A 144,179-nucleotide genomic window follows, 5' to 3' on the forward strand; every position below is an offset into this window, starting at 1 on the left:
TCTGAATTATTTGAAATAGTTTGATAAGGATTTTTATCTATTAATTGTTTAATTACAGCACAAGGTTGGGATTGTACTATCTGCAAAGCCAAAATGAATCATTATTTATTGTACTATATTGTGATATGTGAATCCAGCTAAAACTTTTTACCTTTCTCCCAAATTAAAAATAATCTTATATACCCAGGATCTCCCTATTTTGCTCTACATGACTGAAGTTACTCATTTTTTATAAGATTATTTGGAAGTACAGTAGACCTCTCTACATTTCCAATGTCTTGCTTTCAGTCTAAATATGTATGAAATTGCAGCCTCAATAGGCTTAGAGAAGATTAGTACTTAAGAGCTAAGGTTTTAGCTGAAGGCTCTGTCACATGATATGCTTACCCATACTTAACTATAGTTTGATTTGTTTATTCAGTACAATTTTCTAGATTCATATAACATTGAAGTATATATTAACCACAGACCAAGTTCACACATAATTTCTTATATTTATATGTCACCTTATATGTCACCTGGAATTCATGGTAGGATACATGATTTTGTCTATTTATTCTCATGACAATATCATATTGGAATAGAGTTTGGACTGGATAAATGCTATCCTCACCATCAACAGAGGAAAGATAGAGGAAACTGGAGGAATAATAGGCCCTAGGAAATAACATTGAGACTCTGGGTGAAGACAATGACTACAGATACTTGAACATTTTTCAATCTGATATCAAGAGCACTGAAATCAAGAAGTTCAGAAGTGAATACTTCCCAAGTATGAAGTTCTGAATATCCAAATTCCATGGAGGCAATATTACCAAGGCAATTAACCTGGGCAATTCTAGTCATTAACTAGGCAGCTAGAACAGTGAATTGGACTTAAGCAAAACTAAAAGCCCTGGATAGGAAGACATGAATTATGCTCTTCATCCATACCGTGATATTGATAGGCTCTACTTGCCAGGGAAAATAGATGGGCATAAAATGTTTCCAGACAGTTGACACTGAACACTGGAAGACTATCTGAAGGCTGGTGGAAAAGATGCACTGAAGTTAGTATACCATAAAGGCTTAATCAGTACAGGAGAGACCAAACTGTTTTAAAGAAAGTTACGACAGCAATTAGGCCTGCTGGGATTGCCATTGGTACTTCTCCTGACTGCCAGCTGCCTGCAATTTGGCAGATCAAATCTCACCTTCCAAGGTGGGTAAAATGAAGACCCAGATTGTTGGGGGTAATATGCTGACTCTCTAAAACCACTTAGAGAGGGCTATAAAAGCACTGTGGAGTGGTATATAAGTCTAAGTGCTATTGCTAAATGATGCAGTCATGTGATGTCACCCTTTACTCCTACATCTTTTTTAGTGATGGAAATTCTAGTGCTGATTGCCATTGTAATTTGAGTACTATCTGAATACCCAGCTGGCTTTATGTGCAACACAGAGTTGGCCTTTTAAAGTGAGCCTTGACTTGAAAATAGGTGCTTTGAGGAGTATGTTGAATATATATTAGGCTGAAGAGAGATGCATATTAATGTATGTTACAAAATATGGCATAATTAACAAAATGCATTGATAGTGTTTTAAGACTTTAAAACGAATTATATTATGTATTTCTTTTTATATTGCAGTTCGTATGATGTTCTATTTATATTGTGGTTTCTATTTTATGGAGATTTATATAATTTACAAAAGTTGAGGCAGTCCTCAACTTACAATTCATTTAGTGACCAACAACCCTTCAAAGTTACATGACACTGAAAAAAGTGACATGACTATTTTTCACACTTACAACCTTTGTAACATCCTTATAATCATGTAATCAAAATTCAGATGCTTAGCAACTGTTTCATACTTACGATCTTTGCTATTTCCTAAGCTCATGTGATCACCTTTTGCCACCTTTTGCCAAGCAAAATTAATGGGGAAGCCAGATTCACTTACAACCATGTTACCAACTTATCAACTGCAGTGATTCACATAACAACTGTGGCAAGAAGGTTGTAAAATGGGCCAAAATTCACTTAAATATCTCACTGTCTGGATCACACATAGATAGATCTTCCTTCCAAATAAATAAACTGCTTCCCACACATCCAATGCTTCCAGTCCTTTTTCTTGAGTATGCAGTGGTTCAAACTGGAGGTGAAAGGGACAAGAGCAACTGTTGCTTAAACTACACACACACACACACACACACATATATATATATATATATATATATATATATATATATATATATATACACACACACACACACACACACACACACACACACACATACATATACATACACATACATACATATACATACAGTATATATATATATATATATATATATATACATGTGTACAGTATCTGGCAGTTTCTGTTGCATATACTGCTGAAGTTTGGATTGCAAGATCTTAAACATTATCTTACTGGCATATGAAATAAGTGCAATTCTTCAAAAGGATTTTTGGAACTATTCTTTTTTGGTATCGGAATATAAATTGATATTTTCCAGTTGCTTGGTCACTGCTATATTCTACATACTGTATCTGCTTAAAAATGGTAAGAAGCACTTCAACTACATTATCTTGTAAGATTTTAAATAGTTCTTCTGGTTTTTTATTAGCTCCTGCAGTTTTGTTGCTAATATTTCCTAAGGCTTATTTAACTTAATTTCCCAGAATGTCCAGCTGTAGTTCACCGATTAAGTCTTTATACTGCATGTATCACTGATTTGCAATCTTGTTTTATACAATTCTTTAGTGTATTCATGTTTCTTTATATTTTTCTCTAGTACTGTAAATACTTCATTTATCTATAACTGTGTCTACATTTGCATAAAAGAGTTCCTTGAAAAAACATATTTTATAAAAGACTGTCCCTGAAATGTCCTTTTCAGTCAGAAAAATGAAAAATGCAAAGCAGAATTATGGCTGCCCTAGATTTGGTGTGCCTTTCTTTACAATTTTACTGCTCCATCAGATTCTAATTTTTCTGATTCTTTCTCCCATAAAATGCACTTAAACTTTTCAGTTTCTTTTTTATCATCTTCATCATTATACTAGGGCTGCTTTAGAAATCAGTGATGTTTGCCATTATTCTTTGTTCTGGTGATAGGGGAGCCTGTTAGGCACCAGCTGTATAGAAAGCTTCATCTCTTACACCTGCAAGCATTTTCCCTTGTGATCAACACTTCCATTGTTTCTAATGAGCATATTTATCTTTGATTATTGACAGCAGTAATGATGATGTACAGGAAATGTTCCAGTTTATTGAGAATCTTTATAAACTATATGGAGACAGAAGTGGTGGAGGTGTTGCCAATTATGGAGGGAGGAAAACAAATTTAGGGTTTGTTTGTTTTCTCACACATGGAGATCTTGAGTTCAAGTTTTGAATTATATGTTGTCACAGGCTCTTAAAATGTGCATTCAGATTAAATTTCACTTCTAGTTTTTTCCATGAAACTTCATGGACACAGTTGGGATGGCATTGGAAAGGATCCAGTCAACTCTTGTTGCTGCAACTTTTATGACTCATAGTATGTAGAAAGAAGAGCTTTGAAAATTGTTGGGTCTTTTCATATATCAGAAGCTCAGAATAGCGTCAGGAATATGTGGAAAGATGGTGTTTCTTCCAATAGGCCCTTCATATGCAGTGGTCATTTAAATTGGTTACTTCAGGGTAGTTGTGAATATTAGCAGTCAAAAAATATTACACAACTATTATCTTTTTCTGTATTCTTTACATTGTGATCAAAACAACAGTGGAAGTTGTTGGAGGAGGAAACTTGCTAGTTAGAAGATGTCTGGATTCCCTCTGAAATATGAATAAAAACCAGAAATAATAATGTATGTAATGCCTCGTTTGAGTTCAGCTTGGTGATTTAGTGTGGTTTGTCATTGTCTTTTTGGACCATGTTTTTTCACCTTTCATTCTAGCCTACAACCCTGGTATTTTCTTAAAGCCTCCCATTCAACTAACAAAGTAAGATTATTTCCCAGAGTTGGCTGGTGCTGCCAGATTGCCTTAAATAATTTAATAAGACTAATATCTGCAATAAAGCTATCATTACTGGTAAATGATTTCAAATTAATGTGTTTTCAACTTTATTTTTTTAATTCTTAATTTTAATTCCTAAGACACACATGGATTTTCATTCTCTTTTAATATTGCAGATGGGATGCCTGGATAAATGAAGTTGATAGGGCATTAATTTCTCTTTTCATGAGTATTTTAGTGCTAGTTGGGTAAGGAACATGAGGATTTTCAATTCAACGTATATACACACCCACACACCCACACACCCACAAGATCTTCAAAATAGTTCGACCAGTTGTCTAAGCTTCACATTAGGGTGCAGCACACAAGTGTCACAGAACAAGCTCTGCTAGTTATGTACCTAAAGATTTAAGCCTACTCTATAGACACTAATATTGACGACGTTTTGGTCCCGTTTTCGCGATCGACAAAGTCACTGAAAAACGCCACTGTCAAAATTCTTCTGGACGCGTGCTTCTTACACGTACAAGCAGTTTTGTATCTCCCTCCTCACCACAAAACAAGTCCCAGCATCCTCTACAGAGAAAAGTCTGTACCACGTGAGATGAGAAGTGGGCGGGAACCTTTATTTTCCGCCAATTAAAATCGCCCTGGTAAATTGTGCCCAGGAAGCCGGTAAGTGAGGGAGGCGGAGTGGAGGGGTCGGTGTGACTTTTATTGGAGGTGGCCGGAGGGACGGATAAGAGGGGAACGGGAGGAGAAGGAGAGGGGAGGAACAGCGAGCGCCTTTGAAATGATTCCTGCGGATATCGAAATCTTTGTGGAGTTTAAAACGTTCCATAAGAACGGAGGATTCTAATGAATTGGATTGGAATATACTCAGTTTCCCCCTCCCAGTTATTAATTTGATCCGAGGATTTCGCTTCCGCTCTCTCAACCTGCAGTATGGAATTTCGTTCGCTAGACCGATGCATGGAATCTACTGCTTCAATAATCTATCACAGAGTTGATTTTTTTTCACCACCCGATCGGTGTAATCTGCCCTCAGTTCTCAAAATACAGGCAACCTTTATTCGTAACTCCAATCGGTCACTTCTCATTTCTATAAAACTCAGTAATTTATTGACCTCTATAATTTAATTTCACTGGACTCCGTCCCAAAGAAAATCCACCTGAATATTTCCTATTATAGATTTTCTCAGTCGACCTGCTTCCGATTCTTAATTCATAAGGCGACTAAGGTTAAAAGTATTCTCACGTGTAATGAGTGACTAATACGATCCAGGATATTTTAATTAAGATGAACATGTATTATGACATAACCCTTAATCGACAAGGAGCCCTCAATACAATATGTCTTGTAAGTTGTGCTCAAAAGCTAAATGTGGAAGAGGAAAAGAGAATATCAATTACATTAGAATATACTAAATATGATTCAGGGAATTTAACAAAGATTCCTCTTGAAGATTCTATCAGGCTTGGAAGAAAACCTATTCAATGATCTTACTCGTTTTAAAGAAAATGCTTTATTATGCTGAGATTAGCTCAGTAAATGTGGAAAAGTAACCATGGTGTGTGTGTATGTGTGTATGTAAATATTGAGTTAGGAATTTAATTATATTAAACTTTAAAAATGTACAACATAATAGTATGGCAATATTATCAAGAATGTACTTTTAACTGTAAATTATTTTAACTGTACATTATTTATTGCTTTATCTTTTTAATGTTTACTGCTTTTTAATATTCGTAAGCTGCCCAGAGTCACCTCTAAATGAGATGGGCAGTGCACAAATCTTAATAAATAAATACATAGAAATGAATAAATAATCCTGTATCTACTCAGGAATCAACTGCATGAAAATCAGTGGAGCATACTTTCCTTTCCCCCAATTCTGTCTTTTATCATGGAGCACAATCATTCTGAATTCAGTTGGACTTATTCTCGAATAGACAGTTATTAATGGTTGTCATTGCAAGAAAAGCTTGTAGATTAGTCATTTTCAGGATATTTCAGTGTTCATATTCTTCGGTATATTTAGAGACAGACTTGACCAACATACATTTTTTCTGGTAAAATATATAGTTTTTATATTTATCACAATATTAAATTCCATCAAAAGTAGTTATAATTTTGTCTACCTCTGTCATAATACAGTTTCCTTACACTGAGTTATGTGGTTCCCTGTGTATGTTCTTAATAAACATATACAGTATATAAAAGTGAAATTTGAAGAGTTGTGGTTGACTTATTGAACAGATACATTTTGCCTGAGAATTGAATTGTGCACGAAGGTAGTCCAAGCCAATCTCATTGTACACATGTTGTACTTTGACAATAAAGGCAATAATAATAAACAGCTTTTTGCCATTTGCATTAACTATACTGAAAACATTTCCCACCAAAATAGATTTTGGGGGGAGTTGTTTCTATGATGTCATCTTGTCCCCTTCCTAAGAGTAAAATAGGCTTAGGTTCTTAGCTGTATCAGTGTTAAAGGAGTGTTTCTCCCCCTCATTTAATCACAGACTAAGAGTAGCCACAAGTAGCCTAAAATCTTAGAGGGCAGACAGCAGTGACTCAAAATAAAAGCAATGTAGGGATAGTGGTCAATAGTAGGAACAGCAAATGTCCTTTTCTGCTGACTCAGGGATGAGTGGATAGCACTCAGCAGCGGGGAGAAGCTTGAAATGGGGAAAGGCACTCTTTGTTTGCAGTATGTGTATGTATTTCTCCCCCATAAAGAGTGAATCCAAGAAGCTTCTTCAGCTCCGATTGGATGGTGGGAATGGAAGGAATTTGTGGGATTTCTTCCATTCCCCACTGTCTAGCCAGAGCTGAAGAATCTTCTTGGGTGAGAAGCAAAACGTCGTCTTCTTTTAAAGAAAAACCAGAAAGTCCAATTGCCTCTTGAAAAGTCACCTTTGGGACAACCATGACCTGGCTGACTGAGAATCTCCATAGACATTTTCCTTTGGCTATGTTAACTACAGAGTTTTCTTTGTAGTATTTTCTGCCACTATATAAGCTTACCATTAAGATTAGATTGATGTGTCCTTATTAAAATGTTAGTGTAGAAAACATCTTTTCAATATTTGCAAATTTTACTAATTAAGGTTGACTCTATTCCCAAGAGATTATTGAATGCCTGTAAAGAATTATTTTTAATTTTAGAAAACCTAAAAAGATAAAACAAAGATTTAAACTATCCCTATATCTTTGCAAAGGTGATGTGAGTTGTTCTTGACCTCAGCAAATGAGCAATTTAAATAGTAAATAGCCTGGATAATCAGAGCAATGACTTAAAGATCTTTTCTGCAGTTCAATTTTGAAAACTCCTGCTTTTTGTCAGAGTTGTCATTTCACTGCCTATACTACATTACATTGAACATAACACTAAAAGCTGGACATAGAGAAATCACAAACACTCAACCAAAATAAGTAGAAAACTTTATAATTGATCTCCAAAAGGTTATGCTTACACTACTAGTCTGCTGAACTTAACTAATTTATAATTCCCATGAAATCAGAGAGTTTTCATGCTGAGCATCTGAATATTGGAAACATTCTGAGGCTGACAAGGTTTTAAGCTTTTCCTAAGCTCTTTGACATGCTAGAGCAGGGCTGTCAAACTCCCGGCCAGTGGGCTGGATGTGTCACATGTGGGCCACGCCCATACCCAGTTTAGCAAAGGGGAAAGAAGTCCTGATATATCATGTGATGACGCCGTGACAAAGTGAGTTTGACGTCCCTGTGCTAGTGCTATAACCAATGCCACATAGAAAATTGCCAGAGCAATTTATTCTAATGATTCCTTTTACCTTATAGCTTAATAACTCTCACTTTATTGCAACCCCCCTCCCTCACACACACAAAGCAGGTGCTTTCAATAGCTCAGATTCCCCACTGAAGCTACCATCCTGGGCTAAGTACTGCAGTAATTTGAGAGCCTCAAAAATAATAATACAAATGGCCCCATTTAACTTCATGTGAGAATAAAGTAGAACACCAGGTGGAGTTTTCAAGGCACAAGTTTTTTAAAAAGAAATAACACAAGAAAACAGGAAAAAATGAGAATAAGAGAGGTGTCTGATTGCTGTTGAAAAACTCAAACAGAAAACCTAAGAACAAATCGGGCATAAAATATTAGTCATTTCAATTAAAAAACAATTATCTGACAGAAATCTCTTCCCTTAGCTAAGTAGAAAGATTCGGTGGAAGATTGTGCAGCCGTCTATGTTATTTATTTGAGTTTGAAGATTTGTAATTTAAAATTTGGTTCTCTTCCCCTCTCCCCTCCCAATATCCCTGCTTCTGCATTTCTGATATTTTAGAAGAAGCTTGTTTACATTTCTGGTGAGTTAATGATTGTCATCCCGAGAAAGTACCTTTGCATGGTATTCCTACAGTTGTTTTAATCTACTTGGACAAATAAGGGAAGTACGCAGACCTAATTAATGCACATAAGGCCTGTCTTTTTGCCGTCTGTGGCATTTATGTTGCAGGTTCATGTTTCTCCTGTTTTTATTTCCATGCAGTTTGCCACCATGGCCAGAAAAGCTTTAAAACTAGCATCATTTGTCAGTGGAGTAGGGGCCACTGCTGCTTTATACATGCACAGCAACAAGCATCTGGATCCCAATGATTTTGGAGTGGTTCGAATAGGCAGAGCTGTTGCCACTGTAAGTTTCATGCTTAATACAAAATATAGGGTTAAAAACAATAAATCGTTTAAAAAGAAATTGACTTCTGAGACTATATTTGCTAACATATATTTAATGTGGATTTTTCTGATTTATAATTGATGTCATTGAGAAGCAAATTTTCGATGCTGGCATATTTGGCAAAAAATACAAAATCATTGTTTGCCCTCCCTTCTACCTCGAAATTTAGGATTTCAGTACTATTTTTTTTTCTTAACAGTCCTTGCTTTTAACCGCAGGCCCAATTTTTTACATCACTGTTTTTCCATGGCAAAGAAAGCACAGTGTTCGGGGATTCTGTTTGTCATGACATTATTAAAGCTCCAAAATCTTTGTTATAAAATCATATTGCAAAATTCATTCTTAATTACATGACTGGCTGATTTTTTAATCCCCTTTCCTGGCCTGATATTTTCCAAGTGTGTTAGAATTCCCAATGATAGTCATGGAGACTAACACATTTGAAGGATATCACATTGGTGAGATGATCTAATAAAAAAAAAGTACTATAGAAAAGACATTTGCTCCAGATATTGCATCATATGAACTCTTCTCTCTTTGTCTCTACATTGTTCTGATGTATGATACATCAATACTAACAAATAAGATTTAGTCACTGTAAAAACAAATTTGATGCCAGTATTATGAATTATGTTCACAGTTCTAAAAGATGGGTAGAAGGAAAATTCAAGGGATTGGACAACAAAGTTTAGTTTTGTTCTGTCCTGATTCTATGAAGTAGAAATTGGGCTAAACAAGGCCCTTATCACTTAGATTTTCATCCTGCATTTGTGGATGAATTCTAAGAAACCAAATAAATCCTTCTGTTACTTGTCCCAAGGGTGCTTTTTCAAGAGCCAACTGGACTTTCTTCAGCTTAGAGCCAAAGAAGCTTCTTGAATGAGAAGCGAAACGTCTTCAAAGAAAAAACAAAGTCCAGTTGCCTCTTGAAAAGCACCCTTAGGACAACCATGACCTGGATGGCTGAGAATTTTCACAGATCTCCTGTTACTTCCTCTCTACTCTGAATATCTGAAATAGAAATCCTTAGTCTACTTTGTAGAAAGTCTTGTTATTTGAAAGGTCTCTGTTAATACTTAAGGCTTTATTTTTGCTATGCATTTTAAACTAAAATTGAATGTACAAGCTGATATTGAAAAAAATTGTCAAAGAGTTTAGCACAAAGGTAAGTATGTAGATTGGACTGTGCTTAGAATAATATAGCAATAGCAATATAATTATAGAGTTGGAGAGGGATTCTTAAGCAATTTCCTATAGTGTGGGTTAGTGCTAGGGTTGTCTTCTTTTTGAACTCATACCAACTACTTCTGTGAGTAACTGATTCCATTGTCAAACTGATACTATTACTATAAAATTTCCCCCCAACATTTAATGGCATTGGCCTTCTGGAAATCTATATCTATTATTTCCTTTGGAGAGAGGGAGAACAGATGTTAATCTTCTTTGGAACATCCTTTGACATATGTGGCATTACATATTCACAAGGCTAAAATAAGTTCTCTTCATAAAACTTTGTTTCTACTGCTTTGATCATCCTTATTGCATTTCTCTGAACCTATTCCAGTGTATCTAAATCCTTAAACTATTGTGTCCAGAATTTAACACATTACTGAATGTGGGATGTCTAACTAATGTAGAAAAAAGTGTAGCGTGTTGAACCATGGGTGGATTTTTTTGTTCATTGACACTAGGGGAACATAGTGCAAATTCTGATTGAAGGGCTGTACTTCTAGATATGGAAACAGAAGTATCAAAATGCTTTTTACAGAACACAAGGAAACAGAGCATGTGGTTTATGATTTTGTGTCTGGATTGTTTTCTAGACAGCAGTGATCACTTTTGATTACCTCACTTCTCTTCGAAATTTTCCACGTGGGACAGAAGAGTATGACTATGTCAAATCACAGGTAAAGAGTCAATAGTGAAGAACAGAGACTAATACAAGGCATTCTTAAATAATCAATGGAATCTCTAATTTAGCAAGCTAATTTGGATTTAACTCCCATCTTTCATGAAACTTTTGATATATGGTAGCTATGGCAATTATAAAACTTAATGATGGGATTAGCAGTAAGAATCTTGATATCGTTGGATAAAGATCAGTAGAGAACAATGGTTGAAGGTTGTCACAAATTAATGTGCATAAAGGGGGAGTGGTGGTAAAAAAAGTAGCCTGGATGATTAATGTACCTAAAGAAATGAAAATAACAAAACAAACTGACAACAACAGCTGTTGTAGCTTTTTGGATAGTACTGAATAGCCCAATTAAAAATAACATCTGCCATGGTATCAGGGTAAATATTCATAGTATTTGTACTGATGTCCTTCATTTCTCAGACAGATTTGCTTCTGAGTTGAAATGATGCCAAAATGTACAACATTTTTCTAGTGAACCTGTCAAGCCTAATTCATTTGCCTTGGATTTATCATGAACAGTGATCTGAATTTATCAAATAGGCACTCCTTAAATGTTTTGATTGGCAAAACCTATAACAAAATTTTCTAAAAGGAATAAATTGAAGTCTGTTTCCTTAATTAATTTTTTTCTAAACAAATTGCCTTTCAATTAAAACACAGTGAAATCCAGCAAATATACCAACATCCAAATATTTAAATAATTAAAATAAAACAAATGACAAAAAATATAAACTTATTTATTAGATTTTAATAAATAGTTCCTACTGTTTATATGATCTGAACTGACATAATACCATAATTACATACATAATATAGAAAAATTATATAAAAAAACAAAAACAAAGGGAAAACCATAATTGTAGACAAAACAGATCAAGCAAATTTGACCAAATTTCTAGAAAAAAATATTTTCTGCCTTATGAAAAACAGCCATTTTAGATATTTACAAAAATATATAATATATTTCTGCAAGTTTGGAATAGCTTTGTTCTCCCAATTTTTTTAAAATACTACTCTTGGCTACCTGCCTCTACATATACAATATATTTATAGACTTAGATTGTAGATAAATTCATATGCTACATTCTGTACATGTTTGGTAAGCACTACTCGCTATTCAAATCATGTCAAGGATTCTGGAGTTTTCACTCCAAGACATCAGAAAAACAGGCAATATGAATGATGTTCCAACTAGCCTAATGAATAATGGTCTTATCAATGATTCTTTTCACAATCAAGCCTTCTTAAATATTATCTGAGATGTGTACTAAGTGTGAATTTTGTTGTTGCTGTTGTTTCATAGTATTTAAAACAATTGACACCAGAGTTTATGTTATTCCATATAAATACAAATAATATCTATTTTTTTAAAAAATGTAATAAAGAATAAAATGACAGAATTGGAGGGCCTTGGAGGTCTTCTAGACCAACTCCCTGCGTAAGCAGGAAGTGCTATACCTTTTTAGACAAATGGTTGTCCAATCTCTTCTTAAAAATTTACAGTGTTGAAGTAGTTACAACCTCCGGTGGCAAGTTGTTCCACTGATTAATTGTTCTGTCAGGAAATTTCTCCTTAGTTCTAGGTTGCTTCTCTCCTTGGTTAGTTTCCATCCATTTCTTCTTGTCCTGCTTTCAGATGCTTTGGAGAATAACTTGACTCCCTGTTCTTTGTGGACACCTCCTGAGATATTGGAGCACTGCTATCATGTCACCTTAGTCCTTCTTTTAATTAAACTAGATACAATCAATTCCAGCAACCATTCTTTATATGTTTTAGCCTCCAGTCCCGTAATAATTTTTGATGCTCTTCACTGCACTCTTTCTAGAGTCTCAACATCTTTTCTATATCACGGCGACCAAAACTGGATGCAGTGTTCTAAATGAGGTCTTACCAAAGCATTATAAAGTATAATGATCTTGATTTTGTCCTTCTAGAGCCTTCTAGAGTAATTGAATGATATAGGCAGCCTATAAATCCTGTAAATAAATAATAAACAGGGTTGAATGGCTTTATCATGAAATGTGCAATCCATGGTTGTGCATTCTTGGTTCAGTTAGATCACTAGAGATGTGCTATGTTCCTTCCTGCTTCAAATGTTCTACCATCATCCCAGTGCCAAAGAAGCCCTCCATCAAGGAGCTGAATGACTACAGACCAGTTGCTCTAACATCTGTAGTAATGAAAATCTTTGAAAGGCTTGTGCTGTCCTACCTGAAAACCATCACGGATCTGCTGTTAGATCCCATGCAGTTTGCATACCGAGCAAATAGATTGACAGATGACGCTGTTAACATGGCTCTGCATTACATCCTACAACACCTTGAATCTCCAACTACCTCTTTGAAGACTTCAGTTCAGCATTTAATACCATCATTCCAGACACTCTTCTAAGTAAATTAAACCAACTTGCGGTACCTGAACACACTTGTAAGTGGATCATAAGCTTCCTAACAGACAGGAAGCAGCAGGTGAAGCGAGGCAGAATCACATCCGATACCTGTACGATCACCACAGGGCCCCCCCAAGGCTGTGTACTATCACCACTTCTCCCTATATACCAATGACTGCATCTCAAATAATCCATCTGTTAAAATACTGAAGTTTGCTGATAATCCAACAGTGATTAGTCTCATTCGAGACAACAATGAATCTGCATACAGACAGAAGGTTATACAACTTGCCTCGTGGTGTAACCGGAACAATCTGGAACTGAACACACTCAAAACTGTAGAAATGGTGGTAGACTTTAGAAGAAACTCTCTCATACTACTATCTCTTACAATACTAGACAACACAGTACCAACAGTAGAGCCCTTCAAATTTCTAGATTCTACTATATCTGTGTTTTCTAGCTGAGCAAATACCTTTAATCCTAGTATGTTTCCCCTTTTTCTTTATTTCCTGTTTTTGTCCCTCATAAGTTCTTTCCCTTTCTATCTTCCCCCCTTTTTCTCAGCCCTTTTTTATACCCTTCTTTCTCTAATTTTCCCTTCTGTAGTTTTCTTTTGTGCTTCTCCTTGCTGTTATACTTCTCTTTCAGACTATTTTTCTTTTTGGTTGTTCCCTTTGATCTCAAACTTTTAAGTCCTTTCCCCCTTTTTTCCCTTATTACCACACTTTGCATTATTTGATCATTGAAAATGGCTTCTTCTTTGTCCCTCCCTTCTTCTTTCCCTTGAAGCTTTTCCTTTTGCTTTTCATAGTTCAGGATCTCCATTTCAAAAAATTCAAATACAAAGCCAGAGGATCTTCCTCCCCTTTCTGCATCTTCTTTCTGTTTTTTAAGACTCATCTTCAATTCCTCCAGGAGTGATGGCATTTTAAACACTTTTGAACAACCACCCGATTGACTTTAAGTAAAAACAGAAAAAGAAAGAAAAAACCAATGCCAAAAACTTTTTTTTAAAATCACCAAATGATCCCAGACTGTTCCTTCTTGTTTCTTTCCTTTACTTTTCCTTTCTGTGGGTTACTGTCTCTTTTAATAAGATTTCAGTTACAATGTATCCTCGGGAGTCTTTTCAAAGTTTCACTGTTAATCCTCTTTATTTTTCCAGGTTGCACTCCATTTTTCCATTATTCCAAGTCCCACCCTTTTGCCTTCACTCTTCTCCTTTTTAGGGCTTTAAAATGACCAAGAAAAAAAATCTTTGTTCTCCTTTTGACACTTAGATTTCTGCGTAAGGTTGCTTATTACTGTCAAAATAGATTAATATAAATTTCTTTCCATACCATTTGTAATTGTCAACATAAAGGTAAAAAAAGGGTTTTTAACCTCCTTTTCTCTCCTTCGCTGCTTAAAAGTCTTCTTTCAAAAGTATCCCTTTAAGTACTTTTAGATTCAGGGTACCTTGCTTAGATGTTCTCTGTTGTTTAGCCCCGTCTGTCCTGCTTTCCTCTTTGTCTTCCTCCTGCACTATCTTATCCAGTCAGGTTCTTTCTTGAGGTGGCCATTTCTGACCACCGCTGCAACCACCTTCAGGGAAGGGAGTTTAGACCAGCCAAGGAGGAGAGATGCAGCTCTCCTCCACTCAGCAAGCAATCTCCCCCCTCTTCACCACCTCTATGGGGTGGCTTCAGCCCCGAATCCAAAGGATCGGGGCACTCCAGCGGCGAGCACTGATCGAAACCGTGCACGATCGCGGATTTCGGTCTGTTGCTGAAGAGACCCAAACCAGAAGACAACAAAGACTGTTCTTTCTGCGCCAACCCAGAAAGCTCAAACTGCCCAAGGAGCTGCTAATACAGTTCTACAGAGGAATTATTGAGTCTATCATCTGTACCTCTATAACTGTCTGGTTTGGTTCTGTAACGCAACAGGACAGACACAGACTTCCGAGGATAATTAGGAATGCAGAAAAAACAATTACTACCCACCTGCCTTCAATTGAGGACCTGTATAGTGCACGAGTCAAAAAGAGGTCTGTGAAAATATTTACAAATCCCTCACATCCTGGACATAAACTGTTTCCACTCCTTCCCTCAAAACGATGCTATAGAGCACTGCACACCAGAACAAGTAGACACAAGAACTTTCCCCCGAAAGCCATCACTCTGCTAAACAAACAACACTGTTCAACTATTTACAAAGTGTACACTACTATTACTGTTAATCTTCTCATCACTCCTTATCACCCACCCCCCTCCCTCTTGTGATTGTAGGGCTTTAACTTTGTTGCTTGTATCCTTATGATTTATATTGACTGTTTCCTAGTATGATTTGATTGTTGATTGTACCCTATGACTATCATTAAGAGTTGTACGTTATGATTCTTGATTCTTAACAAATGTACCTTTTCTTTATGTACACTGAGAGTATTTACACCAAGACAAATTCCTTGTGTATCCAATCACTCTTGGCCAATGAAGTATTCTATTCTATATATTCTATATATTTGCAAATATAATGTGAAAAAGGCTATAGGAACACTTATAGGGATTCTTTCAACAGATTCAAGAAAGTGCCAATTATCTCTTCTGCGCGGAGAGAAATAGCTTAAATAATCACTTATGATTTTGACATTTTTTTCAGCATTTAGTACACCTACATATGCTCTAAATTTTAGAGTCTAAAAGAAGAAAACCACTTAGCTAGAAAACCACTTAGCTAGAAAACCACCAGTCTTCTAGGATATCAAAAAGCATAGTACTGTATGCCAGTTTCTAATAATCCTAACAGACAGAAAGGCAGCAATGGATTAAAAAAGCAGCATTAGAATTGGGATGAGGCATTACAAAAATAAATCACAAATGTGAGATTGGCTATACAAAATAAATAAAAACAAAATAGAGATTTGGTAATCTTTGTGCTGGGAGAATTTGAGCCCTGGTGAAATTGGTGAGATAGAGATCTTCAAACAATGCTGTTAGATGTGGATGAGAGAAAGACCTAGACCATAAGGGTATATTATTGTACGTGAAATTCAAAGGACTTCTGTTTTGGATGGATAATAACAGCTCAAAATTCACAGTGTGTACATGCTGCTTTCAACATTTTGGTTATGAATTCAAAGTAGAATTTAAAACTGAGAGCTAGGCTTCTTTAGACTCTGATTACCTCACAGAAAAAAAACAGAGAGCAGCAAGGCGGTTTCAGGAAAGAAGCCAAAAGTGTAGAAAAAACTAATTAAAGCTTACTCAGAAAGTATGATTGTTCTTGAGTTGCCTTTTGATAGCAGATTCCCAAATGCTGTATATTCCCTGCTTGAGCATCCCTGTTGGTTTGAAAACCAACAGTTCCTGCTAAGCACAGAAAATGGAAATCGGGAACTCAAAGGTTATTACTGTAATCTGTGTGCAATCAGGAATTGAACTTAATCAGCATCTTATCTTGGGGCACTTGTTTCATTTGGGAGCTGTATATAGCAGTATGGTTCTCTCAAAGGAAACAGAACAATTCAGGAAAAGAAATGGAAGGAGGTAATTTGAAGTTTGTTAATTTCAATTTCAAGAGTGCAAAGCTAATTATGCAGTTTTCAATTACGCATTTAAACAGCTGTATTTCTACCCTCCTTTACTTCTTTGGCCATAAAGGGATAAGAGACAACAGTGATTTACTGTTACTTGTGCTAGTAAACTTGTGTTTCTAGATTAACTTCTAGATTAACTAGTAAACTTGTGTTTCTAGATTAATTAATTTTCTCTAGTTGACACGTGCTTAGCTTAAGCTTATGTCTCTGTGTGTAGTTTTTTTTCCTGTTCCTCCCTATTTAGACATTAGGGGTTTAATTATACCTGACTGGCAATTTCCCAGATGGCAGAATATCTTCTTCTGGAACAAGATCCAGTGATTGATTCTCTGATCTCGCCTTCTTGCTGTGGTCTAGATCACTCTGGAATGCTTCAGCCTTCTTGGGCTGCCCAGAGCAAGCAAAGCTCCAGCTGCTTCAAAATGGCCTGATTAGCCATGCTTTGTGAGCCTTGTCTTCTTTGCCCCCCCAGTTTTTTTCAGGCACCTTAACCCATTGCACCTCCCCCCTGTGAGAAGTGCAATGTAAAAGAGCAAAAACATTTCTTTCCTAGACAATTTCTCTGAATATAAAACCAGAGTATATACCTGAGTGATCATGTGACAGAAGGGCAGACAGTGTTCTACTGTGTTATTCTCATATAGGTGTAAAACAAAAATAAGTCAGAGGCAATTATAATTACTTGAGAAGAAATAGTACTGAAGGGCTCACTGGTTCTGAGGTTTTACTAAAGATAAACTGCAAAAAGGCCGGTAGCTTTAATCTGGGCATTTCCTGACAATTAGTATTTCAATTGCTCGGCCTTCTCATTCCTTCCCTGCTCTGGTCCATAAGTACTTAATGAATTACATGAAGTAATTCCTTGAAAGGTTTTCCCCATATAAAGAACAGCTTTGGAAGAACCATTTTCCTCAGGATCATAATAAATGGATTCGCAACATCCTTACCTACAAGCACTAATTGCTTGTTTAGAACACAGTGGGTAAAACAAATATAATTTAATGCATGTTTTATAGGCATTACAGGTAGTCCTCAACTTACGACCACAATTGCGCCCAAAATTTATGTTGCTAAGTGAGACATTTGTTAAGTGAGTTTTGCCCCATTTTACAACTTTCCTTGCCACACTTGTTAACTGAACTACTGGAGTTGTTAAATTAGTAACAAGGTTGTTAAGTGAATCTGGTTTCTCCATTAACTTTGCTTGCCAGAAGATTGTAGAATGTGATCACATGACCCCAGGACACTTTAACCGTCATAAATGTGAGTCAGTTGTCAAGGATCCGAATATACATCATGTGACCATGGGGGTGCTGCAATGGTTATACATGTGAAAAATGGACATAAGTCCCTTTTTCAGTGCTGTTGTAACTTTGAACGGCCACTAAATGAACTGTTGTAAGTCAAGAACTACTTGTATAATGTAGGCATTAAAAAAGAGCCCAAATGCTGAGTAGACATGCAAGCAAGTAGACAACGGGTGATTTTGAGGATATTGTGGGAACTTGCATGACAGTCTTGTGCAGTTTGTAATACAGAAGAAAATGGCTAAACAATACGCAAGGTAAGAGCTGGAGATTTAGTGCTGGTCTCTATTCATGGGTTTATGATGTGCTAGGCGGCCTTTTCCCAGGCAATTCACTTATCTCTGATAGTTCTTAAGACTAACTAGCTAATTCTTAGCAATCTCAGGCTAAATAAGCAGTTAAAATTCATCCTTCTACCAAGGTGCTTAGGGCAGCAGTCGCCAATGGGTGGTCCGCGAGAAAATTTTGGTGGTCCACAGAGAAATTCACCCTCAGAACAACTCCCAAAGCAATTAATCCAGGCTGTGCAGGAACACAAGGTTGTGCCACTCACATGGCCCGCCCTCCCGCCCACTTACTCCTTACCTGGCAAATTTGCCTGCTACGTTGCTATTTTTCTTTTTTCCGAGCATCAGCTGTTGTGCTGTGCCAGGAAATTTAGATTAGCTAGAAAGCAGCAAATCGTTGGATTTCTTGCTTTCTAGCTAATCTTTAGATCTCCGGCTCTGCTTTTAAGCAGAGCTGAACCATCCTTAGGACTGAAGCAGTGCAGACTCAGCTAGCCGATGGCAGAAACACAGATCTCTAAGTGAATCTGTGATTCTGTGAGCAACTCAATCTGCCTGCCTGCTCTGCCTGGTTTTGGGTAAAAGTTGCTCTTTTTTAAAATAAAAACTTCAATATTTACATACATGGTGTGTTGTGAGTTAATTTTGTGAGTTTTCTTGCTAGCAAATTTCATGGGTTTGCTTGCAAGCAAATTTTATGTAACAGGCCCAGGTAGCCGATCTCAAAGATCTCTGAATGAATTTGTGATTCTGTGAGCAACTCAATCTGCCTGCCTGCTCTGCCTGATTTTGGATAAAAGTTGCTCTTTTTTAATTAAAAAATTCAATATTTATATAAATATTTACAATATTTACATACAAGCCATGCCCAGCCAGTCACCAAGCCACACCCACAAATTAGGCCATGCCCACAGAACTGGTTGTTAAGAAATTTGAATGCCACCCCGTCTCTGTGTGTTTGTGTGTGTGTGTGTGTGTGTGTGTGTGTGTGTGAGAGAGAGAGAGAGAGAGAGAGAGAGAGACGGAGAGGGAGCGGGGGATAGAGGTTAGATCAGATCTATTTCTCTCTCTCTCTCTCTCTCTCTCTCCCACCAACAGCAGCAAGCCATTGTCAGTCAAAATCCATATTAGTGGTCCCCGGGATTTAAAATTATGAGTTTGGTGGTCCTTGAGGTCCAAAAAGTTGGCTCATCCAAACCAGGACTGCACAAATCCAGATCATTACTAGATTGCAGCAAAGAGAATCTTCTGAATCTCTTCATTGCCATCTAGTGTTTTGCAGCCTACATCAGATAGTTGTAATGTACACATTGCAGTAATATGATTTACTGCAATTTGTGAATGGCTTATACGATGGCTTATAACTAATGCAACAAAGTGGAAAATTATTACATTTATGGGGTATATCATATTAATAGTAATTAATTCAATTTGAAATAGTTATACATTTTAATTATACAAAATCAGATTTAGTTTTGTCTGGAACTCACTGCCTTAATACACTTACCTTACTGAGTGTACCATACTTGACACTATATTCCAAAGCTAAGGGTAGCTCTTGCCTTCAGGAAGTTTGAATATAGCTGGCTTAATCCATGAGCCTTGATAAAAAGAGAAAGTAGGCTCTGTTGAAAGGAACGTAGGTATTTCAAAAATACAAAGCTTGTTAAGACTGAAAAGTTGTTTTTCTGATTGATTGTTTTCTGGAATGTTCTTTGGCCCTATCAAAATTGACTGGAAGAAAGGGTGACCCTAATATCTTCTGTCTACCTAGAAACTGATGTTGGGGTTGTTCTTGTACTGTAGTCATTTTTGTGGCTTGATAGCTGTTGTCAATAGTCCCGCAAAGCTTTGACCCTCGGCCTTACATTTCTATGGCCTCATTAACCTCTGTCAGACATCGGCTGATAGGTTTTCAGTTAATGCATGGGAGGGCGGGGGGAAGGCCCACTTTGTTTCATTTGCTTCCTTTTAATCGGAAGCCTAGCTGTCATGATTCAGCATTAAAGGCTAGTCAAGGCGAAGGGTTCATTAATTCAGTATGTTATTGTACTGGAAGATATACACATTTTTTATGCTTGTGTTTTCTGTCACCTGTAATGTTAAATTAGCCCTTTCTATCTGAGAACATCCAGTAGCATTAAGGCTACAGCATAATATACCGAATTCCCAGTTAGCAAGGGCAGTGATTCTGGAAGTTGTGAATGGATTCGATCCTGGATTTCAGTAGCTTTTCAAAATTAAAAGTCGGTACACAATATTAAAATAATTACAAACTCCACTAGTCTTTGATAATGGTATTCAGCAGTATCTGTCATCATTACTGGTCTTCTTTAACTGATAGATACAGCTTTTTAAACCAAGGTTGTACAAATAATGAGTAATGAAAAAGATAGTATAAAAACTAGTATATTTACCACACATGCACCCAAAAACATGATAACCAAAAATTATCAGTAGCAGCTCCTGTGAGTTTGTGAGAAAAGCTACAAATTGTGAAATTTATCATTTCCTGATGAATGTGCAGTATGAATGACGATGTATTAAATTTGGCATAACCTGAAGATGTATCAGTATACTGCATATATCTCTTAGCTGGTGAAACAGTATATTGGTTTACGGGTTTTTATGAATATAGTTTGAATGGACTGATGTGAAACTGGTTGGGGTAAAATTGCACTTAGATTGTCCTTGTCACCTACTGGGCAAATACACCACAAATGATGGTTTGCAAGCAATGGGACATAGGTAAAACTAAGAACTGGTACTCTAATCTTCATCCCATTAAAAAACATTTTGTGTAAGGCCCACCCCATTCATGATGCATGGTGGAGATAATGACCATGTCATATGGAAGATAGAACTAGTAAAGTAAGATGAGTAAATGATAAGGAGCATGAATGAACAAAAGAAATATAAAAAATAGTTGTGTTTTGTTGTAAAACTAAGAGAAAAGGGAAGGATGTAACAGATTTGGATGAAGGTGGCATAAATTTATGGATGTTGATAAATTTTATTTATTTATTTCTCATACACTGTCAGAATCCAAATATTCCAGATGATTTCAATAATAAAACAGTAGAGTATACCAACGGTATGCTGTGGATGTGTAATACTTACTCTTTAGGACTTTGTCCTTTTTGATACAATGGAACAATGCTATTTTGATGGTCCTGCTATCAGATATTATACAGTTAGTTGAAATCTATGTCCTTCATGGATCTTACGTACATGAAGAGACATCTGCAGTAGGGTATCCCAGCATTCTGCCTTAGGTACAATGATTTTCAACATTGTCATAAATTTAATCAGAAAAGGGGGTAGAAGGAAGATCATCATGTTTGCAGATAGCACAAAGCTGGGAAAAACTGCTCTGATTCTTTTGAACCTTGAACCTTAGAAGACGGGCTCATGATTCAAAAGAATCTTGATGGACTTGAACATTGAGCCCCACCCAATATTATACAATTAAATGTAAGATTCTGTGTTTGGGCAGAAAAAAACTAGGTGTGCAGATAAAAGATGAGAGATGTCTTTCTCCAAAAGAAGCATTTGTGAGAAATATCTGAGAATCTTGGTAGACCAGAAATTAAGCATGAGTCAGCAGTGTGCTATTGATGGTAAATAGCCAATGCAATCTTAGGCTGAATCAAAAGAGATATGTTGAAATCAGGAAAAAATAATATTCTGTTCTATGCTGTGCTAATCAGATTGTACATGGGATACTGGGAAGATAACAGTGTTTTGTGCTCCTTGATGTATAGTCGTGCTGGCTACATGACTACAAAAATGTCTTTGGACAATGCTGGCTCCCTTGGTTAAAAAACAGAGGTGAGCACCACCCCCTAGAGTCGGACATAAGTGGTCAGGGAAAATCTTTACCTTTATGTGGAATACTGTGTCAAGTTTTGATTTTCATAATACAAGAAGGGTGAATTGGAAAGAGTGCAAAGAAAAGCAACAAAGATGCTGAGGGGGTTGGAAGCTAAATGAATATCAATTAAATGAACTGAATATGTTTAGGTTAAAAAAGAGAGAACTAAGCAGGGACAATAGTAAAGGACTGTCACAGGGAAGAGGATATGCATTTATTCTTCCTGGTGCCTGAAGGTAGCACAAGAACTAATGAATGGAAATTTACAAAGGGAGATCCAAAGTTAAAATAAAGAGGAATTTTCTCACAATGAGAGCTATTAATCAGTGGAATAGTTTATCTCTTGAAATTGTGGGTAGTCCATTAATGGAGCAAAGAAGCCATTGACTAAGATGGGCAGCCATAGAAATTGAATGAATGAATGAATGAATGGACAGTTATTTATCTGCAAGGGCCTGAGGGTTCAGGGCAGAAGTTAAATAAGAAGACGTCTAAGATTCTTTCTGTTTTCTGTTATTCCAATGATGGGCACATGGGTGTCCAAAATCAGACTCAGCCTGCCATTCATTCCCAGTTATGGAAGAAGCACTATTTATAATCTCTTTTTAAAGAACAATGTCATTATAAAAAAGAGAAGATGAATCAGATTGGCATCTGTTCTGATCAAGTTTTTTTTTTCTATCTCTGCCTTTGACTTGGAATGTAAATTTGTCTGAAACAATTGGAGAATTTTGTTTTCTTTGATTCCAGAACTTTAATGTCAACGAAATGGGATGGAGTTGATGCCTGGTTGGATTATAACTTGTTCCTCCAGAATCTTGGTTAGGCCTCAAAATCAGTTTTTCAGATTTTTTTTCTTTCATATTGTTCTGATCCTTTTGAAATCTTCTCTCTTTGGTTTGGTAGGTTTTTTGGGGGAGTATGTGTGTTTTACAGTCTTCAAATCCCTCCCTCCCTCCATCCTTCCCTCCCTCCCTCCCTCCCTCCATCTATCCAACTCTATTTGTTATATCTTAAAACAAGGGTATTCAAACTTGGCAAGCTTAAGACTTGTAGACTTCAACTCCCAGAATTCCTGAGCTAACATGATTGGAGGAGGAATTCTGGGAGTTGAAGTCCACAAGTCTTAAAGCTGTCAAGTTTGAAGACCCCTATCTTAAAACATCAGAACAATAACATTGAAGTAGAAGATATATAATATATCCAGAACATCTCTGTTTCTGTCTCCATCTCCATCTCAACTTAAAAGTCATATGAAGACTTACTCACCATGCACCTTAACTCCTGGAAGAATAGCCAGGTGTTCAGCAACTTCTAGAACATCACCAGTAGGGCAGCTGTATGTATATATCTCTGGGGGAGTACTGCTCCAAAGGACAGGTTCCATGTAGAGAAGACCCATCTCCAAAGCCTTAATGGCTGACATTATTTAATTGAGAGATCTGAAATGTACCCACTCTGCCAGATCTTACTGTACAGGCAGAAACTACTGGAGATAGGCAGGGGTGGGATTCAGTTTTTTTAACAACTGGTTCTGTGGGCGTGGCTTAGTTGGTGGGTATGGCTTGGTGGTCATGTGACTGGGTGGGCATGGCCAATTCGACATCACTCATGTCAAGGGGCGCTTCTCCTTGCCTGGCCTCTCATGACAGTGGGGATGCTGCAACGGTCATAAGTGTGAAAAATGGTCATAAGTCATTTTTTTAGTGCCATTGTAACTTTGAATGGTCACTAAATGAACTGTTGTAAGTCAAGGATTACCTGTACAAAAATACAAAAAGCTTCTTTGCTTGCAAAAAGCTGCCCTAAATACCAATCATTAGATTAAAAATACCTGCAAGCTGGAGTTACAAATCAGGCAGGGTACCAGATCACCTTGAGGAATGAAAATATTTAAAATGCAGTGATATCAAGTAGCCAACTCTTACTCATAAAGTGAAACCCTTTAGCAAAGAGGTCATTTAAGCTCTCCAGAAAAAGCAAACACAGGAAAAGCAATCCTTAGATCCATTTGAACACTTAAAAATACCAGCTGGTCTCACTCACCTCACAAGATATCCTAAGGAAATCACCCAGACTTAAGGAAAGGTCATATGCCCCCCAAAAGGCAGTAAAAATTCAGTGCCAAGCTTGCATCCTGCCTCTTGGAAGTATACTCCAAAAGGACAGTGCCAGATAGTATTAAAGCAGTGAAGGAAGACCCCCTCCCCAAACAGAAAAAGAAACCATGAGGCAAGAAAAAATTCAAACACAATACAAATAATTAAATCACAACAGTAGCTTTTGCTTGTTGAAGCTGAATAGGGGAAATTATCCCATCAATTAACACAGGATTAAACTTCACCAAGCACATAATTAACCGTCACCAAAAACCAGTTTTAGACCAAAACTCAGAAAGAGTGTGTAAACTCACGTTTGAATGTCAATCCTTCTAGTTAGCCAAGAAGCATTGCTGAATGTCACTCATCTTGGTTCCCTGTCACTAAAAGCTTTGCTTCATTATTCAATTATTTCTTCAAAGTGCTGATAGTCCAGGGAAGTATTTCCTCCCAACAGCAGTGTAAAAATCTTAAAACAACCCTTCCCCTTTAAGAAAGTCAGGCCTCAGAAGCTCCGGAGACGTCTAGGCTGTCTGCCAGGAGTGTAATAAGGGTGAAAAAACAAATAAACTGAGATTGCTTCTAACTACTGGTTCTCCGAACTACTTAGAAAGTTAACAAGGGGTTCTATAGAACTGGATAGAACCAGTAGAATCCCACCCCTAGAAATAGGTGTACCCTCAGATAGCCAAGCTTTGCCCATGAAAGGCTTTACAGATAGTAAACACCCTGAATTGGAAGAGAGGCCAAATGAAAATCAGTGCAGCTCATGGACAGATGTGACCTAGGCATATTGTGTCATGCTCATTACTTCACATGCTACCACATGTTGGGACAACTTGCAGATTCCAAGTAATTTTCTGGGACAATTCTGTATAAAGCACATTGTAGTAGTCTATATTTGAAGTGATTAGAGCATATTATTTTTAAGGATTTGACACTGAAGTGTACTAGCCGCCTCATATATGTTACAGCTAGACCTTCTGTAATCAAAGCTTTATGTGCATTTCATTTTCCTTATAGAATTCTTTCTGAAATATGAAAATCACTGAGCCATCATTTTAAAGGTCTTGTTAGAAGAGAAAATACAGGTGCCCTGGAAAGCTGTTGCTTTACCTCTGAAGATTCTTTGCCGTGAATGTGGACAACGTGCAACAATTAATAGGACGCACTGCTTAATGGAATAGACATAATAGTTCTGAAGAGATGGGAGATATCAGTGTCAGCCTTTTCCCTGAGTCTGCTGGGGCCAAACAAGGACATTGTCATTAGGAAACAATTACAGATGGAGCAGATTAAGAAGGAAATGGGCTCCCTGTGGACTCCTAGGCAGGCTCCTACTTAGCTTCAAGGAAACATCTCTGGTTCCTCTCCATTTTTCCTTTCATATATGAACTACTCATGCTGCTAATGCTCACAGCCAGGCAGTTCCTAACATCTCTTTATGGGCAGCAAATTGGGGGACTATTTATTTTTCTCTGTAAGAAAAAGGAAACCTGCTTGTATGGAATCTCAAGAAATACTAACCACCATCATTCTTCCTATTAACACTGCTGGCTTCAGTTCTTCTTTGTCAAGAACAAAGAATTTTAATCACCTTTTTTTCTGGTCAGGGAGGGCTGGATGGCATCTGCCCCTGAAAGGCATTTTTAAAAATATTGAGGACCATTGATTAATTTGGCCTGGTGTGCTATGAAGAGCAGCAATGATTCTGTTTTGTTTTTCAGTGTTTGGCAAATGAGTCCCAGAGCCAAGCTAATCTTGCTGAACTGCTCTCTCATCATATCAGATTTGTTTTTGATCACTAATTAGTCAAAACTAAACCTCATCCTGTTCCTAAAACTGTGGACTCTGCTACTACTTTCTCTTAGGCAGAACTGGAGGGAAGATAATTTTCTTGAAGAATAGAGCAATTTCTAAAATCAAGTGGCATTTTAAAAATTAGATTTAGAGTGTACAGCCGTGATGGCGAACCTATGGCATGCATGACAGAAGCGGCATTCAGAGCCATTTCTGCCGGCACGCGAGCCGTTGCCCAGAACAGATGCACTGTGCATGTGTGTGTTCCTCCCGACAGCTAGCTGATTGTTGGGTATCTGCGGCGCATGCGCAGAGGTGCGTGGCGTGTGCAGGGGGGGCGCATGCACAGAGGCATGTGGTGCATGAGGGGGGTCGTGTGCATGTGCAGGGGGCAGGGGATATTGCATGTGTGTTGCATTATGGGTGTAGGCACACGCATGCGCAAACTTGCGGCACATGACGACAGAAAGGTTAGCCATCACTGGTGTACAGTATCTCCCCCTCATATTTTGCCCTGGAATCACACCAGGTGAGATGTGTAGGGTTGAGAGAGACAGTGCCAAAGTCCTATAATGAGCATCTGTGAGTAAAGGTACAATAGAACCTATGTCTTCCCCCACCACCACCCCGATCCAGAAGTTTTACCATATCTCTCTGGAATCCGCTTTATTTTCTGTCTGTATTTGTTGTAGCCTTAAGTTCAGAATTCTGAAAACTAGACAAATTTCTGTCATGGCACCTGTGATTGAAATTATTTAAAGGATTTATATAGTGACTTTAATTAATTTGACTGGTAAGGTAAATAACTGGTATATTAGCTAGCACCTTATATGTCATTTTCTTGCATCAAATTAGCAGAATTACAAACCATTAAATAAAATTTAATTTAATTTGGATTAAACAGCTTGACTATGTGACATTCATAAAAATATTTATCCCCAAAATGGTTTTGGATCTGCATGCCATTCCTTTTTTTTTCTTATTTAGCCTGATTTTATATGTATTTCCATTTCTCACCTCCAGGTGGCGATGTTCCTTTGTTGTTGGATCCAAGATAGGCCAATAGATTTATTAGCTGAAAGGATTCTGACCCTTTTATAGTCAATTATAAACAAAACAAATTCTCTTCCATTGCAAAATATTTTGTTATATTAATCCCCTTTATTCAATTCCAGTATTGTTTCATTTCATTCAGATATAATAGATGGGAGGTTCAAAGATGTATGTAGCTTTGCTATGGGAATGCTATGGGAATACTCTGTTCATTAAAATCAAGATAGGCTTGGAAGCAAAGCGGAGTTGGACTATGTTTGTACTTGGATGGGAGTAAATAGCAGGACTATAAGCTAAATTGGACAGTTAAAAAAAATCCTGGAAAAGGTCATTGACAAACCATTTCAATATTGCTGCTGAGCCCTTAGAAGTAGACCAGGCACCCCAAGAAATGCTAGAACTGTATTGATAGAGGTTATAATAACAGTATTGAAAGCCTGACAGTGTTTCTTCTGTCTTCTCCCTTATATCAAAGAATGTGAAGACAGAGCAATTGTAAATGTCTTTCTCCTGCTTATTCACCCATATTTAGCTTAGGCTTTTGGGATGGTCTGGAGTCATATTTTGCCAATGATCTCTATGAATTTCCTCCAGGGCCATCTATGTGCTCCTTTGTACCACATTTTATGGTTGTTTCCATAAAACACCAAGTCAGTATAGTGGTTAAGACATTACCCTAAAAATTATGGGTGTTCTGGTGGACCACATATGAAGCATGTCAACAGTATGCTACAACTGCCAGTTGACCAGTACAATCTTAGGCTGCATCAACAGAGGTATCATATTGAGATCATGAGAAATAATCTGTTCTAGGCTTGCACTAATCAGACTGTTATCTGGAACACTACCGCAGGTACCGTGGGAGGGACATGAAGCCAGCTGGGTGACCTTGGGCCAGTGAATCTCAGACCTATAAAGAAGGCAATGAAAAACCATTTCTGGAAGAAAATTACCATAAAAACTACAAGAACTTTTCCAGGTAGTTGCCAGGAGTCAACACACACACACACACACACACACACACACACACACACATACACACACACATTCACACACACACACGAGAAACACTAGATTGAAACTCTACTTAAAGGAGACTTTACCTTTGAGTGAAGATGACACTAATATCAGGCACTCTATCTATATCATAGGACCATTAAGTCATGTCTGCAACTTTTCAAATCAGAAAGCCATTGCTTAATGCCTCCCTATTCTCTATTTCTTATCTCCATCAGAGTTTCTATGAATTTTAAATCTGAGGAAGTAGTTTAGCTAGGTAATGCAATCAATTGCAAATGTAAACTGCTATTACAAGAGATGTCAGTGAAGACTCCTTAAATGTTTTTGCAGTGATTGCATGCTTTTTCCAGTCAATGTGTTGTTGATGATAATTTTTAATGAAAGTTTATACATTCTTGCTCCACTGACAGATGTTGTGACAATGTAGCAGGTTTATTAGGCGGTATTCCCAATGTTACAGTTTTATTGGTCAAAAATGCGATCCTGCTTTAAGCAAAATAGGATTTTTCTTGCTATTCAGTCACTGAGTAGGTAAGCTGTCCTCAATATACATTATTTATCTAGGCTGCACAATTCAACGCTGACTTTGTTTGTTGTATTAAAAACAGACACAACACCTTAACACAGGAGTGCCAAACTCGATTTCATTGGGGGGCCCTGTGGCCCTCCTGAACTCCATTTTCGCTGGCAGAGGCACTGCAGGCCAGTCATTTGCTATTTCCAGGGCAACCCTGTGGGCCAAATCTGGCCCCCGGGCCTTGAGTTTGACACCTCTGCCTTAACACAAACAAAAGGTATCATAACAGTAAACATAATGGAATGCGGGTGGATGGGGAAGCAATCTTACCCTAACTAAAATAGACTGCATACCGGATGGGCATAGCCTGTCCTATCCCAGAAATAGGGAAACAAAACATATTTTCAGGATCAGGGCAGTCTATTCCTCTGGAGGGGATGACGTACCAAAGGGCAGATGTTAATGACAGAGAAGGTGTTCTTTCTTGGTCCCATCAGACAACGTTGCCTAATGATTGGGACACAAAATGCATCAATTCTGTCAGATTTTATGGTGTGGGCAGGAATTATGAGAGGGAAGCAGCACTTCAGATAATTGGAGCCTATGCCATGAATGGGGTTTATAGGAGATAACTAGCACCTTGAATTGTCTCTGGAAGCATAACTAGTACAGGTAGCCCTAACTTACGACCATAATTGAGCCTAGCCCCATTTTACGATCTTTCTTGCCACATTTGTTAAACGAGTCACTGCAGTTGTCAAGTTGGTAACACAGTTATTAAATGAATCTGATTTTCCCATTGATTTTGCTTGTCAGAAGATTGCAAAAGGTGATCACATGACCCCAGAACACTGCAGCCATCATAAATGTGAGTCAGTTGTCAAGCATTCAAATGTAAATCATGTGACTGTGGGGGGGTGTTCTACAATCGTCATGAGTGTGAAAATTGGTCACAAGTCACTTTTTTATAATGCCACTGTAACATTAAACAGTCACTAAGAGAACTATTATAAGTCGAGGACTACCTGTACTACTTATCTGGAAGAGATGTTGTGTGGGCATATAAAGTTGTGGCCATAACTATTTGTTCTGTTATATTCTGGGATCAGCTCTAGCTTTGAGTAGCTTTCCAGCATTCAGTCTTTAAGCAGATCCATCTAGAATGTATTTCATTAAACCATACCTGAGGTGGTAATTAGGTGGGATTTCTGATCCAACGAAGAGTACAATTGGCCCGCCAGTTGTATCTCTTCGAAACTCTTCCTGGCCATTGTTGTCATTTGCTCTTCAGGAGGACCTCCAAATTGTGTATCAGTTCTAAATGGAGAAGTATCCCCCCATTTGGAACCACAAAATGGAGACTTTCTGACATCAGAAAAAAAACTTTTAATTTTATCTGGACTTATGTGATCCATTTGTAACTTTCTTAAATCAAAAACTTATTTAATATTTTGCTGTTATTTCATTTTTTAAATGTTTTTAAGCTTGCAATTAATTTTTCTTTTGTCCAGAATTGAAGTTAAACTCACTTGGTAACTTAAGTTGTTGCCCTAATAGCTTTAAGATAGTTAATAGGCAATTTCTAAAAGTGATTACAAAGTGAGGTTTGCTAACTTAAAAAGCTCTATTGTGGTTGTGAGCAAAATGGTTAATCCTGTCTATTGGAGCTCAGACTTGCAGAATACTGCTGTCCTGTGGTCTCCTCTCAAGAAACAGTTGTCTGGAGCACATATGGATGATATCCTGTACTCTCTTTATCTGGTGAGTTTCTGAAGAACTGGTCTATTCATTGGTTCTCTGATCTTTTGCCATGGTTGTCTGATTTACTTTTACAGTTCACCACGTCTTCCTTGGAAGCCCACAACCCCTCTTTCATGAATGATTTTGCCATCAATGGATTAAATCAGATGCCACCTTTTGTTGTGGTTAGCCGGCAACAGGTGTGGACGGCTGAGGAGAGCGAGGACTCAGATGAGGGCCAGAACCATTAGGGAGTGGACTGCTGCCTTCAGAGATTGTGTGGGCTGGCAGCAGCGATGAAGAGGTTCCCGAGAAGCCTGTGCCAAGTGCACGTGCACGCAGGATTGCTCGCAGGAAAGAGCAGCTACAATAGTACGGGTGACTCGGGAATAAGGCTGCAATAATATCCCCTCCTTCAAGAAGATAAAAGGCAGCTGTGCAGTGAACATTCTTTGTAGGAAGCAAAGACATTTTGAAACTCAGCCTCGTGGACATTACAGTTGGCATTTGAAGACTCTTGTGTTATAAACTATTTCTTATCCGTTGTTTTTTGGCAGTCTTGCAAAAACTTGGCAAGGCTCTTTCTTATCGGAGCTAATTAGTTAGAAGCAGCCTTTTATCTGTGAAGAAATAAGATTCATAGATTAAACATTAAAAGGTTTGCTGATGCCTTTGTCTTGTGTGTGCTCTCTTGGAACCAGGTTTGCGTCAGAACACCTTTTGGGAGCCTTAACCTACAAGAGTGGACATGGGTTTAATAAATAGGCGGACAGATGATTGTTTTGAGAATCTTACCTACTTCCTCAGAAGTCATAGGATAAAACATTTCCTGGATAACACGCAAGATCATGCCCTTGGAGTATTTGATAGGACCTGCTCATCCAAGAGCAGATTTGAGCAATTTTGTTTATAAGAACGCACCTCTGTAAATAGAGCTGTCAACTGGCTTATCTGCAGATTTGGTAAAAGTAGAAAAATAACTGTATTTTGCCACTCTTATGACCATGATATAATCCCTAATATGAGCTTTTACACATCCTTGGTTGGATTTCCCTTTCGATATCTTTGTTATTTCTCAAAGCCTATCCATTCTTCTTTATACATGCCAGATCAGCTGTGTGAACCCTGTTACATACCAATTCTCCCCTCGGAAATCCAGAGAACTCGAAGGGCTGAATCAACCGGAAGAGGCCACATAGGAAGACTCCTGCCCACAGTTCTCATTGTGCCTCCATTTTAGGGAAGACTAAAGTCTCAATTGAACTCCCTATCAGATCCAGAAGAAAAAAACCCAAGCTCTCCTTGAAACTCATCTAGATCCATTAATTGCCTGGGGTGAAAAAATTTAATAGATTCTGATTCTCTCTGATTGGAAAAGTGATTAGCTTCAGGAGTTGGGGCCTCAATAAACTGCCTCGTGTCCATATGTTTGCTAATCTGAGACAGAGAGCCTCTGAAAGCCACTAGAGCTTTCCAAATGACAACTGCCAGCCGATCTTCCCTGCCTTGGGATTGAAGCTGGTATCAATCCCCAAAGCTAGGTGACACTCCCTCTGAGCACCACCACCCCGCCCCATTTTTGGCTGCTAGGTTGGCTGGGTCCATCTATAATAAGGTCATGGATGAGGGGAGTCTTATTATACCCTAACCTGACATTTAAAAACACCAGCTAGAGTGAACTTCTAGTACCTTCATGAGTACCTCTATGGTAGATGAGCAACGTTTACATGATTAGTAATTGCATCAAACGTTTTTGAGGGAACTGACGGCTGCAGTGAACAAGACAGTAACGCACATGTGTCAATTGGTGGGGGGGGGGGTTGTATGTGGGAGGGAGTTGGTTTGGAAAAAGGATTTTTAAGAATTAGTATGACTTTTCAAAGTAATGTGCAAACAAAATTTTGCGTGGAGGCTGCATACAAAAAGGTAGGTTTGGAATCTGTGGTTCATTTCTGCCTATGGCACAGAACCTGTGGAAGGACTTATGTCACTGACCCACCATTTCCCCCTGCGATTCTGAGGTTACTTTTTCTGTGCTAAGTAAAAAGATAATAGGGTTTATCATTCTGAAGCAGGAATAATTTCTGCGTCATAGCTGCCATCTACAACAGTCTTTTTCACTTTCTTTTAACACTTTGCAGGATCTTCCTTGATGAAGTAGATCAGTAATAAGGGGGGGGGGGGGATCAAAACAGCACAATGTTTTTAAAAAGACCCTCAGAAGATTTCTGAGGCCATAGGATGTCTGTTAGATTGCAAACCAAATGCCTCAGCTCTTTTGAATGAGCCTGCATGCCGGACACTTATTAGAAAGCTGAAAATGAAGTGTCTAGTCTTGAGGGATCCAATATGACAAGGAGAGACATATGACCGTAGGGATCTCCTTGGTATCCATTAAGTCCTCTGAATATTGGTGGATGCAGTCCAGTGCTTTGTCTGTATTTGTGTGTGTGTGTGTGTGTGTGTGTGTGTGAGAGAGAGAGAGAGAGAGAGAGAGAGAGAGAGAGGGAGAGAGAAATTGATTGTGAGCTACTAGTGCTAGTCAATATCACTAACATGAGGAATTAGAGAAAGTAATCTGATTTGCCTTCTTCAATTTGCGTTCTGGTATTGACATTTTGCGTTGGCATTGCCCTCTGGAACAGTCATTTTTGAATGGGAATGGTTTTCCTTTTGTGCTGCTGTTTTTCTTTGAGTGCCTACAATGTTCTCTGAAAATGTCAAACTTGCCCGCTAACCCCCAAAGGTTAGGCAGATATATTAGAAGGTGGTGTTAGGAAGGAAGCAGGTTACCTAGGCAACAAAACAGAAGGTAGTTTGGACTTGTATGTTTTGTAAGTGTGTATATGTGTGTGGATATGTAGCTGCAGAGATGGAAAGGAGGTAATACAAAAAGAAAAGGAAACTGAATAAACACTTCTGAAGAAGACGTAAAAACCATGGAAGAAGCCAAGACCAAGAGGCAAGAGCGAGAAAGAAGGGAAAAATACTCACCTGTCACTCATTTTCTAGAAGAAGTGACATTCTACCCTCCCCCCCCCTTTTTTTTTAAAAAGATACATGCTTGGGGGAAGTGTCACCTGTGGCAGAAACCATAAAGCTTATTTCGGATTTTGGGGAGCACTTTCTAAAATGGGAGTAGGATCACCATTTCCAATTGTAATATAATGTAATGTATAATGATTGCAAGACTAACTTCAAAAGAGGACTTCAATCTTTCCTCTGCTTTTTCAGTGGCCAAAGCAACAAAGAAAGCATTAAATGTTCAAACCATATTTTCATTTATTGATTAATAAAGTTTCATATATGGTTATTCACCAATTATTCCCCACAACAGTTTATCAGAACAGGAACAATGCAACACATTAAACATTATGTAGTCGTTAAATCTGTATTTAATTTTAAATTTTAAATTGTCTTAAACTAATTCTAGAGTAGAAATCAATATTATTTCCAGAAAACTTGAATATTGCTGTGCTATAATATAAACATTCTTAATGAAAATTGATGGCTTCAGTCATGCAGTGGTTTTCAGCCTTGCTAAACTTTAAGATGTGTGGACTTCAACTTTCCAAGCATGCTAACTTGGGAACTCTGGGAGTTGAAATGCTTTAGCTTTTAATATATTGGAATTCTTGAAAATGGCTTTAGTTTTAAATTTATTTAGTTTAAAAATATAGTTGCAATAGGTATATTTATTTGTAAAGATTTGCATATCAATTATTGGCTCAAAATACTTAAAACAGCTTATTGGGGGGAAAAACAAGAACTTCAAAGTAAGCAAAATATGTAATATGGACTTTTGTCAAACCTTCCCTTGCTTTTTTTAATAAACAAAGCAACAAATAAAGAGATAAATGTCCATATCATACCTTAATTTATTTATAATGTACTATTTATATGGCTGCTTACCAATATTGTATGTGTTCCCTAAGCATTTTATTGACATGGGAAAAATACAGTATAGTAGACAACTGTTGTGCTGTATACTGGCAGCCTTCGATGACTACTTAGAAACTCCAATTGGTACAAAAATATGTTTATCTGTGTTATAATTAACTAAATCTGTGTTACACATTCCTCCTTGGCTTCCAGTAGGTTTCTGAATGAAATTCAAAATATTTCAAAATACTGATTGTAGCCTATAAATTCCTATATATGGTTTGACTAGTAGATATCTCTAGAATTGTCTCTTTTTCAAAGAATTAACATATTTTTCCCAGGAAAAATTATTTGTAGCTCCACATTTTCTGAAAGATGTTTTAGGTTCACACCAAGATTTTTTCCTCACAATAGCTTCTTTCCAGTGCTTACCCTGACAACTTTGCAGAAATTGAATAACCATGAATTTTTTAGGCTATGGTATCGTGTGATTATTATTGGTTGTCTGCTGTTATGTTCATATGAGTTTTATATATTTTTATTTCAAGATTTTATGATGTTAAAAACTTGTAGATTATGGCGAAATACATATTGAACTGTATGTTTGAGGTTGGTTGAAATACAGGTAAAACTCGGAAAATTAGACTATCTTGCAAAAGTTCATTTATTTCAGTAATGCAACTTAAAAGATGAAACTAATATATGAGATAGACTCATTATATGCAAAGCAAGATAGTTTAAGCCGTGATTTGTCATAATTGTGATGATTATGGCTTATAGTTCATGAAAACCCCAAATCCACAATCTCAGAAAATTAGAATATTACATGCAATCAATAAAACAAGGATTGTACATAGAACAATATCGGACCTCTGAAAAGTATAAGCATGCATATGTACTCAGTACTTGGTATGGGCCCCTTTTGCAGCAATTACTGCCTCAATGCGGCGTGGCGTGGAAGCTATCAGCCTGTGGCTCTGCTGAGGTGTTATGGAAGACCAGGATGCTTCAATACCGGCCTTCAGCTCTTCTGCATTGTTCGTTCTCATGTCTCTCATCTTTCTCTTGGCAATGCCCCATAATTCTCTATGGGGTTCAGGTCAGGTGAGTTTGCTGGCCACTGAAGCACAGTAATCCCACGGTCATTGAACCAGGTTTTGGTGCTCTTGGCAGTGTGGGCAGGTGCCAAGTCCTGCTGGAAAATAAAGTCAGCATCCCCATAAAGCTCGTCTGCGGAAGGAAGCATGAAGTGCTCCAAAATCTCCTGGTAAACGGCTGTGTTGACCCTGGACTTAATGAAGCACAGTGGACCAACACCAGCAGATGACATGGCTCCCCAAATGAACACAAACTGGAAACTTCACACTGGACTTCAAGCATGTTGCAGTGTGTGCCTCTCCATTCTTCCTCCAGACTCTGGGTCCTTGGTTTCCAAACGAGATGCAAAAGCTGCTCTCATCAGAAAAGAGGACTTTGGATCACTGAGCAACAGACCAGGTCTGTTTTTCTTTAGCCCAGGTAAGACACTTCTGACATTGTTTGTTGTTCAGGAATGACTTGACAAGAGGAATATGACATTTGAAGTCCATGTCCAGGATCCATCTGTGTGTGGTGGCTCTTGATGCACTGACTCCAGCCTCAGTCCACTCCTTGTGAAAGTCCCCAACACTTTTGAATGGCCTTTTCCTGACAATCCTCTCCAGGCTGCGGCCATTCCTGCTGCTTGTGCACCTTTTTCTTCCACACTTTTCCCTTCCACATAACTTTCTATTAATGTGCTTTGATACTGCACTTTGGAAACATCCAACTTCTTATGCAATTACCTTTTGAGGCTTTCCCTCCTTATGGAGGGTGTCAAGGATGGTTTTCTGCACAACTGTCAGGTCAGCAGTCTTTCCCATGATTGTGATTCCTACTGAACCAGACTGAGAGACCATTTAAAGGCTCAGGAACCCTTTGCAGGTGTTATGGCTTAATTAGCTGATTAGAGTGGAACACTTTGTGCCTAGAATATTGAACCTGTTCACAATATTCTAATTTTCTGAGATTGTGGATTTGGGGTTTTCATGAGCTGTAAGCCATAATCATCTCAATTATGACACATCATGGCTTGAACTATGTTGGTTTGCATGTAATAAGTCTATCTCATATATTAGTTTCACCTTTTAAGTTGCATTACTGAAATAAATGAACTTTTGCACGATATTCTAATTTTTTGAGTTTCACCTGTAAATATCACTCGAGGTCAGTGTCAGATTATATTATGAGGTCCTGATGTGTACAAATGCTATAGATGGAAAAATTATTCCTTCTCCTATGAAAAGATATGTCAATACATCTTCTTGCAATTTAGAGTTCTGCTATGTAGCCTGTCTTGCAAATGACTCAGCAAGTGAAACACAACCTTGGATCTAATTTGTAAAGCCACAACAGTGTTGGCTATCCTGGTGGAAGAATCTCCTGCATATGTGTACATGTACCTGGATGATCTGCAGAGAGAATAGCCAGATTGGGATTTTGAGAATCTGTGGCTTTGAACAGTAGACTCTGATAGTTTCATGGAATGATTTATGAGATTGTGTAGTGTGTCTAGTACAGGGGTGTCAAACTTACCGCGTTATGTTGCCATCACATGACAATTAGCCACATTTCCCCATTTGCAGAGCTGGGGTGGGCATGGCCTGTGTGTGATGCATCCAGCCCGTGGGCCGCCAGTTTGACACCCCTGGGTATGTATACATATTGCAAAGACCTGATACTATAAATTATATAACATTGAGAACTTATTATATAATGTATTTTTAAAAATAGAGGAGAAAAGAGTGAAAAATATATCAATAGTTTAAAAATCATTTTACATTTCATGAAAATAAAATATTATGAAATATGTTATTTCCTTTCTATTTTTTCAATAATTTCCCCCTTTTTAGGATTTAATAATACAGTAGGTAGTCTCAAAATGATTAAGTATTTAACTTGGCTGCTCTAATCTAGTAGACTAGTGATCATGATTATATTACTGGTGAGATTATATTACTTTAATTACATTAAATGCAATTTTCCATCTGCAAAGAAAGAACAGAATATTTCTTTTTTCTTTTTTGACTATGAATACAAACAGAGCATTATATCGGTTACAGAAATATATACAGATCAAGTAAAGGATCTTTACAAGGGCTGAGGATGAGATTTATAAAACCTGGAGATTTTCTCTGATAAATCAGTGACCTTATCAAAATTTCCTTAAGGTGCATCTGATGAAGAAATGTGCTTGAGGCTAACATACAATTAGCTTACCTGTCAATTCAACATCTTCATTTTACCCTACTCTGTTAGTATCAAGGAATAACTGAAATTGGTATTGGCTTGGGGTTGGCTCTTCAAATTATAAAAAGATCTTAAGGTTGATTAATATGATTTGTTGGATTGATAAGTGCTTTGAAACCTTCTGATGGCAACTAGTTTAGAAATAATAAATAAATATGTGATGTAGGTTTCTGATACCTGAAAAAGGAAAAATAAGACCCTGGCCATAACCTATTATTTGTGTGCAGCTGAAGACACATGTAGGTCTATGTTTTGTTGTTAATGTAAATGTTCAAAATGTTAAGTCTGTAAATGGTGTGCAAGATATTTGTTCTCAAAGGACGAAGTCAGTGGTTATTACTGGGTGACCACTGGTATAAAAATGATATAGACATTTTTTTTTATAGATGGCTAGTTAACTGGATTATGTGAATCAACTTTTAAAAAGCTAGAGTTTACTCTTAGTTCAAAGACAGTCACTCCTGGTTGTAACTGAAATCAGTAAAAATAGAAATGGACTTTTGCAACGGTGTTATTTGTAGCCTTTGGTAGTTATTGATTATTGTCTAGTATTTCATTTACTTAACCAACTCATTATCAGTTATTGTCTGATGCTCTGATTCTGTAAATTGGAAAATCATATTGGAGTATATTAAAATCCAATTACAGATGGTTACTACAAAAAATCTTTCAGAAGTATATGTGGTTAAGTAAAATAGGAGGTGCAACTTTGCATTACAAAAAGTTTCCTTTACAATACATTCTGAAGTCTTGAAGGATTGGAACAATCCAGATAGGAATATTTCACTTGGCTTCACAAGCAAACTTGAGAATTTGCAGAACATTAAATAAACCCAAGCCATAGACAATCACAAAAGAAAAGGATGTAGTGTAATAACCAGACCATAATTGGACAGCTGGAATGTTACTGTATGTGATAAATATAAACTCAGATTGCAGCAGGAGCAAGTAGAAACGTGTGGAAATATTTCAAGAGATTATTGAAATATTTCAGAGTAATTATTAGCTAATTCAAGCCCTTTTGATTTAGTTTTTAAGGCACCAGTCTAGAAGCAGGGAGATTATGAGTTCTAGTCCTGCCTTAGGTATGAAAGCTTTTGGCTTCTCTCTCATCCAGGTCTATTTCACAGGGTTGTTGTGAGGAAAGTAGGAGGAGGAAGAATTGTTACGTATTTGTTGCTTTTGATTTATTTATAAAAATGATACAGGCAGTATAAAAAAAATCTATCAGTAATTTGCATTCTTCTTAAAGCAAAAAACTTGCTTCAAGTAGAATAATAGTGAAGCATGTGGTATGTTACTGACTGCTTGTAAATTGTGGAACATATGTGCAGCTAATTAAAAAATAATGCATAGTTTTGATCATTCCTGCACCAAATTCTTTCCCTTCCCGTATCTACTGACAAATATATCTTTCAACCTAGGCTAGTTCATTTATCTTTAGATGGAAAATATAGTTTCGATCATAACATGCACTGTAATTAATTGCACAGTAATTCCTGTGGAACTCTGTCACCCATGATAGAAAAGGGGAAGTATGGAAAGTGTTGATATTTTTGTTGATGGTTAAACATTTGTTTTCGTCATCTTTTTGACATTGGAGGTAATTGCCATCCTAAAGTATTTTGTTACTGCTATTATATAAAATCGTTAGGCACAAATTAATTAAGAAGTATCTTGTTATGATAAATTAATAAGGTGGTAGAAGATATTTCTTCCCGTCTTTATGTTTTGGCAGGCATTGTGTTAGTTGTTGATGAACTACAAATAAAATTTCTCCCAGATGTCTGATGTAATGCATATTATCTATATCAATTTATTGCCAAGGGCAAACTTCAAATAGGAATTATAGTATACCCAAATGGGTTAACATTTTTCTAAGTAAATTATTTCCATTCTTTTTTAAAAAGGAATTTGTATACCACCCTCTTTTTACAAAATATGTTTATGCAGAGATATTGTAATTACACAGTAGTGCTTGAAAGTTTGTGAATTCTTGAATTTTCAATATTTTGCATTAATATGACCTAAATATGATTTATATCCACACAACTCCTAAAACTAGATATAGAGAACCCAAATAAACAAATCAGTCAGAGACAAATGGTTCATTTATTTATTGAGGAAAATGATCCCAAGCTACATATTTGAATGAAAGTACCTCTAGGATTATCATTTTAAAAAAAGCCAGGTGTTTCAATCAATGAGACAATAATCAGGTGTAGGTGTGTCTTAACTTATTTAAATAGAAGAATTTTAGGTATTAATACCAAAGTCGCCTCTAGATAAGATAGGCAGCAGACAAATCCAATCAATCAATCAATGTCTAATCTTCACAACATGGAAGCATATCATTATTTGATTCTGAAGGAGCTCCAGAAAATAGTTGTTCATGCTGATATGATCAAAAGAAACAAAATGGCAGTCTTGGTAGCACAGTCAAAGCCCTACTCCTTTCGCATATGTGTCATATAACAAACATATGCAAAGGAACAGAGCTTTGATTGTACTATTGCAAGCCTTTCTTGATTCCCCTACAAAAGCTCATAGTAATAACAATAGCACTTAGACTTATATACTACTCCAAAGTGCTTTTATAGCCCTCTCTAAGCAGTTTACAGAGTCAGCATATTGCCCCCAACAACCTGGGTCCTCATTTTACCCATCTCTGAAGGAGGGAAGGCTGAATCAGCCTTGAGTTGGTCAGATTCAAACTGCCAAATTTCTGGGCAGCCGGTAGTCAGCAGAATTAGCCTGCAATACTGCATTCTAACCACTACACCACCACTGCTCACACTTGTAACATCAAGCTCATAAGCAAACCTGTTCTTCTATATCAAGATTGGATGATATTTTGGTGCAGGAGGATTGCACTTAACATTTCAAGGAACATTAAGAGTTCTGGTGGGCACCAACACTGGCTGGATTTGTATATTACATTGAGGCTGTAATTAGTTTTATTTGGCTCTGGTTCACAGTGTCACATTAATCAATTAGCTATGGCTTTTAAATATGATTTATAATGCAGTTTGTTTTGTGACCTGGCCAATGGTGTTTTATATACAACAAACTGTAGCATAGTTAATTCAACCCTATTGTATTTATGTATTTATTTAGCAAATGTATATAGTTAAATGTGTTCAAACAAAGTTGCTGTAATCAGGTCTGCTTTATTCAAATTGAATTACATTAACCAGATCATATGGAATGCTGGCAATTGCTACTCCCCGTGCTTCTTGCATAGCTGCAAATGTGGTTGTTTATGGGGAGTTAGGGCTACTGGAAAAACTGGACTAAAAACATTGAGACAACCACTGAATGATATCAACAGCAGATTAAAGTCCTCAACACCATGAGCCTGGGAGACTTCACTACCAGAAAGCTGACAAAGTGAAACAACTCTGGTAGTCAAACTGCTGTGTTTGGGGAATGGGTAAGGACGGTGTGGTATACATGCAGCAATTCCATCTGAGTCCTACCCAGGTTCACAAATAGGACTTCAGATGTGGCTATCTATAAAGCAGCGACCCTGGAAGCCTCCCGAGTTTCTGAATGATGATGGCCACATTACCACCTCTGCCCTGGAATCTTGACTGATGCCGCACCAGAAACTCAAGAAAGTACATTTCTGAGTGTGGAAATCCCCCTTCAATACCCAATTACATGATGGATGGAGGAGCAGACTGACCTCACATTCAAGCGCAGCAGCATTAATTTACTTTAGTCTCAGAAATAGAAGATACAATATCAAAACGCCTTGAAACAAAAACTGGTTTGATATGGATAGCATAATTTCTAAACATCTGTTTCTGTAGCAATTGGGTCTATGTGCTGGAGCAGGGCTGTCAAACTCGTATCGTTATGGCAGCGTCACATGACGTATCACAACTTTTTTCCCCTTCGCCAAACCGGGCATGAGCGTGGCTAGCACATGACACATCCAGCCATGGGCCGAGAGTTTGACAACCCTGCGCTAGAACAAACATGAAGAATTAGACTAAATACTAAAGAACCCTTGAAGGGCTTGTATCATTGACAGAATTCTGTTTCTTATTAAAGTGGCTTTGCTAAGTGTCCATTTTTCATTCTTTGGCTTTAAATAGTCTTCTCAGTGTTATATTTTAATATATTTTTTGCTGTTTTAAAATGTATATATTTATTTATTTGATGGTATCTATATGATTGATTTGGGTCAGTATATCACATTTACTACATTTACTACTAGAATCAAACCCTGCAGTCAGAATTCAGCTCTCTAAAATGTTAAGTTTGATTTAGCAGTTGCTTATCATATGCACTTATTCAGCATTCAGTTTTATTCTTTGCTAAATTTGATGATCTACATTAGATACTGCCTTCCTAATATGTAGCCGTGGAATCCCACTTTTTGGAAATCTTTGTTTCATTTGTTCATGGTATTTGTCCATGGTTTGCCCTTAATTGAAAAAAAAAAACGTGCAAATAATCTAGTGTTGTACTCTCTAACCTTTCAGCCCCATTAATTTTAGCTTGAGCTTGAACCGTTTGGCAGTTTTTATAATGACAGACAGATTTCTGTTTGGTGAGCAGCTGAGGTCAAATGGTCCAACCTTTTATGCCTTTTTGGGACAAGGACAGCAATAAAGATAATGGGTTTTGAAGGCAAAATACATATATACCTGTAAAGTTGGCTACGTTTTAGGAGGATTGTTGGAGGTCAGAATATTTGAAAAGCTATGATAAGAGTAGGAAAGAAAGGGAAGAGAAAAAGGAACGTTCTCTGTTGCCATTGTAGGTAAGGCCAAAAAATTGATGTAGTGATGGGGTTACATAAGTTCAAAAACACCAAATGTACCCAAGTATGTGGTAATTCTTTTGGGAAGCCTGCCCTTCACAGCCAGCCTTTCAAACCAGAGACTATTAAGGTCAGCAGTGATGACCAGAAATTTATTTTTGGTGATGATCAGCAGAGTGTCCAGTATATCGTGCCAGGCATGATGATTTTACAAAATATTCACTTGCAATGCAGGTAAATAGAAAGCATCTTGTTCAGGATAATGACAGAATAACAATGCCAATCTGTGACTATGCTGTGTTGAATCATCGGTGTCATGGGTGGGAGAGGAACTTCTATAAATATAAGGCCTTTCTTTACAACTTAAGTAGAAGTGGTATCCACTCAACTATGACTTGGCAGGAGACTATACAGGCAAGGCATTTAGTGACCACATTGCTATTCCTCATCAGTACTACTAGTCATCTGACTTTCCTCCAAGATAAAGGATGACAAATCTCAACAAAGTTTATATACCTTGAATGAGGTTGGGAACTATTACTTTAACATTTCTTCAGTTATGAATTACTTAAGTCTGTCTCATCTCTGGACCAGGGATGAGATGAAGGTTATATTGTTAGGACACAGCAAGCAAATGATGTTGGCAGAGCATGGTTTTTTTGTGGCTAAGTGCAATTAAGGACAAGGGTATAAATATATACCTATCACTTTAGGTGTCATATAGAGAAAGAATTCTCTTCAGCTTTATGGAACAGGACGCTTTAATAAAAGCTTGACTACTATTGGCTATTATGTCTGACCAGATTAGAATGTGCCAAACTGTATGGTTGTTAACAATTGTTAACAAGGAGCTTCAGATGATGTCACTGCTGATTATTTTTTTCCAAATGAAATTAGTAACATTTATCACACCACAATAGTATTCTTCAGAACATCAGTATAAGTGACTTAGACAAGTGCTTTTTGTGAGTTGGCACTTGTTGTTTTAAAAACATATTCCCCATAACAAGTGACCCTAAACATTCAGCTCAAACACTAGATGATTGTTGCTTGAAAGTACAAAGGAATATTATTGCAGCTTGTTCAAGATTTTCTTCCCTTTCCAAAAGAAGCTTATGTTAACTTAGTTTACTCTGTTGGTGTTTAGGTATTTATTCTGAATTGCTGTTGACTTTACTAATGGAGTTAACAGAAAATGCTACTGATGCTGCTATTTTCTGTTACAAATCCTTCCATCATTCTGATGCTTTGTAGCCAGCCACCCACACTTCTGAATCTGAAAAGGCCTACTGGGAGGAGTTCCCAACCTCATAATGTCTTCTCTTGCAATTTAATTAAAGCATAGGAAGTTAGAGGCTGCCAACAAACTAGATGACAGTACAACGAAGACAAACATCCTTACATATTCTTGGTTACTCATGCCTAAAATAATGCAAAATCATTTTGAACAAATATTATCAAATTGCTCTTTTCTTTGGAAGACATTTTAAAACCAAGTTTTTTTTATTAGAATGAAAAAGAATTAATAACAGAATCGCAGGATAATTTGTGCCATTAATGAAAATTGCTTCTTGAAATTTTATACCCTTTTGGTGGAGAGATGAACTGAATCCTCCAAATTTCTCAGGGATGGATGGAGCCATCACCAGGATGCAAATTATTGTCAAAATGAGCAATGAAAGTTCTTCCCCTTTAGTACAGTATATGTATAGAGTATGTGTCACAACAAATGTATAAATGTGGGGATGAAGCATATCATGAGCTGTTTTTATATCGCCCACCATGCTTTTGATTTAATAATATGAAAGAGCAGTATGATTAGGATTTATTATAACCATTATTACAGTTTTGTAAATAAACTATCCCATAGGATTATTCTGGTAATATGGAGCATAGTATTTTTTTCTTTCTATTTCTTTAATATAGATCTCTGATGCAGATATTTTGACCTGTACATACAAAGTGTAAAAGTACTGGTACATCACTGCACATTTTTGTTGCCTATTTGGATTAGCCCACAGTGAAGGGGATTGAGTGATTATATAACAGTGGTGGCTAACCTTTTTGCCCCATTACTCCAGACGGCAATGCGCGCGGGTCCCCCCCATGCCCCTTGCACATGCACATACAACCCCCCCATGCCGTGCATCTGTGCATATGCGTGAGCCACCCCCTGCACACGCTGCACATCTCTGTGCATGCATGCCCATCTCCTGTGCACGCACAAGAAGGAAGAAGAAAAAGTCCTTACTAAGGCAATTCCCCCAAGTTGAAATGTTTTCTAGAAATTTGAAAGCTGACATATTTCGTAAACTTTTAGTTGACCTAATGAAAATGTTGCTTTAATATGGATTATGAATTTAAAGATGAGAAAATGTGTAGTACTTTTTATTTAGTTGCAGGTTATTTCTGTGCAACTGGAATTTAATCAGAAATTTCCTAATTCAAGTCCAGTGTTTTATCAATTGAATGACATTGATAAGCAACAATAGGTGAGATATTCCAAATTCAATTGACTTTTTCTGGATTGGCTCCAGTAGCCCATATGCCAGAGGAAATCATTGTCTACAAAATTACTCACATTGGATATACTAAATTAATGAAATGCTAAAGGGTGCTATGAGGGAGTCCAGTTTTGGAAAATGTCTCAAATTGTTTTTCAAGTACAATTTTTTAAAAAAACTTAAGGTACCAAGTTTTTCTAAAAATAATGTCTATGAAGAATCTATTTTGTTTTCCTGGTATTTAAAGACCAGCTTCTTCCTACACACATTAAATCTTTCCCTTAATAAAAATTGCAGCCCAGATACTTATATTAGTTATTTACCCCAAACCAAGTTAGCTAATGAAAATGTCTTTAATTAGCAAAAGGCAGATTAAAATTGATAGGTCATTAGTAAATAAGAATTGATCAGACCACAAATGACCAAGCTTGGAGCAAAATGAAGATGGCACAAGCTGTGCATATATTAAGCTACAATGGAAGAAGGTATAGATCAAAGTGACCAGAGCTTGCTTGCTTTCTTTCTTTCTTTCTTTCTTTCTTTCTTTCTTTCTTTCTTTCTTTCTTTCTTTCTTTCTTTCTTTCTTTCTTTCTTTCTTTCTTTCTTTCTTTCTGATGCAGGTAGGTAGGTGGCCATTGCATTCCTGAATGTTATTCCCTTTGATCTTCATGATATTTTCAGTTTGGGATCATGTTGGAAATCTGATGTAAAAGTTTGCCCAATCACTTTGGAAAAAGAGAAACGAAGTATTTTCCTCATTGTAAAGGTGATCTATCTGCATCACATTATTATATTATTCATGAATTACAGCATGGAAGTTAATTCTAAGGGCATCTTGTTGTAGCAATCCTTCAAATTCTAATGTAACAGCATGTTTTGTGCCACTGAATCTTTAGTTTGTAATTGCTAGACCAGAAGAAAGTTTGCCACTGCGCAGGCTGACACAAAAAGAAAATGATATTTGCCACATTTACTTTAGACTCTTGGTTATTGGGATTCTGAATATATGAACTTAAATTTTAAACTTAAATTTACTTACTTAAATTTTTGGACTTACTTGGCCTAGATGGCTATGGTATAGGGCTAATAAAAGAGCTTCTGCTAATAGGTGGATGGTTGTTGAAATATTATTTATAGCAGATGGCATGACATTTAGCGACTCCGAATGTTAAAATCAGTTTATCTCAATCTGACCTGCTCAAATAAAGAATAATAAACTAAGAGTCAATGCAGACAAGAGGGAAGTTCATTTTGTCTAGGTCAGGATACACAATTGGCAGCATTCCAGATGTTGCTGAAGCACAACTCCAAAAATCCCTTATCGCTGACCATGTTGGCTAGAAGCAGTAATTCAGCACCATCTGGTAAGCTTCAACTTGCCTACTCCTGATCTAAGTGAATGCTGTTTATCCATTTGCATAAAGAGCTGGGATTTCTTTAAAGTGTAGATACTTCTAGCCTATGACTTGTCGCCATAGCCTATTGCTCAACTTCTGAGATTTCCCTGTCAGCCTGTTCCTCAGTTGTATTGTATTCACCAACGCTGGGGAAATCCAATGGGATTTGTTTTTCCTGCCGAGCATTTTCCGTAGGTAACTATTTCCAGCCTGTGAAGTAGCTTCTTTGTAGGCTAGGGCTACGATGATGGTGAAAGAGAGAAAGGGGAGAATTATTTCTGAAAGCGTTCTTGCTCAGCTGAATTGTATTCCGGCTAGCCTTCCATGTGTGGAGCTGGCACAACTGGATTGGGATAGAGAGGAATGCATTTGTGCAGAGTAATCTGAGCATATCATTCTCTCAGACTCAATCAACCTGCATGGAGGGAGTTGTGTGGGGACAGTAATTCCTCATTCATCTCTCCCCTCCCATTTAGAACTCAGATCAGCAAAACGAGCTTCAGGCAGAAGGAAAACATGATGAGGTTTCAGTGTATAAAGAGAGGAGAGATTCAGAATTATATTCCCTGAGGGGGGAACAGAAGAAATGAATCTGCCTTATTTTTCTTCTATGAGAAGAATAGGTATTTAAGTAGCATTATTACTGCTGTTTTTGCTGCAAAAGACTGATATCTTTTGAAGAAGAAGAGATCTTGTCTCTCCCCCCCCCCCCCATATTTATTTAAGATCACTATCTAAAGCAATCCTGTCTCTTACCCCTTTGTATTCACTGCTCCTCTTTCTAATGATTACAAGTTCTCACAATATTTTAATCCTACATTTGGGCTAATGAAATACTGAATGAAAGCCCACTCCTTGATTGAAAGCCTGGGAGTTGTTACTAGGCCAGTGGTGGATGCTTGGGGTCCTCCACCCAGAGCGAGAGTCAAATGGAGGGGTTAGATGAGTTGGCCTTCCAGCGGGCCAGTGAGAGGAGCCAGCTAAGGAGGGAGGATGCTGTGCATGTCCAGGGTGAGAGGAGTGGAGAGGTGGGAGCCACGTGGATGCTGAGACCTTGAGCTAATGTGCTGTGGGGGCTCCCTTTCTCATCTGTCTCCCAAGGATGTCTGAAGGAGTCAATAAGAGTGGCTGGAGGGGGATGGTAAAGTTCTTTGCTCTGAGGGGTCAGGGTAGGCGGGGGAAGATCACCTTTGGACTGGGGTCGCCAACTTTTGGACCTCAGGGATTACCAAACTCATAATTTTAATTCCGCGGACCACTAATATGAATTTTGACTGACGGTGGCTTGCTGACGTTGGTGGGAAAATTGGACCCAGATTCCAGAGCTGCAGTAGTCACAAGATACATTGGTCATCCCAGAGCTGCACTGAAGCTCCACCACTGCCACTGGTGGGGGGGGGGAAGAAAGAGCGAGATCTGATCTAACCTCAGAAGGCTGGTGGTGATATTCTCATATTCTCCCTCTCTCTCTCTCTCCCTCCCTCTCTCTCTCTCTCCACACACACACACACACACACACACACACACAGAGGTCCCTCATACCCCTCCCTTGTCCAAGGCAGTCACATTCCTTCACTAACCTGATTTTCAGCTCCGTTCTCAGAGAGAGAGAGAGGAGAGAGAGAGAGACTGTATCCTGCAATCTCAAATAAAGAACAATCAATCGGTAGGAAAACGGGGCAGGGGATTTTCCTGCAGACTTTTTGGGGGATTTTCCCAGGGTCTCTGCTGCTTCCGCTTTTGGCTGCATGCAAGGAAAGCAGCAGAAGTGTTTCTTTTTTCCCCCCAAACTCCACCAGAAATGAGTCTTTGGGACCCTGCAAGGCATCCTTCTCCAAGAGGCTGCGCCATTCTGGTGGAGTTTGGGGGAGAGAAAGAAAGATTTTTGCTGCTTCTGCTGCTTTCCTTGCATGAAGCCTAAAGTCTCTCTTCCCCCCGAGAACAGAGCTGGAGACGGTATCCTGCGATCCCAAATAAAGAATGATTGATCGGTAGGAAAACAGGGTGAGAAATTTTCCTGCAGACTTTTTTGGGATTTTCCCAGGGTCTCTGCAGAAAAAGCAGAAGCAGCCAAGGTTCAGGAGAAGAGCCTTTTCTGCTGGGGTTCCTCAACTGAAATAACATGCTTTGCTAAAAAAAAAAAAAACATTACAAAATAAAGCTGGGTTGCCATAAGATATATAATGTTGGGTGGTTTACTTTTTGACTGAGAAAACTGACAGTTAATGGAAATTCTTCCAGCATCTTACCCTCACAAATCTTGTTTCAGTATTTTGAAATAATCAATTTGGTTTATAGCCTCTAGTATCTTACAAGAAGGGCTCAGTCTGAAGAGTGGAATTTGTGGAGGACAACTCTCTTGATTCATTGGATGAATCCCAAGCCTGTTCCTTGGACTCAGAGAACAGCTTCTACTTAGGATGCATGGGACAAGTTGCAAGGTCCAGAATAGAGGATCCTATTGGATAATGACCAGAGACTGCTTTTGTCCCCTCCTCAGAGCTGCTGCAATAAGCTCCTGAATGTTTTTGGGACTGCATAGTTGAGTTCTGTTTTTTAATGATATCTTCTAATTCTTTTCACTTAAATGTTATAATAGGCTTTCTACTGTACTGCAAATATGTCACTGCAAACAGCAAGATGGGCAGTATATTAAACAACCAAACAACCAAATAATCTTTGTTAACCTGATACCTTTTCCTAGAAGCATCATGTGAACGATGTAATAACTATTCAACTTTTATGTAGAGTTCATGATGATTCATCTCTAGCTATGATGCCCGTGTGGCCCTCCGTTTGTTCCATAAGCAATATTATTGCGTGCACTGCATGATAATATGCTTTGCACTTCATTACATACAAGAGTTTACAAATCATCCATTCAAACCAAAATTCTATATTTTGGCCAGTTTCAAGGAAGTTTTGATGATGATGATGATGATGATTGATGATGGTGATGTGTGTAATTGTGCACACATTTTTACAGCCACCACTTGCAAGTGCAGCGACCTTCAGGTATCAAAATCCTTTCTACACACCATCTTTTGAATTAATCTCTAAAGTGTTCTACGGTTTCTCCTCCTGTCACAGCATTTAAGAAATCAATGTGCCTCTTTCAAACACATTGCTGACCATTATTGTTCAACCTAGGATACTTATGGGACTAGTATGCATGCATTCACTTGTCTCTAATGAGACCAGAGTTGTTGGCTAGTAGTACTTTACTGTATCTTTGCAATGTGAGTTATGATTTTCTTGATGCTTCCTAATAAGTGGCTATCAAAAATGTTTATGAGGCATGATTTTTAGAAAACAAATTAGCATGTTTAAATCTATATGGGCAAGTACTGCAGGTTCCCAGCCGCCTCGCCTTCATGTATATTTTGTAGAGTTACAGGAAATATATTTTTGCTTAGTAACATAGGGAATTGGGGCTAAGATGGTCTCTTTTCTTTTCAAATACACCCATCTTGCCTTTCTTTTCCCCTAGAATACAGGTTAACTCTGGAAAGCTATAGATAGACCTCCCCTATTTGGCTGGCTGCTGATTGCACCCCCTCCCTTCTCCTCTGCTGGAGACAGTGTCGAGGACAATTATCCAAGCTGCATAAAAACTGTTTCCCTGTAATGAGTTGAACTCCTTGTACTGTGACAAACTGCCCAGCTGCTCTGACTTCATCCCTTCCTTTTTCTACCTCGATCTGCACCTTTTCCGTTCCATTTTTTGGGGGCGCTGGTTCTTTTTTTCCCCTTCCCCTTTTGCATCTCTGCTATTCAGAGAGAGGAAATGGATAAACAATCCAGTCAAGGGGTTAAAATGTATAAAACCGGCTCTTTTTGTCCTCCATAAGTCATACTACAGGTGTTTGGATTTTTTCATGATGAAAGCACACTGCTTGTTCTGAGAGAGTCCTGGTGGTGACCTTGCCCTTTGGCATGCCATAGCTCAGCCCATACCAAGAAAGCTCACTGAGGCTCGTAAAATGGAGGATCCAAGCAGAAATTGAACAGCTGTTAAGCATCAGGTTTTGAGGGGTGGGGCTTGCGTCCACTTCTTTTTACTGCATATTTTAGAATAACCTTAAAGAATATGTCAAGGGGGGCTGGAAACATTCATGACTAACCAAACATTTAAAAATCTGCACATGCTGTAGGTGTCAGCTCCTACTGATATGTTTTTGGGGATAATGCAGGTGCAGTGCAGACATTGCAAACAAGGATATTGACCTGGGGTTCTTTTAGTGGGGAGAGATGCCTGCTTTTCTCTGAAATGTGCTTTCTATCCTAATGATCCAATTCAGGAAACCTCCTGATTAAACCATTATATCTCAAAGACTTGGAAAAGGATGTATGGAAGGATGCGGTATACAATTTGAAGAAAAGGTTTCAAGCAAAGTTTCCTTTTCTCTCTCTGCAGGTGCACCTGCGTTCCGCAGAACGTCTCCGAGATTTATGCTGTGCCAACCGAGGTACCTTCATCAAAGTAGGACAGCATCTGGGGGCTCTTGATTACCTCTTGCCTGAGGAATACACCCGCACCCTCAAGATTTTGCACAGCCAAGCTCCTCAAAGCAGCAGGCAGGAAATCGAGCAAGTGATCCAGGAGGACCTAGGCAAAGGGGTATGTCAGGCAATCAGCCTTGGTTGGCTGTCATTCAAGCAAGGCAGCAGAATGTAGTTTGATTAGTCTTAGGGGCCTGCTTAGTGGTTTTCTATTAAAAAGACACAGTTATATACATAACAGTTATACATTTTCTGCTTCTTTTCACCCCCTGCAGGTTACAAGCATTTTCCTCAACACAAAATAGCACTTCCGCTGCAGAAATACTCCCTTATTGTTTTTTTTTTCCTGTGTGTTTTGTCTTTTTTTTTTGTCAGTGCTCAAAATGAACTGTTGGGTCTTTTAAAATGCTGGCTCTTTTTTCTAGTTCTCTTGTCTGTTTTGATTGCTTTGTATCGTGTTCAGTGGGTGATTGTCACAGAAAATCTGTTAAAGCTTGTACAATTGTCAGCGACAGGGTAAACTGACTGCATTATTTTGTATATATTAACTTAGTGGGGTTAACATTCATTTCAGGAGGTCAGGGTGGCATGTCTTATTAAGGCTAGGTGTAGGAGTTTTCTGTTCAAGACCAACAGTATTTACTGCAAACAGTGGTATTAAAGTCTTTATTGTAAAAGTCCAGTTAGTTCAAAAGGATCCAGGAGTGAATTGCTGAATCTGGAATGTACAGTAGAATAGATGAGTGGCATAAATAGAACAAAAAAGGAAAGATGGTCAGGAATCCAATTACTTGATAAGACTGATACCAATTTGGGGGTCACATGGTGTACTTAAGACGTGATCTGATTGGCAGCAGTTTTAACAATTGTCCCACAGTGAATTGAATGTGAGCATAGTTCATAGGCTGAAGAATGGGCTTAATGCAGATGTGGGAAAAGTGAGCCAGCTTGGTCTAATGCAGGGGTGTCAAACTCTATTTCATTGAGGGCTGCATTAGGGTTTTGTTTAATTTCAGGGACGAGGGGGCATGGCCAGGATGGGCGTGGCCAGCTTGACATCATTTATGTCGGGGGCGCCTGTGGCCCAGGCACTTTGCCAGAGAAAATGGGCTTCCGAGCTCCACTTTCGGCTGGGACAATCTCCTGCATTCCTCTGCCAGCAAAACTGGAGCTCGGGAGGCACCGTGGACTGGCCCTTCTCTATTTCCAGGGGTCCCCCATGGGCCAGATCTAAGTATTCCACGGGCTGGATCTGGTCCCCGCATCTTGAGTTTGACAACCCTGTGGTTAAAGTGCTGAGGTTAAAGTGCTGATCTAGAAACCAAGGCACTGTGACTTCTAGTCCCACCTTAGATATGAAAGCTGGCTGGATGACTTTGGATCAATCGTTCTCTCTCAGCCCAACTCATCTCACAGGATTGTTGTTGTGGGGAACAATAAGAGGAAGAAGGAGTATTAGATTTGTTTGCCACCTGGAGTTATTTTAAATAATAAAGACAGAATAAGAAAAACCCAGGAGTGCTAAGATATAGAGGCTTAGGAGGATCATTGGGAGATACACAAAAGGTAGGCAAAACAATCTGGCAGGCTGCGATGCAGTAAAAATGATTTGGCTTAACTAGCACAGAATGGCTTGTGGCTCTTTAAGACTGAGCTGTCAAGCTTTATTTTGCTACAGCAGGATCCTGTCTGAGATTAGTTCGAATCCCAGAAACAACTATTTTAGAAAGGGACATAGTTGTAGCAAAGCAGGATTCAGAGACACTGACATTTATTACTCCTATCATACCATCATCATTACCATATTATCTCCCCTTTCCAAGTGTTCCAGAAGTCCTTTATGAAATCGCTCTGCTGTCAAGTCTGCGGTTAAGTTGCACATGGAACCCCTGTCATGTTATTTTTAATATTGCTGTCCAAGTAGTTATATTTTGTTATATTTTTAATTGTGTTTTACTTATGCGTATGGCATTGTGTAAACTGTACAGATTCTTTTTGGAATCAGACAGCCCTTACAAATGTAGTAAATAAATTAATACAGCACAGGCAGAACAGGCCTCCAAAATGTTAGAGACCTCACTGGAGAAAACACTTTGGCTGAAGTGATTTTCATATCTGGCAGTTCATAAAATTCAAGACAGATTTCTCATAGAGGAAGTAGAAAATGCAGGTGAAGCCCTTGCTTCCTTATAAACTCTTTGAAAAGACAGCAACCTTCCTTTTAAACATCTGTTAGTTAAGAGACCCAAAAACATGTGATCAACACTCCCATCAGTGTTTCCTTGCAAACAGTATTATGCTGTCTGTAACCAAGAGGTAACATTGGATCTTCCAGCCCAATAGTCCTGAATAAGCCTGTCCTTCAGAAACTTACCCCTGTAAGTCATGAAAAAAGTGGCTATCACACTACAGCTTGGGGTAACACATTATAATTATATATTGTGTGAAGAATTTCTTTCTGTTGCTTCTTCTAAACCTACTTTCAATCATTTTGGATGATATCTTGGCCTAGAACTTGAGAAAAAACTTTTCCATATCTATGTGTTCTAAGCAGTGGTGAGATTCAAATTTTTTTACTACCAGTTCTGTGGGCGTGGCTTGCTTAGCATAGCTGGGGAAGGATACTGTAAAATGTCTCAAAATTTACGCTACCAGTTCAGTCATGTTCCAATCTCAATTCTAAGTTAAACTCCCCAAACTTCTAGTTTTTTTTTCCAGAGAAACTGTTCTGCAACCTGATTAAATTGGCTGCCATCTTCTTCACAGGCCTCATCTGATCTCAGTTTTGCCAAATGACTCTTACTGAAGATGTGTTTCCTTCAGGACTACATCCCATCAGAAAACAGAGCAAGTGCAAATGAAATTGTAGACTCATAAAACATGGGAATAAGGAGCAGCAGTCAGACAACACATATTATCTGTGACAGAACCATTGAGCTTTTGTTCCCCTTGAAGAGCAGCTTCAGCTAAAAGCAGCAGAAAAGTTGCTGTTGGCAGAAAGCTATTCATGGGCAGTTTGTGCTGCTTCTCACTGCACTTTACCATTTCCAGATAAGCACTGTCAGCCCTTTACATTTGCAAGCTCCTTAATTAACCCCTAAGTGAAAAATAAATAAATCCCTGTAATAACAACATAAATCGTTGCTGTCTTTCACAATGAAGCCATTTGATATAAAAAAAGCTGTGTCACTGTTAACTCTTTGGAACTGGGAATTACATTGACTTTCAGGCACGCTTCCTCTATTTTCCTATTCACCGAGGGTTGTATTCCAAGTCTTTAATACAGTTTAGGAAAGGTTGTACATAAAACCAACAGCAAGATTAACTAAAGAGAATCAGAGTAAGTGGCCCAACTTGGAGGAATTTCCTATATTTGGAGGAATACAGTTTGAGTGATAATTAGAAGACATTTGTGTGCACTGAATTCATGCATTAAAACACGCAGTGCATCTCTGTCAGATAACAGATAATCAGAGTTGGAAGGGACTTTATAGGTCATCTAGTCCAACCCCCTGCCCAAATAGGAGACCCTACACCATTTCTGACAAATGGCAGTCCAATCTCTTCTTGAAAGTCTCAAGTGATGGTACTCCCACAACTTCCGAGGGCAAGCTGTTCCATTGATTGATTGTTCTCACTGTCAGAAAGTTTCTCCTTATTTCCAGGTTAAATCTCTCCTTGTTCAGTTTCCATCCTTTATTCCTTGTCTGACCTACAAGTGCTTTAGAAAATAGCTTGACCCCTTCCTCTCTGTGGCAGCCCCTCAAATATTGGAAGACTGCTATCATATCTCCCCTGGTCCTTCTCCTCATTAGACTAGCCAAGCCCAGTTCCTGCAACCATTCTTCATATGTTTTACTCTCCAGTCCCCTAATCATCCTGGTTGCTCTCATACAAGTAAAACTTCATTCAGTGGCTATATCCCATAATATACAAATATCAAATAAGTCAACCATGTTCTAGTCTTCCTGCTGGGCAATCCTAGCCTATGTAGTTAGTTTCCCATTTAATTGTCATGCAGCTCAAGAAATTGAATTATTTGCATAAACTTTGTAAGCCACCCAGAGTCATTTTATAGGATAAGATCCATATAGCCATGAATAAATGAATAATGGATAAATATGTTGTGTAAACACAACTTGTATTATTCAGTCCACCCTCAAATGGCTTTCATCTTAACCTATGATGTACATAAAAAAGCGGCTTTATGCAATATTTAGTTTTTGTTTAGTTCTGCTCATAGGCCTTTGACTGAACAGGGACCTTCTGGGATGAATACATTTGCAACAGTGAGCCATCCCAGTCTTTTTCAGCATTTCAAGAAACAAAAAGAGCCTCATTAATTCCCAGTGAAGAAGCCTGAATCTCTTTTCAGCCGTAGATTTCCTTCTTAGCATTCCTTCACCCTCATGATCCATGTCAGGTAGATATTTAGTTTAAAGAGATGGAAAGAAAACTATAAAAGATCAGGAAGAAAATAAATGGGAAAGGAAAGAATGAATAAGCAAAAAAGGACAAGGCACAAAGGAGATGGATTATGGTTTTGAATTGTTATAAGCTGAAATGACTTTGGTATTTCTCTGACAGATTTTGTTTGGAAGATGAAATGCAAAGTATTTCCTATCTGTTGATAATTGAATACACCTCAATAATGTTTTTAATAATCTAAATCATAGAATATTTCCATAGCCTCTTTTTTTTGGGGGGGGGGGAATTTTCTGAATCGTAAATTATTTCAAAATATAATTCAGATACCTGCTGTATCCCAGTGAACCTTTTTTTTGGCACATGATATCAAATTTGCTATTGTTAATGGAGCTCAGTTTCCTGAAAATAACTGGCTATATCTCCTAATGTTTTGATATTATTTCCAGTGTTTTAAACACCTATATACAGAATATATTGTTTTCACCTGAAAGCTGAAGTGTTTCCAGGCAGGAATGTCAAAGGCTGAATGCTGATGCTTTATCCACTAGACCAAACTGGCTCATCATCATCATGACAATAAGCACCATAAAGGATAAAAATAAATAAAGCCACATGTATACCAATACCTATCAACACTCAAAGTAAGCCTTCCTGATAGAAAAGCCAGATTAGGGATGTTTTTCAAAATGAACAAATTTTTATACAAATATAGAAGTAGATGTTAAGGAGCAACTTCTTGGCTCAAACTTTTATTCATTTCTGCTTCTGATGTGAATGCAAACCCTAATTCTTATCAAATATTTTCTCCATCCAATTCAGTACAGTATGAATAGGTATAATATTCTAGTTGGAGGATAATGGAAGTTGATGTGGAATACATCTAGAGAATGTCAGCTTGGGACAGACTATGATAAATGTTTCTTGTCTCCTTACCAGGTATGTAAAAAGACTCTGCCATATGGATCTATGTTCGATCAAGACTATGTTCCTCAGTGAAAGTCAATTCAATTACCTTATCACTAAATTAGCATCATTAATACTGTCATGTAGGAAAAAGGGAGTTTTAAAGATATATTTAGAAGATCAAGTGTTTGTAAGGGCACTAGTAATTATTTTTTATCAAGTTGAAACAATCTATGCTATTAGGGACATATGGCAATTTCCAAAACAAAATATATTCTTCTCTTTTTCCCCAAAACATGATTATATTTGGAGATATAATTGATTTTGTCAAAGAAGCCATAAGCAATAGTCAGGCAAGTTCCATTTTGTTGCACGATTTACTACTTAAAATTGTCACTCCTGGGAAATTAATGGTGGACTGAAAATGGTCACGGTGGAAAGAGGAGCTGGTGAATAGATTGGCTTCTCAAAATCCTTCTCTGGAACAAAGAGAAGACTAGGATCAACCACAAGTTTGCTTCATACAGAGGTTCCCTTTGAAGAGATTCTAAAATAGTGAGCTCCAGCAGGTTTTAGGACTTGAGAGCTGGAGTTAAAATTATTTTGCCTAAACTGTAGTTGGATACCTTCAATTGGACACTGGGTTTGCCCATTTTCTTTCTTAACCATCTTAGGAAATGGCTTACTACTGACCTTTTGGATGTTAAGAATCTTCAGTTTTTTTTCTGCTGGGAGAGTTTCCTTCTATCCTTAATGAAAGAAGTGTTGTGCTATTTTTATAATTTAAAAAGAAAATAAAGTTTCTTGGGTAACAGCAAATGCAGAACTAGAATGTTGGTTTTTGACAGTTAAGAGACCAAGGGGACTTGAAACAATATTTCCTGTGGGTTATTTAAAATTTTATTAAAATATATATGAAGATTTTTGAAATTAATTGTAAGAAAGCCTCCTTTGGAAACATTTTGCTGATTGGAAAATAAACACATGATAAGAGGGAATCTGGAAGATTGAATCAGAGAGAACTAAATATTGCAGTTAAAGAAGTAATAAAATGGAGCTGTAAAATAATATATAGAAGAAATTTGGAAACAAATTACCCAGACTTTACTCCTCAGATTGTCTGGCGCTCTAGAAATGGAGTTAACAGAAGCTGCAGAGGAGATTTTACTAGATAAAATACACAATAAAGCTGATCTGAAAATGGATTTTAAAATGACAAACTACAAAGCAATGTGGAAAAATTGCTAAAATTGATTTACAGATGAAACTGAAATATTAACAATTAAAGGGGACATAAAAAAAATAAATTGGAAGAATGACTTGGAAAGGTTTCTTATCTTGGATTTAAACAAGTTCCGGAGACAAAGAGAAAGTGATGAGTAATCTGCTTCTGAAACCTTATTTGAAGGAATGAAAGATCAAGCTGTTTAAAAATAATATAAAGTGACCAGGGTTAAAATATAGATGTTGTGTTTTCCAATAATTATTAATGAAACTTTTTTAAATAAATGGGACTGAATGACAAAACTTTCTAAATAACAGGTAAGATATGGTGAGAAAATTCTTTTGCTTTATTTTTTTTTTAGAGAAAGTAATAAGTTGGAATATAAAATGGAGTTATTTAAGTTTAATATACATATAGTGTATGACATCCACAATAACAATTTACAAAACCTATAATTTGACATGTATTGTCAAAAATATAAAAATACTGTGTACTAAATTTGTTTAAAACAAAAATAATCTTTGAATTTATAAATATGCAGTTAAGTTAAAGAGGTCATTTAGAAAGTTTTGAAAAAGATGGCTTGTGGGTAGATATGGGAACAATTTTACTATGGATGTATGTAATAGAATGTTAATGATCTAGCATCAATTGGATTTCAGCTAAGTAGGCATTGTATATGTTTATATATCACAGTTTTGTAATCCTGCTTTGTGCTGATAATCTCTGGCTTTTCCAGTAATTTAATTGGCAAGAATCTGACAGTAATGGTTAATGATGGGAACAATAACTAATTAAAAGTATCACTTTTACCCATATTATTTTGACTCTTTATTGACACTAGTAGTAATGTCCCACTGTGGAATGTGAAGAGATTTTTACTGTCTATTACATTTATATGATACAAAAAAGATTTTTTAACTAATGAACACAGCTCTATAGTGTGATTATACTTTATTGCTTTGCTTGCAGGCAGATGTCTTTTCTTTGTGTACTTAACCAAATACAGATGATCCTGAATACAAGATTACCAATCTCCAAAGAAAATTCTGTGCAATGCCCAGTTTCCCCATTTTGTCGACCTCAAAAGGTTGCCAACTCCGTATGAAACCATTCTGGAGATCACTCTTCAAATGCCTATATATAACCCACTTGCATGCATATATAAGATATAAATGTCCTAGAAGCTCTACTCCAAGAACATTAAATTAATATTAATTGAATTTATAAGTAGGGGTTAAAATTAATTGCCTGTAAAATAAGACCTTATAATCGTACTAGCTTACGTTGCTTAAACTTAGCTAGGTGCATGTGAGAGTCTACAGATATTTGCATATATGTATGTTTTTTACTATATTGCTCTTTTACTCAGAGCAACAGAAATTATTCAGATTATATACATTTCCTGTTTTATTACTTTTCTGTCATTTTAAATTTAATTTGCATAATATTTATTAATATGCATGCCAGCGTCAATCAATTTATTTTTAGAACTCACTTATTAATAAGCAAGGCCATCAAAAATGCTCTCAGTTGCATTTTGCTTTCCATGTTTTATCTGGAAACGTGTGAAGGAAACAAATCTCCTCTTATAATCTGAATTTAGCTATCCAAAGCAATCTTTAATCAATTTTATTTATTTTATTTATGAACTGAACCTGACAATTTTATGCATATGTTGAAATTTGAAAAGATCAGCATTTTATTTAAATATTGGAACTAATATGCTACATAAGTATTAAAAAGAGTTTTGAAGTGGTAGGAAGATACTATTTTAAAATAATATTTTCACAAGGATATTTGTGACCCTTGCAGAATGACTCATAGCTCAGAGCATAATCATAGGCAATTTATCAGACTCTGCAATGTTCTGTGTAGTAATATATTAGACAATTTACCTGGTTGATCTTTTGGTCAATAGAATATGAATACGTACAGTGTCATTATATACATATTTACTAATGAGTAGGACAATTATGTACGATATAACTTAATACCAAACAAGGGTAATACTGTATCCCCCCAAAATAATTATAGTATTAAAAAAAATCAAATAAGTGCAATGAAGACTTGAGTAGGGGTAGTTCTTAAAACAATCAAATAGCAACAACAAATTCTTCTCAGCAAGTAATAGGATGTGAACTATAGCACTTTGTTCCTTACCTCATAGAATAATATTTAAATACTTATCTTGACAGTTTAAATAATCCTTATGAAAAATGGTGGAAGAAAATATTTTTGACATGGAAAATGATGTAAAATGCATTATTTAACTATTAATTATATATACAAAGCTTTTGAAGCATTACAAAATTAATATAATTTACCAGAAACAGGCAAAAATCTTACATTATATATTATGTTCTTCATTTGGTTGAGATGCCCAGGCTGCCTCCAAAACTCTTCTAACTCTGAATCAACAGAAAAGATATTTTTAAGAGGCTAAATTCAGCATTATCAATATTTAAATTAGTTTTTATTACAAAAATATGCATAATATAAAATAAGAAAAATGTAATGCATTTCATAATCTGGAAACAATATTAATTTAACAAGGTATCATTTTATACATTGATTAGATATTTCCAAAGATAAAAATTTTACTGTTCCTTCTTAAATTGGAGATGAAACTTCAACATTACTTCATGCCTAGTATATGGTTTTGAACCATCAAGGATTGATAATATTGTAGGTTTACCCTTAGTGCAAACAAAATTTCAGTTCAAGAGAAAGGATGAACATAAGTGTTACATTTAGGAGCAATTGGGCTAGTCTGGAAGTAGCCCAATTATATTGAATTCAACTTATTGGCTGGTCTCCAACCTTCCCTTTGATGGAACAGTTGTTGAGTTGCTGCTGGTAGATCAACTTTTAGTACCTTAAAGGAAATAGATCTTTTAGACAAAATTTAGGCTTGCTTGTGATAGAGATAGCATTGGTCTCTTAGGTGACCCATATTGAGACCTAGATGGGAATTTTATTGGATCTCTGGTTTTCCTGGCTCTCTCAGCATCAGAAAATCTCAGTATTTTCTTACCATCAAATGTCATATCTTATTGAACTGAATGCAGAAGCTGGAGATAGGGGGTGTTGTTCTCCAATAGTTCCACATCTTCCACAGTGGTTAGTTCCAATCTGTGATGCTGGCGGAGGAGAGAGCATCTCAATGGTCCCTGATATATGGGGTGTCACAGGGATTGATCATGTCTCCCCTCCTCTGTAATAGTTATAAGAAGCCTTTGGGAGATGCCATATGATTGTTCAGGGTGTAGTATCATCAGTATGGCTCATACAGGGCTGTGAAGAAATGTCATTAATTTTCCAATGTCTGGAAGTTATCAAGATGTGATTGAAATCAGTCTAGCCCTCTCCAAAATAGCAACAAGGCTATATTGTTAACAACAATAACGTTGTTATTTTGGAAGCTTTAAAGATGAAGTTGTTCCTGAGAACCTTTGCTTGGATTTATCCTGCCATGTTTATTTTCTGTTTTTATTGCTTGTAGTTTTCAGTTTGGGTAATTTTTTCTGGTTTTTATATTTGCTGAAGTGTGTGTGTGTGTATGTATGTATGTATGTGTATATGTATACACAATGCAAGCCCCACATGTTCTGTAGATGCATTGTGTCACACACATCTCTGAAAAGAATAGAGCTTGTAGTTTGAAGCTATGATGCTGATGAAAGCACCACAGATAATCATGAATGCCTTGAGTTCTCACTTGAAATCAGCTGAGTTTCAGGGTATAGTGGAAGAGCATGGACAGAGATTATGTAAGTTATAGACTAAAATATTTGGGAAGGCTGACTTACGAATCTTTGAGATCTGTAGCCATCCTGTTATTCCACATGGTGATTTTTTTTAACTGATAATCCTTTCTTTGTGCTGCAAGTTCTAGAAAGGCTGGCCATTTGATTTAATGCTCAAGATGATGAAGATTAGGCCCATTTTAAAACAGCTAGGACAGGGCTGTGTTTCACTTTCTTTGTTACTCTCTCAGTGAGCTTTTCAAGTGCATATCAATAAAAACTACATTTATATTAAAACTAAAACGAATGAAAAGAAAAGCTCCATATTTTTTTTAATAACATAGGATATAAAAAGCAGATTTTTATCAATTATGAAAAAGATTTCAGCCATAAAATGATAATTTAAAAAGTCAGAGATGGATGGCATAGAGCATTAATGTCAGCCATAACAAATGGGCCTACATTAGTCAAATGAAAAGTTGTGCTGTCACTGCCACTGCCACTGCCTAGATTTCAAGTGATGTCCCTATTTTTCCCCCTAAGCTTGATGAGCCTGTTGCACCTTAAAAAGGAGAAGTCATTTGAGGGCATTCCTATCAATGAACATTGAGCTAAAATTGTTTTCAGTAAATGTAGAAATCAGTACATACCTAGTAGCACAGGTATAACCCTTGAAGTTAAAGCTTTATAAGTACTTCCAACATATAGAGAAGCAATTCTGTGGCTTGCTTTCAGATATGGCCACAGCTATGAGGCACAGATATGAAGTTACCTGGGTGAGTAGCTTAGAGAGAAGCTGTCAACATACATCTCCTGAAGACCCCAGTATCTACTGTGGTTAATCTACAGGTGAAACTTGAAAAATTAGAATATCGTGCAAAAGTTCATTTATTTCAGTAGTGCAACTTAAAAGGTGAAGATAATATATGAGATAGACTCATTACATGCAAAGCAAGATAGTTCAAGCCGTGATTTGTCATAATTGAGATGATTATGGCTTACAGCTCATATATTAGTTTACCTTTTAAGTTGCTTTACTGAAATAAATAAACTTTTGCACGATATTCTAATATTTTGAGTTTCACCTGTAATGGCCATATACTTTTTTTACTAAAATAATTATTTTTTATCCATGGAAATGTAAACAAAATTGATCCCATATTCTAATACAGTTTGATGTTGTCTTTAGATGCCAAAATATCCTTGGAAGGCCTCCGAATGAAGAAAGTAATATAGAATATTTGTTCGTAGCTCAGGGTTGAAATGAGGGGTCTTTCGGGCTCCCTGGTGTTTCATTACCAAAATTAGGTAACATCACCAGTGCTAGTGCAAGAAGAAAGTGTCAGTTTTAATAGTAGTATAGTATAGAGAGGCAACATTTTGTTTTCTCTGCAAGTCTACAGTGTTTGCCTCTAAATTTTGTTTTCTCTGCAAGTCTACAGTGTTTGCCTCTAAATTTTGTTTTCTCTGCAAGTCTACAGTGTTTGCCTCTAAATTTTTACAGGATTTCCCCCCAAAATTTTTAGTCTAGTCTACAAGCTCTAATACTCCCTTCCATGCATAAATAAGACTCAACTCTGAATAGATTTGCGGACCAGACAAGGTCGGCCATATCTTGTCCCCTTGCTGAGACATACTAACAATGTTTAACATTTTTATATAACTTCATAACTTTTTAGTACATTATCTTATAATCCTTACAAAAATATCAAAAGATATCATATTATTATTGTTACCAATGAGGACTGAGATTGGGAGATTTGCATAAAGTCATTGGCTGAATTTACAGGAGAGGAAAGGTTGCAACCAAAAACTTCTTTAGTTTTGCCTGATCGGCTTTTGGAGTACATCATTATATTAGTCCATACTTAGCCATCACATACTTAACTGGATTATTCTGCACTAGTTATGCATCCCATTACCACATCCATAGGAACACAGAATTTCTAAAATGATTTTGACCAGGTGTCTATAACCTTATTGTTGCTTTTGCATCTTAAATTTTGGAAGGCATGGTGAAAGGCAGAATGCTGTCCTAGTGGTGACACTTGGATATATCCATTTGGAATCTGTGAATAATTCTAGTTTTGATTTAATGTTTAGTTGTTTAATAGGAGTGGAAATGAGGCTATTGCGTTAATGGTGGCTCTGGTAGCAGCTTTTGTTCTTGGCATATGTTCAATATACAATAAGAAAACTTAAAGGCTGTATGCAGAAGATCCTTGGTTCAATCCCTACCATCACTAGAAGGGCTGGATAAGCCTTGCCTGACCTTGAAGAGTGAATGAAAATCAATGTAGGCAATATTGAGTTAAATAGACAATCTGATTTGATATAAGATAGCTTCTGATGACTTTCTGTAAGGGAGAAAAATGTGCACAAGCTGTTATACCCCTAGCCATCCTACAAACCTATTGTAACATCCATAAATATGAAATTCTTTCCTTTCCCTTGCAGATCACATCCATGAAGAGCAGTAGTAGCAGCTCTGGGCCCATAACAAATTGATTTATGTTAATAGTTGAAATGATAATGTTTAATATGTTAAGTGCTAAATCTATTTTTATGTTGATTATGAATAGGCCAGCTGTGCTTGTTTCTCTATTCATAGAGTTTAGTGAACAAGCCCATTTTACAGGCTGGGCTCTAAGTATGATTAACATACCATACACTGCTTTAAGATTGCAAAATCAGCTGAACTGCATTATTGAAGCAGTCCTCTGGCATCTGAGTTGGGAAAAAGATGAAGGAGCTGCAAAAGGAAGAGGGATTTTTAGGAAGAGGGATAGTGCATGTGTGTGAAACTCACCGCATCACGTTGCCATCATGTGACATTTTGCAATGTTTTCTCCATTTGCGGAGCTGGGATGGGTGTGGCTTTTTATGACGCATCCAGCCTGTGGGCCGCCAGTTTGACATGCCCGGATAGTGTGTTCTTGATTGCTTTCATGGCACATCTTTCATCATCTAGCTTGAAAATGCAAAATCCATGTAGCACAAATGTAATCTTACGTATGTGAAACAGGAAAAATCTGCTCATATTGTGCAATAAACTGATTTCACTGAATGGCAGTGACTTTTAAAAATAATAAAAACAATAGCTGAAGCTGTGATAGCTGAAGGATTCTATATCTTCTCGATGTAGATATTGTATAAAACCAACAACCAGCCTGTAACCTCAAGTTCCTTCTGCCTTGAAAAACAGCTTCTATCCCAGGGCAGTAGCTCTTTTCAATTCTGCTGTATAGTGCAGCATTGGTGTGGTGTCGGGGGTTTCCGGTTCAATGTGTGAAGGATGTGTGTTTGTGTTTATTTTCATGATCATGGTCATGATGTGCACTGAAGATGGTGTTTGATTTCGTTGTACAAGGTGCAATGACAAAAAAGTAAACTAAAGTAAACTTTTGTACCCAAGTAATGAACGCTGATTTTCGTACCATTTTATCCCTTCTCCATGCTTTGTTGAATTCATTAAAAATGTCATCATGTATTTAGGGTTATTATTCACTAATTATAATTATCATTTGTTGAATGATTTGTTATGAGTATACATTTAAAATATAACAACACAGGAAGCTAAATTTATTTCAAATCTATTTATTAATCTCCTGTTTCATTATTGCCTAAAGATGCCTTCTCCAACATAGTGCCTTCCAGATGTGTTGGGCTGTATCTAGAATGGGCAGCCTGTGGATAGTAGTCTAGTTTCCTTTTTGCATCTACCAGGATTTCTAAACATTGTTCCACAAAAATGTAATGGTAAACTGCAAAATCATGCCTTTTTTGCCTGAAATAAGTCAGCTAAGCCTTCAGAGATTCTCAGTCATCCAGGTCATGGTTGTCCCAAAGGTGCTCTTTCAAGAAACAACTGGACTTTCTTGTTTTTCTTTGAAGGCATTTCTCTTCTCATCCAGTTTCCTCTTGAAAAAGCACCTTTGGGATAAGCTAAGCCTCCAATAGATGTTGTATTCTATACTTATATAAAAAAAACCCCTCTTAATAATATAAAAAATAGCTAAAGCTTCCAGTTCTGCCCCATCCATTACCTCATCATAGCCACTAGGGCTCTTGATTATGTAAAATTGTGTAGTTGTTAGTTACAAAAGAGTTGCCACCTTTGGAACTCAGTGCATTTGGAAAATATCTGGTTGGAGTAAGCTGGTCGTTCCAGCGGTACGCACACAGAGGATCTCTATTAGTTGATGGATTGTGACTTTGACAATAGTTGCAAAAAGTTATATTTAGAGTCATCATAATTAAGCTTAATGTTAGATGTAGTTTCATTTGAGCCCTTTTTCTTCCTTTATCCATCCCTGTTATTTTTGAGAATTGGTGTTAGAATTTCAATCAAAACCCAGGTATGACCATCACTCCCAATGTGAAAGTCCACAGAAGGAGTCTACACTTTCTACAGTTTTCTAGATCATTTAGTGGAGCAAGGTATCAAGAATCAGTATAAACTGGCAGCACGTAATCTTCTGATTAGAATGTTCACAGAAGATGTACAAAATACGTGAATATATTTAAAAGTCTTCCCTTCTCTAAATGAATTTAAAACACATTCTTCAATTTGACAAGCCCTCCAAAGTCTTCTTTTAGATTGTAAAGGAATCAGAAAAATGCTCGGGGTTACTTGCCTGAAGTTCTCCATCTGCTGTTGGTGTTGCTTTGAATATCCTCAACCACACAATAGAAGTGAATTCCTGGTTTGATTGAATGCAGATGATTTGTTGCTCTTAAAAGAGGTTTAATGAAATGAAGCATTAATAATATTAACCTTTAGGGTTATATTATTTCCTCCTCTTCCTCCAGAAACCTGAGAATGTACTCCATAGTGCATCCTCTGTAATGCAGATTAGATTGAGACCAAATGGGAAATTAACCCAGATTGTCTTTTAATTGGAACACTACATAAACTCGTAGTTGCAGGGAAAGTGTTACAGTGAATAAATTTCAAGCCAATTAAAAGAACTTTTGAATTAAAAAAAGTTTTTGCAATGGATTTATTCTTCATGACCTAGTGGTTTTCTGACAGCTGAGGAAATAACTGCCTTGATCGATTAATAGGAAAAGTCATTACTGACAAAACAGCTCCTCTCTCTTTGAGAAGTAAAACCAATTTCATGTCTCTTTAAAATGGTAGAACTGGAGGAGGAAAAGTTGCACTAAGTTTGCATTATTATAAAGAATTGAGGGCTGATTCAGGGTATGTTTGGTTAACTCGAAAAAAATGTGCTGTTTATAGAAAGGCTGAGATTCCCCTCCCCCACCCCCCCCAAGGACAAGGCATTTTTATCTTAGCTGTGGACCAGTTCCTGCCTCACATACCCCAACTCTCAAGCTTCCAACTACAGTCCTGAATGCAACTTTAAAGGAATAGATTTAATTAACACACAGTTTATGTACTCTAATGTCACATAGTTAAGCAGGATTAATTACTATAGCCAAATGTGACAGATGTATCACTTACTTGACTTGAATTATTTATATACATTTTAAAACAAAACTTTATTAAAAATAAATATCTTAAAAGGTAACATTATTATTTCATTGTAATTGAATTTGAATGAGTTTGCCATATTTACAGTATTATTTAAACAATTTGTTTGTTTAAATAATATAGTGTGTAGCTACTGAATAGAAGGCCTCTGCAATTTTAATATCCAGAATTTGGAAGTATAAAATATAGAATGCTTTTGGTCCAATTTTTGTCAGTCACAGATAAGCAGTTACATATGATTTAATTCCAATAATTTTCCCTGGCATATTACTTCCTTAAAGTTATAAAAATCTTAGTCCTTCTTAAAACCATGACATTGTTGGTAATTCTATTGTTTTAGGCTGACTTGATATTTTTTTTGTAGAAAAACAGAGAAGAAAGAACAAATCAATATTACAGTTTTATAAAATGCATGTAAATTGCTTATTATTTTTCTGTTCACCATAAGTTTTAGAAAGCATGTTTGGTCCCATTTCTCCCCCCCACAACCCCCATTATTTATCAACCAGATGTCTCTAGAGTACTTGCAAGCAAGAATTTTCTGCTTTTTCTTTGCAGTGGATATTTGGAGATATAATGTTCCTAACCCCAAAATAAAACTGACTCTCAAAAAAAGATTTACCTTTCATGAGTTTATCCAATTCCCTTTCAAGTCATACAAGTTAGTAGCCATCACCAATCTAATTAATTTCACAGATTAATTATATGCTGTATGAAGAAATAACATACTGAAACATAATTAACTGGTTTTAGTTTAAGAAGAACATTCACTTAAGAGTGAACAACCTGACAAAAGGTAATTTATGTTAGTAGCATGGGAAGAGCAAGAAAAAAAATATATAAATTAGTGGAGAACAGAGAAAACAAATCAGAATATTGAAACTGTATCCTGAACTCATGTTAGGAAGGAAACTACTTATCTAGGATTAGGCTGAATTTTCACATGCAGTTCATAAGCAACCATGGGAAAGCATGTGACAATCTCCATTTTTCCATTTCCAGTGGCTTTTGACAATTACGGTGGTGAAATTTCCTAAAATGTTGAGGCAAAGACGTACACATGAACTGCTGCATAAATCCTCAACTAGGCTTAAATACATTAAAAAATGAAAACTCTAAAACTATTTCCCCAAATCCAGAAGAAATAGAAAATCTAAATAATACATGTATGTGAGGTGATCAAAATGTTTGGCATTGTTATTTTTCCCACTGTAATCTAATTAGTCTTCTTCACTGTTCTTCTCCTGCTGCAGTCTCTGGCCACCTACTTTTGTTACTCCTTTTTTATTCTGGTGAAATTCATATATTAGAATACTTGATCAATTCAGGTTTATTGATGCCATTGCTAGTTCTACTTTCATTAAACTTCTGACTTTAATTAAATATGTTCTGTGTATTTCTGTCTGAATGTGGATGATAAGCAAGAATAAATTAGAACATAATAAAGCATTTCCTTTAAGTATCTCTGTACAGATTTCTTTCTTTTTCTTTTTTTAAGTAGAATTAGGCTAATGACCATTATTGTACTGTTCACCACACTCATACTAATAGCTGGGTTGCATGGAGGATAACTCTTTAAAACAAAGACATGGTTTTCTAAGTAACATTATTTTTATACATTACCCAAATATAAAAGATTTGTCTAATTTATTGAATAATTTATTCTGTTGCCACTCACCATGAAAATAAGGGAAGCCTGTATCAGACTCCTGACTGTTAAAATCAGGTTGTATCCACTGTTGTTTATACCGGCAATTCTCAAGCTTTCTTTTTCACAAATCACTTACAAAATGCCAGAAATCTCAGACAATTCTATTTCCCCACCTTAAAATTGTTCTACAAATCAAGGAAAGTTAACTGTTATCTACTTCTAAAATTCCCATCAAAAGCTTTGCAACATCAATTGGCGGGGGGGGGGGAGTTACTTAAAATCTTGGGTTGTTCTTACTTTCTAAATTTTGAGAAGTCCACATTTGTTTCTTTTTGGGGAAATAGTATGGCTTTTGGATCAATCAGAAAAGAGAAAACAATGATAATACAAAAGCAAAATGTAATAAATCAGAAAATAATTAAAATGTAGGGGAAAAAAGAAAACATAGCTGCTGTATATTAGAATAATTAAAAGTATGATAGTACTCAAATCTTAAATATCAAAATAAACCTTGATTGTATAAAATTATATTGATCAGTTTTCCTCCAGTGTGGATAGAAAGTCAATTCATGCTAGATTAGTATAAGCATCCAGAATTTTAATTTAGATATGCTAGCATGTTTCCATAATCATCTTAGTTACTCCCTGTGGGTGATAAATACAAAGTTCTTGGCTAGGTTTCAAATTTCCAGAATGAAATTCCAAATCTTTCACCCTTAAATCCCAAATATTTTTGATGTTCATTTCTTTCTTTCCAAAGTTCGAATACTATAAACAGCCAGCTTTTGGCTAAGGTTGAGTAGGAACTGATCTAGGGTGCCAAAGTTTAGGGGAATTCCAATTCATTCTAAAAATGCAAATCTTAACATTGGTGAAATGTGGTACCATCAGTCAGCGTGCTTAGGATCATTATTGCAAATACTTCAGCTGGCATTGCACATGAATGTTAAACCAAATAGTACCAACATAAAACAGGCCCCAAACAGGAGGCAGAATTCCTTCTGACATGCTGCATTTCTGTGATGGAAAGTGCACTTGCAGCAATAAAGGGGAGGATTTAGCCAATTAAGAGTTTTCCCAGAAAGAGACCTGGATCAAGAGACTATGCAATTTTGAGCTGAATGGGGTGGGGGGGGAGTTTCAGTATAACCATACCCTAGAATCTCTCAAGATATATCTAATATTTCTAGTAGCTTCGAAAGTTATAGCTTTAGTTTGGCAAGATTCTGTCTATTAGATGTAAGCAAAATAAGAATTGGGTTCGATTGGATCTCACTGTCTCTGGGCCTAACAGTCATTGGCATACAAAGATTGAACCTTGCTAATCATTTTCTGGGGTATTCACTGTATTTAAAAATAAAATTTGGCTGAAATAATCCATCTCAAGATGTTACGATACTAATTCAGTATATTCATTTGTTAGAAAATTATTCTGATTTGTCATTCCAAATACTGAAAAATGACCATTATAATACAAATTTCAATTGTAAATGAAATTGCAATTAATTTGTAAAATTAAATGAAGTTTCAAAAGCTTTTTTCTAATAATGTTGATTGCTTGAAAACTTCACATTTGTCAAAACAATCCCAGTGGTATAACTGAAAATTGGGAGAACTGAAATATCTCAACAGCTCAATTAAACACCTATAGTATTAGTATTCTTAGTTCTTAAATATTCTTAGACTTAAATATTCTTAGTTCCTTCAATTTCTCCTCATAGGAAACAATTTCTAGCCTTCTGATAGCAATAGCAATAGTAGTAGCACTTAGACTTATATACTGCCCCATAGTGCTTTGCAGCATTGTTTGAGCAGTTTACAAATATCAGCATATTAGTCTCAACAATCTGGGTCCTCGGTTTACCAATTTCAGAAAAACAGAAGGCTGAGTCAATCTTGAGCAAGTCAGGATCAAGCTGTGGGCAAAGTTAGCCTGCATTCAATACTGCATTCAGCCACTGTGCCACAAGGGCCCTTTCCAAAAGCTGTATCAATTTGCCAAAATTATTCTTAAATGGTGCAAACAAATTCCATAGCTTGTGGATAGGGCTGGCAGTGGTTCTTCCTTCAACTGGTGCTCAGACAAATGCAAAGATTGCTGAAGTGACCTAATCATATTTTCATACATAATTTAACTAGACATGTATAAAAGTCCTATAAATATGAAGAGACCAATGCATTAGTTAATAGGGAATAGTTGTCTTCCCTTTCCATCCCATTGTTTTTGCTCTCTGTCTTAGGCTCTGCAATAACTAGAGCAAAGTATCCACTAGGCCGAATATATCATTGGCAAATCATTAAAAGGGCACACTCCATCTCCATTAACAGTTGGGGGAAAGAAATTTTATATTGGCTCTTAGATTGAAGTAAAAGGCACTATATTGCACAGAAGTTATTATGAGGAATGCTTAATAAATATGGACTTTGACAACCAAGCTAAAGTCTCATCAATTAAGTTTGGCATTCATTAGTCAAGAAGAAGTCCAATCAGATTTCATAGACCGTGTTTCTATAAATTGTGAACGGTTTGTTCTGACATTTGATGAATTATTCTTCATAATCCACTATCTGCTATGATAAATCTAATCTTTCATCTTCTGCTGTCTTAATAACTCCTAGAGCAATTCAGCTCTTGATTTCTGAACACAGAATGCATAAATTGAAGTAGGAAAGAAAAAAAATGTATTTGCTTTCTAAATGTAAAGTAGCTCTTTTTTTGAGTTAAATATTTCATTGACCTTAGACTTTTAGGTCTTGTAAAAGCTAATGAAGTATGGGACTTTCATTTCAATGATTCAGCATCTTATTTAATTTTAAAAATAGTTGGGGCAGGATTCAATAAGGTGGTGGATAATGGATTTGTTACAACAGGATTTTTAAGAAGCTTTCTGAATATTGGTTTAACAACATACAGCTTCCTTTCTCCAAGTCAGACAAGGCAAAGAATTTTCTGGCCCCAGAAAAACCAACAAATTGACTAATAATATCATGTTTTGTGGACCAGACATCACAAAATGAAAACCTATGCTGTATACTGGAGATTTCAAACTTTGTCAGGATATGGACCTTAAGTTTCTAAAAAACAACTCTGGATCAAGAGGCAGAGAGAGCTACCAGGCAGAAATATTTTATTAGGTAAAAATTGTGTCCTTTATTTCTACTTTGCTGCCACTGTCACCTGTCAAAAACTGTGTTGGTTATCAGGAGCACTAAAATCTGGGAAGGGGGCGTCTGAAGGCCAGCTGACAAGTCATGCCTTTCTCACTGTAAATATAATTCCTGTATTTGAGTGAACCTCCCCCCTGTAAGGTTTTATTTAAAATGTTCTGCTATATTATGACTTTAATATGCCACAAGACTGTAGTTTTTGCTATGAGATAGATGCAGCTTCCCTTCTGGAGCAATTGCCTCATGACCGATCTATTGCCACTGGCAGTGGCTTTGCTTGGTTTCCAGCCAAGTTTCCTTCCCGTCACTTGCTACCTGATCTTTTTAACTAGAGGTGACAGGTATTGTAGCTGCATCTTTTTTAGGCAAAGTATATCAGTGCCATTGACTTACTGTCTGTTCTCATCCTCATAAAATGTCTAAATTTATGCATGTCTAAAGCAAAGAGTTTTACTGATTCAAATTTCAATCCAACATGTATTACCACTCTCATCGTGATTATTATAAAAATTATTTCTATCTTTACATATATTATTTGCATGATTAAAAATCAGCCCCAGCAGTGAAAAATGTTATAATGTAAATTATCTGGCTGTGCAGAATGAATTTCAATATTAAATGAGGTAAATGTTTCCACACATCTCAACAGCTTAAAACCAACCTGGCACAGTACAATAAGGGCTCATATTTGGGCTCATGCATGGCCATAAATAGCAGCAAAGACTTAAAATTAACTGTATTTCTTTCCCGTCTTCTAGTGGTCATGCACATTTTTGCAACCCAGATATAATAGCCTAGGGCTGATAAATAGTTGCTTGGCTAAAGGCCAGTTATAATTAGGTGATGCTATGGAGTTTTAGACCCAACACTCATAAGGCTTAGCAGTGACATGTAGGCAGATATAGTATGGATGTTGGAATGTGACGTAGCTCAAAGATGCAGCTTAATGGATGCGAAATCAGTCCTTTTAGCAATAAATCTCATTTAGCATGTATTTAGCCCAAATAGTTATGAGCTTTGGATTGTGAAGACTACATTTCCCAATGGCCTTTCTTATCATTGAGTGACATACTATAAAGAAAAGTATTGGTTTCCTAAAGGATTTTTCAGAGACTGATCGGGATCACTAAGCCATAGTTAGTTTTGTATTAGTTGATCTAAATACTGTTATTGCCATAGGGTCTATATTTCTACCAGGCTTGGAAGAACTGCCATACTGTGTACACTAACTATGTGGGTAGAATATGATACTGTTAGATTAAAATGTGTAGATTACTTTGTGGCTTAGTATATCTATCATGCCAAGCTGCATTATATATATAAAAAAACCTCTATTCAAATATAGTTGTTTTAGTGATAGTAATTTCTCCAAGCCATCTGACCTGTGACTAAACATTAACTTAATAGAGTGGGGAACAAAAAATGTAATCTTAATATCTTGTGAAATATATGAAAGGAAGACAATTTTTCTTGCAGCAAGGATGTCAAAAGGATGAATCATGCATCCATTGTAATTATGAAAAAAAATGTAACCAGTTCTTTTCAAATGCAGTTGCTCTATTTAATTGATTTTGCTGGCAGAAAAATAAAATAAATAAATAAAAATTAAAAGATGCCCTCCCTGTGACTGACTGGAGGCAGCTGAAACTCCATGGGAATCTAATTGCTGCAAATGTGCCAGTTAGCTGCTGGTAATATTTATTGTGGAGGCAATGGAGAAGGGGGTGGCCGAGCTAAGAAGTGGTGTGTCTGTGTGCTTGCCGGGAGGGAGGGAGGGAGGGAGGGAAAGCTGCTGTCAGCAGCTGTATGTAGGCTTGGGTTGCTTCTTTTTCTCCCTTTCATCAACACAAAAGGTTTCTGTTGGATGCTTTGCATGTAGGCTGCTTAAAAGTGTTTTATTCATATTTAATTGCTGGCTTGCTACAGTTCTCTTCTTTAATTACTGTGTTAAAAAGTAGGCTATAAAATGCACTCACACTCAATTTGTTTTCTTTTAATTTCTGCATATATAATGTAGTCCTTGACTGTTGGCTCTGTTATATGAGTTTAAATGTGCCTATGTCTATGTATATATGGATGCGTGCATATGAGATAAATAGGGGAAAAGAAAAGAACCTTCTTTCTTTCAAATCTGCTACCAGAGTTTTAAACAAGCTTGGCCAAACCTCAGCGGATTCAAGATAGCTTTGAAGCCAATCCAATTGTAAGGTTGAACCTTCAATGGAAAATTCCTGTATTTTCTCTCCATGCTCTCTGGTTAGTCCAATTCTCACATGCACTTGTTTCGTTAATCCTCTTCTTAGGAGTCCCCTAACTGAACAGTAACAAATCTAGACAATTTCTGGATGGCAGAAACGAGTTTAGATTTGCTTCAATTTCATGGTCATCCAAATATTTGCAGCCCAGATCTGGCCAGTCTGGGCTGCAAATATTTGGCTTTCTGTCTTTCTGGCTTTTCACTGTTACATCTTTCATTGAAAGGAATTTCAATTAACACAGAACTATGACTATATGCAGTAGTTGAATGTTATACTTGATTAGGGTCAGATGAATCATCAAACTAACCATAATTATTAAATAAAACAAAAATTGGTTAGGTTCACACAGTACATTGGTCAAAGTCAGCCACACAATGACTTAGCACAATGTGTGAGTTCAGCCATTATCCAGATAAAGGCATATTTTGCTCTCATAAAGTGCACTAAGCCATCATATGACCTTCTTAGTTCTTGCTCAGTGTGAGCCCCATCAGTTAAACTGCTATGTCCCTTAACACTTATTTAGCAAATTATGATTTTAAAATATTGGTTTAATGTTATATACGAACACAGTCAATTAGTAAAAAGCCAAATACCTGCTAAAGCAAGAATAGCATTGTTGGATCATACCTGTATTTGGTTTTTATAACAACCAAATAAATACATATGGAAAAGTCACAAGCAGGGCATATCTGTTTTGTTTATTTCTTTTTAGAATTGTTTATTGGTGTCTACCAGGACAGTGTGCAAGAAACTTACATATTAAAACAATACCATCTATCCTAGCCACATTAGAAAGCACTACATGTTTCTAAATTTAAATTAACAATGTGTCTTTTATATTTCTTTGGAAAGCAGAGAACTCAGTCAATTTTCAGATGTATAGAGGCATATCAGTGGCTAGTTGCATTCTCTGTGAATCTATCTTCTTTTAAAACTTTCTCTTAGAGCTTTGCACATTATTTTAACTAGCAAAACACACACAATATTAGTGTTAACAGTCATTCTAGCAGCACAAAGTGTGATTAAAAAGAAAACTGAATGATATAACTATGAATTTCAGACTGCTGATTAAGGACCATTTTATGATAAACCTGGTTGGTTGTTGCCTAATGGAAGAGATTATCCTTACTAGTCAAGGTTCATCTGGTATCTGAAATGATACTGTTCTAAAACAGTTAGAAAATACTTCCATTCTCCATGGCTAAAGTGTCTGATCTCAGAGTGGACCTTGCTGGGTAAAAGAGCAACAGAGAAATGTTATGGTAGAAAGTAAAATTAATTTAACGGGTTAAATCTTGTTTTCATGGTGTAAATAAGAATGAAGTGCTTGTAATATTATTTATGTTGTGCAGCTCACCAGTGCTAGAATGTGTATGTCATACTAAAAACTCTTCAGTGTATAGCTACTTTCAGTTATTGTTGAGCAAGTTGAATGTAAAAATTATTTAATTAAACAGCCAAGCTTCTTCTTAATTATGGTTCAGTGTATGAAGAAACTACATGGTTTGGAGGGTTTTTTGTATGAATTCTCCAGTTTTCTCAGTTACACTGTTTTTTTAAATAAATATTACAATAGTATGTTATATTGCTGTGTTTTTATTCTTGTTTATTGCAGAAGTTCAAGGGCTAAAATACTGGGCAAGCTAAGCATCAGCCAATCTGAGATACCGTATCTCTTCTCCTTACAGATCAATGAATTGTTTGCTAGTTTTGAAGATGTTCCATTAGGGGCAGCATCGTTGGCTCAAGTCCATAAGGCTGTGCTACAAGATGGGAGGACAGTTGCTGTGAAAGTTCAACATCCTAAGGTCCAAGCACAGAGTTCTAAGGATATTCTACTGATGGAGGTAAATTAGTAGCTTTCTGTGACCACCTTAACTATGCTTTTCTGTTATTATGATTATTTTATTTCAGTGAAGATGTCTTTAGCTTCTTAAAACGTTTCAAAAAATAAACTGCATATTTTTCAACTGGTATCTGAAAGAGAAGTAGTGTATACTATATCTAAGGTTTATATCTAAACCATCTGGTGGTTTATATCTAAACCATCTCTAATCTGTATTTTGATTATACACATAATGTGTGTATAATCAAAATACAGATTAGAGATGGTTTACATTTTCAAGCTCTATGACTGCATAACTTTTATCTGAGCATTTTATTTAAACCATAAGCAGACAACCAATAGCCAGCAGATTAAGAGACTTTCTGTAAATTTTTAACCTCTGTACAATGGCCTCTGATTTATCACTGCTACCATTGGCTTTTTAATACCGTATCCCAGTTTGCTTTGATCTTCTAACTTGCTGGTCTTCTCACGATTCCCCATGTTCTTCAATTTCTATTGCCTTCTATTTCTACGTATGGCAATGGTTCTGAAAAAATTGTACAGATCATGTTTAACACAATCAGAACACATATATCTACCACAAAGGCAGTTTCACACAGCATGCTAAATTGTTTTGTGTTTTCTTTCTTTGGGCTCAGTATGTGAACCTGTTCAGTTTGGTTTACAAATCATAAGTTTTGGCTTGGTTGTTGTTCTTGGTGGCACACTGGTTAGAATGCAGTATTGCAGACTAAGTCTGCCCCTAGCCAGGAGTTTGATCCTCACTGGCTCAAGGTTGACTCAGCTTTCTATCCTTCCGTGGTCAGTAAAATGAGGATCCAGATTGTTGGGAGCAATATGCTGACTCTGTAAACTGCTTAGAGAGGGCCATAAAGCCCTCCAAAGCGGTTTACAAGTTTAAGTGCTGTTGCTATTGTGTCAACTCACCAAAGGTGATTTATTTGATTATGTTGAGACATATTTAGCACCATTATTATATATCACATGTTATGCAATGACTGAAGAAGTCTTCTGGAAACTGTTAAGCAAGAATATGGACCTTTCTTTTCTTCAATTTGATATTCGGCCAAACTGGGATCCTGGTAAGGGAGACCAAGATTGTAGATAGTACACATATTTACCTTGACAACTGTGTTCTTTTTAGCCCTGCATTGTCAATACATCAGAATTTTTGTGAACAGAAACAGGAAAGCTAAGTTTCTTCCAGTTTCTCTATAAAGATTTCAGTAATGCAAATTATAGTGATTTCTTCACCATATGACCATGTTTGAGGAAACATGCTTTAAATGTGCATTGTTCTCATCTATTTCCCATCCCATTTCTCTTTTTCCAAGATGGGTGTTTCCATAGTAAAGCATCCATTCTGATGAGGTACTGCTTTTTCAGTTTCCAGGATCAGGGTTTAAAGTAGCAATTTTATGCAACTGTTTCATGCTATAGTTAATATGATCTTGGATATATTTACTCTGATTGTTTTGCAAAGCCCCCCTGCAAAACTAATTAGTAGCTTCTTTCTCTTACCTTCTGTTACTGGTTTTTATTCAGCAAGATACTATTATTACTAATGTATGTTTCTTTCTTGCCCACTAATTAGCCAGTTTCCTAGATTATTTTCCTCTTTTTCTTTGCTCCTTTTCTTTCAATAAACAGATTTCATTGTTGGCTTTAAAAGAGGAATTCGATAACCTGGAACACAGGTATATGAAGGACTATTATTTTTTCACACTCAATATTACCTATAGTTAGGGAGCAGTATATTGTCAAATACAATTTGTAGGGAGAATAGTGGTGGTAAAAGGTTATATTTCCATCTCCTGCTTAGAAGCATCTTAGAGCCATCTAGTTGCTCATTATAAGAAAGAAAAATATTGACTACTATGGACTTTAGCCAGATAAAAACAGAGCTGCTGTTCTTATAAAAAACATGGAAGGAATTAATAAGGAAAAAAAAATCCTGTGCAGGAAACAGAAAGGGGTAGATTAATTAATTAGCAATAAAAGACTGTTTTTAGCAGCTTCTGCTGTCATAGTGAACAATTATAGGGTAAAAGCAAGAGGAAGCTCCCAATTAAAGGCACATTGCCCCAGTGAAACTCTGATAACAATTAACTAATCCATATTGAAAAAGCTAGCCCTGGAGATTTTTAACCTCTCAATGTTGTAATTCAGTAGCGAAAAGAAAAATAGAAAAATGGCAGAACCTATATTGGCCTATTCTCTTTCATTCTTTCTCAATCCTATTAAGTTAAACCAACAGATTGATTAATTGTAAAACAAAATTGATGTGGAATAATGATGTGCTTTTTTATCCTGCTTACAATTTACATCATAATCATCTTAGGTAATTTGAGACATTTCCAGTCAAAATTCATTTCATGGCTGTATATACAGGGCATATATACCTTCTCGGTGGTGGCTCCCTCTCTCTGGAACATTATTCCCCCAGAGATTAGAATGGCTTCCACTCTAGCACTCTTTTGGAAGGCACTGAAGACCTGGTTTTGCTAGCAAGCCTGGGGAACCAGAGCGGGATGGAGCCCATCAAATGGCTAGTGTGATCTGCTGTTGTCGGAGCAGAGGGTGGGAATTGGGGGATGATTTTTAAAAATTATTTTTACATTTTCCAGATTTTGTTCTTTATGTACTTTATTAATTCATTTGATTCTTTTTATTAGTTTTTATTGTTTTTTATTTTTATTTTATATTTTAAATATGGTTTTACATTGTGTAAGCCACCTCAAGTCACCATGGGTGAATAGGCGGCAATATAAAATAAATAAATAAATATACAAGGGAGGGCATTTCTGTGGATGCCACTTCAGTTATGTAAAGCAGTACGTTATCCAGTACATTAAATGTTGCATCTTTATTACAGTTTGTACCTCAAATATATGAAGTACAGTACATCTGTGTGTCTGGGCTGCAAAAATATGGAAAAGTATAAGATGGCAGAGTTAGAATTGTTTTTTAGTTGGTTTGGTTTGGTTCATAAATTATCTTGCTCCATCTTCAAATTCATTCAATGTAGAAACTCTAGTTAAGATAGTTATTTAAGAACTATTTAAGATAGTTTTTGAGATTAGAGTAAGCCAATCTGTGGAAAATGTAATACATGAATGTTGTTCCTTTAAGTTGCTTTCCTGACTTCAAAACACAAGCATTTTTCCCCCTGTTTGGTGGTAGTTTGAAAAAAGAATTCCCAGTATTGTAGGATTTTTCTCTCTCTATGTTTGTATTTATTATATAATGCAATCACCTCCAAAAAGTGATTTGACCAAAAGTAAGTCTGCCCATCTCTTCAATTCTGCCACTTTAAGTTGTGAACTCTTTTGAGATTGATTAATGCCTGTTTCCTAGAAAGTAAACAGGAGACTGTAAGAAGAATATAAGGCAACCATATTCCAAGGAGCAAGCTCACAAAACATTTGAATAGGAGTTTGTTAGGCAAATTTTGTGGCAATTTAAAAGGGAATCCAAAACAAATTTCTCCACTAGCAACTGTAAAGGATTTATGCTAACCTGAACTCTAAGAATTTAAGCAGAAACAATAGTTTTTTTCTACTGATGACACTCTAAGAAGCAAAAGTGAAAATGAATGGACAGGGTTCTATAATTCTGATCTGAAGCGTTGGTCCAAGTTTTCCTCTCTGCCTGAAAAGAACCAGGTATATATTTACAGCAAACACAAACTCACAGTAGTTGTGAAAAAGTCAAAGGATTGCAGTAGCAAATTGCCCCATTTCAGCTGATGAAAGGTGGCTCCCCAATAGAAAGCTAAAATAGAACAACAGAGTGAAAAAGACCTTGGAAATAGCTGATTGCAAACCAAATATGAGGCAGCAGGGTGGCATGACTGCAAAGAAAAGAATTTCAGTTTCAGGCTGCATCAACAAAAATACATTTTGCAATTTTGCTAGAGCCCACTGTAACTACATAGCCAAAAAGGCATTAAGAGTTGTTAACCTAGTCTTACGTAGCTTTTTCTTTGGTAATATTACACTACTAACTAGAGCATGCAAAACATTTGCTAGACCAATATTCGAATGCAGCTCATCAGTCTGGAACCCACATTATGTATCTGATATTAACACAGTTGAGAAAGTCCAGAAATATTTCACAAGAAGAGTTTTCCACTCCTCTACTCGTTGCAGAATACCTTATGCCACCAGATTTGAAATTTTAAACCTAGAAAATCTAGAACTACGCCACCTTCGGTCCGATCTAAGTATAGTATATAAAATCATACATTGCAATGTCCTACCTGTTAATGAATACTTCAGCTTCAACCATAACAATATAAGAGCAAACAATAGATACAAACTCAAGGTTAATCGCACCAAACTTAATTGCAGGAAATACGACTTCAGCAACAGAGTGGTCAATGTCTGGAATACTCTACCCGACTCTGTGGTTTCTTGCGCAAACTCCAAAAACTTTAACCTTAGACTGTCTACCATTGACCTCACCCCTTTCCTAAGAGGTCTGTAGGGGGCATGCATAAGCGCACCAACGTGCCTACCGTCCCTGTCCTATTGTTTCTTTTCTTTTCTTTTCCTTATATGTATTCATGTATTCATAACTATGTTTTTACTTATACCTATTATCTTGTAAGCAATTGACAAACAAAATAAATAAATTAATTAATAGAAAGGAATCCTTCTACTATATTCAGTTTTATCCCATCTCAAGTACTGTGTCCACATTTTAAGAATGATTCAGAGAAACTGAAGCAGATTCAGGAAAAGGTAACAAGGATGATTGGGGAATAGAAATTAAGTCCTGTGAATGAATTAGGTATGTTTAATCTTGAGAAAAGACAACCCAGTGGAGCTATGATAGCGCTCTTCAAATACTTGAAAGGCTGTCATGTACAAGAAGAACAAAATACGTTATTTCTTGCCCCAGGGTACAGGGCATAGAATAATTTAAATTACAGGAAGACAGATACATTAGAAAACATTTCTTAACAGCAAGAACAGTTCAAAAATGGAACCAATTATACAAAAATGTTGTGCGATGTGTTTAATCAAAGGCTAGACAATCATATATCTAAAATTTGGATCCCTACACTGGACAGAATGATCTACATTACCCCTTCCAATTTATGTTAAGAGTTCAGCTATAATAATAAGGATTCATTTTCTATTTGCCAATGGTAGGAATGATGAGATCATATGACCTTATATATGTGTAGGAATTGATCATGTGAAATGATAGTCTAACCATGAAAGACTTTTGAAGTTAAACTAGTTTTAGCAAACATTATTTGAGTGTAGTTTCAAGGAGCTTCTGGTCACAGAGATTTACCATATTTAGTTCTCAATGTGGTTGTTATTCCCCAGGTAGAACTGATATATAATTTGAGGAATGCGCTTAAGCTTTCAGTTCCTGCTTAATGAATTATCTTTGGATAATTCCATCTTCAGTGCCAATTTCATCTTTTCCTATATCGTGAACCATTTGTGCTCTACAACAGGGCTGTCAAACTCCCGGCCCGCAAGCCAGATGCATCATGCTCTGGCCACACCCATGCCTGGTTTAGCGAAGGGGAAAAAAGTCCAGATAAGTCACATGATGCTGCCATGACGACATGAGTTTGACACCCCTGCTCTACAAGTAGTCCTTACGATTATTCATTCAGGACTGTTTGAAGTTATATTGCTGAATGAAGGGACTTATGATTGGCTTCTGAAGTTATGGCCATTGCAGCATTCAGGTGGTCACATGGTGAAAATTCAGGTGTTTGACAGCCTACCTGCATTTATGACCGCTTCAACTCTCCCTCGCACCCATTTCCACTCATCTATGCTCTTTTGACCCTCCATACTCCACAGCCATTGTCACTCTAGCTGGCCTTCACCTGTGTTCTTGTTTCTGCTGCTGACAAAACATGTTTGGCCTTGTCCTTGTGAGGCAGCTTCTGGTCACTGGAGATTGTCTGCCCAAAGTTGTGCATGGTAGTTTCCTCACAAGACCTAGGGAAGATGGCCTTATATGGCTAGCAGCTGCTTCACAAAAGAACAGGATGGGCATGCCTTGTCAACAGTGGGAGCAAAAAGATGGCTAAGGTCAACTGGATCAGTGGAGTGCAGAGTAGCAGGAACCTTGGAGTGTAGGATGCCAAGCGTGCCTGTGCCTGGAATTGAGCTGGGGTGGCTGGAGCTTCCTGAGACACTGTGAATTTGCATCATACTATTAGGGCTTTATGGGATGTGGCAGCTTTGCCTGTGTTATTGGGGCTTCCCAGGAGACTATGAATTTTCACTCTGTTGTTGGGGGTTCCCAACAACAGTGGGAACCCCCACTGTTCAGGGTGCAGGGTGGATGTTGAGGTAATTCCCCGTTAGGAGAATGAGAGCATATAGGGAGACGTATTGAGAGAAGTGTTTGAATAACACACACACAGCACACAGATATACTGTACAGTAAATGTAGGTTTTTTTACTTCCAGAAACGTTAAGCAAAGTTCAAATACAGTCCAAAGTCATTCACAGGTAAATCAGTCAGTTTCAGTCCAGGGATAATCCAATAGCAAAGTCCAGTATCAAAAACAGTTCAGTATCAGACTTACATCAAATCCAAGAATATCAGTCAATTAGGAGGAAGGGCAATACTCTCCAATAGAAGGAAACAGACTCACTCACACTCTCTTCTGAGACTAAGACTAAGACTAAGACTAAGACAACCCAGATTTCTGGCTTCATCTTATGGCTGTTTGAGAAACCACATCCAATTACACTTTTAGGATTCTCTTAAAGAGACAGTATTAAAATGTCTGTCCTGGTTTATATATTTCCAACCCAAATACCTGTTAGGTGACTTATATTCCTAACAGTGCAGGTTGGCCAAAAGAGCAGAGATGGGGAAGTAGGTGGTTGGGGTTACACCCTTCTTTACCTTACTTCAGCTTCAGGCTGAAAGAGACCAAGCTTAGAATGGCTTGGATTGGGATGGATCCTTGGCTAACCATTGTCACAATTCACTTAACGACAGTTACAGGGAATGCCAGGGTTGCTGTCATGTGGACACATGATGTTGCACTTTATAAAAAACTTATCAGAGCTGAAAGGAACCTTGAAGATCTTCTAGTCCAACTTCCTGTGCAAACAGGAAACCCTGTACCATTCCAGACAAATGGCTGTCCAGTCTCTTCTTAAAAGCTTCCAGTGATGGAGCACCCACAGCTTCTGGAGGCAAGTTGTTCCATTGAATAATTGTTCTGTCAAGAAATTTCTCCCTAGTTTTAGATTGGTTCCAGATTAGTTCTAGATCTCTGAGGGAGGGAGGGAGAGGGGGAGAGGGAGGGAGGGAGGGAGGGAGAGAGAGAGATCAAATTATTTTCCAATCTATCCGTTTTCTATCCACTATCCTACAAGTATATCTCAAATTTACAGATCACCCATCTCACTCACAGTTTTGCTTTTACAGCTTTGCTAATTGGTAAAGCTACTCATTAATTTGTTTACAATTTATACTATGGACCTCTGTGCCCACAGTGGAAAGATAGTAGGCAAAGGGGGAGGATTATGTACTTTTATTTCCACAAAAAATGGAATCCTTCTCCATCCTTTGCATCTGGGAAATTTCTGTATTTAAACATATAGATGCACTCCTATTGCATGTAGATTGTTTTCCAGTGCTAGTTTCCTGTGGCATGGTACCCAATAAGGTTATCGATTGTGATTTCAGATCCTCATCTTGGTTGTGAAGCAAATATTCCCAGACTTTGAGTTTATGTGGTTGGTGGATGAAGCTAAGAAGAACTTGCCTCTTGAACTTGATTTCCTTAATGAGGGAAAGAATGCCGAGAAGGTATCCCACATGCTCAGATGCTTTGACTTCTTAAAGGTATGGTATATGGATAAAGGTATGGATGCTCATATATATAGAAAAACCTTGATTCAATGGATCCCCATATAGTAGGCTTGGAATGCTATGGACAAACTTTCAGGTCAGATGAAATATTTCTAGTACAGTAGAAAAATTCAGATGGGACTGTTAGGTTTATGTTGACTTTACCACCACAAAAATGTGATGAAACTATGTTGATCATGACTTGCTTAATGGTCAGCATGACGTATGACAGTAATTCTGGGCTCAATTACAGTTGCAAGTTGAGGATGACTTGTATACTAATTGAATCGCACCCCTGCTTACAACAGTTCATTTAGTGACTGTTCAAGTTACAATGGCACTAAAAAAAGTGACTTATGACCATTTTTCACACTTATGACCTTTGAAGCATCCCCATGATCATGTAATCAATATCCAGTTGCTTGGCAACTGGTTCATACTTACGACTGTTGCTGTGTCCTAAGGTCATGTGATCACATTTTGCAACCTTCTGACAAACAAAGTCAATGGGGAAACTAGATTCACTTAACCAGGTTACTAACATATCAACTGCAGTGATTCACTTAACAACTGTGGAAAGAAAAGTCGTAAATGGGGCAAAACTCATTTAACAAATGTCTCATTTAACAACAGAAATTTTGGACTCAACTGTGGTTGTACGTTGAAGACTACCCGTAAACAACAATGTTTTATTTTTAATAGACTCTGGCCTATTTTCAAATCTCTGAAAATCTTCTGCAAGGAAGCAGGTTTTCCTATCATTCAGCTCAGTCAATCTACCTGTAATTAAAACAAACTGGAGATAAACCTGTTGTCTTGGATAGCAATGGACATTTTCTGATCACAATGGTCCTTTTCCGAAAAGATGCATGTACTGAATATTTACAGTGCTCATTCTGTTGACCATGAGCATTACTTCCGTGGATTGCAAATGCACATCTTTAGGCAAGATATGTGTTTGTGACTTGCCGTTGTCCATTTATTTGAACAGCACTGAGCTCAAAGTCAAATTGCTCACTAATCTTATATGGTTGAACAGGAGCTATTAGTATGGAACAGGTTGGAGTTCCTCTGGTAGGGCCACATATATGACTTGCATATATCTGGACAGCCACTATCTGGCAGCAAGGGATATATTGTAGAGAAGAATATTTGTAGTTCAGGGTTGAAATGAGGGGTCCTTGATGCTCTCTGAGTTTGGTTGTTTTCTTGCAGAAATTTCTCTATCCAAACTAGGCAACATCAGCAGTGGTAATGAAACATCTTCAAGAAAACAGCCAAGCTCAGAGAGCACCAAGGACCACTCAGGTAAAAAAATTAGTAAGTATCTGGATTTCAACAGGCTGGATAGAGTTGCCCCACCTTTCTCAACCTGGCCCAGCCATTTTCAGTCTTGAACAGAGCCTGGGAATGCTCCACTCGGTCTTTTCCAGGTTGAATGCAGAAGCAAAGAGGCCTTTAAAGGGTAGAAAGGGCTGAAAGCTGATGGCTCATTTAAAGTGAATGTTTATCGCACATGTTGCGCCTATGTCCATGGCTACTGTAACAACTTGGAGAGTGTGAAACAAATCCCCATGGAGACCGCCAATCACATCCTTGTTGGGTGAAAGAGCCGCTGCAGTATTGATTCAGGGAACAATTTAACAAATTATTGCAAAAATGGCTTAATAATAGATTTCTCCTGTCCAACTTGTCGATTCTAAGACATTTTCATCAACACTAAAGACAGCAAGGGAGTTGTGTTATTGTGTAATTTTTTTTTCTTGAGGGTTGGGGAACCCTACGGCACAGCAGGGAAGTAGATTTCTCACTGTGAACCCTGTTAAGCTTGTAAAGCCAAAGATAAATTGTTTCCATGCACAGGCATTAGGGCCCAATGTCTGTGCATAATTTAAGACTGCCAAAGACTATGATTTTGTGCTTACAAAGTGACTTACAAAGCTTAGTAAGAGCCATTGGCTGTTGTTGTCAATTTTGAAATGAGGATAAGTGTCGATTTAGGATTAAAATAAGCAATGCCTTTTGGATCAGTGGATTTAAGGGCCAGTGTATAGTAACATCAGATTTTTTTTTAAAAAAAAGAACTGTTAGCATTAGGAATCAGCATGTACTTTTTTAAAAAAGTGAAACAAAAAGGAACTTAGAGATTCCCTGAGCAAGGTTAGAAGAAAAAGGTCCTTACCTTTCTTTATATCCTCTGAATTATAGCAACAGAAATAGCTCTTAGACTTATATACCACTATACAATGTTTTACAGCACTTCTGAGTAATGCGATTCCCCCAATAATTTGGGGTCTCATTTTATCAACCTCGAAAAGAGGCTTGAGTCAGGCTTGAGTCAGAATTGAACTTCTGGAAATGGGAAAAGTTAGCCTGCAATACTGCATTCTAACCACTGGGCCACATAGCTCTACATAATGTATGTGGTGTATGTGGTGTTATTGGATATGCTTAGAGGTTCTGGAAATTCTCTGTGAAATAGTTTGGAGATTAAAATGGAAGAATTCTAGCTTATAGATTTATCATTTCTGCTATTTTGGAGCCACCTTTTTTCATCAATCATTAACAATACAAAACCCAACATCTAAACTGAAATATATCTAGTTCTTTCTTCTTTCTCAGTCCTTAAACTTCAAATTTCTATAAGGTTGCCTAAAACCCACTGAAGTCAATAGAATTTATTTCAGAGAGGCATGTGTAAGCAATGTGCTTTAAAGAGCATATGTTCTGTATTAATGTACATATAAATATTATATTTTGTATGCATGTGAAATGCCTCACTGTTATTCAGATAACTCCATATATATCAGTTATCAACCAAAAGGTGTTCATTATGAGTCTGGGATCCATAAAGTATTTATACTGATGTCATAGTTTCAACCTAATCCTTTAAAAATATTTTATATTCTGAAACATTTGAAATTTCTACCAACAAACTGTAAAAATATTGCTTGACTGTCTAATTTAAACATATACTAGCAATTCTAATGTTGCTAATATTACTACAATTTATTCTGATAGCTCACATGATGAGCTAATGATAGCAATAATATATTAAAATTGAAAATGTAGTTTTGACAGTATTTCATTCTTCCATTCTAAAAGAGATACTTCATCAGAAAGTTTTTCAGCTTTCTGACAATAGATTTTTTGTTTGTCAGTAGGATAAAGGAGATATTTTTGCCTGCTTTAATGGTTGGAGGAATTTTTGTTTTGTTGACTGATGTTCCAGTAACACTTAAAAAAGACATTGTATTTTCAGAGAGGGGCTTAATGATCTCCCAAGAAATCTCCTATTTGCAAAATGTTGTTTGCTTCTCTCTGCCAATGGAGATGTAATAACTTGGAGGCCAGGAGCATGTCTGCCTAGCATCTGCACACAAAAGGAGCAGTAAGGCAAAGTATGATGGTTACTTTCTTAGATTACAACGATGCAAAGGAGATATAGTTCTTCTGTCTTTGATACAAACAGAAGAGCTAAAGTCCCAAAATGCCTGATGTGACTGCGGATTAACAGTGGCCGTAAATAAATCAACCCATGTCAGAGATTGCTAGTAATGATTGTGATTATGATAGCCGTGTTCATAGAACATGTTCCCCTGTGTCTAAGTGAACTGTATTAACCCAATTGCATCGGATTTTAATACACCACCAAATAATAAAGTAACTATACTATAGTGGGGCCAATGACTAGACAACTACATGTTAGCCTAATGTGTCACATGAATCCAATCTTTAAGTGAGATTGTCGTTCCATCTTGGCCAGTAATATTTTCTTTGAATAAGAAACTTGCCAGTTTTTGAGGCCAAGTCCTGGATTCTTCGGACCAAGGATGCTACACACAGAAATGAGGTGTTGCACATGCAGAACAAATGCTTTCCCACTGAATTTAGGTTGTCCAAGGCAGATCTGAATTGCATTCCAAGTTTCTGAAATCTAACACCAGCTTTTGTTTTTCCTTTACCAAACTGCAATATATTTACAGAATGGTCTGTGGCTGGGAATATGTAGTATTTTATAACTGTTTTTTTTTTTACAATTACTGTTAGTGAAATATTTCCAGTCTTGAACTCTCCTAACTATTTCCTGTAGCTACTCCTCAGGGGATGAAGAAAGGTTAATTTGATCTGGAATAATCTACTTACATATTCATATTTCCAACACAAGAAGGTCCAGTCTGCTCAAGTGTTTGCATCTCATGCTAATAAAAGATGGTTTATCTAGTTTTAGCTTCCTCTGTTTCCCTTAATATCCTTCAGAGTCTTAAGAGTTTTCTGTTATAGGTTCCAAAAATTTATTGGGAACTTTCAACAAGACGTGTTCTTTTCATGGAGTTCATGGAAGGTGGACAAGTGAATGACAAGGACTACATGGACAGAAACAGCATCAATGTCAGTGAGGTAATATTCCTTTTTACTATGTCAGGAACCAGTGAAGGTGAGCCAAAATGTGCTGTTTATGATATACAATGGTGACATCTGAAAGGTTTAATTAAATTGAGCTCTTTAATGTTGAAAATTCCTAGAATATAGGACCTTAAAAGTTAATGAAATTTGGGGAATAATACCTAAGGATTGCATTATTGAAAAGAATTAAAACATACATTCAGAAGATTAACCTGCAACAGAGTTAATCTTTTAAGTACAATGCTGTAATTGTATTCATTCACAGAAACTACTAATTCTAATCATTATCACACATATATTGAAAGCAATAGTGTGGTTTAACTGTCCTTATGCAAATTGTCCATGGAGTAGAGACAAACAGTCACGGAAGAAGTCTAAATTATGTTGTGGCATTGCCAAAACCAGTTGACTATATTAAGATAGATTGTCATGTTATATTTCCTGATTGCTATACTGTTGATGTAATTATTCTCAGGAAGAAGCCAGAAAAAAAATTGGCAGGTAAAAAAATAAGAAACTAAAGGAAATTGTATAATTGGTTGTAGAAACTATTTCAGTACTATATCAGTACTCAATTTTTGGTTTATAACACAAAGTACATAACTCCTCATAATTTTACATACAAATTTGGTGTTCAGATATAATTTCTACTATATGCCCCGCACCTTTACCCTAATTAGAAATTAAGAGATGTCACACTTTGTTCCAGATGCAGTCATATTTCATAGCTTGATGCATTTCTTGATTATAAGGGGCACGTGGCTGGCTATTTGTGATTAAAGTATATGTGATTTTTTAAGGGAAGAGGCTTAGTTTTATATGCAAAAAATAGGGCAGATTGAGCCTGTCAGACTTGCCCTCCAAGTCAGTGAATTCTGATTGAATTAGTGCTGCCAGCTTTTTCCCCTGTGCACTATTGATGAGCGTCAAAATGCCATTTGGCTGACTAGCGATCAGAGTTCTCCAGTATAAAATCAATTGTACTTAATCTGTCTGTCTTTGAAGCCGCTATGCTCCCTTCCCATCATCTTTTTATGCTGTATCAGAGGTCACTCAACTTCATTTATATACATTCCAGCCTAAATTCAGAAGGGAAGTCAAGTTACACATTTGTTATCTATTAAAAACCTACATCTATATATATTCCTACTTTCCACTAGAAGGAATTATTTGCAAAGGTAAGTAAGCACTCCCAAATTACATGAATGTACTAATTGGCAGTAATATAAAAGGGGAGAATAACTGCTTCCCTGCTTCCCTATGCCTTTATTGCTTGCACTGCTTGTGTTTGTGCTTTGAGGCTCAATATTTGGGATCACAGAAGCCACCTGAGAGCAGGTTTAGTAGCAACCTTTGTGTTGTCCTTGCCTAATTATTTTCTTTTATCCCTTATAAGTGGTGATTGTTCATTGCTATGCAGCTCTTTGGTTACTGTGGTAGAGCTGATTTAAAAAGAATTCTTCAGATTGGATTCTTTGTACCATTTTTTCTGAGATGGCAGTTTTCATATCAGAGGACAGCGTTTTATATGAACACATATGTTGTTAATATTTAAGTCAGTAAACTGGCTTGAAACTTTCTTATTCTGTCCTAAGGAGTTGTTGGAATTGTAGTCAAACCATTTGGATCACAACTGATTTCTGCCTCTATTCTGAACTTTTAATAAAATGTTTCATACCTTCCTTGTATAAGTTCTAGATTTGCAGCATTTACCTTGTGTCCTTTTATCTTGGAATCTGAACACTGCACATCTTTATTAATAACCTCTTATTATTTTCATTATTAAAAATGAGGGTTAATGCATATTTACATCATAACTGTTTTTCTTAGAACTAGCAATTGATTTTAGACTGGAATATGCAGTATTTATTTTAAGTTTACTTTGTAATAGGTCTTTCAGTGTGGCTTGTACAATTATATTCTAGAGTTGATTAACAAATGCTGTAAATCAATATAGGTTAACTGTATTCATGCTAAGAGATTTTTTACAGTCTTGCTATGAGAAAATAGGAAGCTTTTGGCAATTCCCAAACTCCCAGTGAGGGTCAAATAATATGATTTTAAAACTATATTTTTTAAAATAATAACATCAATCAAGATTGGAACTTTGTTTTTAGGTGAGAAGTAGTGAACTTACCTCTGTGTCCCACTTTTCAATTCCACTTCAAACTGGGAATGTGGAGAGAAAGCCAATTATTTCTAGCTATTTCTCTGGTACCAATAACAGATCCCAGTTATAAAAAAAAACAAGAGGCAAAGGTTAAGGATCCTAACCCCTTATCCATAAACCTTGACCTCTTCCTGCTGATCATTTACAGAAAAAGCCTCCAGCCTGTTTTCCATTGTTTAACTTAAACCTGTTTATTTGGGTGCATATTGAGTCAAATTTAACAATAACTATGTAGGCAAATGTTCATTATTTTGACTTGTTTCTGGTAATAATACTTTCAGGAATTTTCCTGTGATGTATTTGAATGTTGCCCTACCTTGCTTGATTGGTATTCTTGCCTACATGATACTGCTGATAATTATCCCCACATCCGTAAGTTGTAGGCCTCTCATATTATTTTCTTTACTCTTTCTCAGACCATTGTTTTAACTATTTTGATCTGGTCGACAAACCATCTCCACCTTTGTGATTTTATCAACCTTAGCTTTTGCCTTCTTTTATCACTCTGTAATCTGGAGCTCAGGAAAACAGACGTATTTACCATTTTCACTTTTTGCCATCAATTGTAAATTGACTAACAGTAAGCCCATAGTTTGACATCACCAATATTTGTCAAAATTATGTTCTTAATATAATTCTAGTTCATTGTAAAGATTCCTTAGAAAATAATTAAGGAGCTTGGTTTGCCCTTTATCCAGAATATATTTCATATTTTGACATGATTTACGCAGTCAAAAGCTTTGCCATTGCCAGTGAAGCAAAGAATTCAGCCTTCAATATATTGTGAATTTTGTTTTGTGTCAGACATCATATATGTGGCCAACAAATTATTGTTGTTAGATATGTGCAGCAAGAAGTCCACTCGGGATCTTGCTTATCTGATCTGATTACCAAAATTTCTAGTTTGTTCTGTATTTAATTTCATTATCTCTTTCTCCATTTATAGTAGCTCTGTTCATTTAGATTTTGTTGTGCATGTTTTGTACTTTTAGGAAAATATTAAATATTACTGATTACTAATGCCCATGAGTACCATTTGGTTGCCAGAACTGTCCTACAATATTCTGCTGCCATCAGTTTCTACAATCCTACAAATATTTTTTATGTTTTGTGCTGGATTCAGGGTTATTCATGCTAAGCAACAATCATTATACCAATAGTAAAAAAAAAGTAAACTGAATTTGCGCAGCCATATGTGATCTGCATTTATAACTATACTCTTTTTCCTTGCCTGCCTGTGTAATGATTATGAACTGGGCATGTCAATTCTTCAGAGCACTGTTTTCAAGCATGTTTGTTTTCTCTATAAATAAATGGTCACCTACCCCTTGTTTTGTCTTTCTGAAAATCCCAAAGCAGCCCTCCAAATATGAATGGAGTTTTTATTTTATTTATTATTATTAGCTTTTTATTTTTAAAATGTATTGCCCTCCCCATTTTACCACAGGATAGCTCTGGGTAATATTTTTTTTAAATAAGTGGGTAAGATTATTCTTGTTAGATTTGGAGGAATTTTTTATCCATTGGGCTTTAGAAAGCCACATCTGGAATTGAGGAAAAATGATCTGACACTTCTATAATAGAGCATATTCTTCATTATCAGATATCCTTTGAAGTATGCTTACTCCACTAAACTAGTAATGATAAATTTATTTTTCAGCATTCCATGAGACAAAATTTGGTCACCTACCCCTTGTTTTGTCTTTCTGAAAATCCCAAAGCAGCCCTCCAAATATGAATGGAGTTTTTATTTTATTTATTATTATTAGCTTTTTATTTTTAAAATGTATTGCCCTCCCCATTTTACCACAGGATAGCTCTGGGTAATATTTTTTTTAAATAAGTGGGTAAGATTATTCTTGTTAGATTTGGAGGAATTTTTTATCCATTGGGCTTTAGAAAGCCACATCTGGAATTGAGGAAAAATGATCTGACACTTCTATAATAGAGCATATTCTTCATTATCAGATATCCTTTGAAGTATGCTTACTCCACTAAACTAGTAATGATAAATTTCTTTTTCAGCATTCCATGAGACAAAATTTGGCAGGTGACATAGGGCATGGTCATGAGACATGGAGTTAGGCAATTTTAATGACATCATTATATAGAAAGATAACATTTCTCAGATTCAGTGACCACAGGCTTTCAATAGTCTTGCTAGAGGATAGTAGGAAACCCTACAGTGTTTTATTTCTGTCTTCAGGCACACCAGGTACCATGTAGCAATAGTGCAGTGGTGGCTAATGTTTTTGGGCTCCTGTGCCGAAAATTGCCAACACCCAGAAGGCAATGTGCACGCCCCACCATGCCCCCTGCTCAAGCGCATGCGATCTCCCTGCTGCTCCCTTACCTGCACTGTGCATGCACGCACCTCCCAGCTGATTTTTCACCCTGTTTGAGGCCTTTTTTGGCCTCCCAGAGGCTCGAGGGAAGCCTCTGCAGCCTCTGCAGGCCGAAAAATGGGCCCGTTTTGTCACTTCTGGTATTTCCGGAAATTATAGGAAGTGACAAAGTGGGCTTGTTTTTCGGCCTCTAAAGCCTCTGGGAGATCAAAAAAGATCTCAAATGGGCCAAAAAATCAGCTGGGAGGTGAATGCATGCGCAGTGAGGTAAGTTTGACTGGGGCTCGCATACCCACACAAATGGCTCTGCGTGCCACCTGTGGCATGTGTGCCATAGGTTCCCCATGACAGCAATAGTGGGAGAAAACTATTACCTTCATGCATTCTTCGTCAGCTTTCATGATTAATCTAGTTGGTCATTCTGTGTAACAGAATACTGGATTTCCTAGTTCCTGGGTTTAATCTACAAAATTCTTTTTACGTACTTATGGGAGAATGTAAAAGAGCACTTTGATTCAGATTAAAGTATCTTATGTTTATCAATAAGATATTAGATGGAAGAAGCATTAGCTATACATTGTGTCTCATCAGAAGAATAAGATGCTATTTTTCCACAAAGTCGTTCTCTTGATATTGTAATTTTCTTTTTATATTTGGGGTAGCATACATAAATGCTATTATCCCCTGCAATCTGAAATATTACATTTCACTCAGCTATTTCAGAATATTTCCACTTTATTTGACTGCAAGTGTTGACTACACCAAACATTCTGCTGTTATGAATTTAGAAACGGATTTTTTTTCCTCAGTCAGTGCCCATCAAATTTGTGAGCAATTATTAGCTGTAAAGTATCCTAAGGTCTCAGGCAAACATTTTTGCAAATGCACAACAAATCTATGTAATGTTGTACCAAACCCCTCCCCCCGAAACCCTATTGGATGGTAACTTTCCTAAAGAGTAAGCCCTCAGTTTTTTCTAACTAACTTTTCTATAAAAATTGTATAAAATTAATACCGGGTGTAGCCCAGTTGTGATGGGGAGCAAGCTGTCATGTTCAGTCACCTACATCCTTCCCTGCCTTTGCTAATTTCACACCAGTGTGACTGGGAGTGCCTGCACTGGTGGATTGTTTTTTTTAAAAAAAGCAACATGTTTACTAATCCAATTAACCTTCGATTAAGGTTTTAAAATCCACACTATTCTTTTGGCCCGAGGAGGTAATATCAAGCCCTAAGAAATGAGCTACATCATGACCTTTACTTTTAATGAGATCAATAGAAGTTAGTGTCGCCATCCCTTAAAATAATTGGCAAATATTATGGCTGAATTAGAGCCAATGGTTAGCATGTTTTCTAAATTGGAATAGACAGGAATAAACAGACATGTTGGATCCCATCCTGTACCACTTGCTCCATGGTCAGCAGGGAGATTAAATCATTACAACATCAATTTGATTTCAGAGAAGATTCATAATCATATAGCAGGTGTGGTAAACAACTATATATGTGCTCAAAACAATTGCAATGTTTGAAGAAAGGTTGAAGTCAAGTATGTAGATGTCCGCATATATCCCATTTTGGCCATATTGATCATTGTTCTAGAATGGATGTGTTGTAAATTTAACAAAAGTCATTAATTAATTGTGTGGATGGTGCATGACAGTTTTATAAGCCATAACTGTGGTAACTGTGGAAGAAAATGAGTGATTTCCAATTTCGTGTGCACAATGGAAGGAGATGGTAAATTTTGAAATTATACAGAATAAAACAAATAATACTCTGTCAATGTGTTAGCATTGGTACAAACTCATATGTTACATTCTTTTTCCTTACAAAACCTGGGTTGAGGAAGTAGGTGGGATGGATTGTTCAGAGGTAATTCTCATTACAACCTGATTCTACTGTAGATTCCTTGGTAGAAGCTCTGCTAATGAAACTGCATATATAAACAAATTATCTTCTACTTTGGAGTAGAAGTAGAAAAGATTTTAAAAATCAGGTACTCAATTTATTTTTCCATTGCTTTATTCTTATTCTTTATTCTTTTTCTTTCATTTCAGCATATGTGAAATTCAGTTTTCTTTACTTCATGCTGATTGGCCAATTGGTCCAGAAAATTAAATGTTAGATCTGCCATTTCCTAATTAAACGAGCATTCATCCTTTCATTAGTGCACTATTTTTACATGCATCCTTTTTTTTAACCAATTGGATTCTGTTCATGCTTGAAGGCGAACTCAGAAGAAATAAATGCAGTCAAGTACATTTGAGTCATATTTTATTGGAAAATGTTATTTTCCAGTCTCTGGCAGGCACAGTTTTACAGTTTATTTCAGATAACACTTTACCCATAGGCTCTCACTCAGATTCACAACTATATGTGGATGGTCATGCAACAATATCTGAGCAAGAACAACATACAATTTTCCTCAATGAAGTATTTTTTACAATTATATTTTTCATCTTCTCTGGCAATTCACTCATTTGTAGCTATTCAAGTGCAACCCTTACTAAATAAGGAGATTTATAGGAATATTTGGGCAACCTACTTTTATGTACACGGAGAGCATATGCACCAAGACAAATTCCTTGTGTGTCCAATCACACTTAGCCAATAAAGAATTCTGTTCCATTCCATTCCATTCACCCCCACCCATATTGCTTATCTACTCTCTGCTTATCTACACTCAAAGTGTTATTTGTGATTAATTTTGACGAACATGTTTACACTTCTGCTGGCACAATTCTAGTTCTATCCAGATGAGGGAAAGACACCGTAATGCTTTTTCGAAGTACACACACATGTTGTTTGAATGATGCCATTTTCTCTTGTATAAAAAAGGAATTAGCCAGCTACCCCTCTGCCATTCCAATAGGTGGTACTGCTCTGAACTGGGTGATAGTCCGATGCTTCCTGGTATTGTTGCTTCTTGGGGCCTTGCATCTCCTTCTTCTCTCTACAGATCTCTCGCAACCTAGGAAAGATATACAGTGAAATGATCTTTGTGAATGGCTTTGTGCACTGTGACCCACATCCTGGCAATGTCTTGGTGAGGAAGTGTCCAACTACAGGCAAGTCGCACATTATACTTTTGGATCATGGACTCTATCAGGTATGTAGCTGGCTTGTCAAACAGATGGAAAGATAATGAAGATTGGTTTTGTCATTAAGCAGCAACATCTGACCACCTGTGGGGAGAAATATTTTTAGTATGGCAGAAAAGAGCAAGCTATTTCCATGAGGTGCCCTTTCTGCCAGCAGGAGATAGATATTGTAGTAATGCCAAGAGCAGCTCAGCCAAAAAGTAACTGACCAGCCTATTGGAAAGATGGGCTGGACTAAGGTTGGGCAAACACAGTTCTAGACTGCACAGGAAAGAAAGCAGTGTTAACATTTCACCTGGAGTTTGAAGGCAAATTTAGGATATAAGAGATGTTCTTGACTGAGAGATTTGTTGATTGGAGGCTACCCATATATATATGGATAGCCTCTCTCTATATATAAATGTTTTAAATAAATACATTTTTAAATAAATAAGAGATGCCACACATGCTCACCCAATGCTCCAGAATTTAAGTCAACTGTCCATGTTGGTATGAAACAAGTGACCCAGGCCATTTAATTCTTCAAGAGCAATCTGTACATGAGTCCACAGACTGTTTAACAATACTTTGTGCCATTGTTTTTCTTAAGGTCCTGACAGACAGCTTCCGCTTGGATTACTGCCGACTTTGGCAAGCCCTGATCAAGGCAGACATAAAGCATATTAAAAAATACAGCCAGCGCCTGGGAGCAGGTGATCTGTACCCCTTGTTTGCTTGCATGCTTACTGCACGTTCCTGGGAATCAGTCAACAAAGGCATTGATCGTTTGCCCGTCACAAGTAATGAGGTACATTTTCTTGGGATTAAAAAATGGGTGACACACAAAAATGTCATGCTGACGATTCACTGCTATCTCAGATAGAATAAGCCTGGCAGCTTACATATTACACTGAATCTGCTCTCTTCTAATTGCCCAATAACAGTTTCAGACTGAGGACCAGCATTTCCAAAATTGGACTTGGGGTTTTCTGCATAAAATGCATACTGCCTTTCAACTGAGTTACCAGTGTAAACTAGCTCTTGTGCTATATTTTTTAATAAAGTATAATATATAGTGTAATAATTTAATATTTAATATAGCCTTGTGCTGTATATTTAATGTAATATTTTAATATAGTATATACATATTTTTAAAATATTAAAAATATTTTAATATAATATTTTAATGAATGAAAGTGAGTATACATGTCCCAGGATAATGTTACAGGATCTAGTCTGAGTCGGTCACTGGGACCAGAAGTTTAGTCTTCTGACCTTTCAGATTCATGCTGGAGCCCATCTTCAGGGAACTTCTCTCTATCAGTGTGTGCTTCAAACTATTCTGTGTGTGGTATTTATATGGTGTCTGGTTGTGGGTGGCTTTTTAGTTGTTGATTAGGTATTGATGGCTGACTAAAATAATATTTTAATGTAGTTATTTAAGGTGTCAGGCTTGGACCAAGGAAATTGGGGTCTAAATCTCAACTCAGCCCCGAAACTCATTGCATGGCATTAGACCAGTTGCTCCCTTTGAGCAAAGCTTCTCTTCCTGTCTTGTACAGATACAATTAAGGGAGGCCTCCTATACAAGCTGCTCATTAAATGCACTTAAATAAATAAAGGCCATCAGGATTATCATATAGGAAACTCAAAAGTTCTTTTTAAAAAGGGGACTTAAATCAGAGATAAAACAGATGCTTTGTGTAATCAAAAAGTTTTCAGATTTTGCATTTCCCCTTGAACCTTGGGTTCTCTAGGAAATATCCCTGTCTACTACCTTGGAAATCTTCTGTTGACAGGGCTTAGAATGTGAATCTCTTCCTTCCTGGTCTCCCCTACATTTCTGATCTGATTATTCCAGGATGTAGAAATCCGGACCAATGCTGCTACTTACTTACCTCAGATCACTAGGCTTCTCAGCAATGTTCCTCGTCAGATGCTGCTGCTGCTGAAGACCAACGATTTGCTCAGGGGGATTGAATCTGCCCTGCAGACACGGGCTAATGCCAGCTCCTTCCTCAACATGTCTCGCTGCTGCATACGAGCTGTTGCTATGTAAGTCCCCATTCCCATAAGTAGGATTCTTTTTTTCCCTTTTTACACAAAAAATCCATAAAAAATAAAATAATAAAAATTAAAATAAAATAAAATAAAAAATCCATAAAAATCAGAAAATAAAATAGAGGCTGAATAATCAAGACCTTGTTGGTGATCCAAACTCTGTCAAGGACCTTGGAGTACTCATCTCTAAGTGCTAGGGCCCACTGTAACTACATAGCCAAAAAGGCAAGAGTTATTAACCTAATCTTACGTAGCTTTTTCTCTGGTAATATCACACTACTAACGAGAGCATACAAAACATTTGCGAGACCAATACTTGAATACAGCTCATCAGTCTGGAACCCACATTACGTATCTGATATTAACACAGTTGAGAAAGTCCAGAAATATTTCACAAGAAGAGTTCTCCATTCATCTACTCGTTGCAGAATACCTTATGCCACCAGACTTGAAATTCTAGACCTAGAAAACCTAGAACTACGCCGCCTTCAGTCCTATCTAAGTATAGTATATAAAATCATACATTGCAATGTCCTACCTGTCAATGAATACTTCAGCTTCAACCATAACAATACAAGAGCAAACAATAGATACAAACTCAAGGTTAATCACACCAAACTAGATTGCAGGAAATACAACTTCAGCAACAGAGTGATCAATGTCTGGAATACTCTACCTGACTCTGTGATTTCTTCCCCAAACCCCAAAAACTTTAACCTTAGACTGTCTACTATTGACCTCACCCCTTTCCTAAGAGGTCTGTAGAGGGCATGCATAAGCGCACCAACGTGCCTACTGTCCCTATCATATTGTTTCTTTTATTTTTCTTATATGTATCCATGTATTCATAATTATGTTTTTACTTATACCTATTATCTTGTAAGCAATTGACAAACCAAATAAAATAAAAAATAAATAAGGGATTTCCTGTCATTGATACATGTAGATGTTGTCTTTTTCTCTAATCCAACAAGTTAAGTTAGCCATTTTAGCAAGTTCCATTAGCTTCACCAACCTTTCCTCCATTACCAAATCTCTCCATCTTTGTGCATGTAATAATCTCAGTTATTATATACAAGACAATCTGGTTTTGTTTTCCTGTTACCCATCAGTCTCCCATAAGTAGAAATCTGAACTATTTACTGATGTTGTGATTCCTGTTTGCAATGACTTTAAAATGCAGAAGTTACAAAAGTCAGCTTGGTGCATTTTTTCCATGCAGTAAACAATCGTTGTCATAAAAAATATTTATTCATTTTATGCAAATATGTTCAAAGAGATATTTTGCTACATGAGTGGGCATTTATGAAGTACTTCTCCAAATCATTAAAGTAGCTATTCCCAGCTATCTAAACAAACATGTAGCTATTTCACTTCCATTTTTTCCAATTGAAACAAAATGGACATGCCATGCATATGGAAACAGCTGGGACCAGCTTACAAAATAGTGGTGTGAGTTTGGAAAAAAGCACAGCTGCTTCACTGATTCCAACTGTTAATTTGTATATCTTTCATATTGTTGTGAAATGCCTCTTTCAAAGCATTTGTCCATTCGTGATATTTATTATCTGCTGTTGTCTTGAAACAGCATAAGGAAATTCAATTAAAGTGGAGAAAATTGCTTACGGAGTTGTAGACATAGCATACCATTCATCACTTGCAGAGAATACAAAATGGGGCTTGAGGGTGTTTGGTTTCTTTCTGTGGAGGTATTTCTGTTTTACCTGTTATCTTCATCAGTCTTGTCTCCTCTCCTGTTCAGTCTTACCTGTTCTCTCCATCCCCACCTTCAAAGTAGTTCTGAAGAGTCTGTGCTTCCTCTCACTGGTTTTTTTCTACACAAGATTAAATAATTTATTTTCTTCTTCTTCTTTGTATTTATCTTTGTTGCACTCATTCTTCTTATAAAGCATGGAGTAATTGGAGAACTTAATGCAACGGTAGATGAAGAGACACACTTCGAGTCTTATATGAGAGGATTCTCCAACCTTAGCAACTTTACGAGTTGTGGACTCCAACTCCCAGCTATGCTGTCTGAGGAATTCTGGGAGTTGAAGTCCACAAGCTGTAAAGTTGTTAAGGTTGGAGATCCTTACCATATGAGAAGAGCCACTGTGTAAGTTAGTACACACTACATATGTTGTACTCAGCTGAAATTACAAAATAGTTTGTATTTTAGAAATGGTTCCTTTCTGGGGGTATTTTATTGTTACTTTATAAGGCAGTTAATGCATTTCTTTTTGTGTTTTGCTCAGGTATCAAAGGAGCAAGAGTAACTCGCTGTTCAGAAAGGCTCAAATATCCCTTTCTGAGGCCTTGAGCTTGTGGCAGATAAATTTATATGAACTGTTTCTATGGCTGAAAGTGTCCAGGCTGGGAAGCTGGGTCATTGCTTTCTTGAAGTGGATGCACAGTTCTAAGTAACTGAACAAGGTGAATTTCGACTTGCTTTCCCAATGGTAGCATTCACTTCTTATTTATTTTTCCTGTAGCGTTTTTGGTATTTCTTCATGTATACTGTATATGGTGCTATAAATTCATTGTATTTTGCAGGGTCATTTTTGTAAAAATAGGAGATACAAAATGGCAGCTAGAACTAAAAGAAGCTAGAAACTTGCATTTCCAAATATAGTTCAGGGGAAGTGATAGGCCTTTGAAAGTCCTCCAGGTAAAATCTCAATGACCCAAATTAATTTTTATAAGGCCATTTTTTTTTTAGAAAAAGGGGGAAATTAAAGTATGGAACACAATTTTAAAATCTGCAATGAACAGTGAGCTTTTAGTAGTACCTTATGGTCATCTTCTCCAAGTTTTACTTTACTGTATAGTCTATGTTTTAGACTATAACTACAGTTAGCCAGTAGGCAAATATTACCTGAAGTTCAAACCATGTTGAAAATATCAAGTTGAGTAGGATTGTCCTTTGGGTTTCTTGAGCTGTTGTACTACTTCAGGGGTCTCCAAACTTGGCAACTTTAAGACTTGTGGACTTCAACTCCCAGAATTCTCCAGCCAGCTATGCTGAAGTTGAAGTCCACAAGTCTTAAAGTTGCCAAGTTTGGAGACCTCTGTACTACATGATAGTCATATTAATATATTCTCATCTCTCCTGAAAGATGTGAAAACAATGGACAAGGAACTAGAGCCAGGATTATTGAATAGAGGGATTTTTGGAGGGAAGGAAAGCTTAGGGTTGAAGATCTGTTTCATAACAGACTTTTAAATTGTGAGTTTGGGTCATTTTTTTGTATATTCTTTTTTGTCATAATCACAGAAATATGAGCCTTGTTTGAAACGTAGAGAATGAAGGCAATGTTAAATATCAACTTATTTGTTTCAAGAATTCATTTCCAAGTCAAATATTCATTATGTATATATTTGTAGGGGAAATATCCACTCATTTCTTACACAGAATGCAAGTAATACCCCTCCTCCCCAAATAATTCTATTTATTTCACTTTCCCTATGGAGAATTTTTTTTTATTAAAACATAGTAAACATGATATAAAATGTAACATGGTCATTGAGGTTATTATCTCAAAAACCTCTGCATAACAGAGGTAACAATAACATGTATTATGTCAGGGTTGGGATATAATAAATTATTAGCAAAGTCTCAACTTTTATAAAAGTGGTATGGGAACGTAAGAATTATTTTATTGTAGGAAATAGTAGCCTTTTTCTATATTAATAAGGATACATCTATTTAAATAATTATTTTCAACCAACTAATATAAATAAAACTTTATACATAGAAATCTATGTTTAATTATTTTGCTGTGTGTGGCAGAGTATTTCTTGTTACATTTTAAAAAATGTACAGTAGGTTCTTGGTGAGATCTTCCATGGGATCAGAAGTAGTGATGTATCAAATACTAAAATTATACAAGTCACGACAAAATTTTAATCACTATTTCTTTAAATATAAATATTAGGCATAGTTGTATCTGATTGTAATGTCAGCATTTTATTTGCCAAACCACGAGCCTATTAATTAACAAATGAACTGCCAGTTACCATTCTAGTTTTCAAAAATGTGAAACAAAATGTGTTAAAGCTTAATTGGAGCATTCATTGGATCCTGCCTCACTCAGTTCCAGAATAAAATATCTGATTCATAACTGCTGGAATGTGGAACTTATTTACTCAATAATGTCAATTTCAATAAAATCCTTCAAAACGTTCATTCTTTGTTCCATCGTGTACATTGCCAAGCATCTCTCTTGTTTATTTGTTCATTGTACAAACAAAAGGTATACGGGGATAGCCCCAGGCTCAGCTTGATCTTACTGTTTTGCCAAACAGAACAGTGTGCAGTCACAGTTATTGTTTATTTTTCTTCTGTCCTCATGAGTATAATACAACAGTGTATCACTTATACAAGGCTTAGGAGGCTGCTTTGCACAAGGTCAGACTATTTGTTTCTATGTGTGCTCTCACCAGTTCTCCAGGATCTCTAGCTGAGACCTTTCCTATCTCTTGAGACCTGATCCCTTTATGCGCCCTGTGATTATGAAGCATCCACCATTTTTGAAGTAGGTGCTGCCAAAAACTGATAGACACCATCATCAGGTCAAGAATAATACCCTCCATTACTGCAACAATGGACTTCCAGTTCGGAATGGGACAACTTGCCTCAGTCAACTCACTGTGGCCAGTTCACCAGGGCCAACATGTCAGGGGACAACTCGCCACAGTCAACTTGCCATGGGACAACTCACTATAGGACAATTTAACAATTCAATTTAATTATTTAAAATAAACAAAAGTTTTCGTCATTCACATTTCATTTTTGTCCCTCTTTTTGCATCCTTTCGTTAATTATCTATTCCACCATTTCTTTGATATTAGTTTAACTCCTGCCCTGCAGCAAATTGTCCCGTGGCGAGTTGTCCTGCTGTGAGTTGGCTGCGGCAAGTTGACTGTGGCAAGCTGGCTGTGGTGAGTTGGCTGCAGTGAATTGTCATAGACCTTTCCAGTTCCCCTATTGTGTTAGAATCAGTGCTTCCAGACTAGGACAGCAGATATCTGTGTCCACAGAGGAACTGCATAACAGTTCTTCAAACCTAAAGGATTATCATGTATACCAGGGCTTGATCCAGGGAAATTTTGAATGCGAGACCATACTTCACCCTAGAATATGACCCCATTTTTCTAACTATTACCTAGCCTTTAATGAACATTATCTGTATGTAAAATGTTGAAATGCCATTTAAGGAAATTGGAGATTGGAATATTGTTGGGAAAACTAGGAGATCTAAATGGGCAGAAGGGAGCATATCCTTAAAATGGCCTGATAATTCCTAACAAGCAGCAAAATGGTCAACCATTGCTCATTTCTCCTAAGGGAGATATTTCCTAGACATTTATTTCATGTCAAGAAGATTTTTTTGAACTAGAATTGCTCTATCAATTGTTTTGCATTTGTATGAAATTAACTCACTGTATGGAAATAAGTGTAATTTTGATCATTAATCTCTAATTTTCTATTTTTAGTTACATATTTAAAAAGTGATTGGTTCTATACGTTTGGTCCACTTCACATTTTGGGTCAGACTAGTCAAAATCAACTTTTTTCTATTCCAGGTCTTTGAATAATTTATTTGTGTTTGCAAGGGATTTCTTTCCAGGTATCTGTTATTTGCACAAGTCTTTGAATTCCAAGGTTAAAATTCAAGGGAATATTTTATTTAGAGTGTGTCTCTATTAACTCCCTCTCCTGGTCAAAGAACATTATGTCAACTGATGTCAAAAATAAACATGACTTGCAAGTCTTGTTTGAAGCGTATTTCTGATGACAGTGCAGTTTTTTTAAAAAAAGTAAGCCATTCAAATTTTCATCAAAAGTCATTTTTAAGAGAGCTTTTGGGACATTTCATAATAGTATTTTCCAACTGTAACTAAGCTGTAAAATAATCACACAGTCAACATTTGCTTATTTATGCCTCCTTTCCCTTTTTATTTTCTAAATCTGCCTCACGTTATAAATCTCAGAGACAGTTTTATCAGAACTTTTCTCACCTTCTGTACAGAAAGAGTCTCAGTGAAACTCTTCCTTAATTATGCCAGGTATAAGCTGAGTGGGAGAATTGCTTTGACAGGTTTTCAAGACTAAAATCAAGCCCTGTGAGGCTCATAAAAAACAAGAACCACTTACATTTTTGAAAAGATTTTTATTGCTAGTAGGGCAGTATAACAGAATGTTGAAAGCATTTCTTCCACCCAATTTATACCTAGCATAATTAAGACAATATTGCTCTTTTTCTCACCTTTCCCTCTTTTGGGCTGTCTGTCTCTTTGGCAACAGTCTCATTTCCTCCTCTGTCTTCTTGGGGTCTATTAGGCTTCTTACTATAGGTAGCACTGCAAGCACCACCACTTTTCTATCTACATCTGACCCAAAGTGCCAGAGTTCTGCTGTTTCATAACTCTGAAAAAGGCAGCAAGGCCATGCATGGTGACTCTAGCCTTTCAGATATTTTCAGAACTTGCAAGGCTTGGATTTTCAGGAGGGATGAAGTGTATTCCAGAGGATTAAGAGACAGCTCAGTTCAGATGGTTTGTGCAAGAGAAAGAGGGTCAAGACAGCCCCAGTAGTATAGGTGATGTAGATAGCAGTGTGGTTTAGCTTGCCAAGATTCTTCCTAGAGGTGTGGAACTGTAAAGAAATCAACGTGGAAATTACTGTGTGTTTTTCTCTGTTTTGGGAACCTGACAAAGGGGAATGGAAGTACAAGAGTTGGCTATGGTAACTATGGCATTCTAGACATAAGATTTAGCCATAATAACTAATATCCATTATTAGTTTTACAAAAACAATTCTACTTAAAACTGTTTAATTTGGGGACATCATCAAATTGTAGATAGATAATCCCACAGATTAACTATATACTGTGCAAAGAACAACCTGTCCTGAACCTCCCTCTGTTCAGCCTTGTTGAATGACCCTGAGTTCTATTAATATAATGGCCGGAGAAAATATACTCTCTGCAACCCATGATTTCATGTATTCCTGACTTGATATACTTTATTAAATATTACTATATTTCCAGTTTTGCACATTGCATTTCTAGATGTGTATAGAGAAATTAGCACATAGAAGAAGGTCACAACCCATTTACTATCATTCCACAGTACAGCACAGGGAATAAGGGATTTAAATTACAGAAAAGCAGATTCTATCTGAACATTAGAAAAACCTTTCCAACTGTAACTGTTCCTAGCTTTCTAACTATTTGATAGTGGAACCAATTACCTAGAGAAGCAGCGAAATCTCCTTAGCTGTGTTCAAGCAAAAGTAAAAAAGTATCTGTCAGAGCGTCTTTAATTTCCATTCTCGCACTGAGCACAAGATTGGATTTGATGCTTTGTCCAGCTCTTATGTGACCCTTGCTTGCCTCCAGTTCCTCATAGTAGAATTTCTTTATCAATCTTGATTAGACATTCTATCAATAGTTGATAGATGAATAGTTAACAGCTGGATGATTCTGGATCCTGCAACAGCTTTCATTTACTCTCTGGACTAAGAACTAACTATCTGGATATATAAAAAGTTAATATTTCTGGAGCCCATTTATATCAATAATGGTGATGGGAATGCTTAATAGGGCCGTGTCATGTACCGTGTTTCTCCAACAATACGGCCTCCACCAATAGGAAGGCCCAGCATGTTTTATCGGCATAAAATCAAATTAAGCCCCTCTCCCAAATTAAGGCCTATATTAAACATGCGAAATGGGGGGGAATGGCGGGGGTGTGTGTGCTTGCTGTTAGGAAGTACTTTTGTTGCATACCTGGATACGGTGCTGCCTGCGTTGACTTTGGCGTTGGTGGGGCACTTTGTATCAGGAGACCTTCCTCCACCGTTGCTTTCCCTTCTCCCTTGCTGCCGCGGCATTTAGAGCAATGCCGTGGCATTTGGCGCAGCCACGCACAGGCAGCCAGGGCGCCTCCCTGCAACCGGAGCCCGGCGGAGAGACACTCGGCTTCAGGCGCTCCTTTCGCCACCTTCCCTTCCCCTTCAAAGGCAAAGCCAATTCTTTTAAAAAATGACACCCTACTACCGGTATGACAAAGCCTCCCCTGCCCGAGAGGGCAGCCCAACCCCACATGGGGAGGTGAATCTCTCGGGGCCGCAGCGCAGGATCGGCCCACCCCAGGAGAAGCACCCAGCCGCCATCTCTGCCTGGCGTCGGGCAGAGCGTGAAGAACTTTGCCTGGGGTGCCCAGCGCAGCTGACAGGCGGGCCCTCCTTCCCGGCAGCAGAGCTCTCACCAAGGTAGTGAGAGCCTCCCCGCCGTACCCTCCGCTCATCCCGTCAGGGCCGCGCCAGAGCCATGTGGGCTGGGTAGATCTGGGAAAGCAAGCCGCGGGTGCACGCCTACCTGCCAAGCAAAAGAGCCGGGCCGACCCAAGCTTGGCTTCCTTCCCAAGTCCTTCCAGCCCGAACCTGAAGGGGCCACCGGGAGTGGCTGCCTGAGGCAGTGATAGCGCCCACCCATCCGTGGACAGGGAGGCAAGGCGACGGCCTGCATCGCATCCTCCGAGCTGAGCCCCGCTGAGTCAGCGCCTCTGCCTGATGCCCGTTCCACTGCAGCGTTTGGAGCTGCTCGCACATTTGGAGATGTGTGGGGACAGGGACGGGCTGGGCGAGGGGTGGAAAGGATGGGCAGCTTCGGGCTCTCTCTGCCAGCCAGGGAAGCAGCGCTGCCATTACCTCGCCTCCCTGTCCGCAAATTAAATTTGTGAGTTTGCTTGCTAGCAAATTTTATGTGACAGACTCAGATAGCCAATGACAGAAAGATAGATCTCTGAACCTGTGATTCTGTTAGCAACTCAATCTGCCTGCTCGTTTTGCCTGATTTTGGGTAAAAGTTGTTCTTTTTTTATAAAAAAATCAATATTTACATAAATATAATATTTACATACAAGCCATCCCCAGCCAGTCACATGACCACCAGGCCACGGCCACAAATTAGGCCACACCCAAGAACCGATTGTTAAGAAATTTGAATCTCACCCCTGTCTCTGTGTGTTTGTGTGTGTCTGTCTATGTGTGTGAGAGATAGATAGATAGATAGATAGATAGATAGATAGATAGATAGATAGATAGATAGATAGATAGATAGATAGATAGATATAGATATAGATATGTATATTCTATACACACACACACACACACACATATATATATCTTTGGTTATTCGGGTTTTCTCCTGTGTAAGATTGGAAGTATCTAGGTAATGTTTCGATGAAGTCTCATTCCTCATCTTCAGGCTTGTGTCTTTGGCTCTGTGCAGACACAAGCCTGAAGATGATGAATGAGACTTCATCGAAACGTTGCCTAGATACTTCCAATCTTACGTGGGAGAAAACCTGAATAACCATGTATATGTATATGTATTCTACCACCAACATCAGCAAGCCACCATCGGTCAAAATTCATATTAGCGGTCCCTGGGATCTAAAATTATGAGTTTGGTGGTCCCTGAGGTCCAAAAGGTTGGTGACCCCTGCTATAAATCAATTTAGACAAGAATGTTAAATAAACTGGCACCAAAGTTTACAATTTTTGTTGTAGTAGCAATTTCCACTTCAGTTCCTTGAAATGTGTAAAGCATTTGTGGGTCAAATAATAAACAGTTCAAAAGAACACAACTTTTGTTCTTCTATCGGCACAATGTTCAAACTAATCTAATACCTGACCTTAACTACTACATGTACCAATGTATTCCATAAATTATATGAAGTACTCCTTTTTGTTTGTCCTGAATTCTCAGTAAGTTTCATTGAATGACTCAAAGTATTAAGCCCTGAACAATATAATAAATCCTCCTCCTCCTCTTATAATTAATAATTTTAATTAACATTTATTATATCTTCTGGCCCAAAGTGGATGAATCATAGGAGATGTATAATTTCCCAAATCACCCCAAAAGTTAGTTGTTTGGTAAAATGTAGCTGTGGGTGATTGCAAATTTGATTAGCACTACTTAAAGGTTTATGAACCCTTTTAAATTTGTAATATTTCTGCATCAATATTACCTAAAATATGTTCTGTTGACAACATGTCCTAAAACTAGATAAAGGCAACTCAATTAAATAAATGAGTCAAAATATTATACTTGTTCATTTATTGATCACAAATGGTCCAAAGCTAAGGTAAAAACTCTTATCTAGCTTCAGAACTTGTGTAGCGAACAGATAACATTTTAGTTTAGTTCTTATGACTTCATAAATCTGCCTGTTTATTTAGTCTGTGACTGTGGGCTAATTGACTTCAGAATTGGAGATGCTTAACATTAAGTGCAGAAACTGTTTTTCTGTAATGGAGTACTAGAATTTCTTCAACATTTTTTTTTTAGAAAAACTGGTGTCTTCTCTTTAAACTCTGGGTCAGTTTTAAGGATAAAATTTTATAGAATTTAAATTGGAATTTTATTTTACTGTTAGATTTGTTGTTTTATTTGGAAATGTTATTTTCAGATTGTTTAAAAGCAGGCATTTGAACTACCAGTAGATGATTTGGCAGAAATGTAATTTAAAAAAAAATCAGTCTGTACTAAGAACTGTTTAAAGGAAAGTCTGTGCATAGCATTCTACATGAGGACATGTGGTGTGTGTGCGTTTTTATGTGTGTGTGTGTAGGCATCAATATGCTCATTAATTTATAAAAACAAAGGCTAAAATATATTTTAGACAATTCATTCCATTCCATTCCATCCCATCCCATCTTAATATATTACATTTTGTACAGAAAAAATGGATTCTATGGTACAGTATTAATACTGTATTGCTGCCATCTTCTACTTGACCCCTAGATATGTTGAACTATGGGTGTTTTAGTCTGTCACACCTGGCAGGAGGTTGAAAAAGACTGATATATTGGCTTTTTTGTGGTCTCTCTGAACCCTTTCATTCTCTCATCTCCAAACTATTTTCAGACACATTTGTTCCTTGCTTCTTCTTATTCTTATGCCCCAAGAGAATAATCTATCAGCAGTCTACTGGCATCAACAAGCAGGGTATTAAAACAGCAAGGACTGAGCAAGAACAAAGCAGTACAAAAGTAAGGGAAACCCAGAAGTATATTCATTTCCTGTGCAATCAATGGAAAATATAGGATCATAATAGAACGTGTATTTAGAGAAATCTGAAAAAATAGAACATGTTTCAATAAAAAAAGCAGACAATTGTTTTAAGACTTAACATTAGAAGTACATTATTACTTAGTCAGGTGCCATCAAATTGGATTTAACTCCTGGTGAATATATGAACACCATTTTCTCCTGATTCTGGTGACAATCTTGGAATTCTTCTCCTGCCATTCAACCTCTCTGTTGCCTTTTCCTTCTTTTTCTGCCATCCTTAACTTTGCCAAGCATTATACACTGTATATTTCAAATTCATTATTTATTTGTATCAGATGCCCAAAGTATATGGATTTCTGCCTGCCATCAGCCTTTAAATGGTCCAAGGATTGGTTCTTATTGCATTTTAAGGATACACTTAGTAACCATCTACCAAATCCATAACTTCAAGGTATCAGTCTAAATTTTCTCACCCTTTCTGAATATCTATAGGATATTAATGGAACAACCATTGCTTTAAGTATTTTGATCATTATTGACACTGAACTGTCCTTATTTTCATGATCTTCTTTAAGTTTGTCATTGCTTTCCTCTCGAAGATAGATTTCTTTTTATACTTCCCAATGAGTTTTCAATTTATCTACTATTTTAATTTCCTCAAAATCAAAATGTAAATTCTGTAAGATACAAGCTGATGTTACATTTTCTTAATATTTAACATTGACTCTGTTTTTAATTTTTTTATTGATTATATATCAATGTTTTTTTGTCAAATTCTTACAAGAGTATTTATTTTCAGCTGATAAAGTGGTTATGTCAAATCTACCTCTTATTTTGATTCCAGCTGTCATTCCTTCCATTCCTTCTATTCTTCTATCTGCTGGATATATTAAATGTCATGGAAACCATATGAATCCTTATCTACTTCCTTCCTTTATTCTGAAACACTTTATTTCCCCCAATTCAGTCCTTATGGTAGTTTCTTGCTCACCATAAAATTTCATCAGAAAAATAATTTAGATATCTATTGGCCTTAATCATTGGTGGGATTCAAATAATTTAACAACTGATTCACCCAGAGTCAGGTTGGCTGTTGTGGGAGGCATGGGCCAATGTGACCCTGGGCAAACTGGTTGTTAAATTACTCCCCTCCCTCCCATTATCAAAGTGGATCCTGGGTGCTGAGAGCTGTGCTACAATGGAGAAACAGGCAACAGAGTGGCTGCCACAAGGGAAGGAGGAGGAGCAGGGAGAAGAAAGAGGAAAAGTGGCTTTTTCCTTCTCTCGCAAACCAGCTGAATCTCACCACGGTCTTAATGTATTCCACAATCTAATTCGACCTACATGGTCAAAAGATTTCTGGCAATCTTTTTCTCTCTACATCTTACATTTAGCTATCCAATCTTATATCCCCCTGACTTTCCTAAATCCTGCCTCTTCGCCTGGTTTATGGTTTTATTTATGCTTTTGTGTGTTTTAAGCAAAATGTCATTTGTGTCAGGAATTATTACAATAATTCAATAAATTGTTTGTTCCTTTTCATCTCCTTTCTTTGATACTGATATAGTCACCAATGTTTCCCCAATCTTTATGCCACAGAGCGTTGCTGTAATTTGTGAATTCTCCTATATCTATCTTTTCCAGTACATATTCTGATCTTTTCAAATACAGTACATGCCGTTTTCTTCCATATTTGTTAACATGGTACAGTTAGCACTTTAATTGGCTCATTTCCTGAAGGTTTGAGAACTTAAGTGGGTATTTTATTTGTCTCTGCTGCTTTGCAGATTGATTGGGTTACGTATTGTGTGTCATTCCCCACTTTATAATGAAGTCAGAAACATTCTCTAAAAATGTTTCTGCCTTTCTATAAACTTGTTTACAAAGTGTTTCAGTTAACTATTGTTTTCATTTGATCTCAATTGCTTCTCCCAGCTTTCTTTTATGTTTATTTTTCAGTATTCCTACCTTACCTACAAATGTCTATGATTTCTCTGATTTCCCTCCCTTCTTAAATGCATTTTAGACAGATTGCATGTTTGCTTAATGTTTACATTCAGTCATCCTATGTCCTTCTCACTGTTCATGTTTTTTGTCCTCTGCCTTTCCCTGGATATTATGAAACTTTGATTTCAAAACTATTTGAATCTTTTCCTCTTTGAAATTTTAAGACACCCCCGCCCCCGCTTTATTTTTTTTAGGACATATCTTTTCCCATAGTTTCCCAAATTGGGCATAAAAGAAGCAAAACAAATGAGTTGCTTAATCTGACTATATATTTCAACTATGTTTCCTAGGTTGCATCCTGCAAACATCTTTAAAATTCCAAGTTTAGCACATAGATTTTAACCAGTAATTCATGTTCTATAAACTGCACTATGTTAGTTGATTGGATTGCATATCTCTATCTGCAAATTACATAGACTTTTTGGTTCCAATGTTGTCTATCAAAATTAATTCTCTTATCCTGCAATGTTGTATTTCCATAATAGAATAGAATAGAATTCTTTATTGGCCAGGTGTGGTTGGACACACAAGGAATTTGTCTTGATGCATACGCTCTCAGTGTACACAAAAGAAAAGATACATTCATCAAGAATCATAAGGTACAACACTTAATGATAGTCATAGGGTACAATAAGCAATCAAATCATACTAGGAAACAGTCAATATAAATTGTAAGGATATAAGCGACAAAGTTACAGTCATATAGTCACAAGTGGGAGGGGATGGAAGATAAGGAGTGATGAGAAGATCAATAGTAATAGTAGCGCATACTTTGTAATAGTTGGACAGTGTTGAGGGAATTATTTGTTTAGCAGAGTGATGGCTTTTGGGGAAAAACTGTTCTTGTATCTAGTCGTTCTGGTGTGCAGTGCTCTAAAGTGTCGTTTTGAGGGAAGGAGTTGAAACAGTTTATGTCCAGGATGTGAGAGATCTGTAAATATTTTCACAGCCCTCTTTTTGACTTGTGCAGTATACAGGTCCTCAATGGAAGGCAGGTTGTTTTTTCTGCAGTCCTAATTATCCTCTGAAGTCTGTTTCTGTCCTGTTGGGTTGCAGAACCAAACCAGACAGTTATAGAGGTGCAGATGATAGACTCAATAATTCCTCTGTAGAACTGTATCAGCAGCTCATTGGACAGTTTGAGCTTTCTGAATTGGCGCAGAAAGAACATTCTTTTTTGATGACATCTTGATGACATTTTGATGTTAGGTGTCCATTTTAGGTCATGTGATATCGTAGAACCTAGAAATTTGAAGGTCTCTACTGTTGATACTGTGTTGTCTGGTATTGTAAGAGGTGGTAGTATGGGAGGGTTTCTTCTAAAGTCTACCTCCATTTCTACGGTTTTGAGTGTGTTCAGTTCTAGATTGTTCCGGTTACACCACAAGGCAAGTTTGTATAACCTCCTGTCCATATGCAGATTCATCATTGTTTCGAATGAGACCAATCACTGTTGTGTCATCAGCAAACTTCCGTATTTTAACAGATGGATAGTTTGAGATGCAGTCATTGGTATATAGGGAGAAGAGAAGTGGAGAAAGCACACAGCCTTGGGGAGGCCTTGTGCTAATTGTACAGGTATCAGATGTGATTCTGCCTAGCTTCACCTGCTGCTTCCTGTCTGTTAGGAAGCTTATGATCCACTGGTTGGTTCAGGTACCACTGGTTGGTTTAATTTACTTAGAAGAATGTCTGGAATGATGTTATTGAACGCTGAACTGAAGTCTACAAAGAGGACCCTTGCATAGGTATTTGGAGATTCAAGGTGTTGTAGGATGTAATGCTGAGCCATGTTAACAGCATCATCTGTCGATCTATTTGCTCAGTATGCAAACTGTATGGGATCTAACAGCAGATCCGTGATGGTTTTCAGGTAGGACAGCACAAGCCTTTCAAAAATTTTCATAACTACAGATGTTAGAGCAACTGGTCTGTAGTCATTCAGTTCCTTGATGGAGGGCTTCTTTGGCACTGGGATGATAGTAGAGCATTTGAAGCAGGAAGGAACATAGTACATCTCTCGTGATCTATTGAAGATTTGGGTGAAGATGGGGGCCAATTGGTCAGCACAGACTTTTAAGTAAGAAGGAGTTATCTTGTCTGGCCCTGGTGCTTTTCTTGGCTTTTGTGAAATAGATCTTGCACTTCTTTTCCTGTGATCACCAGAGGTTGTGAACCCAATGGGTCGGGGCCAGTTGTAGGAGGCTTGGCTGTTGTTGGTATGTTTGAGATGGGGGTTGTGGAGATAAGTGGCTGTAGTTTCCTTTCAAACCTGCAATAAAACACATTCAGGTCATCTGCTAGTTGTTGATTTCCTTCTCCCTGGGAAGGAGGTTTGCTGTAGTCAGTGATGTTTTCCACGTGTTTGCTGGTTCATTTGTTGAGAACTGATTCTTTAACTTTTCAGAGTAGCTTCTTTTTGCTGCTCTGATCTCTCTTGTTAATATTTCTGGCCTAATTGTATAGAATTCTGTCACGTTTTCTGTAGGCTTCCTCTTTGGAACGATGTAGCTGCTTAAGTTTAGCTGTGAACCAAGGTTTATTGTTGCTATATATTTGCAGGTTCCTTGTTGGTACACATAAGTCTTTGCAGAAGCAGATGTTCCTACGATTCTAGTTTCTTCAATTTGTCCAATTTTTGCATTCTAATCACAGCTGCTACATTTAGTGTCTCTTACAATCTGCGATAGAATCTTTAATGTCTTTAATAATCTATCATTTATTTTCAGATATCTTCCAATTTTAATAGATATAATCTGGTTGTTTACTAGGTTCTAGTCAAGCTCATACTTAGCAAAGTCAATAATACCTAAATTGAATAATACCTAAATTGGAGAACAACTGATTCTGACAAACATTAATCATATTAGCCCTATAAAATGAGAAATGGAAAAATAGGTAATAATCTGGACACACCAATTTTAAAAACTTAAAAAAAAAATCTATATTATTTCAAGGTTTATTAAGATAAAAGCAAGGCAAATCACAACATTAATAGACAAGGATTCTTAATGTGATGCCAGGAGCCCCTAAAATTTAAAATACAATTGACTTTTCTTGTAATCTTTGTATCACAAATTCAGGAATCTGTGCTAAGTAATTGAATTTAACTAGAGTTAAATTGAAATCTGCAAGAAATGCAATGGAATATAAGGCTGACCCCACTCCAGTCTGACCCCAGCCTACTCACTGACTAGATAAGCAAACAATTTTGTGACATTTTTAAAAACACTTTACTGACCTTTGCTGAGTATGACCTAACAGTATGCCAAGTCTTTCCCCATTTAACTTATTCCAGTCTTCTTTTTCATATATCCACCCTTTTCATATTAACTATCGTAAAAATTGGATTCCATCCCACAGTAACCTTTAGTGCAAGGCCCATTAAAATGACTGGGAACCCTGAAAAGTGTAGCAAATCATTTCACAGCAAGGCATGTGCAGTTCTGTTAAGATGGCATGTTAAGCTACAATGATATACCCGCATTACATCAAATTTCAAGCTTATTTAAAGAGGTCCAACTAATACAGCTTATATAATTCTATTTTATTTTATTGCACTGTGCATTTTCTGTTCTGTTCCAACCCATACTAATATACACAGCTTTAAAAAGTAAAGGGAACACTTAAACAACACAATGTAACTCCAAGTCAATCACACTTCTGTGAAATCAAACTGTCCACTTAGGTAGCAGCACTGATTGACAATCAATTTCACATGCTATTGTGCAAATGGAATAGACAACAGGTAGAAAGCATAGGCAGTTAGCAAGACATCCCCAATAAAGTAGTGGTTCTGCAGGTGGTGACCACAGACCACTTCTCAGTTCCTATGCTTTCTGGCTGATGGTTTGGTCACTTTTGAATGCTGGCGGTGCTTTCACTCTAGTGGTAGCATGAGACGGAGTCTACAACCCACACAAGTGGCTCAGGTAGTGCAGCTCATCCAGGATGGCACATCAATGCGAGCTGTGGCAAGAAGGTTTGCTATGTCTGTCAGCGTAGTGTCCAGAGCATGGAGGCACTACCAGGAGACAGGCCAGTACATCAGGAGACATGAAGGAGGCCGTAGGAGGGCAACCCAGCATCAGGACGTTACCTCCGCCTTTGTGCAAGGAGGGACAGGAGGAGCACCAAGATTGGCAAATTCACCACTGGCGCCCTGTGCTCTTCACAGATGAAAGCAGGTTCACACTGAGCACATGTGACAGATGTGACAGGGTCTGGAGATGCCATGGAGAACATTCTGCTGCCTGCAACATCCTCCAGCATGACTGGTTTGGCAGTGGGTCAGTAATGGTGTGGGGTGGCATTTCTTTAGGGGGCCACATAGCCCAATGTGGTCACCAGAGGTAGCCTGACTGCCATTAGGTACCGAGATGAGATCCTCAGACCCCTTGTGAGACCATATGCTGGTGTGGTTGGCCCTGGGTTCCTCCTAAAGCCCACAATGCTAAACCTCATGTGCCTGGAGTGTGTCAGCAGTTCCTGCAAGATGAAGGCATTGCTGGCTGATGAACTGGCCCACCCATTCCCCAGACCTGAATCCAATTGAGCACATCTGGGACATCATGTCTTGCTCCATCCAGCAATGCCACGTTGCACCACAGACTGTCCAGGAGTTGGGGGATCCTTTAGTCCAGGTGTGTGAGGAGATCCCTCAGGACCCTCCGCCACCTCATCAGGAGCATGCCCAGGCGTTGTAGGGAGGTCATACAGGCATGTGGAAGCCACACACACTACTGAGCCTCATTTTGACTTGTTTTAAGGACATTACATCAAAGTTGGATCAGCCTGTAGTGTTTTTTTCCACTTTAATTTTGAGTATAACTCCAAATCCAGACCTCTATGGGTTGCTACATTTGATTTCCATTGATAATTTTTGTGTAATTTTGTTGTTAGCACATTCAACTATGTAATGAACAAAGTATTTAATAAGAATATTTCATTCATTCAGATCTAGGATGTCTTTATTTTTGTGTTCCATTTATTTTTTTGAGCAGTGTAATAATACTATACATGAACAGCAAAATAAATCTGAAGGAGCTAAATATGCATTTACCTCTTTTAATCTCTGATTCAGAACTTGTGGTTCTGTTCAGAATTGAAAGGCATTTCTGCTTGGGTTCATGGTGAACTTTAACTGATTTTCTGCAATCCAGCCTTGTCTAATAGTAATAATAACTTTTTTTGGCATGAAATGAAATCTATCTAAGCAGCAAAAAAGCATTCAGAAGGGTCACTGTTATAACTGATAATAGTACTCTCATTGGAGAAGTGAAAAGATCACCTGGGAAGGAGACCAGACGAGTAGAACTGTGCTTTGGAATAAAATATCAAACAGAGGTAGATTTACAATACATGGATTAATGCATACTGTCTCTGCCCTCCATGTTTCCATGTGTGTCTTACCTCCACCTTAACCCTTATGAATTCAGCATAAATCTCTAAAATGAGATTCTAAATTCACTCCACTTACAACATTTAGAAGCATCTTGGTGTGGGGAGTGTCTATGGAGATTCTCCATCATCCAGGTCATGGTTGTCCCAAAGGTGCTTTTTCAAAAGGCAACTGAACTTTGTCTTCAAGGTGGAACAAACAAAGTCCGATTGCCTTTGAAAAAGCACCTTTGGGACAATGGCTGATGTCCTATGATGCTTCTAACTTATAAAAAGTAGGACTAAAATAGTAGCTTTTGTAAGATAAAGCGAAATGCCAGGAACTGTCAGATGTGTAAGATCAGGCTCACAGATGAAGAGTCAATGAAACTGATTTATTCTAAACATGACTATGCACAAGACTCTTCTCAACTAATGGTTAACATCTGCTTGGGGTTAGATAAGAGTCAATGGAATTCATGGGAGGTGGAATTTAGTTTGCTTGTAGCTACGTAGAGATTCTAGGTTTATCCCTCTTCTAACTCCACCCGCAGGTTTTGCCACTCCTTCTCCTACAGGAGCACAAGACTATATTGCTGCTGTTAAAGAACGTATAGTAAATAATATTTGTACTAATAAGCTGTTCAGTTTGGCTTAAAACATCTATCACATTGAAAGTAAATCCTGATACATAGTAAACATGGGCTGTTTTCCTAAGACTTTTGGTTTCAAAGCATAACAAGCAATTGCATTTCTCATATCCATTCTGTGGTAAAATCACCATTTTGATCCAGATCTTTCTTGATCCCTAACCCTCACCCACCATCTCCCATAAGACAAAATTAGAAGGGTCCCACAACTACACCTCCATGGAGAAAAGCATTCATCCTTTGCACAAAATACATTGGGGGGCAGGAGATACCAAGTTTTGTAGCTGGTTTTATTTTGGTGCACCGTTGCATCTTAATGAGCCAGATGGGCCTGTAGGAGGTGGTAGCCAGTTTTAACTTAGCCTTGGATAGTAAAAGTCGGTGGAAAAAGCTTTGAATACTTGCTAGCTGTGAGCAAGATGCAAATGTTCAATAAAACAGCTATGTACTCTCACTATGAAGGAATTAGCTGTTTCTTTAACAGACATTTTCAGTAAATGAGAACTAAAACAAGAGAATCACTAAATAGGCCTATTACTAAATGCCTATCAGCCTCTATCCATTGACACAGAAGAGAAGATCATCTATCTTATTTGGAGGAGCAGTAGATGAAAAATAAGATAACACTGCTTAATAATTTAGAGGGCAGATGAACTTTGCCTCTGTTCTAGCCCCAACTAAGGTTGTGGCGCTCAGCAATAAAGGAGCTGTTAAGTTAATGACTAAGAGACTGGATGCAAGCTGAGAAGTCACACAAATACAGTAAGATTCTGGGTACTTCCTAAGCCAGGGGTGTCAAGCTCGCGTTGTCGTGGCATCATCACATCCCCCTCGTTAAACTGTGTGTGAGTGTGGCCAGTGTGTGACGCATCCAGCCTGCAGGCCAGCAGTTTGACAGCCTTGTCCTAAGCAATGACAGGATTCTCGCCTAAGAATATATTTATAGAGAAGCAAGGTCAGGAGGAATAAATGAGCTGTTGGCTGATACGCATGTGAGAAAGGAAAAGTCATGCTGTGAACAAGAATTTTCAATTCAGAATAGAATTGGAAGAGATCTTGGTGGAGTTCTAGTCCAACTCTCTGAGGAGACCCTGTGCCATTTCAGACAAGTGGCTGTCCAGTCTTTTCTTAAAAACCTCCAGTGATGAAGCACCTACAACTTCTGAAGGCAAGCTGTTCCACTGGTTAATTGTTCTCAGTATTGGGAAGTTTCTGCTTAATTCCAGATTGATTAATTTCCATCCATTGTTCCTTGTCCTGCCCTTTGGGCTCTGGAAAATAAGTTGACCCCCTCTTCTTTGTGGTAGCCCCTCAAATATTGGAATACCCCTAGTTCTTCTTTTCTCTAGACTGGCCATATCTAAATCCTGCAGCAATTCTTCATATGTTTTAGTATCCTGGGCGTGAATCATCTTGCTTTGCTTCTTTGCACTTTTTCCAAAGTTTTATCGTCTTTTTTGTAATGTGGTGACCAAAACCGGATGCAGTATTAAGGTTTTATAAAGTGTATTAATACTTTACGTGATTTTGATTCTATGCCTCTGTTATACAACCAAGGATAGTATTAGCTTAAGGATTGTATTGCTATTACTTAAGAGTAGTAGCATCTCTTCTCTGCTCCATAGTGCTGACTCACACATACAATGGACAGTTATATAGATCCCCAAGCCCCTTTATTATGTCTTGAGTCAGGGAAATCCTTGCTGAGTATATGACATGCATCAAACTTGTTGAAATGTTTTGAAATGATACTTTAATGCAGGAGTGGTAAAGCCAACTTTATGTGCCTTTCTCACAAGTAACGAATCTGTTGTTGTTGGCTGGATTCCTCCCCATCCCCATCTTCTGACTCCACTTTTTTTTCTGGATGCATCATAATTCTGAGATGATACAGTTAAATAAGAAATATAATCAACACTGAATTCTTCAGATCTTGGTTCAGATAATTTCATTAATTCTCAATTTTAAAACAACCATGGTAGCCTTTTGAGGATCTTACTCATTAATCCTATAGGCTAAGGCTTGACTTGATACATAGGTTGTTTCTGCTGCCACTTCTGCTTTTGTGCAAACTGTCTCATTTCACATGAGAGAAGAGGCTTAAACAGGGCTTAAGATGTCCACCACATCACCTCATGGAAGTTCCAGCATTGTTAGTCTGATAGGCAATGAAGTTATCATGCTCTGATTCATTTCTTAAAAGATAATTTTCTTAATCCAGTCTCATTTAGAGATGCTAATATATTTGAGGGAACCAATTAGGCTTATGCTGAAGCTACTGGAAACCACATTTCTGCTATCCCCTTAGTCTTCTGAATGGATCCATTTATTGCATATTTCAACTGAAAGTGCAAGAAATGACCTGCAACATATATTACATAAAGGTAAAGTGATATAGATTGAGAAAGGTTTACTGAGAATTCCATGTAAATGTGCCTGATAAATATAAATAAAATATTCATCTCCTTTATAAGAATCTTCTGATTTGGTATGTAACCAGTGACAAGACTAAATTTCATACTGGAAATTATCAGGCAATTCACTGAAAATAAAATAGCCAACACTGAAATATTTGTATATTCATCTGTGATGTCTAGCCAATATATCATAATCTAGATTATCTGATCCAGCAATCTCATTAAAGACAAAACTCCTTGTCTCCTTCTCATAAAAAAGTGCTAAAGCAGCAGCAAGGAGGGACGTAATGGCTATAGTTTGTGAGCAAATAAATGCAAAAGGGAGAAAAACACACACATAAAAGTCAAGTTTGTTTTTTGTCCCCTCAATGATCAGTTCAGCTTTCCTGAAAACAGCTTTCATCTTGAGAATCTTTAGAGCCCCTTCGAAACTTGTGTTTTAGCATGATTTCAAACACCCAGTGTTTGAAAACATCTTCGGGAGTTGATAGTAACTACTATTCTTCTTGTTGACCAGAACTATGAATTCTGGTCTAGGTTTAATAAAGGTAATACTATAATTGGTATCCCAGCAACTGAGCGTCCGTTCATCTAAGATACTCAGCTCAGTTGACTCCTCATTCTCTACATGGATCATAGGACCAACCTTGCCTGGTTCTCAAACAACAATGGGACGTGATGAAGAGAAAAATTACCTTATCACCAAGTTAAATTGGTTCTTCACTCTCACCAGAGCACTTACCTGAAATTAGCTGTGGTTGGCGTTTTTCAAAGGTGAACTCAGTTTAGATTATAAATGCACTCCTTGTTTGTCTTTTCACCGCTGAAAATCTGTCAGTGAGGAGAAGGGATAATAGCAGGCTATTAAGTTCTTTCTGCATAATGTAATTCAGGAGTCAGGAGGCTGTTTGGTCATTTATGTCTTTGAAAAGCTCAGAATAATTTTCAGTTATTATCTTCCATTTTTTAGAGCTTGTTTCAAATATCAATATACAGACTCCCCATCCCCAGCTTTTCCATCACTTCACACTCTGCTTTGTGATTTTCTGGCATCTATTATTTTTGTGTGGTCTGAATTTCTGGGATTTATTTTTTTGGGGGAAAAAAATTCTGCACCACATTTTTCTTAGTCACTTGGTTGTAGCAAGGTCCTGATATTTAACTGGTGTTTGTAAACTGAAACTAACATCTTGTACATCCCGAAAAGCATGTAAACACAGTTTTCTGGGTTAACAATGAATGCTGATTCAGGCATCTTTAATGTTAACTAGCTTCCTGCCAATCCCCATCAAACAGAGCAGGCAGGCCTGGGAGGTATATTGTTCCCTAGTACCATGTGACAACTATTCAAATACTTGCTTGAGTAAGTATTTAATGCCATTCCTGTTATATTATATATCAGAAGAAGAAAGGCTATGGAGCAGAGGTGGTATTCAGCAGGTTCTGATCAGTTCTGGAGAACTGGTAGCAGAAATATTTAGTAGTTCGGAGAACCAGCAAATACCACCTCCGATTGGAGATTTTACAGTATCCTTTCCCTGCCATGCTCACCAAGCCATGCCCACAGAACCAGTAGTAAAAAAAAATGAATCCCACCACTGCTATGGAGATCAGGTAAATTAAGATTTCATTAGGTTACTGGAATATCCCTGGAAAACATGAATTATAAACACTTAGATTACAGATAGAATGAGTTTATCTAGCATTGCTAGCTCCTAGGAACATATCTATCTTGTACTCCTGAATGATTTATCATTTCCCTATGTCCTGAACTGGCACAGCCAAAACTATAGTAGGGAAGCTAATGAACAATTAGTGCTCTGCATGAAAATTCTTCTACATTTTCTACAGCTCTTGTTTTACCTATCATAAAAGATAGAGAAAACATAGTAAATTCTGTTTTATTTGAAGTGGAAACTTATTTATTTATAATTTGCCCAAGAGATTCACTGATAAAGATTTGAATTCAAATCTCCCAATAGTATGTTTTGCTGAACAAAAGCAGAATGCTAAAAGAATGTTGAATAATTACATTGCAGAACATCTCATTAAAAATAATAAAATGCTCATAATGTAGCTGTTTCAGATGCAGAACACAGGTTTAGATAAGCTATCAGTGAATGTGTTTGAAGTAAAAGCTAGTTTCATTAAAAAATACATGAAGTTAGAAAATCCTCACTTTGGTCTAAACTACAACTTGATTACAGGGAAGCAGAAGAGACAGAGGGAGAGGAAGGGAAGTTCTTTGTACATTTAAATACAGAGAGTTTGAGAAACAGACACAATCCAACGTTGAATGTCCTTCTTGTCTGTCTCTTGATATATCATAATGGTCAAAATATGTTCATGGGTGCAAAGTGAGAATGCAATAAAGATGAATGTCCTGTCTTTCATATCTCTATCAGTCTTCATTTCTTCTGCTTCAATTAAATCTCAAGTGACAATATAATGAATGAACTCCACTGACTATTTCAGATTGGGAAATGTGTACAGCCAGAGAGGTTTCAACGAGATGAAAAGATGTGTAGGAGAAAGAAAGTCCATCAATAGTATCTTTCACCATTTCCAATAATAAAGAGCTTAAAACATCACCAAGAGAACTTATGACATTCTCAAGCTTTAAAATGAAAGACAGGGAAGAAATATTTTGAGAAGTTGCAAGGAAGATGTGGGCATAGTGTTAAAACTTAAGGGCAAATGAGTAATCTGGCTGAAAGAAACCAAGGCCCATCTTAGTACAGCATTTGTTTCAGAGGTGGTATTCAGCAGGTTCTGACCAATTCTGGAGAACCAGTAGCGGAAGTTTTGAGTAGTTCAGTGAACTGGCAAATACCACCTCTGACTGGCCCCGACCCCATCTATTCTCTGCCTCCTGAGCCCTAGCTGATTTGCTGGGTCTTCTTTTGTTGCCCTGCACAGGAGAAGGGAGCTGGAAAGCAGGTTAGTGGGGTGGGGAGGGAATGGGATTTTGCAGTAACCTTCCCCCAGGAGGGGGACAAAATGGGGATTTTGTAGTATCCTTCCCCTGCCACGCCCACCAAGCCACGCCCACAGAACCAGTAGAGGCAATGTTTCCACAACGTGGACACTGGTAATGATTTGACTTTTCCTTTTCTTGCCAGTCCAAGTAAATCTCTTCAAACTAAGTGAAATTTGAGCAGAGACCATGCATCTTCAAGGTATCTTCAGACACACTCTTCTTAGCTTTGGGCTAGGACAGTGGTGGGATTCAATTTTTTTTACTACCAGTTCTGTGGGCGTGGCTTGGTAAGCATGGCAGGAGAAGGATACTGCAAAATCTCCATTCCCTCCCCATTCCTGGGAGGAGGTTATTGCAAAATCCTATTCCCTTCCCATCCCACTAACCTGCTTTCCAACTCCGTTCTCCTGTGCAGGGCAACAAAAGAAGACCCAGCCAATCAGCTGGGAGGTGGTATTTCCCGGTTCTGCGAACTACTCAAAATTTCCGCTATTGTTTCTCCAGAACTGGTCAGAACCTGCTGAATACCACCTCTGGGCTAGGAGAAACATGCTTAACAGAGATAGAAAATGCATCTCTGTTGATAAAAACCACAACAAGAAAAGAGAAAGTAGTCCAGCCCTGAAAAATGTCAACTGTCTTGTTCCAATGTGAACTATCATATAATTTATTCTTAGAATAAGCCTCACTTTCCTTTTCTAGATACTGACAGAAAATATTATTCTGTAAGGTTTAGTCCTCATGCAATGACAGAGATGGTACATCTATTTTTGGATTCCATTATTTTGTTTGGTAAGGTTGGGATCAAGCAACTGAATGCTCCTTTACCCAAAACCTGTCTTGCACACAGAGAACCAAATACCAGATGTTAGAAAGAAGGGTTCTAAATTAAACTTCTTACCAGTATACCAATTTTCTATATGGATAAAATAAATTTGTATGGGGGGGATATTTAATTATGTACACTTTTTTTACCACAGTGTCAGCATTCCAGCAAACCTCCATTCCAATCAGTAACTCCAAGGCAACCATATCTCAAAAGTACCTTTATTAGAATAGCAACTGGCACATCTGTGGAATCTCGAATCTAAATTTTTTGGGCTTCCCACAATTCCCCAAACTACAAATCCATCTCCCCCTTGGCTGTCATCACATCACATGGCCCAATCACAATCCATCCAAAAGTAAGATCCTTATTTCATCCTGCGCCATACTCAATGACTTTGAACTAACAAAAGAATTTTATTTTGTCTACTTAGAGCTACTCAACTGAAATCATCTCCCACTTTGTCAGGCTACATGGCAGTGTGGAATATGACTTCAAAAGTTGACACACAGCTTGAAATAGTTGAACCTAAAATCAACCTAATGTGGTGTTGCCTAGAATTGTCACCTAAGAGCAAAAAGGCACATCAATGCTTTTTACCAACAACCAGGTAATCCACTCACTAGAGGCTACTTAGATTTTTATGAAAGCACTTTTAACTATTTCTCTGCCTGTTGAAATGACCAATATTTCTGAAATGCAACAGCCATGTTCAGCAATTATGGATGGTAGAATTAAGTCATGAGATTTAGGCTGGTAAGTGACAGAAGTTGATAGAATACTGGCGTTGGAACGGTATGATTAAGTCTAGCATGCTATATATTTGCCCATATTCATGGGTTAAATTGTTGTAAATTTCACATTAGAAGAATGCTAAGTGATTTAATACACAAAGGAAGGGAACATTAATCAGACTGAAATGAGATAAAGCAAATTGTCGGAGAACTGACTTCAGAGTTATTGCTGGATGTTATTATTACAAGTAGTTTGTTCTGAATCCCAGGTACAGAATGCTTATTATGGAAGGCAATGAGAACAATGACAGGAAAGTCCAGAACAAATGTGCTTGTGACTGATTGTCCTCATGTTAGAGAAATTATGTAAAACACTAATCCCTTAAAAGGACTACCTCAGAATCTACATATTGTTATATATTGTTATATGTTAATCTTTAGAGCTCAGCTATAGACAGGACATGGTGGCACAGCTGAGTCCACAGGATGAAAGGTTGAGATCTCAAACCTCTTCTTCTTCCTCCTCTTTGGTGCCTATATATCCAAGCTCCATCTCCTGAACTGATTTAGTGGCTTCATTGTTGTAACACTTATATTTCACGAAGTATTTGTAATGGTATTTTGAAATGAGCTTGGGAGATAAGTGGAAGAGATGCAGTGGTGGGATTCAAATTTTTTACTACCAGTTCTGTAGGCGTGGATTGGTGGCCGTGGCAGGGGAAGGATACTGTAAAATCCCCATTCCTTTCCCACTCCTGGGGGAAAGATACTGCAAAATCCCATTCCCTCCCCATCCCACTAACCTGCTTTCCAGCTCGGTTCTCCTGTGCAGGGCAACCAATGAAGGCCCAGCAAATCAGCTAGGACTCAGGAGGAAGGGTCGGGGCCAGTCAGAGGTGATATTTGCCGGTTCTCTGAACTACTCAAAATTTCTGTGACCGGTTCTCCAGAACTGGCCAGAACCTGCCAAATACCACCTCTGAAGAACTGCAGATTGGACAACAGTCAAACAGTGTAAGGATGGCAAATATCTTAGTTGGGACCCTCCCTAGATTCTTGGACTGTAATGATGAGAGGCTAAAGATATACTTTCAGACTTGAGATTCTGAAATAATCATATAATAAAGTTACAACTGGCATTTCTGAGGGTGCTCCTTATCTGAACTAACTCATAATACTGAGTACTTCACTGATAAGTAAGAAAGATAGGACTCCTGTACCTTTTTGGTAAATGGGATGGGAAGGGAAGGTATGGGCAAGAGCAAATTGTATATGTCACCTCCTGGCCATCTAGTTCAGTATTCTTTGCATCAGGAAGTTGGAAATCACAATTACATGAGGTCCTTGTTTAATAACTCTCAGTGACTCACTTAATGATGGCAACTGGCGACTATTGGAACTGCCTTTGCTAAGCAGTATAATCACATGAGATTGTACAATATGGTTGTGTCACCAATGAAAATTTTGGTTCCAATTGCCATTGTTAAGTGAGGACTACCTGAACATTATTAGGCATATTAAAGTTTTGGGAGGACAGATCTGGCAGTCTGGACACACAATTGCTTATACTGCACTTTATTACATTTTACATTGTTGAAATCTGTTTTGGTTTGCCAAAATACAGCAGAAATTATTACTGATATCTCTAATTAGTTTGTATTGCAAAATGCTTACACTGGAAGCTGGAATCGGTGGAGAAATTGGAATTGGAATTAAGCAAACTAAAAAAGGTCACATTTACATTCCATGATGCTTACTTGATTTTTTATTAATAATTTTATGAAGAATGGATTAATTTTATTAAGCTGATAAAACTGATCAAAAACCTGGTACAAAAATACATTTTAAAAAAGAAAGAAAAGAAGTACTAAAAGGTGTAGAAAAAAAGTGATTTTCTATGCTCACTTGAATTTTCAAGCACATGAAATAAACAGGACCCAGGCAAGTGGGGTGGGAAACCCACTTTAATGCTGCCACTGGCATTATAGTGGCACAATGAATACATCTTCCTCATCTCAGATTTAATACCTCTTGGTCCTTGGCTATATAAGATATACACAGGCATATTTTATTTTATATTTTATATTATTTTATTTATATCCTGCCTTTATTATCGTTAAAAATAGTTAATAAATGAGAAGATTTGAATGCTACTTCCGGTCAAGGGCCTTTATCATAGTATTTTAAGGACCATAATTAAGCTCTTTCCTTATTTAAAACAGATGCCCCATCTTCCTGTTCTAGGCACAGATTTGCAATCTGGAATGGTATTTTAGTTTCAAAAACTTAAAATGAACCAGAATTCAAGAAAAAACATTATGAAACTGTTCCATTCCTCTTGTTCTGAAAAGAGATGATTTATGAAGCCACCAGAAAAAGAAAAAGCTCTTGATCCAATCTTTAGGACCCAATGACAGAGCAATGAATGCAAAACTGCTAATAACCCAACTTGCTTTTTCATACTGGTAATATTTTCAGTATACTTATACACTTGCACACAGAATGTTTCCAAACAGAGAAATAGCTAAGAAGTATGCACGCAGAAATACTACAGCTGGTTGTTTTATCCACTGCAAATATCACCTGGAGACTAAAATGCATCAGTTTTCACTGTCCATAGCTGGCAGTTTTGACCAGTATCTTATCTAAACTCAAGGGAAGGCCATTCCTACGTTAGTCCCCATTATCTATTTTGAGAGACAAAAATAATATTTGCTGGGGGCTGAGGGAGAAGAAGGGAAGAGCAAATACAATTAAATATTTACTTATTTATAGTGTTGTACCATGAAGAAACATGCCCCTATTTCTCCTCCTGGATATGCATGCTGTGAATTGGGTTGCAGTAAACTCACTTATATTTCTACAGTTCAGATGAGTTAGACCTATACAGGAAGCTGGCAGTTGGAAGAAATTATCCATTATGGTTGTCTCAGAGAGAGATTGTATCTAAAAGTCAAATTCCGCCCATCTATAATAGTATAGATGTTGCTTTCCTCAGGTGAGTATTTGAGAACCCAAGCTTTTGGAGCCTGGTTGTTATCTCCAGAATGGAAACAGAAATCCTTCTTTCTTGTCCTCTTTCATAAGTAGCAATTGGTTTTATGAGCCTTTTGACAAACATTCTAAGTTGTTCATCTCTATAATAAATTCAGATCCAGTGGTATGAAAAACTATACAACTTCATAGTTCAGTTCAGATTTGCTACCATGGTAGTTATAGTGGTAGTGACAATAGGTCTCTATGCTGCAATATTAGGAACATGTGTAGGTTTTTTTTCTCCTCAAATAGCAACTTGCACCCTGTTACAGTAGCAGATGATTATTTGGAGTAATGGCACTTCTAAAAGTGAGGCTGGAGACAGACAATATTTTTTAAGACTGCTGAAAATGATCAAGAGGCTAGTCTTTGCGGGTTTTTTAAATCACAGAAAACTGTACCAGACTGAATATGAATCTGCTCTACAATTAATAAAATCATCGGTACAGGTAGCTTAGTATTCTTTGCAATAAGGGTTTCTAATATTACAGGCGGAAAGTTTTCATTCAGCTGTACCTAGCATTGCTGGACATATTGGGTGCAATGTGTCATAGCCCAGGCCCAAGGATTCAAATTCCAAGTTTGAAACTGACCCTGAAGAAGCTGCTCTAGCTGAGCCTGTGGAATTTTAAGCTGAGGAAAGACAAATCCAAAAATCAGATCAGGCTGATCAAACATAGGCACCATCTGATCAGCTGGAAAAGTCAGGTGAGGAATGTAAGACTTCCAGGTCCCTACAGCTGATGAGCAGAGAAGAGAGAGCAGTTCTATAAGGCTCCTCGCTAAGCAAAGTTGTATGCCCTATGATTAATGACAGCTGGTTGTAGGCTTATTTAAGAAACAGCTCTGAATTGGGCTTTCTTTGCTGGAAACTCCATCTGACCTCTCATGACACTCAACATTTTTTAAAAGATCGTTTCTACTTGGCCTAATACACTGTTAATTTATGTCAGTCATGGGTGGACGTGACTACAGGCAAGACAAAAGTAGGTGGAGGTATCCATTTTTTCCCTGAGTGTCAGTCATTCAGAAACACATGGTATATTATGTCCAGGCAACACTGGATTTCAACATTTATAATTGTCTTTCATAGACTTTGGTTCTCAGGGTCAATGTTTCATAATACAATGCTCTATGGTAAATTCAAGAATCTGAACAACTTTTTGAAATTGGCATGCTAAATCAACAGAGTAAAGGAAAGTCATAATTATGAAATTAGCATTGTAGATCGACACTGGCATTTTTATCCTATTTGAAACCTCCCTTGAAATTTGGAGATAATATAATATTTCATGGACAGCAGAAGACAATGATTCACACCTTCACTTGAGGTACCTTGGTTGGTATTTAATCTGTATGCTTTTTATGTATCAATCTCTATTGAAGTCTATCCATTAAACTTCAACATTATCATAATTTTATCCATCTATTTCTTTAGCCAGTTGAACAGTAATAACCAGAAACAGATCTTAAAGTTTGCACAGTTGTGAGGCAACTTAGAATTCTCTAAACGTATTAAACTGTATTTATCACAATCCTTTGGTGCTGGTGATTATAGTAAATGAAACCCAAACATTTGAAAAAACACCAGGTTGCTTATGTGAGAGAATCAGTTTTTATTTCATCCAGTTGCTTCAACTCATTGATAGAATTACTTGTAAATTGTGTGAAATTACCATTTTCATAGAAACAGAGAAAGGGTGTCCATTGGGCTAATTGCTTTTAACCATAATCAGTGGTGTTAAAGGATTTGGAGAAAAGATGAGGAGGAGAAACTAAACGAATAATGCCATCTGGAAAACGTTAAGTTTTGATGGCTGTCTATGAAAGAGATCTTTCCCACATTGCAAATTGCTTATGCTTTTCCAAACCTCTATTTGAAAAAAATGATCAAAGATATTCCTCTTTAAGGCTACAATATTTTGCCTCCTATTAAAATTACTACATTTTGTTCATGATATGAAATAGCATTCAGCACATGGTCCTTTGCCAGGAAAGTAAATCAGAGAGTACCCGTGAACTGCAAAATATTGCTGAAAGCTTTCGTTTCTAGGGGCAATGAGATCTACAGAAAGATATCTTGATTTATATAGGATACTAAATAAGCACATCCTTTGCTTTCCATTAAAGCAAAAGTCTTTTTTTAAAAAAGCCCTATTCCAATGCCACAACATTGCTTCTTTCAAACCTTGCTTTGACTCCTCTGTGCCCGTTTTGTACTTGTTCATAGCTCTGATTCAGCCAGCAAAAAAGGGCATTTTTTAAAGCAATTGTGATGGTGCATTTTATTATAGGGTTTTCTATCCACCTGACAAAAAAGCCCATTAGCTCATTTTACAAATAAATTGTGATGGTGGGATTTATTTTTTAAACAATTCATATTGTAATTTCAACTGGACAGTGACTCATGCTCTCTTTAGTTCCCTTTTTATTCCCCTGGTTTCAAAAGTTGAGAATGGCATTTTTCTTTACTGTGTGATGTTTTCAAGCGCAAGTAGGATGAATTGAAACCATAATTATTTTGCCCTTTTCTTTGAGATGTAACTGGTGCAAAGTCCAACAAAGAACAGCCTCAGACATTAAATACCTGGTTTATGGAGTGCAACATGAACATTCAGTATTAATTCAAAAGAGCAGCCATGGAAGAGAAATCATTTATAGCTGTCTCACAAATCCCAATGACTTTTTGCAATAAAAAGAAAATAAAGTGGGGAGGGAGGAGATATTCTATTTGCAAGTCCTCAGTTGCATTTTAAAACGATTCCTGAACAAGAGGAATATATCAGAGACATGAAAGATGGGAAAGGGAAATTATTCAAAATGTGACTTCAGTGGCACTGATTCTCAGTGCCTCGTAATTGACTCACCAAAAGGAGCAATAAATTTTAAATGGGCTTTTGTTTGTCCCTTCTTGTCAAGATTACTAATTTCAGGGTCACTTCCAGTGGTGGGATTCAAATAATTTAACAACTGGTTCTTCTCTAGTGATTTCTTCCAACAACCAGTTCACCAAACTGCTCAGAAAGTTAACAACCGGTTCTCCTGAAGTGGTGTGAACTGGCTGAATCCCATCACTGGTCACTTCCTATTGCCTTTGTTTCCAAACATACACACCAAAAGTTTTTGCTCTTTGACTCCACCCTCCCACCCCATAGATATATTCTGCTAGGTATTAGGCTTTCCCTGCCTATACCAGATTTTCTTGAAACAAAAATATATGTTGCAAATATAAAACTACATGAGTAATAAATTATTCATCATCATTCTTATTTATTTTTTTGCGCTCTCTCTCTCCCTCCCTCCCTCCCTCTTACAGATCTACCTGTTTAACCCAGGAGTGTAAAGATGTGCAAACAGTGAAACAGACCAATGGCAAAAATAAAAACTTCTAAGTATTGTGAAAAACAATAAGGAAGAGATACAGAAATCATTACATCATGACAGAGAGGTAAAAACAGGAGGCAGGCAGTGGCTGGCTTCTTTCTACAGTAATCAGCAACTCATTACAAATTTCAATTGGGCAGCTTATTTCAAACCCAAATCAAATCACAGTTCTGTGTCTTTTGGCTTTTTCTTCTGATAAAAAGATAATGTATAGCCTTGAAAGCTTTTACTAGATTATTTGTTGTATCGACCAAAATGCAGAGAAAAGTAAGGTTTTTACACTTGGGCAAGAAAAATCAAATGTACAGTACAAATCATTAGATGAAACCTGGCTCAATAGCAGTAACTGTGAGAGGGATCTTGGAGACTTAGTGGACATTAAATATGAGCCAGGAATGTGCAGCAGCAGCCAAAAAAGCTAATACAATCCTAGGTTGCATTAACAGAGGGATAGACTCAAGATCATGTGAAGTATTAGTACTGCTTTATAAAGCCTTAATAAAACCATACATAGAATACTGTATCCAGTTTTGGATGCCATGTTATAAAAAAGATGTTGAGATTCTGCAAAGAGTGAAGAAAAAAGCAACAAAGATGATTAGGGAACTGGTGACTAAACCATTTGAAGAATGGTTGCAGGAATTGGGTTTGTCTAGTCTAGTGAAAAGAAGGATTAGGAATAACATGATAGCAGTGTTCCAATATTTAAGGGACTGCCACAAAGAAGAGAGGGTGTTGAGGGTGTTGAGGTAATTCCCCGTTAGGAGAATGAGCGCATACAGGGAGACGTATTGAGAGGAGTGTTTGAATAATACACACACAGCACACAGATACACTTTACAGTAAATGTAGGTTTTTCACTTTCAATAAAGTTGAAGCAAAGTTCAAGATAAGCTTCAGATAAAGTTCAAAGTCATTCACAGGTAAGATCAGTCAGTTTTCAGTCCAGGGATAGTCCAATAACAAAGTCCAGTGTCAAAAACAGTTCAGTATCAGAGTTACATCAAATCCATGAATAACAACTCAATTAGAAAGAACGGCAATACTCTCCAACAGAAGGAAACAGAGAGACTCACTGAAACACAGTCTCTTCTGAGACTAAGACTAAGACTAAACTACAACCCAGGTTTCTGCCTCCATCTTATGGACATTTGAGAAACCACACCCAATTACAGGTGGGGTTTTTTGCATTTTCTTAAAGATACAGTTTTAAAATGTCTATCCTGGTTTATATATTTCCAACCCAAATAGCTGTTAGGTGACTTACATTCCTAACACAGCTCCTTTAAATTTCTCCAAGGCTTGAGTGGATTCCCCCACCCACTCTGTCAGACCGCATCCTTCTTACTCCAGCACTGTAACTCACACAGGGAAAGCGATACTTGCAGCATCTATGGGGAATCCTTGGAGAAGTTTTTAAAGGACCTGCTTCCAAAATGCATTTCTTTTACATTGCAAAAGTGCTCCAAGGCTCGATTCACCCCCACCCCCTCTGTCAGACCACACTCCCTCTCATTCCAGGCACTTTAACTCACACGGGGAAAGTGATATTTGCAGCGTCCATGCCTGTCTTCCTTTTCCCCAGGGAGAAAGAGGACATGGGGAACGGAAAGCTAGGAGAGCGATCGCAAGTGAGCACCAGGCGACCGTGTTGGGGGTGTGGCCAGCCAGGGATTGCCACCAGTTTGGTGACCCATGCCAAATAACTGCTACTGGTTCACCCGAGTAGGTGCGAACAGGTGGAATACCACCTCTGGAGTAGGGGCTGGACTAGAAGACCTCCATGGTCCTTCCAACTCTGTAATTCTTTTGAACCCAGATAGCAACAACTTTCACCATGGATTGTTTAATGTATAAACATTGTTTACAGAAATCATACTGCACTGGTCTTCACGAGAGTTCAATTGCAATATAGCTAGCAATGACTATGCTTATTTGTCTACTCATGGCTCTCCTGGCATTTGAAGATATACATAGTACAAATGTATGAAGTAGAGTGATGATTGTTTTCCAATGGCCATTATTCAATTTAACATCCATGCTAGGAAGACACGTTAATCTTCTAAGAATGCAGTGAAGAAATTAAATCCACTTCCATTTTATATAAACAATCCTTTTGCTGAATGCATACAAATTAAGCCAAAGAACTGGATTTGTTCAAATCAACCCAATTACCAGTGTCTACAAATATTGCTTTAGTCCATACTGCTTTGGCACAGTAGAAATTAACTGCTAAAGTTTTGACAAGAAACCTAGCAAATATTTGAACCTATTTGGCCTCATTCCCTCTGAGCCTCTCTTGACTTCCCCTTTCTTCTTCTTTCCTTGTCTTTCTAGAGTCTCTTCATCATTCAGTTCCACCAGTCCTTCCTTTTAGATTGCTGCTTTCTTTTCTCTTTATTAAATCTTTCAATATTTTTCTTTCTCTTCCCCTTTTGTTGAACCCAACTCTATGAGTTTTAGCCAGCTAGCAGAAGTGGGGGAATGATGGAGATGAGGAGTTGCAGTCTAACTAATTACCTATAGCTCTCTCCCATAGAGTATGGATAGAGTCTTCTAAGTACTCTTAACAAAAACATTTTCCAGTCCCCTCCAACACGGCTTTCTTATTTTAATAACATGTAATAATAAGTACTGTACTTTGACAAGCCATGATACCCACTCCGTTCTTCCTTTACCTTTTCTTTCACTCTGCTTCTTATTTTGTAGCTATACATTCTATGTGTCAGCTGCTTTCTTGTCTTCAGAATGCCCAGGCGGAGGATTTAATTCAAGCCAGACTGACAACTGCTTTATGTCACAGATTCTGGGTTGAAAACAAAGATCTCGACTCCACACCAGCTTTGCTGGTTATATCACAGGCTTCATTGTCACAGGTCCAGTACAAGATAGATGCAGATAAAGCACTGACAAAGTATATAAAGTAGTATTTACAAATATGTCTAAGGTATTACATAATTAAATCAGAATTTACCTTTTGTACAGTATGTAAACACATTACTTCTGATTTTGTTGCAGGATCAGAATAAATCAGCATAATGGAAAACTACTAAATTAGCATAAGATAATAGAAGAAGGAGGACAAAAGAAGCTAATTTCCTAATATTAATATGGCCTCATTGACTGTACGTAGCTCTAGGCTTTATGATCAAAACGGCCACTTGAATTGCTTATTAGTCTTCTTGATAACTGAAAACAAATTCCACTGCCATCTATTGGCCAAAAATTAGAAGTATCTGTGCACTCCACTGTATGCCACAGTTGAAGGTTGATTTTCCAGTTTGTCTTTCTATATTAAAAGTCAGATTAGTTTTAGGCCAAACCAAGTTTTATTTATTTATTTTATTTTGTCAAGAGATTATTAGATAAGGTAAAAGGTATAAGGTATTATTAGATAGGTATAAGTATAAACATGGTTATGAATACATGAAATGGATACAAATAAGAAAAAAAAACCAATAGTACAGGGACGGTAGGCACAAGAGATCCCACCATTTTATTCTTCTGCATTCCTTTTGTTACATTTTAGACGATCAAGATGGTCATTTTATATAATAGATTGAATATGTGCAAATGTATCTGCTATTTCATATCTCCTTTACTGAGCATTTGAACCCAGATTTATTTTTTATTTGCTGCAGGGTTGTATCCACCACTTTACTAAACAGTTTCATTCATTAACGTTGTTGCTTAAAGAACTGAATGGGCCGTGAGTCGTTTGGAACCTGGAAGTGGCAGGCATGTGCGCATGGGCATGGGCAGTGGGTGAATGCATGTCTGCAGGCTCCATTTTCATCAGTATTGGGCATGCGTGTCCACCGCTCGCACAAATGTAGTTGTGATTGTTTGGAGGAAACCATGTACTTCCCCACAGGGATGGGATCCGACCAGTATACCGGTTATAACTACCGCTTCTGTCACTCTGCTTCACGCGCGTATGCACGATTCGCACGATTTGTGTGAGTCGCATGAATGCTATTTATGACCTGCTAAGCTGCCTGGACAGCTGAGCAGCGCTGAACGTGGGTGTGCAGTGGTTGGAAAAGCCCCCTTTTCCTGATTTTTCAACCGCAGCTGTGTCACGCAAAGCAGCTCGGTTGAAAAAGCAGGAAATAAAGGTTAGGCAAGAGCCTGGGTGGGTAGGTGGGCCAAAACAGCAGCAGACATAAAACCGGTTCTATGTATGCTGTTTGCTGCTTTTCAGAGCAACCGGTTCTATAGAAGTGGACAGAACCGGTAGAATCCCACCCCTGCTTCCCCACTGAATCATGTATCTCTTCTAGAGAGGAAAATATGCCTTACATATGTGGTGAAATTACAACTCCTAGAATTTTCTGTTAATGGTGACACTTACAATTGCAACCAGAGGTGGTATTCAGCAAGTTCTGGCCAGTTCTGGAGAACCGGTAGTGGCAATTTTGAGTGGTTCGGAGAACCAGCAAATACCACTTCTGACTGGCCCTGCCACCATCTATTCTCTGCCTCCCAAGTCCCAACTGATTGGCTAGGTCTTCTGTGTTTGCCCTACACAGGAGAATGGAGCTGGAAAGCAGGTTAGTGGGGTGGGGAGGGAATACGATTTTGCAGTATCCTTCCCCTGCTATGCCCACCAAGTCACAGAACCGGCCACAGAACCACAGAGCCACAGAACCGGTAGTAAAAATAATTGAATCCCACCACTGGTCAGTTTGTATTGAAGTGAAAACAAACATATTTCTTTCCATCTCTATCAAATTCACCATTTTGGGATCTTCATGGCTTCATGGGCAAACAGTAAACTTTGTGCTTGTGAACAATAGTGTTAAGTTTGAGCAATGAGAGGCTGAACCAGAGCATGAGTGCAACAGTACTTTATTTTACAAATAAAGGGCTGACCATGCTTGCCAAGCCTGGAACTGGCTCGCAGCAATCAGCAGCCAGTTGGACCCCGCAGCCTGCTTTTATAGCTGGCTGCTGGGGAGAACCGACCAATGGGAATGGGGGAATAACGCCCACACAAAGTGAGTGGACCTGAGTGAGAACTCCTTGAGTCCTCAGGACATAACACCCCTTCCCCCCAGATGCGAACACGCATAGTCCTTGAGGTAGATGCGGGGTTTGTGTTGGCGCCCGGAGCGGCGCAACTCGGGAACATTGTCTGACTGTTCGGTATCAGTCTGTGACGGTTGAGCTGGCATAGTGTCGCCAACACTCTCTCTGGACTGGGCATCCTCGGAAACCACCGGGTTGGTTTCTGGAGTCAAACTCTCGTGGGTTGGATCCGGTTGGTCAACTCTCTGGGCGCTGTTGTCCGAGTTTGGGCTGACCGGAATGACCGCTGGCGCAGACTGGTCACTGGGTGCGGTGTGGCTGGGTGGCGGATGGGACGGTTCCCTTCGACTGGAGACTCTGGATTCTTGTTTGCGAGGTTGCTGAGGCGCCTTCTGAGTTGGTCTATGTGTCTCCTCCAGACGCGACCATCCTCCAGCCTGACTCTATACGATCTCGGCCCGGTGACGGCGATGACCTCGCCCGGAATCCAAAGTGGGTCCCCAGCGAAATTCCTTGCGAATATCGGCTCCTGTAACATAAAATGTCTAACCCCGAAGTGGAAGCGAGGGGAGAGTCAGGGCAGTATTGTGGGTGCAGTCTATCTAATACAGTCCTCAGGCGCCGGCCCATCAGAAGTTCTGCTGGGGACTTATTGGTGACTGCACAGGGGGTTGAGTGCTGGCTCATCAGGAACCGTGAGAGTTTGTGGTGCCAGTCATCTCTGCCAAACCTAGCGAGGGCCTCTTTGGTGGTCCTGACGGCCCTTTCAGCCAACCCATTACTCGCAGGGTGAAATGGGGCTGTGAAAATGTGGCGAATGCCTAGGTTGGCTGCAAAACGGCTGAATTCTACTGATGCGAACTGTGGGCCATTATCGGAGACCAAGGAGTCGGGTAGTCCATGTGTAACGAACAGGCGCGTTAACACGTTGGTGATTGCTAGTGTGGTGGTCGTGGATAGCTGCGCCACGTCTATCCACTTGGAATAAGCGTCCACGACCACTAGGAACATCTTTCCATGCACGGGCCGGCCAGATCGATATGGATTCTAGACCAAGGGCGCTGGCGCTCTCCCATCTGGTAGGGGTGGTGATGGGGGAGCAGGACGGGATTCCTGGCAAATGCTGCAGGAACTTACCCAATTGACAATGTCCTCGTCTAGACCCGGCCACCACACGTAGCTGCGTGCCAACGCCTTCATTCTCACAATGCCGGGTGTCCCTCGTGCAACGCTTCCAGGACTCGGGTCACGCAGCGAGGTCGGGATGACCACTCGAGTGCCCCACAGTAGACAACCCTGCAAACTGGACAGCTCCTGCATGCGAGTCTTAAAGGGTGCGAATTTGTTATCAACATTGCCTCCCGGCCACCCCCTCCTCACCCAGTCGAGCACCTGGGCGAGCGTTTGGTCTGCCTTGGTTTTGGCGGCGATGTCAAGGGCGGTGATGGGCAGGTCCAACTGGGTGATTTCAAAAATGGCATTGACAGGAGCTGGGTCTTCAGCCGGAGCGGGTAAGGGGCAGCGACTGAGCGCGTCAGCGTGGGATAGAGTTTTGCCCGGGCGGTGGATAAGTTTGTATGAGTAGGCCGCTAGGAAAAGTGTCCACCTTGTCATCCGAGGGGAGAGGACTTGAGGTGTCTGTTTGTCTCCGGCCAATAGGCCCAGGAGGGGCTTATGGTCGGTGACCAGTTCGAAGAAGTGGCCAAAAAGGAATTCGTGAAACTTTTTCACGGCTGCAACAGCTGCTAGGGCTTCCTTGTCTATTTGGCTGTAATTTCGCTCCATGGCCGAGAGCGTCCTGGAGAAAAAGGCGATGGGGGCCTCGGCGCCATTGGCGAGTCGGTGACTAAGGACCGCCCCAATTCCAAAAGGGGATGCGTCTGCTGCCAGTACTAAAGGAAGGTTGGGGTCGAATTGGATGAGCACTGCCTCTGACGTAAGTAGTGATTTGACGGCGTTAAACGCCTGGTCTTCTTTGTGCCCCCAGTGCCACGGTGACTTTTTGTCTAGTAATCTGTGTAGGGGTTCGGCTACTGAGGCTTTATGGGGCAAAAGGATGCATAAAAGTTTAGGAGTCCCAAGAAAGCTTGTAGCTCCGTTTTGGAGGTCGGTGTGGGAGCTTCGTGGATCGCCCTGACCTTGGACTCCAGGGGGTGAATGCCAGAGGCGTCAATTTTATAACCCAGAAAGTCCACCTGTCTAGTGGCAATGGCGCATTTTCTTTTTTTAACTTGAGGCCATGCTGTCTGAACCTCTCTAACACTGCTCGCACTCTCTGGAAGAGTTGGGGTCTGTCCCTGGCCGAGACCAAGATGTCGTCAAGTAGGGTACTACACCAGGGAGGCCCTGTAAAATCCGCTCCATGAGGGATTGAAAAATACCCGGGCAACACTTACGCCAAATTGGAGACGCTTGCATCGGAAGGCACCCCTGTGAGTGACGATGGTCTGAAGTTCCGCTGTTTGGTTATCAACAGGGAACTGTTGATATGCTTGAGACATGTCCAATTTAGCAAAAATACTGCCCGGTTCGAATGTGTGCAATAAGTGCTGAATGACGGAGCACGGGGTAGGCGCTAACTTGTAAATATTTATTGATTGTTGTCTTGTAGTCCGAGCAAATTCTCAGGCTACTATCTTTTTGAGGGTGTGACAATGGGCGTCTCCCACTTGGCGAAATCTGTTGGCTCAATGACCCCTTGTTTTAGTAGTTTATCCAATTCAGCGTCTAGTTTTGGTCGAATAGCAAATGGAACTCTACGTGGTTTTAATCTGATTGGGACTGCCTGGGGGTCAACGGTGAACGAGATGGGGTTCCATTATAACACCCCAGCTCCTCGCTGAACACATCTGCGTAGTCAGCGAATAAGGAGTCAGTGTCTGAGGTTGAGACAGCATGGACTCCTGTTAACCCTAGGCCGAGGTGGGGAAACCAATCGAGCCCCAATAAGGTGGGTAGATTGCCGTTAACTACCACTAGAGGTAGGTGGCCTTTAAAAGCTCTAAAACTGACAAAGAACTTGCCTCTGCCGATCACGGGAATGGCCTTCCCTGGTAGTCCTTCAGACCGAACTGGCATCTCTGAAGCCGGGTAGTAGATAGGCTGGGGTGGAGTCTCTTGAGGGTGTTCCACGAGATTATTGAGAGCGCTGACCCTGTGTCAACCTCCATGTGGCACGGTTTACCTTCTAGGGAAACGGAGAGAGAAATTTTACTAACAGAGTGGCAAGTACGCCTGGCAAGGCGGTGCGTGCGACAGTTTAATACTTGCCTCTGTGGTCCCGAGTGCGAGGACGGGGTCTTTGTGCAGCGCTTTGGGGGCTTGGCAGACTCTCGCAATGTGCCCCCTCTTATGGCAGTTGTTGCAAACGGCTCCTTTAAACTTGCAGGTGGCCCTTTGATGTGATCCCCCACAGGCTAGGCACAGGGTGATGTGCTTGGGTGGACCGGTGTATTCTTGTTTGGCCCCTACCTGCGACCGTCTGTCATTGGTGAGGCGATGGACATCGTTCTCATCGTTGTGGCCTTCCTCCGCTTCCACCTCTTCGGAATGGACTGGGAACGCTGCTAGCTTGGCGCTTGGGCCCTGAATTTCGGTGGCTGAGTTCGTTGCTAGCTCGGCTGCTAGGGCCTCCTCTACCGCTTGCGCGAGGTTGAGGTGTTTCTTAGCCAGCAGACGCCTCTGTAGGTTGAGATCCTTGACCCCACAAACCAATTGATCGAGGAGCATGTCCTCCAGGTATGTTCCAAACCCGCAGTGCAGGGCTGCTGTTCTGAGGGCGGCCATATATTGGTTGATGGTCTCCTTACTTGATTGCTTCCTCATTCGGAACGTGAACCTCCTGGCGATTTGTGAAGGCCTGGGAGCGTAGTGGTTTGTGAGGATCTCAAGCAACTCGGACCACAGAACGTTTTTTAATTCTCTCGGCACCACGAGTGCTGCAGCGGTATCGTAAACGGTGGCTCCGCAGTAGATTAGGAAATAGGATTTTTTCCGATGCTCTCCCGCATCCAACAGGCCAACCGCATCGATGTAATGATTGAAACGGTTCTTATACGATTCCCACTTCTCTTCGTCTGGTTTAAACGCCGGGAATACTGGATTGGAACTCATGGTGCTGGAACGGCTGGGCTACCTGCGGAAAAATCTCTCTGGGACTACGAACGCTCGTGAGTTACTAGTGATATCAGCTCTGGAGAGGTTTCTTGCTACCCTCTCTTTCTCTCTCTCTGGGTTACCACGTTGGCTGCTAGCCGTTGGAGGTGTCTTGATTCGCGCCAAAAAAGTGGGCGTTAGTGACTCTCTACAGCGCTGTGCTGTGATTCCTACTGGCTCGAAATTCAAATGACACCCGTTTGAATTTCGCGCCAAATGCAGAGCGGCTGCGGCTCGCAGCGCTTCACTTTCCCCGTAGCGAGGCTAACAAGCGGCTACAGACGCTTCTAACTATTTGACTCAGACCGCTTTCTCTGGCTGCGGATCTGCGTTTGCTCTTTTTGATCGCTCGTTTCGCTAGCTGACCGCTCTCTCTGGGCTGTAGATCGGTGGCTAGTGACTCAGCGGTTGCAAGGTGCTTCTGGTAGCCATCCCATCCTCGTCGCCAGTGTTAAGTTTGAGCAATGAGAGGCTGAACCAGAGCATGAGTGCAACAGTACTTTATTTTACAAATAAAGGGCTGACCGTGCTTGCCAAGCCTGGAACTGGCTCGCAGCAATCAGCAGCCAGTTGGACCCCGCAGCCTGCTTTTATAGCTGGCTGCTGGGGAGAACCGACCAATGGGAATGGGGGAATAACGCCCACACAAAGTGAGTGGACCTGAGTGAGAACTCCTTGAGTCCTCAGGACATAACAAATAGCAATAGCACTTAGACTTATATACTACTTCACGGTGCTTTACAGCCGTCTCTAAGTGGTTTACACAGTCAGCATATTGCCCCCAACAATCTGGGTCCTCATGAATTGGAAAAGCCAGTGCTGTCCTTTCTATTACTTCTTTAGGAAATTATAATGTACTTTTTTTAAATAAAGATTTTATTTTGAAACACAAACATACACATACAAAAACATAAAAACATAAAATCCTCTTCCATTTTATATACATACAGTGAGTCAGTTGGTTACGTATCTTTTGTGCTATACTTTTGTAGTCATTTACTCACAATTTATATCAGTCTTCACATTGTCAGACTAATATATGTTTATATATTTATCAGTTATTAATCATCCATGACTAAACTATTTATTCCATCATTTTATATGAGATGTTCCAAGTTTTATCTTAAAATTTATGTTATAGTTTCAACCAGTGGTTATATATATCTATATTATGTTTTATATCAAACTATTAGGAGGAAATTATAATGTATTTTTTAGGTGTGTACTGGCATCCCATAAGTGAAAGATCAGGGCAATACTTTTCAAAAGGATTAAACCCTTGATTCATGTCTTGCCATAGTCTACTCTTTAGTTCCATCTTACCCCACTCTGCTTTGTCAGCAGTCAGACACGATGTATTCATTCAGAAGCTGAAACCTACAACCTCAGGTTACCTCCCACGTCAAGGAAACATCACTATTGTCATTCTGGAGTATAAAATCTTTGCTATCCTAGTGGCAAAATGATCAAAAATCCCAATTCAGTTTAGGAACGAGAGGATTAAGAGAAATAAATTATCCCATAAAGCCACTAGGGGGTGTCTGTATTCTACATGTGACAGAAGTGGTTGGCAAGTGTATGGAGCCACAAAATGGGTGACTTTAAGAACCAGAGAAATGGAAACTACTACATTTATTTTCTGTTTCACAAAGCAATTATTTTTCCAGTTAAAATACTCAACTAGGTTATGTTATTATCAGCAAAGACCAGTTGAATTTAAAAAAAGTGTTTCTGATTATTATAACTATTTTACTTAAAATAAATAAACACATAATAAATAAATAAATAAACCAACAAAAACAAACAAACAACAAATAAATAACTTGCTGCCTCAGTGTAGACTCTGGAGGGTTTATTACTAGTACCTCTGAGTACAAACAATGCTTGCCCTTCCTTACAACCATAGTGTAGATCTAAATCTAGACTTGTACTACAATTTGCCTTTGGTTTCTACCAATATTCCTCCATGTAACTCTTCTGTAAGAGCTGTAGTGATACAGTGGTTATAGTGCAATACTGCAGACTACTTCTACTGATCATCAGCTGCCAGCAGTTTGGCAGATTGAATCTCACCAGGCTCAAGGTTGACTCAGCCTTTCATCCTTCTGAGGTCGGTAAAACGAGGACCCAGATTGTTGGGGACAATATGCTGACTCTGTAAAACCTCTTAGAGAGGGCTGGAAAGTATTGTGGTATATAAGTGGTATATAAGTCTAAGTGCTATTTCTATTGCCATTTTCTTGTTTCATTTGTCCAATATATCTGGCTTGATGAACAGGAGACAATCAAGTCTTGCTCTTTTGCAGTGCTTGTTTTCCACAGGTCAGCTAGATGAATGGTAACACTGCTGACAAAATCTCCTGGAATTTCCCCAGTTATCCTTTCAAAACACAACAGATCCCTGTAGTTCTTGGACTGGATCATTGTAATCTCTCTCTTCTGCAAAGGTGGTGATGCCAACTAAGCTGTCTAAGCATTAGAAATTGATTAGACTGTGACTACAATGAAAAACAAATGTTTGTTTTTTATATAATTTCTTTAGTGTATTATAAAGAAAATGTATATGTCTGGTACTAATATTATATTCACATTTCAGATACAAAAAGTTGAGTACAGAATGGGTTTCTTCTGATAATTGTCTAAAAGTGGTTTTCTTAGCTCTAATGCTACTTGTTTCTAAATAGTCAGACTGAATTAGTCAAGAAACATGAACTAGCCTTGGTTTTGTAGGAGCAAAATGTATCTTATGGAGTCTCATTATTCGCTCAGATTCTAAGGTAGATAATTTATCAGCATCCTGATATCATTTCTATCTTGTGTGATGCTTCCTGGCTGACTGTTAACACTGAGTTAAAAGCATATTTGTCTATGAAAATATTTTTTTATGGTCACACAGAGCATGATTTGCTTAAAACTGGAAATGACTAAGGAAGAAAAAAGATTATTTAAGCATCTTTTCCCTTAAATTGAAGCACTATTGCTCTTTAAAAACAAAACCAAGTACATTTTAATGTTACAATTTATTTCTACTTTTGATCAATTTACTTTTCCAGCTGTAATGATCTAGAAATCCGACAGTAGGCCTTCAGAAGAAAATTGACATCTCTCAAAAGTTTTGTTGAATGGATACCATCATTAGAGACACGAGACTGAACGGAAAACACTGCATCTGAATGGAGTCATATTTCCAATGTTAATTATTAATATAACCAGAAGTGGTATTCAGCAGGTTCTGACCAGTTCTGGAGAATGAGTAGTGGAAATTTTGAGTACTTTGGAGAACCAGCAAATACCACTTCTGACTGGAGCTTTACAGTATCCTTCCCCTGCCATGCCCACCAAGCCACGCCCACAGAACAGGTAGTAAAAAAAATTGAATCCCACCACTGAGTATAACATTTTGATTTGGTTTCTGAACTGTGTTTCTTCTAAGCCAGAATTTGGGTGCATATAATATCTAATTTCTCTCAGTGCCCTATCAAAAATCTAAATGCATTTTGATAGCATTTTTGCTTTGCTTTATTTATTTCTGGAACTACAGTAAAATTCACCCTGAATATTAAAAACTGTAGCACTTTTTATGAGCTCCCTCCATGGGATGATAGAGGGGAAAACTGGCCCATAGTATCCCCTCACTAGTTGTTCTTCATGTAGTTTAGAGTCCAGGGTAATATAATAGACTGGTTAGCCAGAGATATTCCCTATGTGGATCACAGATTAAAAGATCATGGGCCAGGCCATTAAGACTGATGCTGCGCTATAAACCTATGACATCAATTAATATGGGAATTAGGAGGCCCTGCAATTTTTTCTTGAATTTTATGACAAATGTTCTGAGAGCTAGAGAGATCTATATTTGTGTAATATAGTAGTTTCGGTTTTGGTAACACAGTTTTGATCCTCTTGCACAATTGCAGAATTTACAATGACGCTGAGAAAACTATCAACTATGATAGGAACAAGTGTAACAAGTGTTCACCTAACAATACAGTAAATGGTGTTGCTTATAACAGAGAATAACAGCATCCAATTTTATTCACAATGCTTACAATGTTGATTGGTATGCACACAGGGTTGAGGAAGCAAATTTAAAAAATAAATTATTATATGAATATTTCTCCAAGTATGCTTTTATTTCTCTAGTTCCCTTCAGCCTGAAGATGAAGAATTAAATTCTAAAATTTCCCAAGGAGATCTACATTTTTCTAGATTCTTTTTTCTGACGTAGGACTGTCTCCTCTTACACAATTATATTCCATTTAGTATTGATGTATTTTTCTTGTGGTACTTTGATCCACTTATTTATACTTCGAATTTAAAAAATTAGCAGCATAGAGTTGGCCTCTTCCCTCCAGAGTGAAATCATCTGCATACATTTGGATAAACCAAATCTATAAATATGTATTTTTCTACACAAATTAGGGAATTACTAGATAAGAATGAAAGAATAGATGTGTTCAGAGTTTTAAAAATATATATTACACAAACTCCTGTGTTACTTTAAGATATAAATTGAAAACAAATGGCTTTTAAAAGTGTGTTTACAGTCAAAGGTAGTGAATTTGTTTATCTTTTTTGAGGTATTTGGATGGATGAAAGAGGAATGTGAGAGGAATTACACAATTAGTAATAGCAATTGGTTTTATATGCCTGTTTCTTTGCTGTCACCATATATGATAGTAATACCAAAAATATACACTATATTTGTTATTTCTCACATAAAATGTAGCATTATTTCTTTAATATACCCCAGAAGAGTGTGAAGAAAACAGTCCTTTATTTCAGCAAATGTCAATTTTGTTGCTCTCAAATTTGGTTGACACTGAATACAGTGGAATGCCTGACTCAGCTTTAAGATAAACATAGTTTGAAATGAGAATTAAAATCAAATTAAATATTTGGTACACATACTGAAGCACAAATGAGCCGCTAAAAAAACAAACACCAAATAAACCCTGAAACAAAATTTAAAAAACCATCAGCAGCACATTTGCTTTCCTGAGCAACTTTTTTTTTTAATCTTCCATTTAAATCTTTAAGGCAGCAAAGATGGAAACATGTGAGCAATGTATAGCGAAAAGTCATAAGTCAAAATAGAGGCTGAATAAACATGTCAGTAATCAGAGTGAGGCATTGGGAATACAGGTAG

General features: G+C 37.8%; 1 protein-coding gene and 2 long non-coding RNA genes across 4 annotated transcripts; 1 reads left to right on the forward strand and 2 right to left on the reverse strand.

The window, feature by feature from the left end:
• Positions 1-4,631: 4,631 nt before the first annotated feature.
• On the forward strand, positions 4,632-101,527 carry ADCK1 (aarF domain containing kinase 1). 2 transcript variants are annotated; one of them, XM_087922054.1, is made up of 11 exons: positions 4,632-4,665; positions 8,530-8,673; positions 10,539-10,622; positions 50,602-50,805; positions 75,261-75,419; positions 83,111-83,269; positions 87,560-87,676; positions 95,160-95,309; positions 95,891-96,088; positions 97,142-97,335; positions 99,597-101,527. In XM_087922054.1, exons 2-11 carry the CDS (start codon positions 8,539-8,541, stop codon positions 99,763-99,765), a joined length of 1,569 nt encoding a protein of 522 aa, XP_087778180.1. In that variant the 5' UTR covers positions 4,632-4,665; positions 8,530-8,538; the 3' UTR covers positions 99,766-101,527. The 2 variants fall into 2 exon arrangements, with proteins under 2 accessions (XP_087778180.1, XP_026568322.2); XM_026712537.2 differs by lacking the exon at positions 4,632-4,665 and having other exon boundaries at positions 8,181-8,673.
• On the reverse strand, positions 19,722-63,951 carry LOC148128243 (uncharacterized). Its single transcript, XR_015741110.1, has 3 exons — positions 63,802-63,951; positions 59,593-59,654; positions 19,722-19,798 (listed from the first exon to the last, which is right to left on the reverse strand). It is a non-coding gene; the product is annotated as an uncharacterized LOC148128243 (long non-coding RNA).
• LOC148128244 (uncharacterized) lies at positions 81,843-89,897 on the reverse strand. Its single transcript, XR_015741109.1, has 2 exons — positions 89,820-89,897; positions 81,843-82,694 (listed from the first exon to the last, which is right to left on the reverse strand). It is a non-coding gene; the product is annotated as an uncharacterized LOC148128244 (long non-coding RNA).
• Positions 101,528-144,179: the final 42,652 nt, after the last annotated feature.

Source organism: Pseudonaja textilis, chromosome 1, assembly GCF_049901715.1.
Source record: "Pseudonaja textilis isolate UNSWEBS1 chromosome 1, rPseTex1.2, whole genome shotgun sequence".
Taxonomy (NCBI): Eukaryota; Metazoa; Chordata; class Lepidosauria; order Squamata; family Elapidae; genus Pseudonaja; species Pseudonaja textilis.

Coding starts and splice junctions, on each gene's coding strand:
- ADCK1 (XM_026712537.2), top strand. CDS start 8,449: ATGCACATAAGGCCTGTCTTTTTGCCGTCTGTGGCATTTATGTTGCAG. Junction 8,674..10,538: donor TAGGCAGAGCTGTTGCCACT/GTAAGTTTCATG, acceptor ATTGTTTTCTAG/ACAGCAGTGATCACTTTTGA. Junction 96,089..97,141: donor TGCCCGTCACAAGTAATGAG/GTACATTTTCTT, acceptor TGATTATTCCAG/GATGTAGAAATCCGGACCAA.